Here is a 103,515-nt window from a genome sequence, read left to right as displayed (position 1 = left end):
AATCCAAAATTTGTTTGGCAAAAATTAATAAATCCAATTGATGTATAGGCTAGTATTAGAGTGAGAGGTATTGGTTCCTATTTGGTTTAGAATTGTGGTTTTACAGTGCAAATCAAAACCAAATCGAAAAGAAAACATATGAAATCAAAATTAGATATGTTTTTCTGTGGTGCGGTTCGATTCAATTTGATCATAAGCAATCGGTTTCGATTCCATTTTAACACCCTTTGGGTAAGTTGTAAGAAATCTTAAATTACAGGGGGTGTTTAAGTACTTATCTGAAAAGTTAGAGACATCAAGCAATCAAACCATAATACATAATACATGAGATGTAAAAGTAATTTTCCCCAAAATATATGGGTTACAACCTACAACAAAATACGCAAACGAAGATTTATGGACGGAAGAGCAAGGGGATGGGTGGGTTTGCGTATCAGCGTCTCGAAATATAGACCGCCAGAGGCTTTGAGTAGATGATAGGTGGACTCAGAGTCGGAGGAACCAATCCACCCGTTCCATTTTGATTACGGTTCTGTATTCAAATACTAGAATCTGAGATGTCGAGCGCGAGCGCTCTACCATCTCATTTGCAGTTCAGCTGCTTCTGCTCTAACACCGTGGATTTCAATAGAAAACCACGAACTTCTTCTATGAAAGTCTACGGTGGTAGAGTTAGTTTCCGGATTTCTGAGAGTCTCCGCCATAAAAGCTTTGGTCGTGTAGTTTGCTTTGCTGTTGAGGATGTGAAAACACAGCGGGATTCGCTGTTGGGTGGTGTTGGCTCGGCTGTTCAAGAGAAGCCAGTTAAAGAGGGACTTCACTTCCTTCTGGTAAAATTTTTAATTCCTTCCCCCTACTTCTTATTTAATTTGCATAATTATATAATTTCGTGGACTTCCTGTTATGAGTCTTCCATTTTGTTGAATTTGGCGTGATGGGTTCTGTTACATTTTCCAAGTAGTAATCAGCTATTATCCTCTTCCCCGCGGCCCCCCCACCCCCCAAAAAAAATAATAAAATAAAAAAAATAAATAAAAAAAATAACAATAAATGAATAAATAAATAGCTATTATCTTCCGTCTACTGTAGTTTTTCCTTTTCTTTATTATTGGGATGGTTTGATGAATTTTACGACGTTGAGACTTTCCTTCTATTGGATTTATGTTTTCCCTTATTTTGAAATTATTAGGTTAATTTTTCTTTTAAAATTTTTTTTCTTGTATTCTATGGAGCCCTACACAATTATTATTGTACTTGTATTTGTTTAATTGGATTGGTTTTGGGTCCATTGCATGTATGGGGTAAAATTAAAATTGTATGGGGATTAGGATTTCCAGGGTGCCAATATATTGTTTTTGTGGGAAAAGCACAAAGGAGATCACATAGTGAAGTGGAGAGTGTTTTTTTGCCTAGTGAAAATTTCTCTAGTTCTATCAGGTGATGTAGGCATTTGTGCGGAACCATGTTTAATTCCTCATGTTTGTGTGTTTTTTTGCTTGGTTTCTTCCTTGTGTTTGCACATTCATCCCATTAAGTGGTATTAGAACAAATTTTGGCAAATCTTCGTAGGTGGTGTGTTGAGATCTAAGGAGTAGACAATGTGTAAATTTCATACAAGAAGGAGACGCGTGCGAATTGTACGGGAAAGAGAAGTGTGTGAATAGTACGAAAAAAAGTGGGTTTGTGTATGTGTGCTAGTCTCGGAGAAAGCTAAAGGAGCATGAGTGCACAACCTTAGGTACGGTTTCTTTCTTCTTCGTGCTTTGAGAAGAGAGAGAGAGAGATTCGTGAAGCGTAGAAGAGGAGAGAGAAAGAGAAAAAAGTAGTAAAATAAGGAAGAACAATAGGTGCACAAGGAGAGAAATCAAAGTGAAGAAAGTTGAAGGGGTTACACGCAATCCTAGGAGAGAAGCGTACAACCAAAAAAAGGAGAAAAGGTGGGTAATATAATCCATAATGAGGAGAAAAAAGGAAAAAGCTGGAATACAGTGTGCCCTAAGAGAAAAAAGGAGGCTTGGGTGGATTCCATAATGTGGAATGCTTGATCATGATGGGGCTCAATGTTGCAAGGTTTTCTAGTGCCGTGGACTCACTGAGCGGTGTAGATCAGGCATATTTCACCTTTTTGGTGTACATCATGAAGTCTATGCAAGATCAACGCTGATTAGGTTAGTTGAGGTTGATGGCGGGCACGAAGGGCAAAGATCAAGTAAATCATGTTGCGCTGAAGATTTCAAGCTTCTCCATAAAACCCTTAAATGGCCATAATGACTTCACCTTGTAGCGACAATGAGTGAGGCATATTCTTACATGGGAGGGGACAGTCGAGGCTTTCAGAATGAAATCACACAAGCCGTACAAGTTGACGGAAGATGAGTGGCTAGAGTTGAGGGATCTAACGAACATCACGATCCAATCGTATCTTGAAGATAACAATCTTCGTGAGGTCATCGGGTTGGTGAATAAGATGAAGTTTGGGCTAAGCTGGAAAGCAGGTACAAGCCCAAGACATATTGACAAACCGATTGTTTTTTTAATAAACAATTGTATGGCCTTCGGTTGTCAGAAGGAATGAAGGTGTACTTAGATGAGTTCAATAGTATACGGACGAAGTTGTATGCTCCAGATGTTAAGATCGAATAGGAGGACAAAACACTTCTCTTGTTTGCTTCGCTACTGCCTTCATTTTATCACATCGCGACTATACTTTGTTCGGTAAGGATGTTCTCAAACTTGACGAAGTTATTGCTGCTTTGCTAATGAATAAGACACGATGATAAAGTAGCGGTGAGGGGACATCAGAAGAGGGTAATGCTTTGGTTACAATTTGCGGAGAGGCTTTTTCCCGACTCGAACACGCAACCACTAGGTCTCAATGGAGCAATAAACTTGGTTCAACCCGCGACTACTTGTTTCTTAGAAAAAGTAAGAAAAAACTATAAATTATGAATTATGCAATGCCTCCATCTTTACTAGAAATGATGATGATGTTGTTGTTGTTACTATATATTAAAGAAGAGAATGCTGCCTGGTATTGTGCCCCCTAAATCAGCACAGAGGCAGGTTAAACGAGAGACATGAGGAGCCTGGCAAGTATAAGGGTCACTCCAATTCATTAGGTCGCAAAATAACTTGTTATTATTGCGCAAGGAAGGATTTTTAAAGAGATATTGGTCAAAGCGTTAAGTAGGATAAAAAATGGACAGAAATGTGGATGAAGGTGAATCATCCAATGCTTGTGAAAGGATTCTGAAGACATGAAGATGTATTTCTCACTACTTCATCAGGCATGTGAACTTCAAATTGGATTTTAGATATTGGTTGTTCGTCTCACATGTGTTCAATCAGGTATCGGTTTGCTACATATCATGCATATGATAATGGCACGATCAAAATGCCAAACAATGCTGAAAGCAAGATTGTCGGGATTGGGATTCTACAGATTCGCATGTTTGATGAAATTTTGCGAACTTTGACTGAGATTAGACATGTGTCGGATCTAAGGAAAATTTTGATTTGAGAGATTATAGATGCTCATTCGAAGGTGAGGTTCTCAAGTTGCTAAAGGGGCTGTGATTATGATGCATAGATAGATGATTGGGAATTCGTATTGACTTGCAGTAAGTGTTGAAACAGGTGTGTGCATTGTCGGAACTCAGGCAAGAAGTATAGGTGGACGATGAAGACTATAAACAGTTCAGGCTAGGAACAAATGCAGATCTTAAAAGAAGTGGGTCTCTTTCACTTCAGATCTTGTGAGTAGAAGTGATTTCTCCGATCATGTTGGGGCAATAGGATAGGTGTAGTCACATCACATCGTGCGGCAGTGAGCTGTGCGGGGCACGACAGAGAGGGGTGTGCACCATGCTGGTTTGGGCATGACACATAGGCAAAAACAATGGCGGAGTTTGCAGAATTGACATCAACATTGGTTTTCTTTAGGTTTGCTTGCAAAATCCACAGGGAAGGGTGTGTGCCATGCCTTGTGTTCTTTTGTGATTGTTTGGTTGGTTTTTTTTCTCATGTTTGTGCATTCGCCCTAATAAAGACAATCATGATTCTTGATAGTGCAAAAATGTTCACCTTGCTCCTCAAGAGCTTATGATTTTACACTAGCCTTTTCTTACAAGATACCAATATTTAATATGACTTCAGGTCATTACCAGGTGTGCAAGTCCTTATGTTAGTTACTCATGATCATATGCATGATACTTGGAAGATGGCAAGAAGACCAATCATCTGTTCATTATGGAGCTATTTTCTTGGAGTGGTTGTGCCTCACACAGTTCTGGTTACTAAGACCCAGAGTCTGACCCCATCATTATAGGTAAAAGGGAAAAAAATAATAAAATTTTTTGTGAAGACAATAATAAACAAATTTTAAATAAATAAACTAAAATAAATATTGCATCCTAAGTAAACTACCAACCCTTGCCAGACCAGAATACTAGTTTAGGACCAGTATTTGGTTTGAGCCTCCAAAGTGGTTCATGTCGGTCCAGCCAGGCTAAGGCAATTGCATCAGCTCTCCTCCTCTGAAAAGAACTCGACTCTGACGAGTTCGGATAGGATCCAAAAATGCCGTCCGAGTCAACTCGCTGTAGGAGAAATGTACCAGCTGTCTTCTTGAGGTTGATAGATGGAAGATCCTTCGTTGGGACGAATTTCATCTCAAGTCCATCATACTGAAAGGAATATGTATTCTCATAACCACAGTGGTTGGCTTTCTTGTCATACAACCATGGGCGTCCCAAAAGAATGTGGCAGACTTTCAAAGGGAGGACATCATACTTCACCTGATCACTCAGTCCACCAATGGAATATGTGAGCAAACATAGTTCCTTAACCTTGAGGTTTGTGTTGTTCGCCCACGCAACCTTGTAGGGATTCAGATGAGGTTCCGTCTTTAAACCCAACTTGCGAACAACATCTTCAGCGACAACGTTGGTGCAATTGCCTGAGTCAATCACCATATCACCTAGGTTGCCATTGCATTGCACCCTAGTCTGAAAAATACTGTTACGACGCCAATCTTTATCTTCCTCATTGGGAACTTTCTGCATAGCCAAGAGTGGGCGAACAACATAGCAATACTGTCGATCGCCATCACTATCATCATCATTATCAACCTTACTAGGCTCATGCTCATGCTCAGCCATCAAATTGACTGTCCCTGTTGTCTGTTGCTCCTTCGGTTCTAATGGTATGAAATTGTCCTTGTCAATGTGGGCTACCAACCGGTTAAGGCATTGGGCAGTCATGTCCATACCCCTTGCATGTAAAGCACTGAATAGCTGCTTTCAGCATCACTGAATTTTTGTCATATCCACGTCGAGATGGAGACTAAGGTCTGTCCGAACTTCGCCGAGGTGGGGAATAAGGACAAGCCGGTTGTGTAGGTGCTATAGAGGAACTACTAGCCTGTGATTGGCTAATCGGAACTGACTTCTCCTATAAAGAAGACTGCTATGTGCGAAAGCTATCACCTCTAGAATAGATGTCATTAAAATTTCTTTGATTGTAAGGTTTCCTCAAATTTTTCTCAACCTGATATGCCACCTGAACTGCTTCCTCCATAGTAGGTAGTCTACTAGCGGCAAGTGTGGCACTAATCTGTGGATGCAAGCCATTGCGGAACTACGCCACTAAGACTTCCTCGTCCCACTTAAATTCAGATCGAGTGGCTAAGTGATAAAACTTGGCCACGTACTCCTCAACTGCTCAAATTTGAGGTGTACACACTGCTTGTAATCAGTCGGTTGGAATCTTCGGTCCAACCCAAATAGTAACTTGCCCAAGACCTCGAGTCTGGTTTTGTTGCTAGTGTTTGATCCACCAGACCCGAGCTGTGCCTTTCACTTTACCCTCTGCAAATATCAATTTCCTGGCCTCTGTCAAGTTGTACCATCTGAAGAAAATTTCTAAACTATGAACCCAGTTGTGATATTGCTCCGGTTTGTGGTCCCCATAAAAATCAATGACTTCCAACCTTGCTGCCTTGTCCACTCTTCATATTGTCCAACCCCATATGGTGGTGGTGGGGTGGAGTTGGAAGAATCCCCAGATAGCATGGTACTCTTTCCTTTCTCAGAAGCCACTAGTCGGTTAATCGAAGCTTGAATAGATTCCATCATTGTTTGAATGGAATTGACAACGGTAGTGAGCGTATCGACACGTCCAGTGAGGGTGTCAAATTTTGTATCAGTTTCACCTTTGTATGAATTATAAGCTGTTGGATAATCTCACTATTGGCAACCATGGTGAAGTTAAGTAATAAATACTCAAAGAATAATGGCAAAACAGTAAATAATGAGAAGTTTATGACTCTAATGGCAGAACTGTAATTATGGGAAGTGCAAGTAACAAACAAGGTGATGGAGAATCACGTATAAGGTAAAGGGCAAACTGGGAAGTGGGTGAAAAAAAGGATAAAACAGAATTAATATAAAACTGAGGGGCAGTTTAGGAAAGAAAAAGGTAAAGAAAAGGAACAAAAGAAGAATCGTGGAGTGGGGATATGTTAGGAAATAAGAGGAGGAAGGGAATCGATTGACAAAAGAAAGAGAGGGGGATGTTACCGTTACTGGAATCAGAGGAAAAGTGTGAGGAAAATGGTGGAAGCTGAGGGGACGATGGGGCTGGGAGTCGACTTTGCAGTAGAAACAGAGGGCCAACGAGAATGCGAACTTCAAACTGCTGTCCACGATCTGACAGGAGCAGCGTCCAATTTGATGGAAATATCACTCAATGCAAAGGATTTTGTTCGCTGGCGGTGGATGTTAGGACCAGTCTTTGGTTTGGGCCTCCAAAGTGGGTCATGTCGGTCCAGCGAGGAGGCTAAGGCAACTGCATCATATTGCCTATTCTACACATTGTTTTATTACTATAAAACAGAAAAGGCAAGTAAAACAAATAAATTATTCACCACGAATGAAGAAACATAATATTGATACAAGTACATGTAACTAGCTTGTAGAGACCCAAGTCCCAAGTCCCAACAATACAATACTGTGTGGTGATACATGAGTACAAAGTGGACCCCAACAGTGTGTAGAGGTGAGGTGGCAAAAATCAAGAAATGTGGGTTTTCTTCTTCCCGCAGGCGAAACAGACGAGTTTTGGTCAAAATTTCGACCAGGCTGGCTTGAAACAGGGTATTAATAATGCCCCCTTAACCGTATCACCGAAATGATACGGCATGAGGACCAAATTTCGGCGAAACACCAAAATTTTGACTGAAATAAGGTTGATCCCTTAATTTGCCAGGCATTTCGTCTCCCTCACGTCGAAATCACCCAAATTTCTGAAATTTTGGCAAGTTTTTGAACCATGAGACTGAGCCAAGCTCACCCTTGATCTACTTGAGAGTGGGAAAGTTGAAATTAAGCTTGTTCATGGCCGGTTGAGCATTGATTGATGAATTTTTTTGACACCTCTCACAATAGGACATCGGTTTTAATGTTCTTATTTTTTAATTAAGTTCACATAATGTTTTGTATAGAAGTGCAATCAGAGATTGTGTACATAATAATAGAGGTGTATGCTTTGCTGTCTACTTCCAAGACCATTTAATCTTCTATGCTTAGATCAGGCAAAGACATGGTGGACTTCCTCCCCATAAGAGTGTGTAGGGATATTCATATTATTATGTGTGCTTTTTTCTTATATTTAAAATTGACTGGATTCTTTTTTTCCTTATTGTCAATCACTTTGTATATAATTGTAGTTGTTCTTGTTTGTATTTTAATATTTAATCTTATACTTTCTAAGATTTGATGGTTCTGTTTCCAAATTGAAAGAAAAATTTATGTTCGAGTTATCCAACCAAAAATCTATCAGGTGGAGAGATGTGTGATTATTCTCAACAGTTTATCGTCTTCGACATTTTTATACAATTTTACATCTATTCAATGCAACTTTTTTTAAGCAAAAAAAAGAAAAGAAAGAAAGACTCTTTAGTTGATCCTAATACCCAATTTTACTGTTGGGATTCTATGCAATTTCAGATCTGACAGATACTTGGAGAGAAAATAGCATACTAAATGAAAACCAAGACAATGAAGAAAGTGCTCTTTATAATTTTCTTTATCCTAGTAAAGAGCTCCTCCCAGATGATATGGAGATGAGTATATTTGATCATCTAGAGGAGCTACGCCAGAGAATTTTTGTGTCAGTTTTGGCGGTTGGAGCTATTATCTTGGGATGCTTTGCATTTTCTAAAGAATTGATATTGCTTCTTGAAGCTCCTGTTAAATCTCAGGGGGTTCGGTTTCTACAGCTAGCTCCTGGAGAGTTTTTCTTTACAACTTTGAAGGTAAGAAGAAATGAAATTCTTAAATTCACAAGGTTGTTCTATTTTCATCATATAATTTATTTATTACTTAAATAGTGCTCATTGCTTATTTTTTTACTGTATTACACTTTCCTGCTTAGTATCTGTATAAAGATTGACCCATTTGTGCCAGTATTATTAAGTTGTTGGTCCATTTTGCCCATTAACTGTCTAAAATTATTCCTCCTCCACCCTTGACCCCTCTCTATCCTCCCCCTCCCCAAAGCTATACTTAGAACTTTTTGACCCATTCTAACTCATAACTTAAGCTGCTGGTCCAGTTTGCTCATTAATGATGGAAAAACATACCCCTCTCTCCTGACGTATTCTTTTAAAGCTTAAAGGAAAGCTCTATAGGACTTTTGTACCACCAGCTATGATGTATGGGGCAGAATGATGGGCAGTTAAGAAGTGTCATTGAGAAGCTTTGTGTAGCAGAGATGAGGATGTTAAGATGGATGTGCGGAAAGACTAGAAAGGATAAAATAAGGAATGAACATATTAGAGCTGACTTGGGAGTTGCCCCGATCAATGACAAGCTCCGAGAGAGTCATTTAAGGTGGCATGGTCATGTTCAACGAAGGCCTAGGGACGAGGAGTGATATGATCCCAATTGAAGGAACTAAAAGAGTTAGGGGCAGGCCTAAAATGACAATAGGAGAAGCTGTGAGGAAGGACATGCAAAGTCTAGGTCTTGTATCAAGTATGACCTCGGATAGAGCGTACTGGAGGGCAAGGATCCATGTACCAGACCCCATTTAGCTGAGATTCTCCTTATTTGTTGGGCTGTGCCTCTTTCCTCTTACTTTCATCTTTCGCATGTCATTTTCCATTTTTCATTTATCATCTCATCCCCCTTCCCTCTCTTCCCATCTCTTCCCATCTCTTCATTCCCTTTTTTTTTTTTTGGTTAGACCTCAGGTTTTCCTACCTTGTTTTGTTTGGTTCCATGTAGCTGACCCCATTAAGTTGGGATAAGGCTGAGTTTGTTGTTGTATGGCAGCTCAGTTGGCGCACTGACTTATTGGATATGTTGCCAAAATATCTTTTACTTATTTGATAAAGTTCAGCTCAAAATGATTACCCCCATGCTACAAGGAAAAGTCAATTTTGAAAAATGGACAGCTAACAATACAAGGGGAAAAATTCCAACAGGGTGGATCATTTGGTTTAGTTTGGCTATGAGATCTGATAGATGGCCATTCATCCTTCTTCCATATAAATCCAATGGTCAGAATGGCTTGACCAGTCCTGGACTAGTTTGACAGCATCAAATATGAGGGAAAAGGTTTTGGTGTTCAGTTTAGTAAAATTCTCAGATATTGATTGGTTTGGTCTGGCATGATTGGATCGAAAAACAAACTGAATAGACTGAAACTGATAAAGGGTTAAGCGACTGATTAATTCTTGTTACTTATGTAATTAGTCATTGGGTTGTAATTGATTATAGCTAAAAACCAACAGATTTGTTGTATATAGACCTATACAAATTCAATTTAAGATGCATGAATTGAAGTTTATATATTAATTATCTTGAGTTTTATATATTGAAACTGATAAGGGACCAAAAATCAACCGATCAATACATATTCAGTTTCAGTCTAGACTTTGAGGACCGGTAGAGTTATTGGTCGGTTCAGCCTGGCCTGATATGTAGTTATGTACTAAAGGCCTCGTCAACATGAACAAAACTTACCGGGACCCAACCGATTGACAAGCCTAATGGGCCCAATTAAAATAGGGACTTAAAATCAGGTTAGAAATAATGTGGAATTGGGTTTTTTACATCATTAAAGGCACAGCCAGAAATAGATTATTTGAATCTTAAATAAGTCGATCAATTGACAAAAGTGCTATAATTGATACCTTCTTGAACGGATGAAAACACTTGCAAATATGATCCATCCAAGTGGGGTATTTATGCAGAATTCATGACCAGATTCAGAAAATATGAGTAGAATTTGAAACTGAAATACACTGACCAAACTAACCTGATTGATGGGCTTAGTAATGCAGAAAAATTATAGAAATTGAAGTTTGCAATTAGATACTAGAAAAAGGACAAAAAACAGGAGTAGATGATTGTTCACCCTAAACAGCATTTATGCCTGACCATAAAACCCGAGGATGAAGATTATTCTCAACCTTAACCATAGAATTATATCCATTCCATATTACAAAGAATTGTGAATATTATTTTTTATATAACGTGCAATCAGAACTCTTATCTAGAATTCAGATTGACTCAACGATGCGTAATCTATTTATGCAACATTGTAACTATCTCTCTGAAAGAAATCAACTCACAAAAAGAAAATATCGAACATTGTCCTCTTAAAATGTCAGAACAGATCTCTGGTTGGATGAGACATCTTAAAGAAACCTTATCTAATCCAACACTCAAGTAAACTAGTCAAGGACTGACTCAAAAGACTGGACTTTTTAATAATTGAAGAGAAATTACAAATAAAACTCCTCTTAAACAAAAGCATTCCCATACTTGTGGCTATAGTAAGACAGGACTGCCCATAAAGATCAAATCCTCTGAAAATTGATGGAGATGCTCCCACATTTTTTACACACAATAGAATTAATATTTACAATTTAGCATTTTACCTTTTCCCTCTTTCATGAACATATTATGATCAGATGATACTAATTGACCACAATCATCACTTTCTGATTGTGAATCTAATATAACAGAGAGAATATGGAAGCAATTGGATTATACTCAAACCATCCAAATGGAAGGCTCTTTCATTCGGTGGGAACAATATACCTCAAGCTGACTAAAGAATGTGCCGACCAGTGAAGCTTATGGGTTGGAATGATTTCTGTCTTTAAACCCTCTGGGTCCAGTGGTTGTAATACTATTTAAAAAAAAAAAAAAAACTATGGGTGATTCAGTATTGAAGACATAGCGCAGGGGGAAGCCCAATAAAGGCCAAGCTTAGCGTGGCCTGCTTTTATTCTTATTTTTAGTTCTTCTATTTAATGTTTTAAGTTGTTTTGGTTTATTTCTGGTTGAAACCGATGGTCCAATTTAAGTTAGATAGTTTTTCTTTCCTTTTGTTGTTTTTTTAGTTTTTATTTGGGTCCACATTTCTTTTAAAGTCCAAGTAGATTATTAAAAGAGGTTGTGTCTGGTAATGTGGAGTCGGCTAAGGATCTCCCAACCAACTCCAACTCAGTCTATCTTGGGGTTTGAGACTTTTATAAATAGAACCGTGGTGGGGGGGGGGGTTCATTTTCAGCCACGATTTTAATAACCAAAAGCTACTGTTCTCTCTCTCTTCCTGCGTGAACCTCCTTGGGTTTGATCAAGGCTGGTTGGTGCTTGATCCATCCAAACGCCTTGCGGCGAGAAGCCCGGGTGCTCTCCTCTGTAACCTTCTCTTCTTAAGTTACTGTTCTGTTACTTTTTTTTTTTTTTAATAAAACATTTATTGAGGATTAAAAAAGAGGCAAACAAGCCTAAAGACAGACTAAAGGCAAAGAAAGCTAAAGCTTAAACAGGGGACTCAGTCCTAAAACATAATGGCGAGGACAACAAGCCACTCGCTCACCCAAGAGAAATAATAAAATAAGGCTACAGGGGATCTGTGAGGCGCACCGAGGGGGTCCTTATCCTATTCGATCGTCTGGGGAGCTCAACATATAAACCAGGTCAATCAAGAGCCACACGGGCCAACAAAGCCTCCTCCTCTGGCGAAAAGGGAGATGGAAATTTTTGCAACCCCACTCCTAACTCGTTTTCAACCTGATGTTTTTCTACAGCCGCGTCCACCGCCTTAACACCAAGATTTGCATTCCTTTGATTTCGAGTTCTGCCAATAATTGGAGTTGTCATATGGGAACCCACATGACCACCTCAAAGAGCATTCCTACAACCATCACGATTTTTTCGACCCAACACCTGAGTCCACCCGCCTTGCACCTCCTCTTGGTCAGATTGGTCATAACCCGACCCACGAGACCCAGAACCTGCACTAGACACGTCCATATTACTTGAACCCGATTCACCTTCACCAGCTCCAAGACCCGCTCCATCAAACCGTGATGAATTTGAAATCGAAACACCTTTTGAAATGTCCCCATTTAATTCTCCCCATCATACTGCTCTGTTACTCTTTCTCTGAAATCCTGCCATTAAAGTGCCTGCGATTCTTCAGTCCAGTCATCTCTATAATCGTGAATTGGGGGTGTGTTTGTTTTCCGATTCAAGTTCTGTTTTCTGCAATCATTAATTAAAATTATCTGTTTTCAAAATCTGTTTTCAATTTCTGATTCTGTTGGTTATTTCTAACAGACCCCGCAGTGGCGGGAGCCTCATGCACTAGGTACACCCTTTTTTTTTTTTATTATTTCTAACAATCCTACTCATACCCTAATTGATTGATTTGGGAGGTTTCATGAGTCTGATTTCAAAATTGATTTCAGAATACTGCAATTGGCAATTTTCTGTATTAATCCCTATTCTCAATTCCAGATTTTAAGAAACATTTGATACAATCCTATTCTATGTAGGATTGCATCTAAGATTCTTAAACCTGAAATCAAGTTGTGTATTCTGCTAGATTGATTGTGCTGATACAGACACTGTTGACTGTTATTCTGCTGATCATTTTAATTCTGTTATCTGTCTTTTAATCAGAGTTATATTTTGACTGATTTACCCCTCTCCTAGTCTAACTAGTATTCCCTATTATATTCTGATCCAACCATTGGATCCTGCTGAAACTTTCAGCAAGGTTTTCATTCACTAATAGGAGATCTTGACATGAATATCAGGTCCATCTGATTGCTGGATTTTATTCTATCACACGTTTAAAAAACTACATGCATATCTCTCTGTTTTTTTATCCTGTTTTGGTACTGTTTTATTCCTTTAAATCAGTATGACATTAATGGGAAGTACTTGAACTAGAATAATTGGATCCACACTCCCATCCATGATCACCGCATATTTAGAGGTCTTTTTTCCTCTCAGACCTCAATGTGTACTTTTATGAATAATCTCAATTGAACTCTATGATTCTGTGATGCAGGTATCTGGATACTTTGGTCTTCTTTTGGGAAGCCCTATCATTCTCTATGAGATCATAGCATTTGTTCTTCCAGGTCTAACAAGTTCCGAGAGAAGATTCCTAGGGCCTATTGTTCTAGGTTCATCGATACTTTTCTATGCTGGTATCATCTTCTCCTACTTGGTGCTCACTCCAGCAGCCTTGAATTTCTTTGTTAACTACGCCAAAGGAGCAGTAGAGTCCCTGTGGTCCATTGATCAGTATTTTGAGTTTGTGCTTGTTCTCATGTTCAGCACAGGTTTGTCTTTCCAGGTGAGAATACTCGTATGATAATTGTTATTACTGTTATTATTTTTTTTCTCCTGGAAGGTCATTTTATACCTTCCCAAGTGTGCAGTTTTGTGATATTTGTTATTATAGAAATGCACAAATTTATCTTTTTTAGTCTGCATAATTTTTCTTCTAAATAGCTAACATTTTTATTTATTTATATATTTATTTTTGCAAACGAAGAGAAGAAATAGTTAAATACATTAGCTATGATACAACAATAGCCCAAGGAACCCATGAATGGGACATAATAAGAGGGAAAGGACTAAGGATCCAAGGATAGGGATTGCCTTGTAGCTTACCCATCAGCCTAGAGTTGGTCTTACACATTCTCCAGGAGAAGTTAGTTCCCACTCGCACAAGGAGACCTCGCCTTGCGAATAAGGTTAAGATATTGCCAAGGTCCCCTATCAAGGGTCCAAGGTCAGGCAATCACCTTCTATATGAGTATCACTTCATCCATTAGAAAGAGCTAATTCTGAACCCCTGATATGAGCTTTCAGTTCTGTCAGTAATAGAGTAACTGATAACCAATGGAGCCTGTAAAAGCCAGCGGAACTTCATCAATGTGATTCTTGAAAGCCCCACCTTATACAATCCGGTCCCGGGTTATCCAATGAACTGTCAACCACATTTAGCTTGATAAAATTATACTGGGGAGGAGTCCAATTATGCTGAATTCAAATAGAATCGGCTCTAGAGGCAGCCACAAGGGCCCATCGCATTGGAATATAATCAATACAAAAACCACAGGAGTCCAAATAAGTGGATCATCTACCAGTTCTTAACATTTCTATCACCTCCTGACTGGATCACACTCATCCTCTAAAATTTCTGTTGTTTCTATCTTCCCTAATGGTCCAAATACCTACCAAGAAAAAAAGTTCCACATCAGCTTTCCCCTCTTATCGTGGGGACTGATCGCCAAAATCTGATCACATCACAGATCTCATTGGGGAGATCTACTTGAGACCATTGGAGGCGAAGAAGTGGTCCCAAATCACCCCTGTGAAATTGTAGTAGATGAACAGATGGCAAGCTGATTCTTCACTCATCAGACAGAGGAGACATAGCTGACTCGCCGAGGAAAGATAAAAAGTTCTCATTCTCTTCATACCGTCACGGGTGTTAATCTTCTCATAATGTCTTATGGTTAGTCTACAAACATGTTTGCTGATTGATTTTGACAAAAAAACAGGAAAAGGCTGTCATTTTCTGTTTGTGACATGGTTAAATGAAGAGTTAATGATGGTTCTGGGATCAACGCTAGTGTAATCTATGCAAATTGTGCACTGTAAATGGCCACTTTTGATAATATTATGGTACTTTTCTGGATAGTATTGGTACAGTATTAAGTTTGTTAGTAAAGAAAACTTCATAATGCCTTTGTCATACCAAATATCTAAAATATCATTGTTTTTTGAAGACAAAAAAGTTGAAGAAGTCAGTCTATTCACTGTTATAGCTGCTGTTTTAATTGCTAAGATTACTTTTATTAGGTCATAAGTCTGCTCTCTGTAACTTTTGGTTGTTTTGTCTGATTGGTAGTATTGTAGTAAGCTGTTAGCTACCATGTGCCTTCTCATTTTCATTTTCTTCAGGTTCCTGTTATTCAACTGCTTCTAGGACAAGTTGGTTTAGTGTCAGGACACCAAATGCTGTCTGTTTGGAGATATGTTGTGGTTGGGGCTGTTGTGGCTGCTGCTGTGCTTACACCATCAACTGACCCTCTAACACAAGTGCTGTTGGCAGGGCCACTGCTGAGTCTGTACTTGGGAGGTGCATGGATGGTAAAGCTAATTGGGCATTAGTTGCTCAATTGTGGCATTATGCAATATTGATTTTAGTTGGCAAATACCTGGAAAACATCGACTGCTCATCAATCCACCCAAGATGTTGTATGTTAAAATTCCCAGGAAAAAAGTCAATACCATCTTCTCTTCCCCATTTTGTAACAACTCCCACCTGTCCACTATCATATTCAAAATTTCATATTGTATTTTTCTATGCCTCGGTGACCGCAAAATGACTGTGTAAATGAAATCTTCAAGTTGTAATATTCAAATGTATCTAATCAAGAATATAAATTCTTCAATCTAGTGGTTTTACCAGCAAAGGGGTGAATGATAGGATTATTTGCCACAGTAGTCCAGATGTGTTAGCAGCCTTAGTGTTAGCCCACTGCTCAACTTGTTTGTGTTCATCCATCCAAGTGTCAGTCTTGATCTGCTGACTTGCTACAAAAAAAAGTTGGTTGCTTCCTTGAGGGGTTTCTCCCATAGGCTCCATCTTTTTCTAGGTTCAAACCATGAAACAAGGAAAATTTCAGGTAAAGATTACCTGGTTTTACCTGGAAATAATAGAGCCAAAATGATTAGAATTGAAGGAAAATTGACACCCAAATTGAATTTGCTACCAGCTATGATGTTGCTGTCTGCGTAACACATCTACCACTGTAAATTACAAAGAAGGGCAGAGGGATTTTCAACCATGACTTTTTGATCAGGGATTAGTCACTCGAGTTTACTTTTTTTATTAAGCTTGTCTAACTTGAGAGATGTTGAAACTTCAGAGTAGATGGAGCATTGAACTTCTGGAAGCGAATATCCAGAAGAAAAATAAAGAGGGGGGGGGGGGGGAGGGGCAGAAAACTTGTAAGGCTCAGTTTGGATCCTATGAATCCTAACTGCTGAGAATTGCTTTGGTCTTTATGTTGAATCAGGTGATGTTGATAATCATTATGGGAATTTCACCCATTGTCTTCTTATCTAACTCCCACCATTATGTGGTTAATAAAGCGAATTAGCATTATACTTGATAATTATATGTCAAGCATGTTTCCTGTACTCAGGATCCAAACTGGTGCAAAAAAGAGAAAATCCATATCTAGACATGTCTAGAAACCATGTGATAATGCAGTCAATTCAATCTGTTTTCCTGTTAATTCGGATTTATGAATGGCTATCCTGGGTATCAGGAACAAATGAAGTTTTCAGTGCTGGGTTTAACAACTCTGTTTTTTTGCAGAACCAACAGAAAGGGAAGGCATCCACATTTTAAGCTAGATCTCAAGGGTAATAATTCCTGTATCCACATCCATTTTTCCGAATGGTAATTGCCCTGCTGTTGGCTTTGTCTTCTCTTTTCTTTTATCTCATAAACCAAGAAGAATGACTGTTGGAAGTAGCTTATCAGTAATTCATTCTCTAGTGAAAATCATTCCGCAAAAATCCTCTCCCTTGCCTTGAGTGCCTGCAAGATGAATATTGAAATCCAATTTTACTAGTAAAGAGAAAAAACTAATGCTTGCTATAATTACTTAATGCCTTTCAGTGAGGGTTCAAGTTTTACGTAGACCTAATTTTTTATTATTTCACATGCATCACCTATAGGTTACTCTTGAATTTGTTTATTAAACGCATCTTAGTTTCACCGTTCTAGAGAGATTTTATCTAGAGCAGTAAGAGGCAGTCTTGCCTAAATCTAATGTCATAGATGGAGAACAGACCTGCTTTTGCCAATTTGTGCAGCTTGTTATGAGAGATAGCATAACTGTTTGTAAAGTAGAACCAATCAGTATTCCAATCCACAAGCCCTTTCCTCTTAAATGGACATGGAAAGCCAATATAACAGCTGTAGGAATCCCAGCAAGATAGAAAGCCCCAAGGTTCACATAGGCCCCTAAATGCTGCCACCCACATCCTCTAGCAACACCTGAAAACATTTGAAGAATGCTAGCTAGTCAAATATTCAAATGAGAAAGAATCTCAGTCAATCTTCATTTGATGGAGTAACAGATAATATATTGATAGAAGGTAGGAAACCAACCTGAAAGGACCCCTTGAATGCTGTCCATGATAACTGAAAGACTAATTAGAGGAGCCATATCTGCAACATACTCTACTACTTCCTTCTCATTGCTGTAAGCATAGCCAAGAATATACCGGCACGAAAAGAGGATTGTGCTTACTATAACTGTCTCTGTGACTGCAAGAAGCATCACGGAACAGACAGCCACACGAGCTGCGTGTGGATTCCCAGCCCCTAATTCATTAGAAACTCGAGTGCTACAGAATAGAAAACGTATTCTCTTGTCAATAATGCACAAATATATGCATTTAATTTGTTTTATACTTTTATGTCAACCATATATAGACATGTAGTGTGTGTACATATAGATGTAGACTCTACAACAGACATCCTAAGCTGCCATGCTATGTATAACAGGAATGCAAATGCATCTGCATTTATAAACATAAAATCATAAGGTAGTACATGAAAATAGTGCAGGAGGAAGGTTCAGGGCAAACCTGGCGGCTGCACCGATTCCATATATAATATTATAGAGCATTGTAATGGTGGTGAGGCTGTTCACAAAGGTTATCATAGAGTAAATGCACATAAACATTCAAAATAAACAAATGATAATCAAAAGAAAGTACTTAAAATCAACCATACCAGATAGAAAGCACTGAAGTTTCAAGCTTTGGATTTGGTAAAAGTCCAGAAAGTAAGATAAGCATCTCAGAAGACCACCATTCAAGACTAAAATCATAATTGCAAAACTTGGTTAGAGAATAAAATAGATAAATTTTATTACTTGAATAAAACTTGAAGAGAGAAATACCAAACCATCACAGCAGATGGTATAGCGAGCCGGAAGAACTCGCCAACACCTTGGAGCACCTCCATTGAGATGGGCACACTAGTTTTCTCGCAAGATGAAGAGTACGTCATGTACAATGCAAGGAAGATTGTGTTCAACCAATATGATATGCCGATCGCTAATGCAGCTCCAAGGTTCCTTAAACCTGACTTAAATACTAAGACCCAACAGAGAGGAATATGGAAAAGCACAGTTACCCATGAGCTAAGGACCATGGGAAGGATCATGCTTTGAGATTGGAAGTATCTGAGGAGTGGATGAAGGGTTGCACAAGCTAACAATGCAGGAATGAGCCACATTGCGTATTTTCCAGCTTCTGATGAGGTTATAGGGTCTTGGCCTATGAAAGGGAGCAGCTTTCCCAAATTGATCCAAATGAGTGAGAGAGGGATACAAACCAAGAGGAGAGAGACAATGCCACTATAAGTGTAAATCCCAAGCTTTCTATATTGTTGTGCTCCATAAGCTTGTCCACACACTGTTTCCAATGCACTAGCCATTCCTAGCTGTTTGTTAAAGTCAAAAATTCCATCAGTTGTTTTTTCCGATTACAATTTGTTCTTTCACAATTTATGATTCTATAGTTGGTTAAATTTTTGTATAAGAATTTCTCAGAACACACCACCTTTTTCTTTGTTTAATTGTATTTTAAAGATTTTTCAAATACTAATTTCACTTGCATCACCTCTCTCTTAATTTCCTTGGAAACATGAAGGAAGGAAAACAAATATAGGACGATGACAATGGCAACTTCTACCAAAGCACACCTCCTACCTTTATCATTTACAAAATATGTTCCCTCAATAAGAAGGGTGATTAATAATGTCTGTTCTTATGGCTTCTTGATCTTAACCAAATGCCTTATGAAGAGAAAAAATAATCCTATGATAAGGAAATTTTTTCTGCCCCAAGATAATGCAAAGGATCGATAAATTTAATCTAAATTCTAACCTTTTTCAAATTCGGATCATTTGATACCATCACATAATGACTAAATACGTTTTCCAGTTTTCATATACAAGCCAAAAAGATTCCAACCATTGGATGCCTAGGTAATTGTCATGGGTTGAGCACTATTTACCTCTCAAATGTTTTTTTTTTGTTATTATTTTCTTTGGCAAGAGTTCTCTGTTGGGGATGTGGCCTTGTGCGGGTGAGGGCCAATGGGCATTAACAAGGCGATCATTACTGTCTTTCATTTGGGGGTTCATTTTGCCCCCATGTGCTTGGGCGTAGTGGTACACTTCTCCATGGAAACATTTCTCCTGCTCTATCATGTGGGCCCATGTAGATATTATTCTCCACACACCTTTAGTCCTTTATTGGTGGGGCGTGTAGATTTCCCCGCACCAGCTTCAGATGGAACCTTCTCTAGATTTAAAGATCAGAGCTTCTTTGTGGGCAATCAGATCATTAAAAGTAGGGTAGTTCATTTATTTTTTGCCTTTCATGTAAAATCTGATTGTAATCAAGCTGGTGAATTAAGAACTTGTTACTTTACTTTTTGCCATTTTATTATAAACAAATTTTTATTTCAAAGAGGATAATACTTCATGACTCTTGATTTTTTTTTTCTTTTTTTTTTTTTCATATTTTTCTTTATTTTTTTTTTTATATTTTACTAATTTATGGTATTAAAATATTAAAAACATGCTTCGCCTTGACTGGGTTTGACAAGGCAAGTCACTAGGTTTTTCTGAAAGACAAGTCGACTCAGAAAATCTGATCAGGCAGTGTGTTTGGGTAGGGGGTAGGATAGTCAATTCTGCCTCCTCTATTAGATGTACTTGACGTCAAGTATGGGCAATGTAATTGAGAGGATAAAAATTCTCCTCTTGAATACTGCATTACATTACGTTCAATTTGTTTTTGATAAACAAATAACTTTCAATTTTTTGAAACCTATTTTTTACACCGGTATTAAATAACTATTTTGGGATTAACCGAAGGGCAATTAAAAGAAAGTTACAACTACGTAGATCACCACTATGGTGACAAGAAGTTATACGTTTTTATTTTTTATTTTTTATATTATCAAAACCCTCCTAATCCTGGTCAACTCCACCCCCTCCCTCCTTCCCCAACTTCAGAGAATCAGCATTGCTAAGAAAACTAGAATACAGCCTAACAACTAAAACAGATTGATATCCAAAGTATTGTAATCAAAAGAAAAAGAAAAAGAAAAAGTAAGAATTAAGAAGAAAGACTCACGATGACACTGAAGCCAGTAACGGTGGTGATGGAAGTGGCGATGGCGGTGCTGGCGAGGGCGAGTTCACCAAGATGACCTACCATCATGACTGGAATCATATTAAGCAGATACTGTGAAACTGCGACCGCCACCATTGGCCCTGCTAGCAATCCAACCTTCTTCACTTCCTCCACTATCACTCCCACTCCCAACACCTCTCTCCCTCTCTCCTTCACTAGCAAACCTTCCTCCATCTCCTGCCACTATCTATGGCTATCGATCGGAGAAGAGGCAAAAGATACAAATGACCAGTTGCTGTGCGGTGGTCTTTTGTTATTTTTATAGGAAAACTATAAGCTATAAATTAAGTATAAGCCTTCTCTGTTCTCTTGCTAAGCATTATATCATTATAGTAATGGATTTCTTTATGTTAACACTGGCCGACTTAGTCCCCACTAATGCAATTCATTAATTTTTCTATGTGCTTCCTTGCAGCCCCACTGCTAGGCAGGGATTCTCGCCTGTGCACCATCTGGAGCAACGATGGGCTACCGTTTTCCCCATGCTCTGTATCTGTATATAGATTTATGGGAGAGGGAGGGACCACTTCGCCTTCTTATATTGATATCATATACGTTTAGAGAGAAAGACAGAGAGACAGGAATTTCAAGGAGTGTTGATTCTTACACTGGAGACCCACCTTATTAAATAAGGAGAGCGTCAAGAGAGCCTATGAGCTAGGGGACAATTTGTTTCCCCTAGATTTATATTCTCCCACTATTAGTGGCATCCGAGGACAGATGTGTATTAATTTCTAATAGTAGAATGAAGCCAATTTGACGGATTAAAACCTCTCTAGTGTGGGTATTTGGCGGTGGGTGCACTGCAGTGCGGCCCCTGAGAGTTCGACATGTGAAAGAAACTTCATCCAATGATGTAAGTTCGATACAAGACAGCAGCTTTTTTTTTTTTTTTTTTTTTTTTTCTTCTCGAGCTTGGCACCATTGGATGTTGCATCTTTCACGTGTTGAGCTCTCAACCCGCATTGTAGTGCACCTCCAGATGCCTGGACTACAAAGGATTTTTTCCCCCAATTGGATCTTATAATCCAATCTCCCATGTCTCTCTCTCTCTCTCTCTAATGTAGCATGAAAGATTTGAATATTCGAATAGAGAATAATTAGAAAGGAACAAATTAAATCGGGTTTAATTCATTTTGTCTATTTGAGAAATTGTGCAACGAAACGGATAATGGCTAAAAGTTAGATTTGGATTAATTTCTTTATCCCCCCAAAAAAAAAAAGATTTGAATTAATTTCGGATTAAATTTTCTTGTTCAAAAAATTTTGAATAACAAATGTGTCCATTTTTTAAAATCATTTATTGATATTTTGCAAGTATTGTGGATTTTTTTTTCCGAATTATTTGTGGACTCTAAAATGGTAATACTTTTTTTTTTGAATTTTTGAAATAGATTCATCTTTTGTTCAAATTTGGGCTGAAATTTTGGATGAATTATTCATGAATTTTTGTCCCAGGATTTATTCAACATTGTAAAGTCCTCTTTTGATAAAGGAATTTTCTATTAACACCCCTCAAGGTGTAAAATAACTTGTAACTTTACTTTTTTACCCTTCTAGTTTAACATATAATTTTTCAATGAGAGTAAATATTATCATTTCATATGTATACTTGGAAAGAATGTGTCAAGTTCTACATACACCTAACATTTCCCTTTTTTTTTTTTATTTTTTTTTAGGACTTGAACCCGTGACCAAACGTTCAGCAAGTGAGCACTTGACCAACGTCTAGGAATTCCTATACGGATTCAAAAAACCAAAACTGTCCTGTGGATATAAGAATAAGAACGAATCAATCTTCAAAATTTAATAAGTTCAAAGGAAAAAATTCGAAGTAATAAAATACAATAAATATGTATTGTATGGGCATCCCCTGGTACTACGAATTGAAGTGACTTTCGTGTAAGGTTGGGCACCTTATTCACATGATTTGCCACACTGAGGATGTTATACCCGCTGAGTATGTCTATTTTATAAAATGAGATTATGATAGACCATTCTATGGTGATTCTAAGTATTAGTGTGAGTATACATATTTGTATATATTGAATTGGATCACTTGATACATCTTAAATGTGTTGCTATTATTAATTTTAAGGTTTTTAACAATTACCATCCTAAAAACTTTGATATCTACTATTACCCCCTAAAAACTTTCAAACAACTGTTTCCCTCCCTGTTGCATACTAATAACTAATTGGTCCTCACTGTTACATACCCGTAACGGAGGGGGTTAATCGTAAGAGTGTGCCGTTATCACGAATTTTTTAAGACCAAAATACCCTTATGTCAAAACGAAATAAAACAAATCATCTCAAATCCATCTCAACCATCGTTCTAACCTCATCTTCCTCCATCTATCTCACCTCTTTCTTCTCCGGCGAAGATGGAGAAGATATAATTTTCCTTTTTGGGTAAAAAGTCGCAGTACGTACGAGAGAATAATTTTTGCAGAGCGTTCTTCATACATAGCCGTGGATATAACCATATATAATCTGAATCGTTGAAACACTTTTCTCATTCTAACCGAGACCCATTTTGACGGTGACAGCCCAGTTTTGACAGTAATAACAGGTCATCTCCGTGAAACCACATCCCAACTCCGATACCCATCCGGCCATCCCATCTCGATTCTTTTTTTTTTTTGTTTGTTTCTTTCTTTTTGGTAAACATCCATACCGATTCATCCCTTTTGGGTTTCTGACGGGTTTAGGGATTTGTTGATCACAATATGCGGATTCAAATTATGAATCCTTTAATAACTTCTGTTTCTTGTCATCTTCTGAAACTTAATTCAGAAGTGGAAGTTGTTTAAGAAGATTTATAGTGGAGAATTCCATTGACCGTAGACCAAGGGAAACATAGCCTGAAACTGTGACTCAAGAATAGCTCTCTAGAAAGGAACATTCAGTCGATTCTAAAGTTCATTTCCAGAGTAAGGAAGATGCATGTTGGTACAGAAGCTGAGTTCCTGGATGAAAAAGATTTATTTTCTTTAGATTCAGACCTAGAATCGATCGGTTCATTTGATGATTTTCTCATTAGAATTTTTTGCTCGATCCAGTGGATGGGTTTTTATCAGTTAGAAATTTTGAGAAACCGTCTCAAACTGAAATTGTACTGGACTTCGATGGAGATAACGTAGAAATGATTGTAGATATCCAAAGAACCTAAGAGACCCTTTTGCAGAATTCAAAATATGGAGAGCACCAAAACCATAGACATCAGTGACTAGTCTTTTTCGTTTATTAACCCAATTAGATTTAGGGACGAGACAGAAATTTTCTAAATAGAGGAAAGGGAAACAGAAGGAAAAAAAAAAAAAAAAACCAAGAACATTGAGGTTGATCTTTGAGGGCAATTAAGCAAACACGTCCTCAGTTCACAATTCCAGGTGAGGTGCTCAACCATGACGACCTCAATTACCCCTTGATACTAGTTAACCTCCTCAATCATTACCTCTGAATCTTCCATTTGACCACCCTAATCCCACTTCTACCAGTGCCAACACTGGTCAGGCCAACAAGGACCGTAAAAATGTCATCCAAGCAACTTGTATTCGAACTCAGTAAACCTGATCTCGGAGAAAATGCCTTCTTCCTCTCTCAAAAATAAAGCATTAACGGGTAAAAATGAACTTAGCTTTTGGTTCATCCTCTGTATTTATTCTCCATCGGTCTCCTGAAGCACATTGTTGATGGAGATGACGTAAAATCAATTGTCACCGTAACAGCAAGTAACCAGTAATCTAGGTTCATCATTCAGCGGTTGAGATTAATTTCACTTTAAATGTGCGGTTAGTATTAAAGAACGGAAGAATAAGTTCACAGGACGGACGTTCCACTACCACTCACCCTTCCTTTTATGTTTTTCATAATATTTTTTTATGAAAAATTCTTGGAAGATTTTGTGTATTGGATTGATGATTGGAGTTAGGGTTTTTCTTATTTGGGGTGTGTTTAGAATGTTTCTGTTGGTGGATTTTTCTAGGGTTTGGCCGGATCGTCTGTGGGAACAGCTCTAATCCTGTGATTTGGACTGTTAGGGTTACAATCAAGACAGGTTGTGGAATAAAGACCGAGAATTTGAATTGTTCAGGTGTCACGCCAAGTGGAAATAGAGATCAGTTGTGCAACCTGCCTTTCACTATAATGCCCCCTTTTGAATAATCCATCAAAGAGCTCCCACCAACACAAAGTTCCATGACCAAATGAGTAAACAAAGAATCCTCATAAGCCCCTTTGATCATCACCGCATTAGGGTGCTCAGACAAGAAGTGCATTATCTTAATCTCTCTATACACATCCTCATAGTCCTCCCTGCAAAGAAGCTTCCTCCTGGGTATAGATTTGCAGGCATATTGGTTACCTAGACTTCTCTATGCATGTATGTGGTTCCAAACTGACCTTGCCCTAGCTTCTGGCCGATCTGGTTAAGCTCCCTGAGGTTCTGGGTCTTGTAAGGAATTCTCAATTCCACATCACCATTTACAGAAAATTTAAGGTGAAATCTTCTTCCATATCCATAAACCCAAAATTTCACGGGAATGCAGATTGGGGATAATTGCTACAACACTCATCCCCGAACTTCGTCAGCGGCACTACAACACTTATCAGACGAAGTTTGGGGATGAGTGCTCTAGCGCCGCTGACGAAGTTCGACCTCTGGTTTGCTGCAACATGTGAAGTAAAGAGGAAGTGAAGAGGATGAATTGCAGGTGAAGTGAAGAGGAAGTGAAGAGGAAGGGTCCCATTAGAAGATTTGTTTTATTAATTTTTTGACATAAGGGTATTTTGGTCCTAAAAAATTAGTGACAACGGTACACTCTCACGATTAAACCCGTCCATTACGGGTATGTAACGGTGGGGGCCAGTTAGTTATTAGTATACAACAGGGGAGGGTAACAGTTGTTTGAAAGTTTTTAGGGGGGTAATAGTAGATATCAAAATTTTTGGAGTGGTAATTGTAAAAAACCCTTAATTTTAAACATAATTTGAATGCAATTGGTTCCTAGAGTACTTGAGAGATCATTATTATTATTATTATATCTTTATGTTTTAGATTTTGGTGTGCTAATGGTTGATCGATGCTATTAGGCTATACATCAATGCACTAGATTTAGGATATGTATTTAGAAATGAAAGAGATATAAAGCTCTACGATCTATGCAAAAGAGTTGGGCTAATGTTTTATGATGCCGACTATTGACTTGATGCACTAACCCTCCTCCTTTATTTGGGCTTGGGACTGACAACATAGAACACTAGCGGAGTTCTAAATGGTCATGTTGGAAGTGATAGCAGAAGTTGTGAAAGAATCGGGGAGGATATGATTTTGGAGATAGGAATAAGGAGATGACTCCAGGTTTCGAATTTGACATGACTATGATCTATCAATATTGAACACATGTTTTGATGAAAGAGATAAGAACATTTAATAACCTTGGGCAAAGTAGTAACAATGAATGTTTTTCTAAATAGAAGGATCGACATGTTATTATGTAAAGAATGTAAGGTTATGCTAGGAGAGAGCTTAACAAAATCATAGGAATTGTGAGATTATTTGCCTTAGGATAAGATGGTGGAAATTAAAAGCAGAAAACCTGATATTTTCTGATAAATTAGTCAAATAGGGAAAGTGAGACTTTGATAGACACTAATATGATGTGAAATGAGATGTACTTATATTAAGATTGTGGTTATTTATAGAAGTTCTAGGCAAATTTAAAGGAAAATGACATCCATGCATCTAAGGAAACTTGGTGGTGGGAGGATAAAGTTCAAGCAACCATTAAGAATAAGAAATCTAGTTTTAAAAGTTGACGAAAGATGAATGAGGAGGATTTAAAAATGTATAAATTTGATAGAAATAAAGATAAGAAGATAGTAGGGAAAGCAAGGACTAACAAATATGAGAATCTCTATAACAATTTGAGCTCAAAGGAAAGGAAAAAAGTATTTATAAACTAACTAAAATGAGGGAAATAAAGAGCAGATATTTCAACCATATTAGATGCATTAAAAATTAAAATGCAAGTACTAACAAGTGATGAGGATATTAAAGAGAGATAGACAAATTGTTTCTTTAATTTACTAATAATACAAGGAATAATATTTTAAAAGATTTCTAATAATCATCAAGAAACCACAAGCCTTATAAAGGAAGCTTTGAAGAAGATAAAAATAGGTAAAACAACATGTCAATATGGTATTCCTACAGAGGTGTGAAAGAACTTAAGAATTTGTGGGAGAACTTAACTAACTAAGTTGTTTAATAAGATTATGAACATAAAAAAAAGTCAGATGAATGGAGGAGAAACATTGTGGTTCTGATCTATAAAAATAAAGTGATATTCAAAACTGTAATAATTGTCGGAATAGAACTTATTACTATGAAATTATGGGAGATCAGAGTAATTGAAACCTGCCTAAGACAAAAAAACTAATATTTAAGATAACCAATATGGCTTTGTGACATGAAGATTAAACACAGAAGCTAATTTATTTTCTTAGGAGGCTAATTGAAAGATTTAGGGAATGTAAGAAGGATCTCCATATGGTCTTTATTAATTAAAAAAAAAGATTATGTAGACATAATTAGATATATATATATATATAATGTTGTAGTGACTAGTCTAAGAACTATAGGGGAGGGACATGGTAGTGAAATCCCAATTACAATTGGATTACAAGGATCAATTTTAAACCCATATTTTTTTTTGCGCTAATTATAAACGAGTTGACTAGAGACATTCAAGATCAGGCCCCTTAATGTATGTTTTTATTGATGATTTTGTTTTGGTTGATACAAAAATAGGGATGCATGCAAAGTTGGAATTATAGAGATCAGCATTGGAATCAAAATGTTTAAAGATAAGTAGAACAAAAACAAAGGATATGATGTGTAACTTTACTAACAATAGGACTAAAAGGGAGGTGGTGAAAATTGATGACAAGATGATACCGCAAAGTGAAAATTATAGATAACTAGGTTCAATCATAAATAAAAAAGGAGAAACAGAGGATGGCGTGCACAAAGAATTAGAATAGGTAGATGAAGTGGACGGGTGTGTTCAGAGTGTCGTGAGATCGACATATTGTTTTAAAATTCAAAGGAAAATTTTATAGGATAGTTATACGACCAATAATGATGTATGGAGTTGAATGTTGGACGATTAAAAAGTATTTATAGATAAACTTAGTGTAGCAAAGATGAAGTTGTTGAGATAGATGAGTGGTAAAACTAAGAATGATCATATTATAGCTGTTTTGGGAGTAGCTTCGATATATGATAGGTTACAAGAAATTCGTTTGAGGTGGCCGGCATGCCCATGTTCACGGAGGCCTTTGGATATATGTCCCTCTACGGAGGAGTGATTTGATTCAGATTGAAGTAACTAAAAGAGCCATGAGCAAACATGCATAGCTTAGGCCTTGTATCAAGAATATGACCTCAAATTGAACTGATTGGAGGGCGAGGATCCATGTAGCCGACTCCATTTAGTTGGAATAAGGCTTAGTTGTCGTTGCTGCATTCTTTTTCTTGTATTGTTATTAATAATTTGTCTTTGCAAGGATCCATTTAGTTGGGATAAGGCTGAGTGTAGTTGTTGGAGTTGAATGTTGGACAATGAAGAAATAACATATATATAAACAAATTCAGTGTAGATAAAATGAGGATGTTGAGATGGATGTGTGGTGAAACTAGAAGAGATAAAATAAGGAATGAACAGATTAGAGCTAATTTAGGAGTAGCTCCAATGCATGATAAGTTGTGAGAAAGTTGTTTGAGGTGACATGGACATGTGAAACGGAGGCCTTTGAATGATCCAATATGGAGGGGTGATTTGATTCAAATGGAAAAAACTAAAAAGAGTCATGGGTAGGTCTAAAATGACTCTAGGAGAAGTGAGGAAAGACATGCATGTTTAGGACTAGTAACAAGTATGACTCTGAATAGAGTTAATTGGAGAAAAAATGATCCATATAACTAACCCTATTTAATTTGGATAAGGCTGAGTTGACTTGATCCCAACTTTGTAATTAGAGTTATGCTAAGGAAATCGTCCCTTGAAATAGGTCTCATAGGATATGCTTTGTAATGGAATCAAAGCAAGCAGCCCTAGCCATTTGTACTACACGTGATCTTGGCAGCATCATTCCATACCTTTTTGAAGAAACCAAAGCAACCATATGTTACATGGTTTAAGGTATCGAAATCGAAGCGGGATCAGTCTCGGCTGATACCAATTCAATATTGATTTAAATCGCTTTGAATTTTTCCAGATTGAATGGACTTGTCCCTGATTTTTAATAAAAGGGAAAGAGGTTAGGTATGCTAGCGGTCTACCGTATGCTAGGACCCTATGTGTCTATCTCTCTCTTCTCCCTTTGAAGGGTAAGAATCATTTCAAAGGGGAGAAAAGAGAAATAGACACAGAGTGCTAGCATACGGTATACCGCTAGCATACCCATCCCTCTCCCTTAATAAAAATACAATTGTAAGAACTTTTTTACTTTTGAGTTGTACTAGTGGATCGGTATGGGATTGGTCAATATTCGGGATTAGTCGATCGTTATCAATCCAATTTGGGTGAATCGACCGATTCAATACTTAGATTATGAATCATGATAGTTAAAAGAAGGTTTAGATAAACTAAGGAACATAACAATAGTTATTTTAATATGAGATGCTATCTTGTATTACTATGCAGTAAAGAGTGCATAAAATACATAAGTCACAGTACTAGAAACCGTGAGTAGAGAGATTACAACGTATGAGAGAGAGAGAGAGAGAGAGAGAGAGAGAGAGATCCAACTATGTTGATCTTAATCTATCTGAGTAAGACAACATGCATAGAGAGTCCGGATATATAAGAATGTTGGAGATGAAAGCTGATGTTAGGTACTTGACCGATACGCCAAAAGCTTCGAAGTTAATGGAACGCGTTAAATCAAGACCTTTAACCTATCTCATACTAGGTCGACCCAATCTAGCGCCCATACACTATAGTGGGCCCCATTAGGCACATAATAGACCACCATGCTTCCGTAGCTGTCGTCCTCGGTGGCTCTCACTCTAGGCAGCTTTCACTCTAGCAGTAGGTAGCCCTTTCCAAGCGGCTCCATTCTGGTACAGGTTTTTTCTTGGCGATAGGTAGCCCTTTCTTGACAGCTTTCACTCTACTCTAGGTAGCCCTCTTCTAGGTAGCCCTTTCCGTGACTTGAACCCGTGACGTGGTGTCCAACTCTGATACCAAATGTTAGGTACTTTACCGATACCAAAAACCCCGAAGCTGATGGAACGTGTTAAATCAAGCACTTTAACTATCTCATACTAGGCTGGCCCAATCTAGCTCTCATACACTAGAGTGGGCCCCATTAGGCACATAACAGCTGTGAGTCCGGATATACGAGAACTGTTAGAGATAAGGCACGGTGAAGTGGTGAACTGATACACCCCATCAAGTATCGTCAACGTGTCCTTTAAGAAGTGGAACCGTGGACTATTTAGGCCTTTGGTGAGGATATCATCAAGTTGGTCCTAGGTGGCAATAAATTGTCGTTGTAACTCAGGTCTAGCTATTTTTTCAGGAATAAACTGGAAATCGATTTCAACATGTTTAGTGCGAGGGTGAAAAACAGGGTTGGTAGACAGGTATATGACACCAATGTTGTCACACCATAAGATTGGGGTTTGGCGTGTTGGATATCCAAGTTCACCAAGTAGTTATTGCAATCAGGTGAGCCCAGTAGAAGCATCTGCTAGAGCTTTGCCACAATACATTGCCTGCGAGAAGACTATGAAATAAGATTATTGCCCAAGAATATGGCAAAATCCCCTATTGAACGGCGGTCAGTAGAGGAACCAACCCAATTTGCATTAGTAAACGCCTGAAGAATGAGAGAAGACGACCGCTCAAGAAGAAGGCCATGGGTAGACGTGTATTGTAGATAACACAGGATAAGTTTGATGAGAGCCCCTAGTGATCATGAATTGGTGAATGCATAAATTGGCAGGCAAGGTTCACGATAAATGCAATGTCCGATCGAGTGAGTGTGAGATGTTGTAGAGCCCCCACAATCGAATTGTATTTGGTGGGATCATCGAACAAAGCACCCCCTTGCTCACTTAGCGATGTAGAAATAGATACAAGGGTGTGAATCGGTTTGTAATTAGACATTCCAACCATGGTGAGTAGATCGGTGATGTAGCAACTTTGAGTGAGGAGTAAATCAAAAGCATGAGAAGTGGCGATGATACCCAAAAAAAAGTGTAGGGGTTTCAAATCTTGGAGGGAAAACTCACTGCTAAGGCATTCCAAAATGTCATCAATGTAGACAAACACATAGAGGCGAATCTGATCTTAGATGTAGATAAATAAGGATGGTTCTGTTTTGAAGGTGGTGAAGTCATACTAGAGCAAAAATTGAGATAGATGGTAGAACCATGCCTACAGTGTCTGCTTAAGGCCATATAGAGACTTTTGGAGATGACACACATGATCAAGATATATAGGATCAACAAATCTTGGAAGTTGAGTCATATAGACCTCCTCATCAAGGAGGCCGTGAAGAAAGATATTACGAACATCAAGCTACTAGATAGACTGCCAATGACAAGATGGTCCGCATGGTGGTGGGTTTGACTACCCGACTGAATGGTCGTATGCTCTGATCCATATTGTGATATGAGATGCTATCTTGTATTATTACGTGATAAAGAGTGCATAAAATACAGGAGAGAGAGAGAGAGAGAGAGAGAGAGAGAGAGAGATATGACAACTGTTGGAGATAAGAGCAGTGAGTCCGGATATACAAAAACTGTTGAAGATAAGGCACGGTGCAAAACTGCGAATTATGCAAATATTAAGATAGCTAATCCACCAAATTACCCACTAAGCAATTGGCTTATAAAACTCGAGAAAAAGGTTGGCCACATGAATAATGATCTATCCAGCCAATCCAATCCAATCCAATCCCCAGCTTTGGATCTATCCCAAAATCGCAAGTGAGGAGGTAGAACGTGTGGTTACAATGGAGATCTAATCCGACAGCTTAAAAGTGGGGTGGATTTTTTATTTTTGCTAAAGGCTACTGGGGGCACGGTTTCCTATATGTTTTTAAAATATTTATTCTGACTCATGAGTCATGAGGGACCCTCTCATCAGCTTGAACACTGTGGAAGCCCAGCTAGGTTTGTCAGTCTACACAATTGCAATCCCAATTGGTTAATTTGATCGGTTTGATTGAAATGAATTGGACGGACTCAATTGCATCAGTCCATCCCTGCATGGGCCCCATTTCACTTGCTTGTCCTTTTCATAACCCTACATGTGTCCCATTGGACCCATGCATGCATACCCACATTAATTATCAAAACCTCTTCACAAAACTCTCTCTCTTTAACTCTTCTTCACTCTCTGTGTATGTTTGTGTGTGGCGAAAAGAGAACGAGAGAGGGGAAAGGGAAATGTTGAATCTTTCCTTTGAAGAGAGTGAAATTAAAACAAAGAAAATAATGGAAAGAGCTGAAGAAGAGCCTACAAGTCTTGAAACACCTCTGATTAATGGAACTGGAGGTGATAAGTACATTAGAAGATCAGAGATTATTGTGGAGATAAAGAAACAGTTATGGTTAGCAGGGCCTTTGACATGTGTTTGTTTCTTACAGTTCTGTTTACAAGTGATCTCAATCATGTTTGTTGGTCACCTTGGAGAACTACCTCTTGCTAGTGCTTCTCTAGGCACTTCCTTTGCTTCAGTCACTGGTTTCAGCTTAATGGTATATAATTGAAGAACTTCTTAATTTTTGTTTAATTAATAAAATTGCTTTTGTGATCTTCCTTAGACTAATAATCTATTTTTTTACTGAATAGACAGGAATGGGAAGTGCATTAGATACCTTATGTGGTCAATCTTATGGAGCAAAACAATATCATATGCTTGGAATACATATGCAGAGAGGAATGTTTGTTCTTTTACTTGTATGTATTCCTGTAGCTTATCTTTGGTCTAACACAGCCCATATACTTATAAGTTTAGGGCAAGATCCAGATATATCTGAGGGAGCTGGACTTTTTGTTCATTACTTGATTCCTGCAGTTTTTGCTTTTGGAATCCTTCAATGTCTCAACAAGTTCTTACAAGCACAAAACATTGTTTTTCCAATGATGATAATCTCAGGAATTACAATTTTACTACACTTTCCAGTTTGTTGGTTTCTAGTTTTCAAATCTGGACTTGGTAATAGTGGTGCTGCTTTGGCAAATGGGCTCTCTTATTGGATTTGTGTGTTACTGATGGCAATTTATGTTAAGTTCTCTACTGCTTGTAAGTCAACTTGGACTGGTTTTTCAAGGGAAGCCTTACACAATATCCTTGATTTCTTGAGGCTTGGTATTCCTTCAGCTTTTATGGTCTGGTAAGCAACATGTTTTTTTGCTGACATTTTCATTTTGAGTGTGTCTTGGATTTTTGCATTAGGGTCCATTTGTTTTGTCCTAAAATGGCTGGAAGTAAGATAAAGAATGTGAAATTTTTGTATAAGGCCTATTTTTTTTTTTTTTTGATGAAAGTGCAATCACACAAACCACACACCAATCCCAAAAGGTCTATTTGTTTTGAAGTAAATCTTTCAAGCAAATTTTTCATGAAAAATTTTCTCCGTGTAAAATTATCTTGCATTTTTCAATGCCTTTTTTTTGGAATTTTATGTTAAAACAAACAGTGAAAACTATTATTTTACAGAAAAAAATATATATTTTTCCCTATTTTTATATCGAAATAAATGGAGCCCCAAAGTATTTTATAAAAAATAAACATATGGAATGTATAGTTCTGTAGAATGGCCAAATATTTCACACTTCAAAACTAAATGAGATATTTTTTTAGGCTACGTTTGGTTGCAAGGGAAATTAAAGGGAAGGGAAGTGAAAATTTTCAAACTTAAAAATGGTAATTTTGTATTCATTATTCTATATGATTATATAAGCTATTTAAATTTCTCACCATATTTAGTATACTTTATTAGATGTAATTTTTATCTTACTTTTCAAACTTAGGGAATTTGGATGCAAATTATAGTGAAATTTTAATAACCAAATATGAAATGATTTTGAGTTAGTGTATAATATTTATGTGGGGTAATGATTACAAAAGGTTTTACTTTTACGTTTGAAAATTTCCACTTCCCTTCCCTTCCTTTTAATTTCCCTTTCAACCAAACGAAACCTTAAAGAATAGTTTTTTACATTTTATAATTTACTTCATGCCTTTTTTTTGTCCAAACAAATGGAGTAAGAGAAATTTACTTATGTGATCTCTTTAGAATGTTAATAGTTGTTCATTGCATTTTAATAAGTTAGTTGACATTTTCCATGCTTTGATGACTCAAACAGCATAGAGTTTTGGTCATTTGAGACGTTGGTTCTTATGTCTGGTCTTCTTCCTGATCCACAACTAGAAACATCAACACTATCAATAATGTGAGTCTCACTTGCAATTGAAAATTACTTAATTTTTAATAAAGAAATTATTTTGTAGATTCATTCACATCCAATGATAGATATATTCATGAGTTCTCTAACAAGATTAGCAAGAAATCTCTCCCAATACAAGCTCCTCCCCCCCCCCCCCCCCCAACTTTAAAAAAAAAAAAGGGTGTACCCAATGCGTGAGGCTCCCATCACTACAGGGCTGGAGAGGGTCATAGTGTATGCAACCTTACCCTTGCTTCTTGGAGAGGCTGTTTAACCTGTGACCATTTGGCCACAATGGAGCAACCTTACCATTGCGCCAAGGTCCGCCCTCTTCCCACTCCCCCAAAACAAACTATGCAATTGCTCAACCCTAGCTAGGCACATGCAATGAAAATCCCAATCCAAGCCCGGATAAGGATGTGGCAATTGAAAACTTAGGCTGTGTTTGGTATGCATTCTAGATTTCTAGGTCGATTTCGCATTCTCGGATGATAAATATAGTTGTTTTTATCGTCCAAGAATGCGTAATCAACCTAGAATGCATACCAAACACAGCCTTAAATTGTTCAAATTCAAAGAACTTGATTTCTTAACATATTTGTTTCTTAAGTCTAACTTCTTATCATCCATGTTCTCAGCCTCAACACATGTTGTTTGACATTCAATATCTCATTTGGTCTTAGTAGTACTGCAAGGTTAGTTCATTTGAATACTCTCAAATTCCAATGCCTAGTGCTTATGATTAATCAGATCTGTAATATATTGTCTGGTTTTTTCTCATTCAATTCCATGTTCTTCTTCTGTAGCACAAGGGTTTCCAATGAATTGGGTGCTGGGAGGCCACAAGCTGCACGTTTAGCTGTACATTCTGTTCTGCTCATAGCAACTGTAGATGGTACATTGCTTGGACTTGCCATGTTTCTGTTACGTGACTATTGGGGTTACCTGTTTAGCAATGAAGAAAGGGTAGCAAGACACGTCGCAGCCATAATACCATTGCTGGCAGTTACCATTTTCTTGGATGGATTTCAGTGTGCACTTACAGGTTTGAACTCATCATTCAGATCTTTCCTCTTGGGCTTCTATTTGTGTTGGAGGGTCCAACCCAAAACTTTAAGGCATTAGGTGGAGAGAGCTCTTCAAGTAGGCGAGTGAGATGATGTAGTATATGTAGAAAGACACACGAAGAAAAGAATTAACATAGAAAAACACACAGAGGAAATATTGAGCCTTTAGGTGGAGAGAGCTCCTCAAGTATATGAAGGCACCAAGGACACCTGAACAAACTAACGTTGGACTATAATTCTATAACTCCGAACAATTTATTTCCAGATTTTTTTTTTTGATGAGAACAAAGTTCATTAGATAGAACTACTAAATTATAACATAGTTCTGTCTTGCACGGAAGATGCAAGATTTAAACCTATAGCTAGACATAGAGGATCCTTACACAAGCTAAAGATAGTGTTTTGAGTTCTATTGCTTATATACAGTAATTCTTTAATATAATTATAAGGCCATGGCTTTTTAGAAGGTGATGGAAGAGCCTTGACTATGGATTCATTAGTACACCAAATCTCCTTTATCTGCAAGCCTAACTGGACTGCATGGTCTAAACCTATCCTGATGCTGTACAATTCAGATTCTCACGAAAATGATGATTCCGTTTTTCCTATAGCAAAACACAAAAATCTTCCATCCAACAAAAAAAAGTACGACCAGCCTCCCAGTCTTAGTCCTGGAATATGGGATCCTGCACACATTAAAATGGGATATTTAAGCAGTGGAACAGACAACCAATCTTTAAAATCATGTAAATTGTCTCTCATTATGTGTACATCATTGGGGTAGATTGGGGTGGGGTAAAGTTTTAAATCCGCTATCCATCGGTTAACTTGGTTTAATATCCATAAAGCATTTGGTTTCTCAACCCCAAATAGAACTTTGTTCCTGGCAGACCAAATAAAATAACAAGTAAGAATGAAAACCTCAATGAACCATGTATAAGAAGCCTTATCTATCTTTATTGAAGAGTGAAAATTAAAGCAAAGATCGCTCAAGGATTTGAAGACCAGAGATTCAGTATGTAGACCAAGAGGTCCAGCCACCCAAATATGTTTGACCCAATCGCAGGATAGGAATAGATGCCAGTAGGATTCAATACAATTTCCACAGAAGGCACAGTATGGGTCGACCTGGCACCATTTTGAGATAGTCACCTTGATCGGAAGTCCTGCATGTATCAAACGCCAGAAGAAAACTTTAAATTTTGGATGAAGCTTCAGTTTCCAAAAGAAGTTCCACCAAGCGGAAACACAACGCGAATTGTCAATTGGAGGAGGTAGAAGAAACATAGCAGCATGTTTAGTACTGAATTTACCAGTTTTGGTTAAAGAGCACCACCAACTATCATGAGAATCAATTAAATTGAAATAAAAAATCATGTGGTGCAAACTAGTTGGAATCATGCCCTTAATAGAATTTCGAGTGAGCTCGTCAGCAGTATTAATCTGAGAAATGGTAGCCTGTTTCTGTTGTATTGAAAGCTCCGAGTTGGAATAAGTGATCAGGCTATATGGAATTGATTTATTCCATAGTCCAAAAGAAGGTGGTCTCTCCATTACCCAACTTCCTAGTAACCAAGTTTTCAAGAGTGGGAATGGTATTGGAAATGCTATTCCAAATAAATGAACCTTTCTTGGATCTAGTAATTGGGTCAAAAAACGATGTCTTTGGAAAATATTTTGCCTTGAGAATTTTGGCCCAAAGTGAATGAGGTTCAGTGATCAACCTCCATCCAAGCTCAAGAAGATTTCCAGATTAAAATCTTGTGAATTTCCTTTTACTTTGGCGTTAATGGTAGGGGAGACCTTAGGTTCAATGGTGTCATTCTGGATCAGAAGAATCCTTCCTTTATTTTGAAGAATCAAAGCGAGAGATGGGTGATTCCTCCCATTCCTCCTTACAATCCTAATGGGAAAAAGGTCAATTTAATATTCAGGTGATTGGTAGTTTGGGGTTGATTCTGTTTTGTCCCCATTTGGGTGGTCTCCCTTTGGCTTGATTTGGTTGTAGGGTAGTCCTTTGTTTTGTTATGGAGTTCTCTCCTTCTATTCTTGTTCTTTCTCTTTTTTTTTGTTTTTTTTTTTGGGAAAGATTCTTTTGCTTCGTTGAATATAATTTTCATTCATCCAAAAAAACGTTTCCTTTTACGTGGTTTTTAGTCGAAAACAGATCATTAAGCCTTAACATAAAATATTCTAGATAGAACATAAGCAACAAAATTGGAACTCATATTGATTTCTAGTTAATAACTAAGCTTCTCTTAATTCAAGGCATAATAAGAGGAAGTGGATGGCAGAAGACAGCTGTGTACATCAATATTGGAGCTTATTACCTTATTGGAATTCCTACCGCAATTATCTCTGCTTTTATCTTACATCTTGGTGGAAAGGTACTTGTTCACATCCATTAGCTTTTTCTTTTTCCTTTCCTTCTCTCTTTCTTTTCTTTCATTCATTTAATGACAAGTTATTCTGTTTGTTAATGTCTTTTAAATAGGGTCTTTGGTTGGGGATTGTCTGTGCACTCTTTGTGCAAGTGCTTGCTTTTCTAATCCTAACCATTCGAACCAATTGGAACAAAGAAGTAATCGAATTTTACCTTGCTTTATTAGCTTGAATAGCTATAGTTAATCACTTGTTCTTGTTATATATTTACATTGGATTTGTTTTTTTATTTCTTTTTTATGTTTGGTTCAGGCAGAAAAAGCTATGGATAGAGTGCATGACACGGAGATACCAGTTGATAGGATTGCATGAAGCTGAACTAGTATACTTCTTCCTTCAATTATAAGAAGCAATCTCAAGTCTTCAACAGAAACCTATTAAAGATTAAATCCATGTATGTGGTCAGATATCAGAACAAATTAATTCAGAAAGTTGTGTAAACTGGCATTATAATAATGAGGTCTCAAAGCTAATTCAAAGGCGTGAGAGACTAATGTTGTATTGGTATTGCATTTCTTAGCTCTATACTTAATTTATAGGAGAAATCAACAACAAATGCAACCAAGAGTTCTTTTATGGTTCATTGATGTGTCTTTTCCATGGAATCAAAACTCGGTCAAAACCTGTCGAAACCGTCGAGACAACTCGGTTTCGATAGTTTTCGAGACGAGTTGGACCTGAACTTTTAAAAATCCTCGGTTTTGCACTGGTTTCAGTCGAAACCAGTACGAAACCGTTGAAACCAAGGCTGTCATTTATTCTTTTCAATGGTTGTTGAAGAATAACAATACCAAGGCTGTCATTTACTTTTTTCAATGCTTGGAGCCCTTCTTCAAGAAAGAAGAGATACCATTTCCTCACTCACGCCCACAAAGACCACTGCACTGGAATTTCTCTCTACCCTTCATACCCTATTTACGCTACCCACCTTATGAAAACACTGATCCTTCAATTATTCCCGCAATTTTATGGTTTCCTTTCGGTTCGCCCCTCCCCTCTTTTTTCTTGCGTTCTCCTCTTTCGTTCCCGCTTTAGTAGAGATACCCATTTCGTTACTATGTTTCTTTGTAGGTAGAGGATTCGTTATTTGTTGGAATTGAGGTCGGCGAGTCGGTTATTATCGATGACCCTGATGGACCTTTCACTGTTACGGCTTTCAATGCCAATCACTGCCCGGTTACCTTTCTCTTTTTATTTTCAAAATTTCCATCTCATGGGGGTTTTGGTCTAAATTATTATGACAACGGTGCTTTCCTAAATGGCTTTGTATTCCTATATGTGCTGGCTTCCTGTTAGATTTTGATGGATTTTGTTGGCACGAATTGTTTTGTTCTTGATTAATTGTTGTTCTCTAGATGGCATTTAATATTATTGTTCAGTCATGTTAAAATTGAGTCTGCTTTCGTTTTCTAATATTTATGATAAATTGTATTTTGGTTGTAGACAAACTACTAAGTAACAGACCAATTGGTCCCATAACATGTCATGGGATACGTATGTTGTGTATTCGGAGGAACGGCTGTGAGATTCAAAGCAGTACCTTGAGCTCTAAACAGTGATCCTACACAGATATGGAAAACAAACAAATAAAGGAGAAATAGATTCATACCTTTTTGGTTGACACTTGTAGTCGATCCCCAAGCTTGAACTTCTCCCCAAAAGCCTTCCATAGCCTTTCACCTTTCTCTCCCGTGAATAGGAATAATAGAATAATCAGAATGATGGCTGTGGGGACCTTGGGTTGAATATATAGCATATTCCCTTACCCTAATCACATCCTCACAATGCGTTAGGTCAGTTATGCCCCTGACTAACTAGAGTGGGTTAATAACCTTTATGGGCCCAATTAAAAAATACTTGTGTTAATGAGGCCCAAAACCCAACAATCTCCCACTTGGGCAAAATTAACACATGTATCTTCATTGGAATTGGCCAAAGTCCCATTCTCCACTCAAATAACTTTGATTCTGTCAATATCCATTTGTGTCGAACGACAGCAGAAGATATACCTCAATATACGGCATACGACTTTCTGCCATCACAGCCACAAATGATCTATCAACGCGAACCACTTTGGGCATATATGTATAAACAAGGAAACTAGACTGATTAGCAAGTGATGCTCTTTCCCTGTAGGTCCTCCACCTTGAAAATCCTCATAGGTAGCATACTTTGACATTAACTCATACTTGGGCTAAACCGCCATAAACTTGAGTTAATACCACGCTTTGGCTAACCGCCTGTGGCTTATCCGCCACTTTAGGAACTTTGGCTAAATACTGCCTATGGCTAATTGTCATTTTGGAAACTTCAGCTAATTACCGCCTATGGCTAACCGCCATCTCGCAAGACATGTCAAATAAGAAAATATAACCAGTAAATATATTAAAATAGCAAGGAATACAGAAACCACTGGTTTGAATAAATGAGCTCAAAACAAACTTTCATTTAAACAAGTACATCAAAATAGACTCCCACTAGACAAGCATATCAAAACACTCTGCAAGTCCCATGCTAGCAACATGACCTCTGAAAACTCCCACTGAAAGAGCCTTAGTGAGAGGATCCGCCACCATCTTCTCTGTAGGGATGTGTACCACATCAACCTCTCCCTCAGTTACTTTCTCTCTAACAAGAAGGTACTTTATTTCAATGTGCTTTGAACTGTTGGACTTCTTGTTGTTCTTTGAGAAGATGACTGCAGAGTTGTTGTCCCACCATAGTCGCAACGGTTTGGAGATGGAGTCAACAACCTTCAGTTTTGCAATGAAGTTTCTCAGCCAAACTGCTTGCTTGGTTGCTTCAAACATTGCCACAAACTCTGCCTGCATGGTGGCTGAAGCAATGATTGTCTGCTTGACACTTTTCCATGAAATTACGCCTCCACCCATCATGAAGACATATCCAGAAGTTGACTTCATGTCATCAGTACAACCACTGAAATCAGAGTCTCTGGTCCTCAATAAGTACCACATCTAGTCTCTCACTTCTTTTGTAAACAAGCCTGAAATCTCTGGTCCTCAGTAAGTACCACATCACCTTCTTAGCTGCCGTCCAATGGGCCAATCCGGCATCAGATTAGAACCTCCCGAGCACTCTAACTGCGAAGGCAATGTCCGGTCGAGTGCACACTTGTGCATACATCAAACTACCAATAGCTGAGGCATATGGCTTGTCCTTCATGGAGTCTCTCTCAAGGTTATTCTTCGGGCACTGCTGCTTGTTCAACTTGTCTCCTTTACTAATAGGTGCATCATTCCCTGAACATTAAGACATGTTGAATCTCTTCAAGATTCTGTCAATGTAAGCCCTCTGTGACAGACCAAGAAGACCTCTCTTTCTATCCCGACTTATCTGGATGCCAAGTACATAGGTGCTCTCTCCCATGTCCTTCATCTCAAAGTTACTGGATAAAAACCGCTTGGTTTCCTGAAGTAAACCAAGATCACTGCTAGCAAGAAGGATATCATCAACATAAAGTACCAAGAAAATAAACTTGCCCTTGGTAGACTTCATATAGATGCAATTATCAATCGCATTCTCAGCAAAACCAAAAGAAGTCACTATTTGATCAAATTATAAATACCATTGCCTCGAAGCCTGCTTCAGTCCATATAGTGATTTTTTCAGTCTGCAAACTTGATGCTCCTTCCCTTTCTCCTCGAAACCCTCGGGCTACCGCATGTAAACCTGTTCAGCCAAATTACCATTCAAAAAAGCCGTCTTCACATCCATCTGATGTAGTTCAAGGTCAAAATGAGCTACTATGGTCATGATGATTATGAATGAGTCTTTCAAAGATACTGAGGAGAAAGTCTCCTTGAAATCTATGCCCTCTCTCTGTGTGAAGCCCTTTGCCACAAGTCTGGCCTTGTAGCGCTCTACATTACCCTGAGAGTCAGTCTTGGTCTTGAAGACCCATTTTGATGCAATCGCTCTGTAGCCCTGTGGAATCTCAACCAGCTCCCACACACCATTGTTGTGCATGGATTATAACTCCTCCTTCATAGCTTTCACCCATTTGTTTGACTCCCTGCAATTGATTGCCTGCAAAAAGGTAACAAGATCCTCCTCCTTACTGATGTCGAACTCACACTCATTCAGGTATGTGACATAATCTGGGCCAATGGTCGATCTGTGAGTCCTGATAGATCTCCTCAAAGGCTCTGGGTCTGTAGTAGTGACCGTGTCGGCCGGTGTCCGATCATATTCCTGAGGTGGTGGCACATCCACTACTACGGTCGCAGGGATAGCAAGATCAGTGGGCACATCCAAATCAATATCCATGTGAGAATCACGGTCTAAAAGCAATAAGGGCCTGCTCGACTCCGGTGCTACAACAGATGTTCCACTCTGTCCTTCATCAAACCTCAAGTTACGGGGCACAGAGTGATCTCCTTCTGACTCAAGGAACTTGGCATGGGTGGTCTCCACAATTCTATTCCCTGTGCCTGAGCAATAGAATCTATACCCTTTAGATCTTTCTGGGTAACCCACAAAATGACAGCTCACAGTTTTTGGGTCCCAGACTTTCTGCTGAGGATTGAAGAGTCTGGCCTCGGTAGGGCAACCCCAGACTCGAAGATGCTTCAGGCTAGGTTTCTTACCTGTCCAGAGTTTAAACGATGTGTTGCACACTGACTTACTTGGTACTCTGTTGAGAATATAGGCCGTAGTTTTCAATGCTTCTCCACATCAGGACTCTGGAAGACTGGTGTTACTGACCATGGTTCGCACCATGTCTTGCAGAGTACGATTTCTCCTCTCTACTACACCATTTTGTTGTGGTGTACCAAGCATTGAGTACTATGGAGCTATCCCGTGCTCCTGTAGATACTTAGCAAAAGGTCCAAGTTGCTGCCCTGTATCTCCTGTTCTTCCATAGTATTCTCCACCCCTGTCAGCCCTGACAGACTTTATCTTTCTGCTATGGAAGAGTTCAACTCCAGCTTTGAAAAACATAAAAGCCTCCAGCGCTTTTGGTTTCTCAATTAGTACGGGTCCAGTCATCAATAAAAGTGATGAAGTAACGCTGGCCTCCAAGTGCAGAGTAGGAAAAGGTCCACATATGTCAATGTGAATAAGATCTAGAGCCTCACTATGTCGAAAAACATCCTTCTTTGTAGAAGAAGTCATCTTCCCCTTTATGCAATCAATGCAAACTTTCATGTCCTGGAAATCCAACTCATCAAGTAACTTCTCCTTGATCAACCTATCCATTCTCTTTCTAGAGATATGGCCTAATCTTCTGTGCCAGAGTACAGAAGACTTCTCATCCACCAGTTGGCATTTGGTGCCAACATTCATAACCCAAGAAAAGACACAGTTTAGTCTATACAAACCATCCGAACAATAGCCAGAACCAACAACCACAGAATTCAAAAGTAAAGTGAAGCCATCTTTATTCAAAACAACAGAATAACCATCTGAAACTGAAATCAAATTCTTCCTCATGGAGGGAATAAAAACTACATCCTCTAAAGTAATGAAATTGTCTGAATTCAAAGATAATGTAACTAATCCTATGGCCTTCACTTCAACTTCCGCTCCATTCTCGACGTAAACCGTCACCTCACTTTTGCTTGGTACCCTCCTACTTATGAACCCCTACAAGGAATGAGTGACATGAATGGAGGATCCAGAATCTAACCACTAAGAATCTACTGGTGCATCTATAAGGGAAGATTCATAACAGACCAAAGAGGTACCCTTGCCAGTGCTCTTCTTCTTCTCAAAGTATGCCTTCCTCTTGAAGCAGTCCTTCTTCATATGTCCCTTTTTCTTGCACCAGAAACACTCAACCACATTGTTCAAATCTTTTTACCCTATATTGCCCCTGTTGTCTTGCTGTGTTCTGTTGCCCTGCTCAGTTTGGTTCCTGCCAGTCCGGTAGGGTGCAAACCTGCCTCTCCTGAAAAATCTTCTGTTATTTCTGTGAGGTCCTTCGAATGAGGGTCCCTTGCCTTGTGTGAGATTAGCACTCTCCAATTTTCCCCTTTTCATTCTTGCCTCTTCCTGTCCAGTTATAGTGATCAGCTCATCTATGGTCCATTTATCCTTAAAGGCAATGTAGGTGCCATGAAGATGCTGATACTGCTCTGGGAGTGAATTGAGTGCAATATTAACTAGGAAGTCATCATCAAAGTTAATCTCTAACTCCCTAATCTTGTTTCCTAAAGAAACAAGTCCCAGAAGGTGTTCCCTGGTACTACCATTCCCATCAAACTTTGCATTGGTCAGTTTGCTCATCAAGTCACCTGACTGAGCCTTCTTGGAAGACTCAAATTTAACTCTAATAGCTTCCAAAAATTCTGTGGCAGTATCTTTCACTGTGATGCTATCCTTCAAGGTCGCAGGGATAGCATGCTTGATGACCTTCAGACATTTTCTATTTGCAGCTTCCCACTTCTCAAGTTTTGTTTTCTCTGCCTGAGTACTGTCAGGAGTGAGTGTTGTAGGCTTGGGCTCTCTCAAACAAAGATCTAGGTCCCTAAGGCATAGATACACATCCAGATCCTCATACCAACTTGTATAATTTTCACTAGAAAGTTTCGGAATGTCCGATAAACCATGACCTAGAGACATCTGCCATAGGGACATAATAGAATCATATATCTATCACACATAATAGAATATAAAATACAGGATATTTCAATACCACTAACTTGTGCTGGTTGTATAAACTAATGTACCAACACCTAACCAAGAGTGTCAACTGAATCTACATTCCTAACCTTTGGATTTTTGAAATGCACTAGTCAACTCAATACTTTGCAATTACTGCGGGATAACACTAACCTTTGACAAAATTGTCACCTTTGGGTAGATAATAATTCCTAGGTCAGTTTCTCCCTATAAGTGTGTGTGTATTTTATTTTGGTCTTGGATAGTGCTACCTTTGGGTGAGCACCACTATCCTTTGCTGCCATAAACACGAACCTTGAGTTATTGGGTATTATAACAAAATCAGATTGTACCACTTTGGTGGATTCCATCTGACCCTATTAAAGTACCCAACCACTTATGATGCAACTGTGGGATATTAGTATTTAAATTCAAATAATTTAATACATGAATTTTATCATACACAACAATTCTATAAAATCTACTGTTATTCTGCATTGCATTGTGATATAGTGTTTCATATGGTTGCCTATGGTCAATAGTTTAAATAAGGAATGCAGAAATCCACATTTAAAGAATTGCATAAACACTTTAAAAGCTCATTGTGGGTCCCAGTAGCCACATTTGGAGCAAGTGAGGCATACATGCACATAGGCCTCACAAAATCAAACACAGTGGAAAAAACCCCACCTCAAAAAATGCTCCCACGCGCGGCTTGAATCCGACACGTGATATCACTCATGGTTGATTTGGGCCAATCAAACCGGTTGGCCTGAACCGGTCTGGTCTGACCCGTCGGGTCACTTTTTGGGTCACAACCCGGGTCAGGTTGACCCAGATTCTTTAGGTCGAGTCGACCCAAATTCTTCAGATCAGGTCAACCCATATTCTTCGGGTCGGATTGGTCCAGTTGGATCGGGTCTAGACATCCGGCTCGGTCTAAGATTGACCCACTTGGGTCAATCCAGGTCTGACCCATTTGGGTTGGGCTATGACCAGACCACTTGGGCCGAGCTGGCCCTGACCCATTTGGGTCAGGCCTGATTTGACTCATCTGAGTTGGACCGAGTTGACCCAACCATCCACCGGGTTGACTCGAAAACCCTACCGAGTCGACCCGGCGATGAATCGTCCACCGCTAGCGTAAGTAACCATTTTTTTATTTTTAAAACATTGCTGGCACGTGAGATTCACATTTTTTTTTTGGCGGCACGTGCCGGCGCGTCAGGACGATTTCGGTGAAACGGCTTATACCGTCGTGTTCGTCTCATCTTCCCCTACCATTCCATACAAAAATATTTGGATTTTGGTGGCCGGAGACTGTTGGCAGTGGCCGGACAAGGACGATTCAAAACCCAAAATTTTTTAAAAAATTAAATCTGTTTCCAAATCTATGTAGGTTGGCTCTGATGCCACTTGTGAGATTCAAAGCAGTACCTTGATCTCTAAACAATGATCCTACACAGGTATGAAAAACAAATAAATAAAGGAGAGATAGATTGATACCTTTTTGGTTGAAACTTGTAGTCGATCCCCAAGCTTGAACTTCTCCCCAAAAGCCTTCCACAGCCTTTCACCTTTCTCTCCCGTGAGTAGGAATAATAGAATAATCAGAATGACGGACGTGGGGACCTTGGGTTGAATATATAGCATATTCCCTGACCCTAATCACATCCCCACAATGCGTTAGGTCAGTTATGCCCCTGACTAACTAGAGTGGGTTAATAACTTTTATGGGCCCAATTAAAAAATACTTGTGTTAATGAGGCCCAAAACCCAACAACGGCTTCGCAATCTTCAATGGTACGTTGCTTATAGATTAGACCCACCAAAAAACTCCACATGGAATTCGAAGAGGGGCATTTTAATGTTTTATTTGGATTCAATGTATTATTCAGGGTTCAAGTACTTTATAATTATATGAACAAATTATAAAATTTTAATACCATTGTAGTGTTTGTATCGTATCTGCGTGTACGTTAGTAAACTTGGGTCAATAACTACAAGTACTATTTCTAGTGATTTTTTTGTCAATGTGATTCATGGATTGTGTTTAAAATGTGAAAAATAGGCAACCTGCAAAAAATCAGGCTTAAAAAACCTTGTTTTAGGGTCGAAACCTTGGTTTCCCCATCAATAGGAAAAAATCCCAGGTTTCGACCGAGATATGGTCGAAATCGAGATGAACTCAATTTCTGGCTGGTCGAAACCTTGTTGAAACCCGAGTTTTAAAACCTTGGTCTTTTCATATAAAAACTTTCAAGTTTGTTTCAAAGTTAAGAATACAGGATTTTTGGCTTATAGATCTTATTTGGGAAAAAGTGAAATTTTAAGTTTTCTTCTCATTACATGCGAATGCATCGATGATGTTGTTGCTCTATCCTTAAAGGGAAAATTATGCATATACTCCCCATACTTTAATTAAAATAATAATAAACCCGATGTTTCAAAAAACCACCTTGTACACCCCCTTTTAAAGAAAACATAAAAGTAACTGTCCTTAGGAAGTAGACGTTAAGTGATGAAGTGGACTTTACTTTGGACATTAATTGACTTTATTACCCTTTCACCCTATACTCTTAACAAACCAATTGTTTTTCCAAACCTCATCATCCCTATCTCCGGCGAAGAGGCGAACCAGCCCTGTTCCTTTGTTCTAGCATATTCTTTCAGATGGGTCATTATTGAGACCTTTAACAGAGATGGCCTCTCCAAAAAAATGTAAAAGCAAGAAGAAATTAACACTTTGTTGGTTTTTCATTTTAATAATTACCTACAAAACAATCATCTAATTTGGTGAGATCAGAACTGGTGTTGGTGTATGAGAACCCAATTCCCACCGAAGATTCCACGAATAACAAATTTGTTTCTGCATCATCAAAAGAAAAAGAAAATTCCATCTAATTTTAATTTGAAGTTTCTTGGCTGATAAATCCACATTATAAAAGATGGGGTGTTGTTTTCTAGGTGGGATGGAGGGGGCATGCCGCGCACACTAGCCAATGAAAACGCATGCAATGGTACAAAAGGGGGCAGAATTTTCACCATACATGGGGGCATGGCCATCATTCCGGCACCTATTATGTGTGGGCGTGACCCCTGTGTCCACACAGAAAACATTCTCCCAATACGAATTTGGAAGAAAAACCCTGATTTGAGAGTCTCTATTTTTTTTTTTTTTGGGTAAATTGGGAGTCTGTAATTCTGTAAGGACAAAATGAAAGAAATAATTGTGATAATGAGAAAGTACTAAGCCTTTATTCCAAGCATACATATATTGTACTCAAGTCCAACTCCATTTTTTTAACACGAAGAGGGCCCAACTCAACAGCCGCACCATAACCTATTGATGAACAATCAGAACTTGATTTATAAAAAATGGAAAAACAGAGGTTAGGGTATTAAATAGGGGATGGATACAGAAATGGATGAATTAATTTTCCTCAAAATTCCAATGTATAACTTTACTTTTCAAACTAAAGACATTTAAGTCCATTCCGTTAATTTCAGGCGTTAAATGCATAACATGGAGATATTAACCTGCGTGTGAGGATCCTTATAGCTTTGGCGGCTCATGGAGTTGCGCTACCACGGTCAGGGGAGAATGAATTTTAGTCCTTCCTATATTTAGTAGTTTTAAAATTATATAATAATAGAAACAACAACCCTAATCGTCATCTCTATATCTGATTCACTTGTAAAACGTAACACACATGAAAATTTTCATTGTTTTAATTTGGGGTTTGGCGTGTTGGATATCCAAGTTCACCAAGTAGTTATTACAATCAAGTGAGCCCAGTAGAAGCATCTGCTAGAGCTTTGCCACAATACGTTGCTTGCGAGAGGACTATGAAACAAGATTATTGCCTAAGAAAATGGCAAAGCTCCCTATTGAACGACGATCAGTAGAGGAACCAGCCCAATTTGCATCAGTAAGTGCTTGAAGAGTGAGAGAAGAAGACCACTCAAGAAGAAAGCCATGGGACGTGTATTGTAGATAACACAGGATAAGTTTGACGAGAGCCCCTAGTGATCATGAATCGGGGAGTGCATAAACTGGCAGCTAGGGTTCACGACAAATGGAATGTTTCGATCAAGTGAGTGTGAGATATTGTAGAGCCCCCAAAATTGATTTGTATTTGGTGGGATCATCGAACAAAGCACCCCCTTGCTCACTTGGCGATGTAGAAATAGATACAAGGGTGTGAATCGGTTTGTAATTAGACATTCCAACCATAGTAAGTAGATAGGTGATGTAGTGACTTTGAGTGAGGAGTAAGTCAAAAGCATGAGAAGTGGCGATGATACCCAAAAAAAAGTGTAGGGGTTCCAAATCTTTGAGGGAAAACTCACTGCCAAGGTGTTCCAAAATATCATCAACGTAGACAAGCACATAAAGGCGAATCTGATCTTGGATGTAGAAAAATAAGGATGGTTATGTTTTGGAGGCGGTGAAGTCATACTAGAGCAAAATTTGAGAAAGATAGTAGAACCATGCCTACAGTGTCTGCTTAAGGCCATATAGAGACTTTGGAGATGACACACATGATCAAGATATATAGGATCAACAAATCTTGGAAGTTGAGTCATATAGACCTCCTCATCAAGAAGGTTGTGAAAAAAGATGTTACGAACATCGAGCTACTAGATAGACTGCCAATGACAAGATGGTCTGTATGGTGGTGGGTTTGACTACCAAACTGAATGGTCAGTATGCTCTGATCCATATTGTGATATGAGATGCTATCTGTTGTTAATAATACCAGGATTTCGCGGAAATCGCCTACTAAGTGCGGGTCTTAATGGCACGAGAAAATGACTCAAAAATAAACACACACAAGAAACACAGGGATTTACGTGGTTCGGCTTTTAGCCTACATCCACGGGTGAAGACGAACATATGATTTCACTATTGAACAACTGAGAATACAAGAACACTCTCTCACACAAATCCAAAGCTCAAATACACCCCCTGAATTCTTCCTATTTCTCAAATAGAAATATTACAAGAATTCTATGTAATTCTTTGCTTCGGTTTGCTGTACCCAATGAGCTTGTCATTTGGTTCAATACCCTCTTCCTATTTATATCAAAGGAAATGGAATTGTGCATCATGTATCAGTTCTATCTCCATCCATTAAATGCCCACCTAATAGGCTCTCATTTTTTTCTCCTTTGGGATGCACCGTCCAAGACTTTCTCATTTGGAATGTGTTGTTAATGGCCGGTGCCCTGTATCTTCTTCTTCCATGTATTGTCTCTGAATGCTACAATGGACAAGTGTGAGGTGAGTGATTTACTCCTTTAACTTAGAATTTGCAATGTTACCTTTTTCAACAATGATGGATGCCAACCACTCCTTCATTAATGTAGGAGAGACACATTTGTCTCCATCTAAATAACTCAGTAGCCATTGTTGACTTTGGCTACTTTATTCAAGACATAACAACAATTCTCCACCTTAGCTTGAATTCTCTCATGCTCGAAAGTTTATCTTCTCTAGCTATCTCCACCTCAGCCCCCAATGGGGCTCTCACGTGATACTGACACCGATCAAGTCCAAGCAATGCTTGAACTTGCCTACTAGAATATGCTTGGTCATCATATCTATTGGATTTTCTGCCATTGGAATCTTCTTCACCGTGATTCCTCCTTGAGAGATTATATCTCAAATGAAATGAACTCTAACATTAATATGCTTGGTTCTTTCATGATACATCTGATTTTTGGTCAAATGTATGGCACTCTAACTGTCACAATACACAACAGTCTGATCCTATTGCAAGCCCAGATTACCAATCAAATCTCTAAGCCACAAAACTTCTTTCACTGCCTCTATTGCAGCCATGTACTCAACTTCTGTTGTAGACAAGGCAACTACAGATTGTAATGTTGCCTTCCAACTAATGGCACAACCAGAGAAAGTGAAAACATAACCTGTTAGAGATCTTCTTCTATCTAGATCTCCAACATAATCAGAATCAAAAAAACCAATTACATGTCCGCTGGAATCATTATTCCTATCATATACTAAGCCAATATCTGTAGTACCCTTCAAGTAGCGCAATATCCATTTCACTGCCTGCCAATGTACCTTACCAGGATGTCCCATATATCTACTGACAATGCTGACAGCTTGTGAAATGTCCGATCAAGTGCACACCATGGCATACATTATACTGCCATCAACACTAGCATAAGGAACACAAGACATGTGTTCCTCCTCCTTTTCAGTCTGAGGTGATAATTCACCTGAAAGCTTAAAATGAGTAGCAAGTGGGGTACTTATGGGCTTCGAACTCTACATATTGAATTAATCGAGCACCTTCTCAGTGTACTTCTTCTGAGATAAGTACAGTCTGCCTGCTTATCGATCTCTGTGAATCTCCATACCCAGAATTTTCTTGGCTGCTCCCAGGTCTTTCATCTCAAACTCACTATTCAATTGAGTCTTCAACTTTTTAATTTCTGACATGTTCTTGGAAACAATTAACATGTCATCAACATACAATAATAAGTACACAAAAGATCCATCTAAGAGCTTCTTGTGATAAACACAGTTATCATACTCACTCCTTGAGTATCCGTGTTCGATCATGAAAGTGTCGAACCGCTTGTACCATTGTCTAGGAGACTGCTTTAGGCCATACAAAGATTTCTTCAACAAGCAAACATGATCTTCTTTTCCTTGATTAGTAAACCCCTCTGGCTACTGCATATAAATCTGCTCATCCAACTCTCCATGTAGGAAGGCTGTCTTGACATCGAGCTGTTCAAGCTCTAAGTCAAACAGAGCAACCAATGCTAGCAACATGCGAATAGAACTATGTTTCATGACAAGTGAGAATACTTTGTTGAAGTCGACACCTTCCTTCTGAGTATAGCCCTTCGCTACTAAGCGTGCTTTAAACCTTGCATCTTCAACCCCTGGAGTTCCCTCTTTCTTCTTGAAGACCCATTTGCACCTTCCTTCTGAGTAAAGCCCTTTACCACTAAGCGTGCTTTAAACCTTGCATCTTCAACCCCTAGAGTTCCCTCTTTCTTCTTGAAGACCCATTTGCACCCAACAATCTTTTGGCTTTTGGGTCGTTTCACCAACTCCCAAGTATGATTCTTGTAAAGAGATTCAATCTCCTCAATCATGGCAACAGTCCACTGGGCAGACTCAGAACCCGTGATAGCCTGCTGATACGTGAAAGGCTCTTCTACGTTCTCAGCAACAGATAATGCATAAGCAACAAAATCTGCATACCTCCGAGGTTGCCTGATTTGTCATTTTTGTCTACCAGTGGCAATAGTGTACTATTCTTCCTCTTCTTTTGCTTTCTCCTGGATGGGCTGTGAATCGTCTGGAGTTTCAACTTCTAACTCCACCCTTTTACTAACACCGTGGTATTTTCCTGCATTGATAGACTCTTCCTTTTGCTGGTGTAGCATCGCAGACTCATCAAATTTTACATCTCTGCTGATAAGAAACCCAGGTGACTTAGGATCGGTGCACCACAACCTATATCCTTTCATACCTGATGTATAGCCTAGGAATATGCATTTTCGTGCCCTCGGCTCAAGTTTACCATCATTCACATGAGCATATGCATGGCAACCAAACACTCTCAAAGTAGAGTAATCAGCAGGAGTAGTAGACCATATTTCTTCAGGGGTCTTGCACTCGATAGCAGTTGATGGAGACCTATTAACCAAATAACAAGCAGTGTTAACTGCTTCAGCCCAAAAGTCCTTAGAGAGACCAGCGTTTGACAGCATGCAATGCTCCCTCTCTAAGAGAGTTCTATTCATCCATTCTGCAACTCATTTTGTTGTGGTGTTTTTACAATAGTGTGGTGTCTCATTATGCCTTCATTCTTGCAAAACTCGTTGAACTTATTTTCACAAAATTCCATGCCGTTGTCGGTTCTCAGGCGCTTTATTTTCTTCCCAGTTTGCTTCTCGATCAATGCCTTCCATTGCTTGAAGTTGACAAAGACATCATTTTTGTGCTTCAATAAATACACCCAGACCTTTCTTGAAAAGTCATCGATAAAGGTCAAGAGATATCAATAGTCACCCTTTGATTGTATAGGAGCGGGACCCCGGCCAAAGGTCTGAGTGGGTGTAATCTATTGTACCTTTGGTCTTGTGGTCCGCCGTGCTGAATTTGACTCTGCACTACTTAGCAAAGACAGAATGCTCACAGAAGTCCAACTTTCCAGTATTCTGACCGCACAACAAACCTCGTTTGCTCAGAATCGTCATGCCCCATTCACTCATATGCCCAAGCTGCGTATGCCATAGCTGAGTGGTATCACTTTTGGAGTTTCTTGACTCAGAAACTGATGCAGTACCTGATACAGTGTTACCTTAAAGGTGGTAGAGGCCATTGATCAGTTGCCCCTTCATCACGACCAGAGCACCCTTGCAAACTTTGAGAACTCCACCTACAGATGAATATGTGTAGCCTTTGGAGTCGAGAGTTCCCAAACATAAGAGATTCTTCTTCAATTCTGGAGCATGTCGCACGTCTATCAAAGTCCTTACAACGTTATCATGCATCTTGATTCGAATTGTTTCTACACCAATAATTTTGCAAGCCATATCGTTTCCCATCAAGACAGTGCCACCATCGGTTGATTGATAGGTGGTAAACCAATCTTTCTTGGGACATATGTGAAAGGAATAAGCTGAATCAAAAATCCATTCATTTTTTGAACGGTCGGAGGTCACGGACAAGACATTTTCTGTAATATCAGAATTCTCCTCTACGATAGTTGCTTCAACATTTGTAGAGGTTTTACCTTTATCTCCTTTATCTTTTCTCTCTGGACAGTCTTTTCTGAAGTGCCCTTCTTTGTGACAGTGGTAACACTTAATTTTTCTGGACTTAGATTTTGAGCGACCTCTGTTTCTTGAACCTCTTGCTTTGTCTCTACCTCTCACAACCAGACCCTCTGCCTGATTTTCTACTCCAATTTCAGATGCTCTCTTTCTCAACTCCTGAGAGTTCAAGGAGGCTTTAACATCCTCCATAGAAAGAGTATCCTGTCCATAGAGTAGAGTATCAACGAAATGGTCGTATTTGGGAGGTAGAGAACATAGTACAATCAAGGCTTGGTCCTCATCACTAATTTTAATATCAATATTTTTCAAGTCCATAATGATTTTATTGAACTCATCAAGGTGCTCATTTATTTGTGTACCTTCTTTCATCCGCAGGGTGTATAACCGCTGCTTTAGGTAATTAGGTCGGTTTGTGAGAGATTTGTGCAGGTATAACTTCTCCAATTTTTCTATAGACCGAAAGCCGTCTCTTCGTCTGCAACTTCTCGCAACACCTCGTCCGTCAAGCTCAATTGTAAAGCATTGTGAGCCTTTGCCAGCAAGTCTTCCTTGTCTGCTTCTGCCATACTTGCAGGTAATTTTTCTTTACCCTCTAAGGCCTTGTACAGCCCTTGTGTAACAAGCAAAGCTTTCATTTTAATACGCCACAAGCTGAAGCTGTTTCGCCCATCAAATTTCTTGATCTCATACTTAGCAGCTGAGACGTGTGCAGCCATCGTAACAAGACACCGGTAGATAGCAGCTTTGATACTAGTTTGTTGTGAATAATACCAGGATTTCAAGAATTTGCCTACTAAGTGTGAGTCTTAATGGCACGAGAAAATGACGTAAAAATAAACACACACAAGAAACACAAGGATTTACGTGGTTCGACTTTTAGCCTACATCCAAAGGGTGAAGACGGCGAGATGATTTCACTATTGAACAACTGAGAATACAAGAATACTCTCTCACACAAACCCAAAGCCCAAATACACCCCCCTGAATTCTTCCTATCTCTTAAACAGAAATATTACAAGAATTCTATGTAATTCTTTGCTTCGATTTGCTGTAGCCGATGAGCTTCTTGTTAGATCGATGAAGGGTTTTGTAAAACCCAAATCCATCCCCATACAGATATCTAGAATACGATTAAATCTAAAAACAACAGAGAAATAAAGTGTACCTGGCACCTACGTGTGCTGATGAAGAACAGATAAGAACGCATCCAATAGCAGCAACGATCCGTCAGATAATCAATGCAAGTCCTCGAATAATCTCGGATAACCACGATGGGGATCTTCTACAGTCTCCTAGACTCTCCCACAGAGTTCCCTTTCTTGTGGAGAAAAGAGAAAAGAGAATAGTGACTGCATAGACCCCATCATTAGTATATTTATAATACTCCCCAAAACCCTAACCCACTTCCACAATAGGCCAGGCCGGTCCAGTCCATCTCAATAAATAGTAGCAAGCCACATCAGCCCTTGTATTTCTTGATCCTCATCAATGATCGACCCGATAAGCCCACTCGTCGTAATTTGAAAAATTCCTAACAATCTCCCACTTGGGCTAGATTAAATATAAGGTCATCATTATCAGATGTAGCCATGGAATCTCAATACAACAATAATGCTACTTGTAGACATTGAATTTTGTCACCCCCCGGCGATGATGACAACAGGACACGGACAGACATCGGTATCTCTCTCAAGAAGGACTCTTGTCCCTACATATAAACCAAATCACCCTAACATCCCTAAAATGACTTATAAGACCCTTTTATCAAATGAAGGAGGTCTGCTCACCCTCCCCACCACGGCGGTCCGTGAAGAGTCGAAGGGAGCCAAAAACCCAAAAAATAAGGAAAAATGGCACTGCGCTCCCACGACGCCGTGGACTCTTCCCACGACGCCGTGGATGCCTTCCCACGGCACCGTGGGCGCCTTCCCACGGCACCGTGGGGATGTGTACCGGATTTTCACGACGCCATGAAGGGGTGTGACATCAGCCTGCTGACGTCACCTACGGCGCCGTGGACATCTCCACGACGCCGTGGAGGACTTATCTAGCCAGAGAGAGAGGGGACCCCTCCTATAAATAGGAGGGTCTCCCCCTCATTTCTCAAGCTTTTCTCGGGTAAGGAGACCCTCCGAGCTTGTTTTGCCCCCTTTTCACCCTCTTTTCCTCTGTCTTTCCCTCTTGAGTATGTGAGTGAGTGGAGTTCTTCGACTTGGGTAGATCCTTCGATTATCCATCCAAGCATAGAGCGATTCTCGCTCTTGGGTATTGTTATACCGTCGGTGTACGGATAACGAAAAACCCCACTTTACCGTTATTCGTACGTATACGGATAACGAGAATCTCTTATATAGCCGTTACTCTGCTCAAGTCGAGTGACAAAACTCATCTCGTATAGCCTCATTCTGTCCGATAAGAGAGAGACAAGCCGATCGTCCGTCTCCACAGAGCCGTGGGACATCACATATTTTGCCCTCGGTGCGCTTTCATTTATTTCTTGCATTTTTAGACAGTGTCTGTCTCTTTCCCTTTCATTATTTTTGGCATAATGTAGACAATTAAAGCGACTCGTTTAGTGTACATAATAGATGATTTTCTCTTCCTTTGTCGAGGATTAGTGTATCATAATTTAGCCTTACATGATAGTATAAGATATATTATCAAGGAGAATATTCAAAAACCAAGATCTAGTAGAAAGACCGGTTTATCCGGGCGAGGTGGGTCCCTAACACCTTCCCACCCTCGTAACGACTACTTACCTTGAATCTCGACCGACCATATGGAATCACGTAGCCCTTTCCGCTAACCCCGGATGGGGCTACACCCATTGGGTCCTAGGCCCTAATCCTAGGTGGCGACTCCATTTCTTTATAAAGCATGATCCCAACCCCCATGATGATATATCGGAACGATACGCCGTGATTCATCGAATCCAATCCTTGTCACCATAAGGCTGAGGAACCCTCGTCCCGAGGACCACGGTACTTACACTACTAAACCTTGATCCAGTTAGCAAATATATCGATGTTGAGCAACAACAGAAAATACACCTCAACATACGGTATATCACTTTCTGTCAGCTACAAACAAAGATTTACTTACTAACATGAACAGCCTTGAGATAATTTTGTACAAAGAATGTCGTACACGTCTGTGATCACATAAATATCATCATCATTCCTTATGGGTCCTCGAACATATCATGAGCATCTCATAGATTACCTTTGAACATCGTCATATTCGTTGGTAATCGAATGACTTGGTTTATCACCAATTGAACATCCTTAGACCAAAATGGCCTTCAACACATTATTCATATGCATGCATGTAAATGCTATTCATCACACCAAGCGGAAGCATCATAATCGAAACGAAACACATATATTTAAGTTCTCCCACTCAACATGCATATCAATGAAATAAGAAGAACTCTCAATCTACAAACAGATCAATCATGTAAAGAAGTACTCCCACTGATCAAGATAATCGAACAAACTAAATCGACCAAGATTGAAAATCAGAATTCAAACCACAAATTCTACACAATGCAATCAAAACCATTAAACTACTCGAACTGATTACTTCTTTTGTTCTCAGTCAAGTCACCATTCTCAATATTCTTTCTTCTGCATAATTAGATATCAATTCCCTCAAGGGTATAATCATAGTTTGTTAAGTGCATCAATTTCTTTTAATATGTTCTTCATGATTTTTAATTTGCTCAGTCATTCCTTTCATTAATCCTTATTTTATTTTAATGTTTAGCCTCATCATTCCATATTATTGATACATTTTCAATCCATGCCACCGAAGTAGCTTCCGTCAAATGGCTCAAGGCCAGTTATACCCCATAGGTTACAAATTGGTTTTAACATAATCTTTCATCATTTCAATTCTCATTGATGGATTATTTCGTTCATGGTTCATTATGCACTTTGGTTAACCGCCAGTTACCATAATTATTCACTTATTATTTCATCTATCATAATAAGTTATCATTCATCAATAACATAACGTTTTCATCAACATATAGAAGTAAAACATCAAAATATTAAAGGTTTCTATATCGCACAAATCAACATGTTCTTTAACCATCGCATGTCCATTCATCATTCAAACATGCATCAACATATCATCATAAAATCAGTGGTTATATACATTTATCAGCAACACACCAAATATATGTATGCATACAATCAAGATGATAAATATCAATCAACAATACTTCTTCACAATATTGTATTCTTGCCCTTTCGGATCAAAATACACATGTCTTTATTGTACCGCAAGTACCGCGAGATAGCAACAACTTTTAAAAATCTCCCTCCACCTTTGGGTGATAGAGAAACCCCTAGATTATGTACCTCAATTTTATAATGATTTATTGCACTGCAAATACCGCGAGATGTCAATGATTTTTGGAAATTCTCATTCACCTTTGGGCGGTAAGAAAATCCCTAGACCACGCATCCCAAATTCTTTGAGTACACTATCTTTGGATGGACACACTGCCTTTTTGTGAAAAGATCAGTAGTTTTCAGAAATCCCAGCACCTTTGGGCAACTGGAACCCTTAGACCACTATCCCTTCCAATCCATGTGCATATCACCTCGTCAAAACTTTGGCAACATCGCCTTTGGGCTAATGTCACCTATTCCGTTGCCTTGACAGAACCATAAAAGGATTTAATGGGCCACTTTAGTGGATCACCATTTTACCCTCTCATAATTCCTCAACCTGATATGCAATAATATATGTGGAAGTAAACACATTGATCGTCCATAATGTGTTGTGACATGCACATTCATCGTCCAAGTGGCAATGGTCAACCCAAAATAGTCAAAATATGCTCAAAGTAGCATAATCGTCCAAAACAAGTCCCTGAAAGTATTAATTTTCCCAAAATCAGGTACCAGTAGGTAGGTCTTAAAATTACAAACGAAACAAGACCAATCGAAGCCCAATCAGATGCTTCACTCGTCCATACGTTACTCGAATGTGACACAATCATCATTAACAAGTCCCATAAATTCAACAAAATATTCAAACAAGATACCCAAAACGTCGACCTTGAAAAATACAAGTAAAATGGGGCATCCCAGGAAAGAATCCAATCAAAACGGCATTCCAAAACAAGAAAAACAGCTTTTGAAACAATAAAAACGTTCTAGAACTATTCCGAAATACAAACAGTTGATTCTGTTCCCAAGATAGTTGGAAAACGTAAAAACTATCAAAACCATAGTCTCTGTTTATCTAAAATATACCGAATTGCATATCAAAACGAAGAGCACAAAAAAACAAACACACCAGAAAAAATCGCATCTCAAAATTCATCCAAACGAACCCACACTGTCCATTTAAAGTTTTCTGATCATTTTCCCCTTTGTTTTTGTTTTAAGATCGAACTGAACCGGTTTGAACCAATTAAAAATGAGGCGAAACAACCCAAACAGGGCCGAACTTGATTTAGCTGAATTGGACCATCGGTTCACCCAACCGGGTCGCCCGGGTCAACCCTCGAGTCTCAGGTCGAGTTGACGTTGATCGGGTTAGGAATCTTTGGCTGAGTCTCGGTTGATCGGGTCAAACTTGACCCGAAAGCAACTGCTAACGTCAACCCTATGACGTCAGAATCGCTACGATTTTTTTTTTTTGAATAATCGTCGTCGGAGCGTGGATCTCACTCGCACCTTTGGCTGGTGCATGTCGGCGCCCGACGGTGACGATCCACATGTCGCCACGATAGTCTCGACGAGCACTACGCATTCATATAAAAATTTTTGATTTTTGCCAGTGAAAAAATCCGACAGCGGCCAAAACGTACGATTTTGCCAAAAATTCAGTCAAAAATCCATATTTCCGTCGTAAAAAACCTCGATTCATGTTCTTAAACTGACAATCAATCGATCCTAGGTCTGTATGGTCGGCTTTGATACCACTTGTTAGATCGATGAAGGGTTTTGTAAAACCCAAATCCATCATTATACAGATATCTAGAATACGATTGAATCTAAAAGTAACAGGGAAATAAAGTGTACCTGGCACCCACTTGTGCTGATAAAGAACAGATAAGAACGCATCCAATAGCAGCAACGATCCGTCAGATAGTCAATGCAAGTCTTCGAATAATCTCAGACAACCGCGGTGGAGATCTTCTACAGTCTCCTAGACTCTCCCACAGAGTTTCTTTTCTTGTGGAGAAAAGAGAAAAGAGAATAGTGACTGCAGGGACCCATCATTAGTATTTATAATACTCCTCAAAACCCTAATCCACTTCCACAATGGGCCAGGCCGGTCCAGTCTATCTCAATAAATAGTAGCAAGCCACGTTAGCCCTTGTATTTTTTGATCCCCATCAATGATCGACCCGATAATTAATTAAGTCCACTCGTCATAATTTGAAAAATTCCTAACACTTGTCATTTGGTTCAATCCCCTCTTCCTATTTATAGCAAAGGAAATGAAGCTGTGCATCATTTATCAGTTCTATCTCTATCCATTAAATGCCCACCTAATAGGCTCTCATTTTTTTTTCCTTTGGGATGCACCGTCCAAGACTTTCTCATTTGAAACGTGTTGTCAATGGCCGCTACCCTCTATCTTCTTCTTCCATGCATTGTCTTTGCATGCTACAATGGACAAATGTGAGGTGAGTGATTTACCCCTTTTACATAGAATTTGCAATGTTAGAGAGACAGAGAGAGAGAGAGATGAATGAGTCCGGATATACAAAAACTATTGGAGATGAGACCTGTTGGAGATAAGGCACGGTGCGAAACTGCGAATTATGCAAATATTAAGATTAGTCAGGGCTTAGGTAGAAGTTAATATGAGTGAGTAACGGGTAAAAGCAGTAAAAAGATAGATTTACCTCTGTAGACACTATTCTTTATATAATCTGAGTTTGCTTGGGCAGACAGTCGGCTGATATAATCTACTTTAACCAAAAGTCGATCATATCGAGTTGTCATGAGAAGGGACTAGAAGATAAACGCAGCTAGCTTATTATTGAGGGATGGCAGTGTACTATCAGTAGAGCAGCAAGGAAATGTTGCAATCATATCCCCAGCTTTGGATCTATCCCAAAATCGCAAGTGAGGAGGTACGCAGAACGTGTGGTTACAATGGAGATCTAAGCCGACAGCATAAAAGTGGGGTGGATTTTTTATTTATTTTTGCTAAAGGCTAAGTGGGGGCACGGTTTCCTATATATTTTTAAAATACTTATTCTGAGTTATGAGTCATGAGAGGCCCTCTCATCAGCTCGAACACTCTGGAAGCCCAGCTAGGTTTGTCAGTCTACACAATTGCAATCTCAATTGGTTAATTTGATTGGTTAGATTGAAATGAATTGGACGGACTCAATTGCATCAGTCCATCCCTGCGTGGACCCCATTTCACTTGCTTGTCGTTTTCCATTGGACCCATGCATACCTAGCCACACACATTAATTATCAAAACTTCTTCACAAAACTGTGTCTCTCTCTCTCGCTCTCTCTCACTCTTCTTCACTCTCTGTGTGTGTGTTTGTGTTTGTGTGTGTGTGAGTGGAGAAAAGAGAACGAGAGAGGGGAAAGGGAAATGTTGAATCTTTCCAGTGAAGAGATTGGAATTGAAACAAATAAAATAACGGAAAGAGCTGAAGAAGAGCCTACAAGTCTTGAAACACCTCTGATTAATGGAACTGGAGGTGATAACTACATTAGAAGATCAGAGATTGTAAAGGAGATAAAGAACCAATTATGGTTAGCAGGGCCTTTGACATGTGTTTGTTTCTTACAGTTCTGTTTACAACTGATCTCAATCATGTTTGTTGGTCACCTTGGAGAGTTAGCTTTAGCTAGTGCTTCTCTAGGCACTTCCTTTGCTTCAGTCACTGGTTTCAACTTAATGGTATATATAATTAAAGAACTTCTTAATTTTTGTTTAATTAATAAAATTGCTTTTGTGATATGATCTTCCTTAGACTAATAATCTATTTTTTTTTTTTTTTTTTTTTTTTTTTTTAAAACTGAATAGACAGGAATGGGAAGTGCATTAGATACCTTATGTGGTCAATCTTATGGAGCAAAACAATATCATATGCTTGGAATACATATGCAGAGAGGAATGTTTGTTCTTTTACTTTTATGTATTCCTGTAGCTTATCTTTGGTCTAACACAGCCCATATACTTATAAGTTTAGGGCAAGATCCAGATATATCTGAAGCAGCTGGACTTTTTGTTTATTACTTCATACCTACAGTTTTTGCTTTTGGAATCCTTCAATGTCTCAACAAGTTCTTTCAAGCACAAAACATTGTTTTTCCAACGATGATAATCTCAGGAATTACAGTTTTACTACACTTTCCAATTTGTTGGTTTCTAGTTTTCAAATCTGGACTTGGTAATAGAGGTGCTGCTTTGGCAAATGGGCTCTCTTATTGGATTTGTGTGTTACTGATGGCAATTTATGTTAAGTTCTCTACTGCTTGTAAGTCAACTTGGACTGGTTGTTCAAGGGAAGCCTTACACAATATCCTTGATTTCTTGAGGCTTGGTATTCCTTCAACTTTAATGGTCTGGTAAGCAACAATTTTCTGCTCATCACATTTTTATTTTGAGTTTGTCTTGGATTTTTGCAGTAGGCTCCATTTGTTTTGCCCTAAAATGGCTGGAAGTAAGATAAAGAATGTGAAATTTTTGTGTAAGGCGTATTTGTTTTGTAGTAAATTTTTCGAGCAAATTTTTCATGAAAAGTTTTCTCCATGTAAAATTATCTTGCATTTTTCAATGCCTTTTTTTTTTTTGGAATTTTATGTTAAAACAAACAATGAAAACTATTATTTTATAGAAAAAAAATTATTTTTCCCCATTTTTATACCGGAATAAATGGAGCCAGGAAGTATATTATAAAAAATAAACATATGGAATGTGTAGTTCTGTAGAATGGCCAACTATTTCATGCTTCAAAACTAAATGAGATAGCTTTTTTAGGCTATGTTTGGTTGCAAGGAAAATTAAAGGGAAGGAAAGTGAAAATTTTCAAACCTAAAAAAAGTAATTTTGTATTCATTATTCAACATGATTATATAAGCTACTTAAATTTCTCACCATATTTAGTATATTTTTTTAGATGTAATTTTTAATTTACTTTTCAAACTAAGGGAATTTGAATGCAAATTAAAGTGAAATTTTAATAACCAAATGTGAAATGATTTTGAGTTAGTGTATAATATTCATGTGGGGTAATTATTACAAAAGTTTTTTTTTCTTAAAGTTTGAAAATTTTTACTTCCCTTCCCTTTAATTTCCCTTTCAACCAAACGAAACCTTAAAGAATAGCTTTTTACATTCTATAATTTACTTCATGCCTTTTGTTTAGTCCAAATGAATGCACTAAGAGAAATTTACTTATGTGATCTCTTTAGAATGCTAATAGTTGTTCATTGCATTTTAATAAGTTAGTTGACATTTTTCATGCTTTGATGACTCAAACAGCATAGAGTATTGGTCATTTGAGACATTGGTTCTTATGTCTGGTCTTCTTCCTGACCCACAACTAGAAACATCAACACTATCAATAATGTGAGTCTCGTTGAAATTGAAAATTACTTAATTTTAAAGAAAGAACTTATTTTGTAGATTCATTCACATGCTATGATAGATATATTCATTAGTTTTCTAACAAGATTAGCAAGAAATCTCTCCCAATACAAACTCTCTCTCTCTCTCTCTCCCTCCCCCTCGAAAAAAAAAAAAAGATGTACCCAATAAATGAGGGTCCCGCCACTACGGGCCTTGAAGAGATTCATAGTGTATGCAGTGCAGTCTTACCCCTGCTTCATGGAGAGGCTGTTTCTTGACTCGCACCTGTGACCATTTGGTCACAATGGAGCAATCTTACCATTGCTCCAAGGTCCACCCTCCCCCCACTCCCCCAAAACAAAGTAAGCAATTGCCAACCCTAGCTAGGCACATGCAATGAAAATCCCAATCCAAGCCCAGTTAAGAATGTGGCAATTAAAACTTAGACTGCGTTTGGTATGCATTCTTGGAATGCATTCTAGTTTGATTGCGCATTCTTGAATGATAAAATAATTGTTTTTATCGTCCGAATGCGAAATCAACCTAGAATGCATACCAAACATAGCCTTAATTTGTACAAAATCAAAGAACTGGATTTCTAACATATTTGTTCTTAATTCTAATAACTTCTTATCATCCATATATGTTCTCAGCCTCAACACATGTTTTTTGACATTCAATATCTCATTTGGTCTTAGTAGCACTGCAAGGTTAGTTCATTTGAATACTCTCAAATTCCAATGCCTAGTGTTTATGATCAATCAGATCCGTAATATATTAGCTGGTTTTTTCTCATTCAATTCCATGTAGCACAAGGGTTTCCAATGAATTGGGTGCTGGGAGGCCACAAGTTGCACGTTTAGCTGTACATTCTGTTCTACTCATGGCAACTGTAGATGGTACATTGCTTGGTCTAGCCATGTTCCTGTTACGTGAATATTGGGGTTACCTGTTTAGCAATGAAGAAAGGGTAGCAAGACACGTCGCAGACATAATCCCATTGCTGGCAGTTACCATTTTCTTGGATGGATATCAGTGTGCGCTTACAGGTTTGAACTCTTCATTCAGATCTTTCCTCTTGGGCTTCTGCTTGTGTTGGAGGGTCCAACCCAAAACTTTAAGGCATTAGGTGGAGAGAGCTCTTCAAGTAGGCGAGTGAGATGATGTAGTATATGTAGAAAGACACACGAGGAAAAGAATTAACATAGAAAAACACACAAAGGAAACATTAAGGCTTTAGGTGGAGAGAGCTCCTCAAGTATATGAAGGCATCGAGGGCACCTGAACAAACTGACTTTGGACTATAATTCTATAACTCCGAACAATTTATTTCAAGATTAAAACCTTGTAAATTTCTTTTTACTTTACTAGGTTCAATGGTATCATTCTAGATCAGAAGAATCCTTCCTTTATTTTGAAGAATCAAAGCGAGAGATGGGTGATTCCTCCCATTCCTCTTTACAATCCTAATGGGAAAAAGGTCAATTTAATATTCAGGTGATTGGTAGTTTGGGCTTGATTTGGTTGTAGGGTTGTCCTTTGTTTTGTTATCTGAGTTCTCTCCTTCTATTCTTGTTCTTTCTCTTCTTTTTTTTTTTGGGGGAAAGATTCTTTTGCTTCATTGAATATAATTTTCATTCATCCAAAAATACATTTCCTTTTACGTGGTTTTTAGTTGAAAACAGATCAATGAGCCTCAATATAAAATATTCTGGATATAACATGAGCCATAAAATTGGAACTCTTATTGATTTCTAGTTAATAACTAAGCTTCTCTTAATTCAAGGCATTATAAGAGGAAGTGGATGGCAGAAGACAGCAGTTTACATCAATATTGGAGCATATTACCTTATTGGAATTCCTATCGCAATTATCTCTGCTTTTATCTTACATCTTGGTGGAAAGGTACTTGTTCGCATCCATTAGCTTTTTTCTTTTTTCTTTCCTTCTCTCTTTCTTTTCTTTCATTCATGTAATGACAAGTTATTCTGTTTGTTAATGTCTTTTAAACAGGGTCTTTGGTTGGGGATTGTATGTGCACTCTTTGTGCAAGTGCTTGCTTTTCTAATCCTAACCATTCGAACCAATTGGAACAAAGAAGTAATCTAATTTTACCTTGCTTAATTAGCTTGAATAGCTATAGTTAATCACTTGTTCTTGTTATATATTTACATTGGATTTGTTTTTTTATTTCTTTTTAATGTTTGGTTCAGGCAGAAAAAGCTATGGATAGAGTGCGTGACACAGAGATACCAGTTGATAGGATTGCATGAAGCTGAACTAGTATACTTCTTCCTTCAATTATAAGAAGCTATCTCAAGTCTTCAACAGAAACCTATTAAAGATTAAATCCATGTAAGTGGTCAGATATCAGAACAAATTAATGCAGAAACTTGTGTGAACTGGCATTATAATAATGAGGTCTCACAGCTAATTCAAAGGTGTGAGGGACTGATGTTGTATTGGTATTGCATTTCTTAGCTCTATACTTATTTTATAGGAGAAACCACCTATAAATGCAACCAAGAGTTCTTTTATGGTTCATTGATGTGTTTTTTCATATAAAAACTTTTAAGTTTGTTTCAAAGTTAAGAATAAAGGATTTTTGGCTTACAGATCTTATTTGGGAAAAAGTGAAATTTTAAGTTTTCTTCTCATTATATGTGAATGCATCGATGATGTTGATGTTCTATCCTTAAAGGGAAAATTATGCATGCACTCCCTGTGTTGCATCAGGAAATCGTTTGAGGGTCCTTTCGAGTGTCGTAACCTACAAAAGAACCTGGGTGACAAAGGAGAACCGGTGTAGTTCCGGCCTAGGACTCTCCGATGCCTAAGTTAGATCTCTCTGAGCAAACAGATGAATGAATAGAATTCAAGATGGGTTGATGGGGTAGAATACCTTCCCTTTTATAGTGGAATGTGGCGGTGTGGAGAGTCCAGGTTGATGGCGAGTAGTCCTCGTAGTTGATAGAGTCCCTAGGTAGCAGGGTTCTTCCTTGATTGGTTGTCTCCTACAGGTGGTAATGTCCTTGTAGGGCTGATGTACTTAGCATATAGACACTGATACGTTGTCAGATGAGGTGCCTGGTGTTTGTGTCCGCCTGGGACTGTACAGATGATATGTGGTATTCCAGAGTCCTAGAGACGGTGTGCGTCTTGTAGATGGTGGCAGTGGTATGCATAAGGGTCAACACCCCAAGGGGGGTTGGCGCCCAAGGGAGGTCCACGCCCCAAGGGGTTGGCGCCCAAGGGAGGTCCATGCCCCCAGGGGGGTTGGCATCCAAGGGTGGTCGTGCCCAAGGGGGTTCACGCCTGTGGGCGTCGGGGGTAGGCGCCATGCTTGGTCTTCTCTTGGCCCCGATATGGTCCACCTCCTTGGGCCAGACACGTGACAGCCTCGGATTGGTCGGTGTGAACTTGGGTTTATCATTTTCCCCCCACTCTCTTGGGTCAGAATGTTCAAGAGAGTAACTTTTTCATTTTTGTTTTGAAGCTTTGTCTCCCTTTCTCTCCTCTAGTCTCTTCCTTTCTTGGCTATTAGCCCTTGGCCTTCCTGGTGGCTTGCCCAGCCTTGGCCTACTTAGTGTTGTTTACTCTTGATCTTGATCCTGTTCGCGGTCTCGGTCATGAGCTTGTCGCCTCTTTGCCCCCGTGTCGGCCCGTGCCTCTATCTCACGTCCTTTGCTCGTATCTCGGCCCTGTCTGTACTCCTCCGCACCTGTTGGCGCCGCTGGCCTGTCTGCGCCCGTTGGCGCCGTTCCATTGTCCGTACCCGTCCGTCCTTCCACGCTCGTTGGCGCCACTCGACTATCTGTGCCCATTGGCGCCGCTCTACTGTCTGCGCCCATTGGCGTTGCTCTACTGTCCTCGCCCGTTGGCGCCGCTCCATTGTCCTTACCCGTTGGCACCTGTCGACTGCGGTCCTTGGCCATGGCCAAAGACCCCCTTTTTTTTCTTTCTTCTCTCTTACTTTTTCTTCTTTTCTCTCTCCTACTTTTTCTCTCTTCTCTCTCTTCTTTCTCTTCTCCTTTACTGTTGGGCGGCGCCCATTGATGGATTCTGATATTTTTTTCACTCTTTCTTCTCTCTCTTCTCTCTTTGTCTCCTCGCCCAAGGGGTTGACACCCAAAGGCCGTGGCCCCTTGATGGATCTTTTTTTTCACTCTCTTTCTTCTCTCTCTCTCTTAAGAGTCGACGCCCATTGATGGTGCCCATGGCCCTTTGACTGTGGCCTCTTGGCCGTGCTCTCTTGTCCACGGCCATTGGCGATCGTCGCGCCCATCCGACTTTCGCGCTCATCCGGCATCCACGCCCATTGGCTCCATGCCCATTGGCTTGTCCGCGCCTGTTTGGCTTGTCCACGCCCATCTCCGTTGGTCCATGCATGTCCTTCTCTGGTATATAAAATATTTGCTCTCTTTTATTATTATTATTTATTATTTTTTTTTTTTGTATTGAGTCGAATTGGTCTTTAGCCATAGATACATCTTTACTCGAACTTTGACCTCGGACCTCGGGCCTCGAACTTCAACCTTGAACCTCAGGCTTCGAACCTCGAACCTCGTCCTTGCCCATGGCCTGTCGCCTACGGCCTTAGGCTGTGGTAGAAATTTTTTTTTTGGTATTGAGTCGAATTGGTCTTTAGCCATAGACACGTCTTTACTCAAACCTTGATCTCGACCCCTCGCGAACTTCGACCTCGGACCTTGGACCTCAAACCTCGTCCTCGGACCTCGACCTCAAACCTCGAACCTCGCCCATGTCCATGGCCTGTCGTCTACGGCCCTTATGGGTTCACTTGTTGATCGTTGCAGCTCGCTTTCCATTCTCCCGGGTCGGCGGCTTGACGTTGGGGAAGTACCGCCCAAGTAAGTAGTCTCCCTTTTGGGTGTTGTTCCTCATCCCTCGTATGTGGCCGATAGGCCTTGGTAGTCATTCAACCTTGGTGGCCTTGTGCCTTGGTGGTCCAGAGACCTTGGTGGCATTGCGCCTTGGTGGTCAGCAGACATTGGTGGCATTGCGCCTTGGTGGCATTGCACCTTGGTGGTCTACAGACCTTCGTGGCTTTGAGTCTTGGCGGTCTACGGACCTTGGTGGCATTGCGCCTTGGTGGTCTACAGACCTTGGTGGTCTATGGACCTTAGTGGCATTGCGCCTTGGTGGTCTACGGACCTTGGTGACATTGCGCCTTGGTGTTTTGGCGGTGATTCGATCGATGGGTAGAGTAGATGAATGTATCCTAATATAAAATTTCAAATTATCCTTGAAAATTATAATTGTAATGTGACTTACTGTGTACCGTGGCTGACAGCCGACTATGCTACTGCTACTGTGCTCCTCTTACTGGTAATACTTCTTTAGGTGTTCTGAGTTCCAGGTGCAATCTATCTTCTTGCCCTCAGGAGTTTTAAAGCGGTAGGTCCCTGGGCGTATATGCTTGGAAACTATATAAGGTCCTTCCCAATTGACCGACAGCTTTCCCTATTTTCGTGGTTGTGATGCACTTGCCCGTCGTAGGACTAGGTCTCCCTAGTGGAATAGCCTCTCTCTAACTCTAGCGTTATAGTACTTGGTTGTTTGCCGCTGATATGCCACGTTCCTTAGGAGTGGCTTCTCACGGACCTCATCTAAGAAGTCCAGGTTTGCTCGGAGTTCGTCGTTGTAAGTATGCTCATTGAAGTACAGTACCCTGTGGGACATGGCGAGGACCTCTACTGATGCCAGTGCCTCTGTGCCATACGCTAGGCGGAATGGGCTTTCTCCTGTGGGTGTCCTTACTGTGGTTCGGTATGCCCATAGGACACTTGGTAGTTCCTCGACTCACTTCCCTTTGGCTCCTTCTAGCCTCTTCTTGCTTCCATCTAGCAATGTTCTGTTTGTCACCTCCACCTGACCATTGGCCTGTGGGTAGGCTACCGAAACAGGCTGATAGCCAATGTTGTAGCTTTGCTAGAAGGCTCTGAACTTGGGGTTGTTGAACTGCTTCCCATTGTCTGAGACTAGTATCCTTGGTACCTCGAACTTGTAGATGGCGTCGTCACGGACGAACTTCTCCATTTCATTCTCTGTTATTTTGGCCAATGGTTTTGCCTCGACCCATTTGGTGAAGTAGTCTATGGCAACTACCAAGTACTTGCGGTTCCCTCATGTTGTTGTGAAATCGCCTAGGATGTCCACTCCCCATATGGCAAAGGGAATGGGGTTGAGGATTAATGTCAATTTGGTGGCGGGTAAATGGGGTACTGGGGCGGACAATTGACATTGCTCGCAAGTCTTGGCATACTGTATAATTCTTCTTACATTCTTGGCCAGTAGAGTCCCTGGCAAAGGATTTTGTAGGCTAGAGCTTGCCCTCCCATGTGGCTTTCGTATATTCCTTCATGGACCTCTATCAGGGCGTACTTGGCTCCCTTGGGTCCTAGGCACCGGAGTAGTGGTGTTGTGACCCCCCTCTTATAAAGTACGCCTTCCAGGACAGTGTACTTTGTAGCTCTCATCCTTATCTTCCTTGCTTCGAGCTTGTCTTCTCGTAAGACGTCATTTTATAGGTAGTTGAGTATAGGGTCCATCCAGCTAGGCCCCTCCTCAATCTCATTGACCTGTTTCTCCTGATATGTTGACTCATGTAGTACTTCGATGTAGACGGCACTGGCCAGGTTTTGGAGCTCATCATTAGCTAGCTTGGACAGGGCATCGACTGTGGCGTTCTTGATACTGGGAAACTAAACTTCACGAACTCCCCGATCAATGCTCGAGCACGTGCTAGATATGATGCCATTCGCTCGACCTTTGCGTCATACTCTCCATTCACCTTGTTCACTACAAGTTGGGAATCACTACGGATGGATAAGTGTGTGACTTGAATGGCCTTGGCCACCCGGAGTCCAGCTAGTAATGCTTTGTACTCTGCTTCATTATTTGATGCTGGGAAGGTGAATCGGAGAGCATACTGGATTCAAAATCCTTCGAGGCTGGTGAATATGAAGCCAGCCCCACTTCCGGCTGCATTACTCGAACCATCCACATACATCTCCCACGATCCTCGATCATGCTCCTCTGGTTCTTCTGCTTCTGGATCGATCTCGGATAAAGTGCATTCAGCGACGAAATCCGCCAAAGCTTGGCCTTTGATGGTCGTCCTTGGTTGGAACCTGATGTCATGTTTATTCAACTCTATCGCCCAAGCAATCAATCGCCCGAAGATGTCTGGCTTGTGCAACACCTTCTTCAGTGGTAGGTTGGTGAGTACTGTGATAGTATGGGCTTGGAAATAGGGTCGTAGCTTTCTAGTTGCGATCACTAGCGTGTAGGCTACCTTCTTGATCCTTGTGTACCTGGTCTCTGCGTCAATCAGGACATGACTGACATAGTAGATGGGTCTCTGTATTTTTCCTTCTTCCTTCAACAGTACTGCGCTCACCGTGACTGGGGTGGCTACCAGGTAGATCTGTAGCTCTTTATTGGTTTCTAGTCGCCCAAGCAGTGGTGGGTTCTCCAAGTATTTCTTTAGTTCTTCGAATGCTTTTTGACACTCCTCCGTCCATGCAAAATCTTTTGGACTTTGAAGGTTCTTCAATGTCTTGAAGAATGGTAGACATTTGTCCCCTGATCGTGACACAAACCTTGAAAGGGCGGCAATCCTTCCATTCAACCTCTATACTTCTCTGATTGTTCGAGGTGGTGCCATCTCTTAGATGGCCTTGATCTTGGATGGGTTGACTTCTATTCCGCGTACCGAGACCATGAACCCTAGGAACTTCCCTAACGTTACTTCGAAGGCGCACTTTGCAGGGTTTAACTTCATCTGGTTCCTTATTAGCATAGTGAATGCTTCCTCTAGGTCGGTCAGGTGTTGGTAGGCTTGGACACTTTTCATGAGCATGTCATCCACGTACATTGTCATATTGCGCCCGATCTATTCCTCGAACATCTTATTGACCATCCTCTGGTAGGTGGCCCCTACATTCTTCAGTCCAAACGGCATGACACGGTAGCAGTAGTTCTCCTTGTTCATTTGGAAGGCAGTGTAAGACTTATCATCCTCATGCATGAGGATTTGGTTGTAACCAGAGTAGGCGTCCATGAAACTCAGCATCTCATGTCCGGCGGTAGCGTCGATCAGCAAATCAATCCTAGGTAGTGGGTACTCATCCTTTGGGCATGCCTTATTCAAGTCAGTGTAGTCGACGCACATTCTCCACTTCCCATTGGACTTTGGTACCATGACCACGTTCGCAAGCTAGGTGGGGAACTTCTCTTCTCTGATGAACCCTACTCGGCTCAACTTGTCAACCTCTTCCTTGATAGCTGCTTGTCGGTAGAGGGTGAAATTCTGCCGCTTCTGTTGGATGGGCTTCCTGGTTGGGTCTACATGTAGCCAGTGCTCTGCTATAAATCTGGGTATGCCAGGCATGTCGACATTCGACCATGCAAAGACATCCATGTTGCTTTGGAGGAGGTGTCCCAGTTCTTCTTTCTGTCGTTCAATAGCGAACCAATCTGTACGACCTTGGAAGGGTCATCCTTGCTGAGTGGCCATGGGATGAGGTCGTCTACCGGTCTACCTCTCTTCTCTGTCTGTTCATCCCTCTGGTCACTGACCAGGTTCTCCATGCGTAGTGTCATTCCCCGTGTGTTGCCATTGTTCTTCTTGATAAAGGTGGCATAGCATTCTCTGGCTTTCTTCTGATCGCCTCGGACCTCGCCTACTCCGTTGTCAGTGGGAAACTTCATCTTTAGGTGAAGTGGAGACACGACTCCTCTAAGGGCTATCAGAGATGGTCACCCTAAGAGGCCTTTGAATGACACCACGGATCTGACGACCATGAAGTTCACCATGATGGTTACTTGCTGAGGATGTTCTCCAAAGGTGACGGGTAGCTCTATAGTGCCTCTGATGGAGGCAATGGCACCCGAGAACCCATGGAGGTAGGCTGGCTCTGGCTTGAGTTGATCATCTCCGAATCCGAATTGGCGGTAGGCTTCCAATGAGAGCACGTCCACGGACGCCCTTGTATCTATCAGCACCCTGTGCACTGGTTGATTGACTATCTCCACCTGCACTACTAAGGAGTCCTCATGTGGAAAGCTCACACCTTCCAAGTCTGCATCCGAGAAGGAGATCACCGTCTTGGTCTTTGCTATCTTGCTTGGCTTCTCTGCTATTCCCACGAAGCTGACATGGGCTTTGGCCTTCCTGGTTGATTCTTGCCTTGGTCCGCCAAGTATGGTGAGGATGGGGGCTCCCTTGGTGCCACTGGGTTCTGGTACATCTCTCCTTTCTTCTGTGTGGTCTCTCTCTTTATCTCGATCCGCCTTCCTTTCTTCCCTTCTTGGTTCCTCTCTTTCTCGATCACGACCCTGGTCTCCTTGGCCCAAACGACCATTACGTTTTTCTTTCACATACTTGTCCAAGCTCCTTACTCTCACAAGTTGCTCTATTTCCCTCTTCAGTTGATAGAAATCCTCTGTGTCATGCCCGTTGTCCTTATGGAAGAGACAGTACTTGTTGGGGTTGCGCTTCTCAGGTCCGGCTAGCATGGGTCGTGGCCAACGAAGTAGGTCACGATCTTGGATCTGCATAAGGATTTGGGACCTGGTGGTGTTTAGGGGTGTGAACTCTGGACTGCTTGGTCTCTCACTCCTCTCTGACCGACGGTAGTTCCTTTCGGATGAGCGATCACCCTTCTCCTGTCGACGTTCGGTTTTTGACCTCTTGCTTTCCTTGCGGTAGTCCCGTGCCAACCTCTTGTTATCCTGTGGCTTGGCTTCAATCGCCTTCTTTCGAGCCTATAGTACCTCGGCCATGTTGGCAAACTCATTACACCGCTCCAGAAGCTCTTTCATGGTCCTGGTCTCATGACGTGTCAGGTCCTTGATTAAGTCCAGGTCCCTGATGCCCCCAGCCAAGGCTGCATGTTGGGTCTAGTCATCTAGGTCTCGGACCTCCAGGGACTCCTTGGTGAACCTGCTGACATACTCCTTGAGGGACTCCCCAAGGTTCTGTATCACGTTCAGTAGATTAACTGTGGTCTTCTTCTACTTGACGCTGCTCTGGAAACGGGTCACGAACTATTCACATAGCTCTGCAAATGAACCTATCGACCTTGGTCGTGGTCTGGAGAACCATGAAGTGGCTGCACCTTTAAGGCATGCAGGGAATGCTCTGCAGGAGACCACGTCCGATCCCCCATATAGAGTCATCATCCCATTAAAGTAGTTGATATGGTCGTTGGGGTCCATGGTACCATTGTAGAGTTCGAAGGTGGGTAACCTGAACTTGGATGGGAGTGAGGCTGACATGATCTCTTTCGAGAATGGATGCTACCTGGGGATCGAGTGTGTCTCACCCTTGGTCTGCTTCTTCAGTCCTTCCAACTTCTCATCCAAATCTCAGAGTCTCTTGTCTAGCTCTTCATCCTGTGACTGTCCCTCATGCTTGGCCAGACGCTCACTGCGACCCCGTTCTCGTCCTCTCCTTGAAGTCTCCTCCCGCCTTGAGTGTTGGCGGGATGGTGAGTGATCACGTCGCGATTAGCCCTGGCATGAACTCGAGGGGCTTTCTTCTCGATAGGTCTGGACACCCTCCTAGTCGACCTTGGAACATCGACCTCCTGATGGACCCTTCTGGGTTGGGTACCACGGACTGGTGTGATGGTGTTCTCCCACGGTCTGATCGTACTGGAAGGTCTGCTGTTCTCCTGGGAGGTTGGGAAGGATCCTCTCGCCGCCTGGTGTGCCTCTCTGATCTATCACCCCTGGGAGGTGACCTCCTAGGGCTTTGCTCCTGTTGAGGGACGGGATCTATCCTATGACAGTGGGATGTTGCGCGTTGCCTCAGGTAGTCGCGGAAGAGTTGTTGGTCATGGAGGATCTGTCGCTACAAGTCATTGATCTAACCTATAGTCGCTGGTGCGTTGGGATCAGGTACTGGCTCCGCGGTGGCGGCTTCAATGGCTACTTCAGGGTTGAGGTTGACTACCCCAACTTGCTAATTCTCGGGGACCTCCCTCTCCTGAGAGACATGGTCAGTGGCTCTGCAACGTGAGCTCTCTGGAGGAGGTGATCCGTTTCTCTCCCTCGCAGCGTTGTGGGTAGAGGGAGCGGTCTTCTTGCCTCGTGGTGCCATTATTGAACAGTTATGGAAACAAGCTAGTAGGTATGATGGCTAGCGTCGTTCCCACAGACGGCACCAATCTGTTGCGTCAGGAAACCATTCGAGGGTCCTTTCGAGTGCCGTAACCTACAAAAGAACCTGGGTGACAAAGGAAAACCGGTGTGGTTCCGGCCTAGGACTCTCCTATGCCTAAGTTAGATCCCTCTGAGCAAACAGATGAATGGATAAAATTCAAGATGGGTTGATGGGGTAGAATACCTTCCCTTTTATAGTGGAGTGTGGCGGTGTGGAGAGTCCCGATTGATGGTGAGTAGTCCTCGTAGTTGATAGAGTCCCTAGGTAGTAGGGTTCTTCCTTGATTGGTTGTCTCCTAGAGGTGGTAATGTCCTTGTAGGGCTGATGTACCTAGCGGATAGACACTGATATGTTGTCAGATGAGGTGCCTGGTGTTTGTGTCCGCCTGGGACTGTACAGCTGATATGCGGTATTCCAGAGTCTTGGAGATGGTGCGCGTCTTGTAGATGGTGGCGGTGGTGTGCATAAGGGTTGACGCCCCAAGGGGGGTTGGTGCCCAAGGGAGGTCCACGCCCCACGGGGGGTTGACGCCCAAGGGAGGTCCACACCCCCAGGGGGTTGGCGCCCAAGGGAGGTCCACGCCCCCAAGGGGGTTGGCGCCCAAGGGTGGCCGCGCCCAAGGGGGTTCGCGCCTGTGGGCGTCAAGGGTCGGCGCTTGCGCTTGGTCTTCCCTTGGCCTCGATATGGTCCACCTCCTTGGGCCAGACACGTGGCAGCCTCGGATTGGTTGGTGTGAACTTGGGTTCATCACCCTATACTTTAATTAAAGTAATAATAAATTCGAGGTTTCAAAAAACCACCTTCTACATCCCCTCTTTTTTAAAGAAAACACAAAAGTGATAGTCCTTAGGAAGTAGACGTTAAGTGATGATGTGGACTTTACTTTGGACATTAATTGGTTCTATTACCCTTTCACCCTACTTTTAACAAACCAATTGTTTTTCCAAACCTCACCATCCCTATCTCTGACGAAGAGGCGAACCAGCATTGTTCCTCTATTCTGGCACATTCTTTTAGATGGGTCACTATTGAGACCTTTAACAGAGATGGACTCTCGACAAAAATGTAAAAGCAAGAAGAAATTAACGCTTTGTTGGTTTATCATTTTAATTACCTACAAAACTGTCATCTAATCTGGTGAGATTAGAACTGGTGTTGGTGTATGAGAACCCAATTCCCACCGGAGATTCCACGAATAACAAACTTGCTTCTGCATCATCAAAAGAACAAAAAAAAAAATGAATTCCATCCATTTTCAACTTGAAGTTTCTTGGCTGATAAATCCCCATTATAAAAGATGGGGTGCTGTTTTCTAGGTGGGATGCAGGGGCCATGCAGTGTGCACTAGCCAATGAGAACGCATGTAATGGTACAAAAGGGGGCAGAATTTTCACCATACATGGGGGTATGGCCATCATTTTGGCACCTGTTATGTGTGGGCGTGACCCCTGTGTCCCACATAGAAAACATTCTCCCAATACGAATTTGGAAGAAAAAACCCTGATTTGAGAGTCTCTATTTTTTTTTTTGAGTAAATTACTCCCCCCTCCCCTTGATTATACTCTAATGACAAACCCCTCCCCTGGGTTTTGAGTAATGACTCTCCCCTCCCCTGCATTCCCAAGATTCTATCAACCGTACCCATTCCGTTAAAATGGGCTGTTAAGTGATGACATATCTATTTTTTTAAATCCCAAACTGCCCTTATATTTGTAATATTCCAATAATACCCCCTAACCATATCAAAACCCTAAAAATTTAGCCACCACTTCCGTAGCCACGATCACCACCATGGCTGTATCCACCACCGCTGCCCTCACGAGGTCCAAAATGAGACTGACGCCATTGATGGTGATGATGAGAAAGCTATGGGGATGCACAAAGGAAAGACACTAGAAGATCCACATTACACAGTTCAATATAGATGCAAGGAACGGATCAGGTTCGAAACCCTCCACTGCCTTCATCTTCCATATCTTGTATATGGTTAAAACAGGGAGAGATAGAGAGAGAGAGAGAGAGAGATGTGAAGAAGAGAGAAAATTCCAATTGAATGTAATAGTGGAAATCGAAGCTTAAAATGGAACCCTAGAGTGACGGTAATGGCGATGGTCAAGAGGCAAACAGGAAGATCAAGTTACAATTTTAGAAGTAGAAGCTGCTTTTGCTGAGACAGCCAGAGAGTGAGATAGGGTTTCAAAAATTCTGTCTTTTTTGAGGTTTTGTTTGACGAAGAGGGAACAGATAGAACCTTTGTCTATATCTTCTTCAGATTAGGTGCGACTTCAGCATTAGAAACAAAATTGTCTTCCTATGTTGAGGGGTAAGCGATAACACATCGTCGATTTCAGAGGAGATCTGTAACCTTTACTCAACATGGGATTCATCCAAAACCATACTGCTCTAGACAGCGAAGAAGCTGAAGCGTAGAGGCTAACATTCAGGTCGCTCAATGAAGAAGGCTCTCCCAATATTTCATCTGGTTCCAACTCAGAAATTCGTTTCTCCTGTCGTCGTAATCCCTGTTGATCCTCTAATGGCGACGAGGAGAAGAAAAACAGATACAGGGATATTAACAATAATCAAACTTCTGAATATTTCCTGTGTGTCTCCGTTATTCAATGAATAGAATATATATATATATATATATATATATGTAGGTTACAAGGTTCAATCCTATTAATGTTGGGATGAGAATAAAGAAAGCTCCACTTACATGAAGGAGTGGAAAGAAACATAAAATAACAGATCCATTTACATAAGAAAGTGGAAAGAAAGATATAAAAACAGATCCACTTACATAAAGAATAGAAAGGAATATATGTGAGACGTGTGCTCCTTGTGTACCATGCGTTGAGAACGGTAATAAGCAATGAAGAACACATCGTCCGTTCGTAGCTCTGGTTCCTGTTTCCATTGAACAGAGCTCAGGCGACTGATAGCTGAAACAGAGAACAAGCAAACAATGGCGAAATTCGTGACCCAGTAAACTTGAAGCATCATTGGATGAGAAGCGGCCTGGAATCTCTTCTTGTGAAGGATTAAAATCGCAATACCTAGATGCATTGCAGTTTGTACTAGCGGTATTGAATTCAATTCTATACGATTTGGAGTTGCAGGAGGAGGATGAAGAAGAAGAAGTGGGTCAGAGGGCAATATAGTCTTTTTCAACACTTAACAGCCCTTTTTAACGGAATGGGTACGGTTGATAGAATCTTGGGAATGCAGGGGAGGGGAGAGTCATTATTCAAAACCTAGGGGAGGGGTTTGTCATTAGAGCATAATCGAGGGGAGGGGGGAGTAATTTACTCTTTTTTTTTTGAGAAAATTACTTGGACACCCGCTGTACTATGGCCATTTTGCTTGGTCGCCCCAACGTTTGAAACAATTACTTGAACACCCCCTGCAGTATACCATTTCTTTCAAGTAGGTCAAGTCCGTTAGTTTAGTGATGATGTCATCAATTAAATTTTTTGTAATGCCTAAACTACCCTTAAAGGGAAATGAAGTGACTCTTGTACCCTCTTCCTCCTCCTTCTCCCTACAACCCACCGATTTCATATTCAAACCCTAACAGATTTAAGAAAAAATTTATTTTTTCTTAAACAAATTTCAAATCAAAATAACCCAAAACTCTTAATCGATTTCAGATTCAAACCCTAATAAATCTCTTTCATGACCGATTCAGGTACAAAAAAAATAATAATAAATCTGAGATGCCGTTGCTCTGTTGCCCAGAAAACAATCAAAAAACTTTGGACATCTTCTTCTTCCTTTATTTTTGATTGTTAAGGGCCGAAAAAAATGTTTAAACAACACATTGACTGCCAGTTCTTGAAGCAGCAGCCATGGTTGCCTTTTTTTTTTTTTTTTTTTTTCATGTGCATACATATATTTTCTGTTTTCTGTTGGATATTCGAAGACCCAGATCTCAGCCATCATACAGTCAATAGGACTGAGATTTGGAGGGCTGTTCCTGTCCCATTCAAGAAGCACTTGACCTACCTTTGAAGGCCTGTTGAACACAGTCTATCAGATCTGGAATTTTCTCCTGGGATTCATATCAGCTCACTGGTTTTAGGATTGTCTCTGCTACAATCTCAAGGTGCAACTTCTCTGCAAGTATTCTTTTGATCAGGCCCATATTCGAAGAATTTATTCTTTCTCTAGAGAGCTCCACTCGATCCAGGTTAAAGGTCTATTTGGCTGGCTGCTTTAAGCCCTAGTTTAAACCTTCTAATTTTGATTCCCTATTTTGGTGGATTGTTAATCGATCTCTCTGCTGGTTCTTTGGATCTGCTATTTTGCGTAATCTTTTGGGGTTTGGCGAAGAGGGTTTGAGAAAGATTCTGCCATCGTCGTGACGAAAACAATGGTTGGGGTTTTTTTTTAATGGCCGTCGGTAGGATATTCTAGGTTGTTTGCAATAAGAAGAAGGGAAATTTGGTAATTTATCCACTGTTTTCTTTTGAATAGGTGATAAGGGTAAAATGGATATTTTCAATTAAACACTAACAACAGACTAACACCATCAGGTTTCGGGGGGTGTCAAGTTATTGTTTTAAACGTTGGTAATGGTAAGTAAATTGGTCATAGTACAGAGGGTGTTCAAGTAATTTTCTCTTTTTATTTTGGTAAATTGGGAGTCTGTACAATAAGGACAAAATGAAAGAAATAATTGTGATAATGAGAAAGTACGAAGCTTTTATTCCAAGCATACATATATTGAACTCAAGTCCAACTCCGTTTCTTTTAACACGAAGAGGGCCCAACTCAACAGCCGCACCATAACCTATTGATGAACAATCAGGACTTGATTTATTAAAAATGAAAAAACAGAGGTTAGGGTATTAAGTAGGGGATGGAAACAGAAATGGATGAATTAATGAATTAAATGGAGAAAGAAAGAAGAAAGAAAAAGAGGCAATCGGGATAGGGGATTGATTGATTGCTAAGGCCTACCTCCATTAAGCCAGAGAAGGGGAGGCCTTCTGCGTTTTCCCTTTCTCCCCCAATTACAATGAACAACTCCTTTGTCTTGCCCAGTGCCCACCGGCGGCCACCCCTCGATTGTTAAATCTCTGTAGTTCCTCCAAATTAAATTACTCTCTCTCTCATCCATGCCTTCCAATCAACAAGAGTTCTTCCCAAAGCATCCACAGTAATCGCCGTCCCCATCTGGGCAGCCTTTGCTGGCACAGCAACTAGAATACCGACATGGAAGAGGATCAGATCTAAAGCTGCCCTACCCTCGCAAGACAGCCCATCACCTGAGAGAATGTACTAGAACAGGGCTGGTCTTCTCTCCGCCGGAGGAGGAACAGAGTTGGTCTGCCTCTGCGCTAGACAACATGGTTCTGAGTCTCAGATCGAATCGGCCGATATTGGCTGGATTGGATCGGTATCAGTCGAGACCGATCCCGAGATAAGACCGATACAACAAGGATTGATTGGATTGTTCTTGGATCGGCCGATCCGATTCGACTGAATATTTTTTTTTATTTTTTCAAAGTTTTTAAGTTTTTCTTTTATATTATCTTGATTGATACTGTCCGATACCAATCGATATTGACTGATCCGATCTAGAAAATATCGGCCGATCCAATCCCAAGTTCCAAACATCGACCAACTTTGGTCGATACATGACCCGATCCATAAAAAAATGATTTTGGGGGGTTTTTTGACTGATCATGACCAATTTGTACTGATCCGATCTCAATCGTGAAAGGTTTTGGCAATGACCAATACTGAGTCCAATACCTGGATTTTGAACCTTGCCAAACAGGGATGATAGGTGAGGTTTGGGAGAGACGATTGGTTTGTTAAGGATAGAATGAAAGGGTAAAAGAGTCATTTCATGTCCAAAATAAAGCCCACCTCATCACTTAACCTTTATTTTCTAACGGACTGTTACTTTTGTGTGTTTTTTTAAAGAGGGGGTGTATAAGAATAATTATCATCTCCAATTCGCTGCTTGTTCCAATTCCCTCCAATTCCTCGCATAGGAACGAAAATGACCACCCTATCCCCTGCCCGAACACACTGCTCAAGTTGGAGTAGGATGGTCATTTTCATTCCTATGCGAAGAATTGGAGGGAATTGGAACAGACAGCGAATTGGAAAGGATAACGATTGCGGGTTACAAGGAGGTTTTTTGAAACCTCGGATTCATTATCACTTTAGGCAAAGTGTAGGGAGTGTAGGTGTAATTTTCCCAATCATTAATTTCCAGTTGTTTCATTGGGAGTTTATGGAAGTTGTATGCTACCAAGGGTTTAGAATATCAATTTCACAGTGGCAATTTTACTTGTACAAATAGAAGTTCACACAGAATATTGGAATTTGTTGAACGCATAACATGGAGATATTAACCTGCGTGTGAGGAACCTTATAGCTTTAGCGGTTCATGGAGTTGCGCTACCAACGTCAGGGGAGAATGAATTTGAGTGTTTCCTATATTCTACTGTCTTGAAATTGAAATTATATAATAATTGAAACAACAACCCTAATCGTCATCTCTGTATCTAGTTCCCTTGTAAAACGTAACACACGTGACAATTTGGTTGGGATTACTATTCTTTTTTCATAAAATTACTTGAATACCCTTAGATTTTACCATTTCTTTCAAGTAAGTCATGTCCATTAGTTTAGTGATGATGTTATCGATTAAAATTTTTATAATATCTAAGCTATCCTTAAAAGGTACTGAAGTGACAGATTTACCCCCTCCTCCTCTTTCCTCTTGCAACCCCTTCGCCCGACCCCCTTGCTGCATCACATCTGCAACATGACAGTTCGGTACCCGTGGAATGGGAAAAAAATTTTGAAATAACCCTAAAAATTGATGCAAAGGATGGTTCAAGGGTTCTCTGCAGATTTCTATCGATTTCAGGTCGGTTGTGCCTCGGGATTAGTGGTGGTGGCAAAGTAGGCTGCGATTGGGTAGCAGAGGGACTGCACAATGGATCGGAAGAGGGTGAGAGAGCCGAGGCCAGTTAGGTCAGTGTGGGGGGCGACCCCAACTTCCTTGTACACACCTGAGAGCAGTGACTTGTCTGCTCTCTCCATGATCCCCGCCAGGTTTACAAGCATCACCAAAATAGAAACTTCCCAAACCCAACCTCCCTCCCTTAAACCCCCTTCCCTCTATCTCTCCATTTAAATCCATTTTCTTATAACTCATTTTCACGCCATCTACTCATCTCCATTTTCAGATTCACAATTCTTGGACTGTTAGAGAAATAAATAAATAAATAAATAAAACAACAATCATCTCAGAATAAAAAAGTTAAGACTTAGTTTTCCATTATTAGACTCATCCTCCTCTACTTACATTATTATTATTCTCAGTTCATCTCTTGCCTCCCATTTCTGACCCGTGACTCTTCTTCTTCTCTATCTTCCCAGAAAAGAGACCCTTATAAAGCAATTCTTCTCTTATTCCAAAATTCTCATTCTCAATTTGCAATGGGGAACACAGTAGTAGGAGGAAGAAGGATTACAAAGGTGATGAGCATAGACGGCAAAACCTTCAAGCTAAAGACACTGTTACTGTCTCTGATTTCAACTTCGTCATCTTCTTCATCTCTTCATTCACACACACTTGAGTGAGAGAGAGAGAGAGAGAGGGTCAGAGGGATCTCGGGGTTTAGACTTTACTCTTTAGAGAGATAGTGGCGTTGACGAGAGAGAAATATCTCAGAGATGCAGTCAGAAGGAATCAGAGATGAGGATAAAGATCGAGATGGGGAGGATGTGGGGCCGTTGAGTGCACATGTTTTGGGCTATTCTAGACCCTTTGATTGTGCGAGTTAAGACGTGTGGGAAGGGAGGATATTCATAGTACTCATCTTTGTTCGGAGCTTCGCTGCTTCTGGTTACCCTCCCTTGTGGGTTGCAGCAGGAAGAAGAATTAGAAGATGGAGAAGAAGGGTAAGTAGGTCATTTAACTTCATAAGGGTAAAATGAAAAAATTGATCATTTAACTTCATAAGGGTAAAATGGATTTTTCTATTCAATCACTAACAGTAAATTAACATCGTCAGGTTTCAGAGGGTCTCAAGTAATTGTTTGAAAAATTAGGTATTAGAAGAAAAAATTACTTGAAATATTAGGTATTAGAAGAAAAATGGGCAATAGTCTAGGAGTGTCAAGTAATTTTTCCTTTGGAAAATTACATTTATCACCCCTTAATTACGTCTGTATCCCTAAATGCTAACTCTGTTAGTTTTCTATATTCCCTATTAATTTGAAAAGTTAGGTGTGTCCTTCCCTATTCTTTATTAATAAACTAACTCCGGATCCAGATCTTCTACCGTGACGACCACCTTCTCCGGTGATCCAACAGGTCCACCGCTGCCAGCCCCACCCCAACCTCTTCCTGCGGGATCCAAAACCCACCCCTGTTACGAGCCCTCCCTACCTCTACTCGCCCCTGCAATCTCTCATCTCTCTTCCCTAGTCCCCAAGTCCACTTCTCTTCTGAGTACGCTCCCACCCCGCCCCAGCTGCAGTCAATGGCCGAGTGGATCTAGCCAAGTGAGGGTTCTTGGCTGGAATACTGTATCCTATACCAGCTCCTCCTTCCATGAATGCTGCTGGAAGAAGATGAAGACAAGAAAAGAAACGACATAGAAAGGCATAGTATGCGGTTTTGGTGTATTTTCTTCCCTACATTTAATGTTCAGTCCCTTGACCTTCTCTCGGACAGGAGCTGAAAGAAGGGTGGAGAGATGAATGGGCTAGTAATTAAGCAGGGATTAATTAATTCATTTGAAAAAATCTTCTAAAAGAATGGAAAATTTAGGAAAGTTTGATTTTATGAATCTCTCTGCATGGGGAAGTTGCAGACCTCCTGTGATTCACGGGCGGGAGATGCGGTGGGCGATATGATGTGATGGGATTGTGATGCGTCGCGGCGATGGGCTGGGGCGCATGATGTTAGTCATAGCTAGTGAGCGATGGCGTCCAGATGGGACTGGGCTTGAAGCAATCATGTTACATCCGTGCCTAAAAATTCGGATTAATTTGAATTTTAGTTGTAAGACTCTAATCCCAATCCACATCCGAATCCAAATGTAGGTCCGGAATCCGAAGTCGTAACACTGTGTACGTTATAGAATGTTGGTTAGGTGTTCTAACAGGTTAATGATGAAGAAGGAATCTTTACGATAATGTCTCATATACCAATAAAACGACGGATAACTTCCACGTGCAATTACAAGGTTCATCATCAAATTTATCGATCACGGTAAACAACCTTAATTATGTATCAGGTATTTTAAGGATATAAATAATGTAGAGAATGTGAAACTCGCCTTTAAATCGAGTCTATTCCAGATACTGACCAATAGGTACCAAACTCTTCTAGTTATTAAAATCAAGTTCCTATTTTACGTAATCTGAGTCGATCGGTCGTGTTTATCTGATTACCACTAAAGACTAGTCGCGCTGGCTTGATACCTAATTTTACCCTGTGGGTCCCGCACATTCTAATTTTTATTTAAAAACCCCGTGCCGCATGTCGGTACGATCCAAATAACATTTGGAGCATAAATTTTCGATTTCGGCATCGAAATCCACTTAGGACCTTAAAAACACTTTACAAAAATTCATTCTCTTTTAACCATTAACCAAACATGCCCTAAGGGCAACTAACTATATAAAGCCACCTAAAAACTAAACTATTCACTTCTCTACACTTGAAAACGTTGGAAGCAGAGGAGGAAAAGAAGAGAAAAAGAAGAAGAAGATGAAGGAGAAGAAGAAGTGGAAGAGAGGGGCGTTGGATTGCTCAAATTCCAACCTAAGGTAAGGAATCTTCACTTCCTTTACCTTCTCTTCAACCCATTTGATTTCTCTAGTCAAGTCTCTTGAACCTATATTAATTCTTCCCAAAATTTTGTTTAGAAAAGAGAAATTGTAATGAAAAATCTGAAATCCTTTGCTAAAACTCTTGATTGGACTAACCTCTACTCTAAACCTAAAATTCTGGTTCTACTTCCCTTCTTTGATCATGTATCATGTTTCAGATTCTAATTTTATAACTTGAATTGGGCTGACTAGCATTCAATTGACCGACTAAGGCTATGTGGACTCAAGTAACTACATGCATGTCTGATTCAGGGACTCTACCTTAACCCCAAATTCTGTTTTGTGCATAGATGATGATCAAATCTGATCTTTTATACCAAATTATAGCAAATGAAAATCAATTCTGCCATGCATGATGGAATCCTTGAACCTAGAACCCCAAAGCCATTGCATGCACCCTTTCCCATTCTCCAATTCATCAATTACCCATTTTTCCTAACCTAAATTGAACCTTAAAAACCTAAATTTCATACATAATTATCATGCTATAACTTTCCCTTGTGTTAGACTTAGGTTCTGAAACATAAACATGGAAAAACCCCCAAAAAAATCCTAAGCTATTTCAGGGGGCGGATCTTCAAGGGAGGTTGACCGGCTCTGGTTGGGCTTGAAGATCCGATCTTTTACTAAGTCCGGATTTTGGCCCAGTTTGGGCTGAACTTGGGTGTTGGTCATATGTGACCCTTTCTAACCTTCTGTATCATCATTTTTAGGGCATTTGCACTATCTTGATTCTCTCTCAATCACTTGGATAACTCTGCTCTTTGTTTGACATCAACCCAAGGCTTGAGGTAAGTGGGGGTAAGCTTTGATTTCTTTTGAGAATATTTAATTTGTTATTAGATTTATATGTTAGAAACCATACGTATTTTTGAATTTATGTTTTATTTGTAATAAGTTGTTGATTCTATTATTTATGATTTGAGGTTATAAATGATATGATGTGGAATGATTTGTAGATGTGAATTTTTGTGCTAGATTAGATGTTGTAGTCGGCTTGAAAACGAGAGGTATGATGTGTCGTAGCATGGGATGCGGGAGCACTATACACCTCGTATTATGCCAATTAGATTGCTTATGGCTAGGAATGTCATTCATTGATGCTACAACCCTTACCAGCATGAGTTCAGGTCTTGGGTAATCATAGCTCTGTATCACTGAGGAGTGTGGAGTACACCAGGATGGGGTCCAGGCTATGATTATTGGGGGTCTACCCACAGGGGATCTAGAGGATTACGACCGGTGTGGACAACATACAACAATTGAGAATACATCTCGGGGAAGTGGGAAGGAACCGAGAATGTTTCCCGAATTGTTGGCGTAGTACAGACTTAGTGACTTAGGCATTTCTGATAGGTGGAATTAATAATAAAATTAAATCCATGCACATAGGGGTTTGTTTGTTTAAGTTTGTGTGTGTGTGGTCTATCATTCAATTGTTGGGTTCGGTGGAGCTCACCCCTGTGGAATGTTTTCTTTTAGATGATCTTGTAGGTAAATGCGATGGTGGTGGAGAGGATTGTTTGGAGACAGAGACTGATGACGTGATATTTTCTTTTTGTTTTCTTTTGTTTAACACTATTCTTTTGATGGAAGAATTTTCATTGTATATATTTTAGAATAGTTGTGTGTGGGTTCGATGATTGTGAACTTAGAGATATTGAACTTTTGGGACTTTTATTGTCAATAATATATATAAATAATGTACATATACTTGTAGGCATTTATTTTCCATGCGCTCTGATCAATGAAATACTTGTTATCTCGATATTGTGTTGTGCTTGTGACGTGTATTTACTGCATCTGGATCCTAAAGGTTTTCGAATACTTCGGGTATTTGGATCACTAGCCGAATCCTCCCATGGGATGAGTTGCGAAAGTGACAAGTCAGCAATGGGGTTATTACAGCAGTGGGGACTGCGGGGCTATGGGGTTATGAGTCACAGTGGCAGGTGGTGTTGGGGATTGTAGTGGTTAATGTTGGGATGGGCTGGGTCATGCCTGCAGAGAAAACAGGGTTGACAGTAGCTTGCATGAGGGTCTTGTTCCAGCGCCAAAAACAAAAAGGGTTCCATTGTTATGGTAAACCTTTTTCACCCAAGCTTAGAGTATTATCCCCATGTTGCCCATTCCCACAAGGTTGAAGCTTAGAATATTCCCCCAAGGTTAAACCTTTTTCAGAGGCGATGAAGGTTCTCCTCTGATTTTCGTTTTTTTTTCATTTTGAGATTTGAGAAGATGATGTTTTAGGGGTAAAAAACTAAAATCACTTATTTCAAGTGGAGGTAAATAAGGAATGAGGTTTTATTAAGGGTTGTATGGGCATTTAGATTAAAATTGGGCGATGACATCTTAACTGTTCTAATCTAAAGGTAAAGGGTACGGTTGTTAAGTTTTTCCAAAATACAGGGGATGTTTTTGAAATAGATTAATTTACAAGGGTGGTAGATGTGATAGATTCAAACTACAGGGGTGGTAAACGTAATTTTCCCTTTCCCTTTTAATTTTGCAGTGTTTTTTGAGTAATTGAAACTCATGTTAGTCTATTTAAGGGGAACTATTAATGTAACAAGGGTCTGTTATTTATCCAAACATAACAAGACACCTATTACCCTCTTCAAACTACAGTTTAGGATCCAGTTGGAAATAATTTTATAAGGATAATTGAGTAAAATCACATTTATTATTTGAAAATAGGGAAAACCCACAAATTTTAACTTAATTTTTTAAAAAGGGTTAAACCGTAATTGTGCACTACAATCCAACGGTCAATTTTGATTGCCCAAAAAATCACCCCACCTATCAGAGTTGCTCCTCCTTCATCTCTCCTCTCTCACGACGCGACGATCGACGACCAAACCAGAATCCGTTGTCTCCTCTCCAGGCTTCTCTCTGACGATGGTGCGACACCCTCATGCCGGCGCACCCTCACGCGACGGTAGAGAAAAGAATCCGTCAAAGCCGCTGCTTCCATTAGCGGCTTCTACCCTAAAAGCGCTAAACCGAACAAATTTCTTCCTCTCTCACGACGACCAAACCAGACGGTAGAGAAAGGAATCTCCTTCTACAACTCAATCATTCTACTAATGGACCTTCCTGCAACTTCAATCACTCCATGTATGCTCCATGGCTAACTCGCCATCTCTTCCTCCCACCTTCGTTCTCTATTTTATGATTAGATTCTGAAATCATGAATTAGGATTTTCAATTTAGAATTGTGGATTTAGAGCTTTGAATGAGGTGATTGTGGTAGCGAAGGAACTTTGATTTCAACCCAACAAGCCAGCACCATGTTCTACCACATCTTGATCACTATTGCCAATACCCAAGTGCTTATTTGTGCATTCACTCTTAGAGCTGTAATGCCTTAAAAAAACTCTCAGTTTCTTTCAAATGAATAATTTGATCAACCTCAGGCCCAAGAAAAATTAAAGTTTCTTTGGCACCACATTGTGAGAGAGATATGACCAAAGAATTTTTGCTGACTTTATTATCCTGATTTTCCTATAATTCTCTCCCCATCATTAGAAAATGATGGGAACAGAAGAGAGGAGTTCGCGTGACATCTCGGTTTTTTTCACAGATGGGAACAGCAGCAAATCGATGGATCCGGCTCTGGTTGCCGTCTCCGATGGTATTCCGACAACAAGAGATTAACAATTGGGAGAGAAACCTGGTTCGCTTGCAAGAGAATCGACCGCCTATCGCATCTGAGACTGTGAGGAGTGGTAGCGATGCGGCGCGGGTTGCAGATCTCCGACCGCCTATCTCTGGCAAAGTGGTTCTTTCTTTCTCAGAGGAGGAGGAGTGGAGAGAGGAGGGGTAAATGCGGGAAACTAAAAGAGAGAAGTGAATGATTGCGCTTTAGGGGAACTTTAAAATGGACCGTTGGATGAAAATCCAGATAGGAATACGATGAAATGACAGAAACACCATTTTATATACTAATTTTAAATACAATCTTGTGATTTTAATAAAAGAAAATGAAATGCCAAAATTACCCCAATAATTAATCGTTCAATGTCCCACTGGTTATTGCATATTTGGTATTTTCACCATTTTGTTATTTTTCCAAACGTAACCTACCCTTGTTACATGAATAACAACCCATTCAATAATTAGAAAATTCATAAATCGCTTAGTAAATATTCAAATATAAAAGTAGTTAGTTTGAAAGAAAAAAAACACTTATTCCCATAATTCAACCCACAAAATGGGACTCCAAAAATTCAGCCATCGTGAATAATTCTCACAAATGATTCAAAAACGTAATATATTAGCATCTTCCACACCAAGCTATAGGCGTGAAGGAGGGAGTGTTTCACGTATTCATAAACAACCAATAATTAGTAAATCTTTTTCTTAAAAAATAAATTAATTATTTGGTCCCCAACTTTGTAAGAGTGATGCTAAGGAGAGGGTCCCTTGTTAGAGTTCAGACCTGCTACTCACATGGGGACGGGTGAGAACAGATCTGAACCCTCCATGGGGGTGTGAGACCCACCTCTAGGGTGTAGGACCCATGCCCCATGGAGGGGTCAGATCTGAACTCTTACAGAATCCGGATCAGCTACCCACATGTAATAGGTCCCTGAGGACATGTTTGGATAAGGATCAAAGCATGCAGCCCTAGAGGGCATCATTTAGTTGGACTTTATTCCAAAACATTGCTGGTCCCTTAGCATCAATCCAAAACTTCTGTCGCTCTATCCCCGTAGGGGCAGAGAACCCGTCGCTGTCTCGGGTGTGCTACCGGAGGCTTTGGGGAAGTCGGAATAGGAGAGCACTCATCTTGGGGTGGGCTTACTACTTAGATGCTTTCAGCAGTTATCCGCTCCGCACATGGCTACCCAGCGTTTACCTTGGGCATGATAAATGGTACACTAGAGGTGCGTCCTTCCCGGTCCTCTCGTACTAGGGAAAGGTCCTCTCAATGCTCTAACGCCCACACCAGATATGGACCGAACTATCTCACGACGTTCTGAACCCAACTCACGTACCGCTTTAATGGGCGAATAGCCCAACCCTTGGAACATACTACAGCCCTAGGTGGCGAAGAGCCGACATCGAGGTGCCAAACCTTCCCGTCAATGTGAACTCTTGGGGAAGATCAGCCTGTTATCCCTAGAGTAACTTTTATCCGTTGAGCGACGGCCCTTCCACTCGGCACCGTCAGATCACTAAGGCCAACTTTCGTCCCTGCTCGACGGGTGGGTCTTGCAGTCAAGCTCCCTTGAAAATGACTTGAAGTAAACACAAACACCCCCCCCCCCCCCCCCCCCCCCCCCCAAAAAAAAAAAAAAAAAAAAAGCATGCAGCCCTAAAGGGCATCATTTTGTTAATTCGTTTTCATATTTTTTTTTGGGAAAGATTCCCAAAGACAAGTGTAGGGATTCTTTCCTATACCTTCTCACATAACTAACACTCTTTTTTCTGATATTTTCTCTCTCCTCAACTTTGCAGGCCCCCAAACCCAACCCCCCCCCCCCTATTCAAAACAAATTCCCACATACTAACTAGTGTGATATGAGAGATGATGGCGTGGGAAACCTTGCCCTTCATTGGATTTTATCTATTTTTAATAGGGGTGTATATGAATAGCTGAAATTCGTTTCCGTTTCCGTATCCGTTTAGCACTATCCGAATTTGTCTGAAAGATAAACGAATGCGGATACAGATAAAAAGCTATATTTACATGTAAACAGATAAAATATCCAATCATATCCGTGTCCGTATCCGTTTAGCACTATCCGAATCCGTCCGATAGCTAATCGGATGCAAATGCGGATATAGCAATATCCGAGCCAAATCCGACCCGTTTACAGCCCTAATTTTTAATCAATTTCCTCAGAATTGTAAATTGAATTAAACCCAAAAATTTCATGTTCCTACACCAACCTTCTAATCAATTGTCTCACACCCTGTTGGTTGCTTGGCTTGGTGTAGAATCTATAGAAGACAGGGCAACATGGCACAATGGTGAAGGCTGGATTGCTACATGCATGAAATCAAATGTGGCTGTTTGTCTCCAGTCTCCACCGTCCAGTGGAACTAAAAGAATTCTCCCAGCTCCTACATTAAACCGCCCAGGAAACTCTGGTCGTTTATTAAACACGTGATTTAAGTACAGAAGAGGTAGGGGGAAGTCAAGTCTACAGAATTTCAGATTATTAAGGAGAGGAGATAACAAAGTTCAAAACAGAGGAAATGAATAGATAACAAAGGCAGGGTATTGGGTGGGTCTCCATTGATTCCTTGCTCTCAAGCAAAAGGAGTTGGAAGCCATAAGGGAGATGAGGGGAGGAGTTGAAGAAGCAGTTGTGGCTGGCAGAGCCTTTGATATGTATTAACAGTTGTGGCTGGCAGAGCCTTTGATATGTATCAACTTCCTGCAATGCTGTTTGCTTGTTATCTCACTCATGTTTGCTGGTCACCTTGGATAGTTTACTCTCTCTAGTGCTTACATGGCTACCTCTGCTTCAGTCACTGGTTTCAGCATTTCAGTATCACGGGTTCCTCTTCTTGTCACTTTGTTGGTCACCATTAGGAATGTAATCCACATAATTAAATGCAAAGATTCTGGAAATCTACACTTTGTTGGAAGCATTAAGAATTCAAAGTTCTGGCTCTGATCTGAGGGTCAGTAAAATAAGTTCCTCATAACCAATAAAAGCAGAACAAAAGCTTTTCCAAAATAGTTTATTAGGTTTACAAAATACACTTTCCAAGCTTTGGTTTGGCCAGTCACCGCAGAAAAAGAATGCAACAACTCAAACACATGAAACTGCAGATATTCCCAACTCCAAACAGGAATTCTATCCTTTTACTTGTACCTCACTTTATGGCATTAATGGAAACAAAACCCTAAATAGCTTGATCATGAATGTGCTAGTACACAATTCCGCAAGAATTATTAAAAAAATTGACTCCAAATATTTTAACTACTTTTTAAAAGTTGAATAGCAGCATCCAAATGAACCATCAGAATAATGCCAACATCCAAATTTAACACCGCAGAGCACATACTTCACTTGGTCTCATTTCCACCACCGGTTCACAGTTTTCCAATGGAGACAGAAAAAACACTTGGAACCATTAACATGTGAAATAACTGATGCATCCTCAGTCCAAACTATGGCATGGATCATTCCTCCTTCAGGATGTAGGAAATTCAAGATCTAATTTTCTCTTTAAATGCGTTCTATCAGCACTGCCAGGGTGAGAAGAATAAAAAATCAATATGCATACAGTAGATTTTACATCAATGCAACATTCTATTTAAGAGACACACTTAGGCTTCAAAATGCGTTCTAGACCAAGAATCTATTCCAAGAATGCATACCTAACACAGCCTAAGTGAGGCTGATGCATAATAAAAACCAACAGTTGCATTACTTCAGCAATCAGTATCAAGCAAATGGCTTATCATGGATTATGCACAATATAGCATGTTCTTCAGAATTTATTTGGATGTTCTTTGGGTCGACTAGTCAGCTTCTAAACGACAAGTCTTTCAGAATTGGAGAGAGAAAAGAGGAATGGAAGGACGATATAGGATTGGTGGAATTCCAGAGGCATTAAACTTTGCTGAAAAACTAAGAGGCCGCTTGTTTGACGGGTACTTGGGTGGGTGGAAGAATTGGGGATGAAAAGAGCTGACGTGGCACCTCAAAATCCCACCCCAACCTTGTTTGGTTAAGCTGGGGTGGTGAACTTACAAAAGCTCAGGGAACAACAATAATGCTTTGCCTGCTGACGTGGCACTAGAAAATCCAACCCCTATCCTATCCAAAGTCCCACCAATTTTGGTTAATGTTTATGGGAAAAGTAAATATCCCACCCCTGTTCCCCAACCCACTACACTATGGGACCCAATCCCACAGCATTCCCATCCCATCCTCCCCGTCAAACAAATGGCTCCTAATTGAAATTTACTCCTCGGGGCTCTAGTCATCATGGAATTAAATCTTGGTTGAAACTGACTGAAATCTCCCTAGCTGTCTCAGTTTCAGGTCTGGTCGAAACGAAACCCATGGTCGAGATCCAAGTTTCGACCCTAGGTTTCAACCTAGGGAGGCCAAGGGTCGAAACTCAGTGTTGGAACCTCGAAAACGAGATCCAACACGTATTGGTTTCGGGCTTGACCGAAACGGGCCTCGAAACTGAGATTTAGAACCTTGATATTCATTCCGAAGCTTTAGGGCTTCGGGTAGAGCCAGAGTGAGGACTATAGCGATTGTTTTGTATACTACACTGTAAAAAAAGATAAAGGGGATTTAATGCAGCTTGATAACGCCTTTGTGTTCGATAAAAATTTACACGGGTTCAAATCCTGTCATCCCTACCAATTACTTCTCCTCTGGGCAATAACGATGGATCAATTGAGGAGTGGGATAACAAAGCTTGATGCAAAAACCTATTCGAAACAAACCTTTTCACTAAAGTTATCACTAAGAATCAAACAGAACCACTGATATTTAATATGGAGTCAATGGGTGTGAGATATTTTTAGAGTAAGATTAACCATAAAAACTCTCACTGTCCTGTCTTCTTCATCCATAGATATGAATATAGGCATAAAGGTATGGTCAAAGGCAACCACAGTGGTTGTCACACCTAAAATTGGATTTTTACAAATTCCAATTTCGTATTCTACGTTTTAGTTCGTGCGCCCAATGGCTCTTCTTTCTGTTTTGTTGTAGCTGAAGAATGTTCATGCACGAACAAACAAAGAATACAAAGTTAAAATTTGTAAAAATCCAATTTTGTATTCAGTAGCGAGGAGGCTGAGGTGAATTATCGGCCGGAGCAAAGGAGTCCTTTTATCCAGAGACTGGCTTCAATAATCCATGAATGTTTTCCCTCTTATTCTTGTCCCTAACATAGAGATTTGATTGGGTGGTTATGGTCAGCCAATAGGGGGCCATTGCTTAGAGCAATGGTAAAAAGCTTGGTCTGCCAACGAATATCCCAAGTTTGAGTCTTGAGGATGGCCAGAGCAAGGTTCAAAAACTCGGGTCTCGGAGCCATCTCGGCCCAGCAAAAAACCAAGTTGGGCCGAGATCTCGGCGAGTTTGTGCCTTCTTTTTTTTTTTCCGACTCTGAAGTCCATCTCGGTGGGTTTTAGACATCTTTTGGGTCTGAAAATCGGTATACAACCTATTTTAGGCCATTTAAACACAATGGCATTATTAGATTTTGCAAAAACAAAGTCCAAATAGGAGTTTCAGTTAGTGAGAAAGCAGGACAGACACTTACTTATTCTAGAAACCAGGACAGACACAGGACAAACAGTCTTATTTATGCCTAATATCATTTAAGTAAATGCTTTTGTATTTGTATTTCATTTACTCAAGATATTATTCATAAATAAGCAAATACCCCCCCCATTTGAATCCAATAAAAATAGTTAAAAAATCAAATTCCAAAAGGAAAAAAAGTCAACCCCCCAGTTCAAGAACAAAAACTGGATTTTCGGCGATAGGTGTAATTTTCAACTTTCTAATGCTGGGGTTTTTCTCAAATCTAAAAATTCTATAAATCTTATTATGGTAAAACATTGCTAAAAACCAAAAGTGCGGTAAAATATTCATTTGTTTTGATGTCCAAAAATTATTTTTCATTGGAAGCGATTTTGCGACATTAGCGCGCAGAATTAAGTTTGACCGGTACATAACTCTTTCAATATAAATCAGATTTTAGCAATCTTGGACTTGTTGGAAAGCTATGTTTTGAAAGCTTTCCAACAAGTCCAAGATTGCTTAAATCTGATTTATATTGAAGGAGTTATTTACCGGTCAAACTTAATTCGGTGAGCACGAATGCTGTCAAAATCGCTTTGAATGAAAATATATTTTTGGACATCAAAATAAATGAATATTTTACCGCACTTTTGGTTTTTAGCAATGTTTTACCATATTAAGATTTATGGAATTTTTAGATTTGAGAAAAACCCCAGCATTAGAAAGTTGAAAATTGCACCAACAGCCGAAAATCCAGTTTTTGTTCTTGAATTGGGGGGTTAACTTTTTTTCCTTTTGGAATTTTATTTTTTAACTATTTTTATTGGATTCAAATAGGGGGGTATTTGCTTATTTATGAATAATATCTTAAGTAAATGAAATACAAATACAAAAGCATTTACTTAAATGATATTAGACATAAATACATAAATAATAAATAAGTGTCTGTCTTCTCTGTCTTGGTTTCTGGCATAGATAGGTGTCTGTATACCAAGAATTTCCAACAAGATCTCGAGATCTGGCACTCATATAAAGGATCTAGATGGGCATTTTCCTATGTCAAACCGAGATCTCGGAGAGATATTGACATTTTAAGTTTCGTAGGCCATCTCGACTCGGGAAATTGGAAAATAGAGAATCTCGGCGAGATCTCGCCACGCGAGATTTCGGACTATGGGCCAGAGTTGGCACGGACCCCTCCTATATGCGGGACCAGCACTGGATAATGGCCCTTTTTTATTAGGGTCAGCCAATGGCTGGAATTGCATGTCTTCTACAAGAGGTGAATTAAATGAACCATAATCCTGAACCGAAAGCTATATGTAATAGAGATAAAAAGATGGATTTTTTACATTACCTGTTCAGTGTTGGTCTGGGAGGAGGTCTTGATCCAAACACAGAAAAATCTATCGACATTGGCATAGTTTCACTCCTTCCTGAAATCCCGTCTGTTGCTTCATTTGCATGGTAATCAACTTTATCAGTTTGATATGTATTTCCATCAAGCCCCTCACGTTGGACCATGACTCTCCTTGACTTTCTCAGGGGAGATAAGACAATTGGACCATCATGTGGATTATAATCTGAAGGCTTAGATTCTCCCTTATGGGCAGGCCGTGGAAGCAGAGCTGGTTTTGTTGGTGCAGGTATAGATGAAAAATACCTAAATGAGAAAATAGGAATGAAAACAGAGTATCAACCAGAATCATCACCCTTCGAATACTCTCAAGAAACAAACCTGTGCTCCAATGCCTGCTGAACAGAAATTCTTGCTTTTGGGTCATAGTTGAACATCTTTGATAATAGATCTAGAGTATCGTCACTTGCCATTGGAAACAATGAGTGCAATGGAGGAGCAGGAACAAATTGGTATTCTACATAATCTGGAAGGTAAATCATGTCAGGCCACTGGGAAGCCTTTGGGGTCCCAAAAGCTGCAAAGATCTTTCCTAATTGATCAATATCACTTGAGCCCTGCAATCAAAACATCATCAAACCCATTCAACCTTTGATGAGTTAAAGAATGATGTCAGAAATGACTAATTGGATTTAATGCACACCCAGGCAGGAAATACATGAGAACAATCCACATTAAACTTTGACATGCATTAACACATGTAAAGACACAACACAATAAGATAAACACAAACATTTATAGATTTGAAAGAATACTCTGCAATAATTTCAGAGGGACAGATGTCGCATCAAGGGACAAGTCCTACTGTAAGTGCAATTGAGGCATAGATTCTAATGCCATGAAGAGCTATAGAGTAAATCAAAGCTGCATAACTGGACCAAAAACATAATACAAGACTTCAGAGGCTTCTTATCATCTCTTCAATTCTGACACTGGGACAAATAATGTTTCACGAGTAAGAGAAGAATAAACAAGAAGCCATTTTTCTCCAGACCAAACTTTAAAAGCTTATAAGTTCAAACTAGGAAACAACTTAAAACCATCTGCTACACTAAATGCTTATTGAGATATTAGAAAGGCTATTAGATGCATGGGAACCAAACGAAGTTGTCAGCACTATGCCCCACCATAAAAACTGAAAATCTGGAAATCAGAACTCCCTGAGAGGCCAGCTGCAAGCCACTCTCCTCATGCAATGAAAGAGAAATTGAAAAGAAAAAGCAGGAGAAAGACTTCACATCTATGGAAGTGGTAGGCCATACCATGTTGCATATTTCACCACAGTTGGAAGAAGATATAAACCATAGCTACATAATCCAATATCATCATCATCTCATAAAAATTCTAGATCATCATCAAGTACTATCTGGAGGAGAAATCAGAGATCATCAAACCCTTATCTACCCAAGTAGTAAAATTTACCAAGTCAAGAGAGGCAGTTAGCATGGGAGCCCCTCGCAAACAAGAATCTTGAAAGAAAGGATTCAAAGATAGATCCAATCTAACTATATTTGAATTCATCCGATCAGATCCAGATGAACTCATATTGGAATCAGACATATCTTTTTCCTAATCAATATCAAAGTAATGCATCAAACTAGGAGACTCCAAATCTGTTGATCATGATTTCTATGCAAATATAATAAGGACAACTTCCTAGATCTACTAGATAAGAAAAAATATTACAAAACAAGTAGGTTTGGCGCAGACGGAAAGTTCAGATCCATAATATAGAGATCAGATCTAGTTTTAGGGAGGTTAGGGATAGGATAAAGGGAGAAGACAAGGTTTCAAGATCAGATTCGGATCTTGGATGAAGAGAGAAGTTGCAGGCTGTTGGGGGGTGAACAGTAAACTTCAAAACAGACCACGGTTTTGAGGGATAGGTGAGGGATGGGGGCTGGTGTGTTGTGGAAGGGATGAGGAATAAAAGTGGTTAGGTTTAAGGGTTGTAAGGCCTTTAAAGGAATGGAAGATGAAAGGTTAAGTTGAGTTGCAGGTTTAATGGAGATGGGTTGGAGGTTGAAGATGTAAAGAAGGAGATTAATGCAAGAGTCGACCTCGAACCAGGGAAACCAGTGGCAGATCAATTGCAGCTAGGATCAACATGATAAGGAACAAATTAAATAACTAAAACTCACTTTTTTTTATTGTTGTTTTCTATTACATATGAATGGAGAATATAAAGGAGAAGAAGATAAAGACGAGAAGGGGGTAGGAAATGGCTCTCTCAGCTTGGGTCTCTCACCCACAGCTATCTCAGCTGTTGAAACATGGAATTTCTCCCATAACCGATGGCAAGCTTGGCCACAACTTCTATTCTCCAATTCTGATCCTTCCTTACAATAGGGGGGCTATTAATAGCTTAGGCAAGCTTACAAAATAGAAGGTAGACAAAATAGAAACTTCCTATAAAAGAAACTAACTGAAAATATAAATTAGGAAATAGAAACTACTACACCTAGCAACTAGTGACAATGGCAACTTATTGAAAACAAAAAAGTAACTAGAATTACTAAGGCTATATATTTCAGCCTTCTAAAACAAAAGGAAGGACACTGTTAAGAGATATGTAACACGATAGGGGGACTCCCCCTATCGTGGTTTCCTTTATTAGTTTATGTCTTTAATTGTTAGTTTCCTAGTCTAAGTAAGTTTCTTGTTTTAGGTTTTAGGTTTTAGGCTTAACTAGGTAAGAGTTACATTCCTTTTGTAATTCTATTTTGGCCTAATATAAATATATGTTGGCTGGTACGGTGGAATAAATATTCTATCGTATAGCCTTTTCTCCCATTGTTCTCTAATCTTCTTCATCTCTTTCTATCTTCTCACTGGTTACAGGTTCTGGGATTCTTTACATGGTATTAGAGCTGTTGTAACCAGTACTAATTCTCTCCATATAGCCGCTTTGAGAGTCGTTTTAAGTTTTTGGTTTGAAGAAGGAAACCCTAGTTCATAAAAGAAGAAGAAGAACTAGGGTTTTATATGATGAATCATACATGTTTGATTCGAAGGTTTGCTGGTCGTGGTGTTTATTTTGCCGTATGGATTGTCTGGTTTCTGCTATCGATTTTGGGGTTCTGAAATTGCTGAATATGGTAGTCAATTGTTGATGGCGTTTTGATATTGTTAAAACCCCTTCTGTTTGATGTTGAGGGGTTCATTGGTTCTTCAATTATTGCGGTCCCTGTTATGGTTTCTGATATTTGTTGGTTCGAAGGTTTGGTCGATGGAGTATATGCCGTCTCCTGGAGTCGATTGCTGCTTCGTTTGCTTATCTGGGTACATAGTTGTTACGGCGTCACGGCGATCCAAGTCGGTGGAGGGGTGTCACGTCGATATATAAACATGTCACCCGCCATGGCGTTGCCATGGCGAGCATGTCGACCATGTTTTATTTTTTATTTTCTCTATTTTTAATGTCATTTAGTATGCTATAGTATATATCCTAGAACATCAAAATCAGCATGAAAGTGTACTACTAATATACTATGGTTTAATTCATGAAAGTGTAATATCCATTAGTGTACATGAAAGTATGAAAACATAGATTAGCCTATCAAATAATCGTGATGCGTACTGTGCCTGTGTGCAAGGTAAGAAGAACAAAAATATAAAAAAACACCATCTCTCTGACTATGCAAGCCTGCAATGCAAGGCAAGAAGAAGGGGAAAAAAAAAACTGAGAGAATTACTGGCTGTAATAAATCCCTCCACCCCCCCAATTCTGTCTCTCGACTCTCTCCCCGTCTCTGTGTGTGTAATTGTGTATGTGTGGCTGTGTGCGGGCAAGAAGAAGATAAAAAAACACCTTCTCTTTCTATGTGCAAGCCTGCAATGCAAGGCAAGAAGAAGAAACAAAAAACCGACAGGTCTATGATTGTGTGCAAGCTCTGCAATCGCAAGGCAAGAAGAAGAAAAAGTAAAAAAAAAACTGAGAGGTTTGCGATCGTAAGCAAGCCTACAATCGCAAGGCAAGAAGAAGAAAAAGAAAAAAAAAAAAACTCGAGAGGTCTCGTCATCGTGTGCAAACCTGCAATCGCAAGGCAAGAAGAAGAATCAAGAAGAAGAAGAACTGACGGAGAAAGTTGCTGGAAGTGAAGAAGACGAAGAAGTGAGAAGAAGGAGCAAGAAGAAGGATTGAGTCGCACTCACGGAGGATCGGGAGGAGATTGGAGAAGAAGAAGAAGAACCAAATAAATAAAAATAAAAATTACTTACCTGGAGGTTGCGGAGGGGTTCGAACTTGCCGAGAGTTGCGGACTTGCGGCTTGGTTCTTCTTCTTCTTCTTCTTCTTCTTCTTCTTCTTCACTTCTTCGTCTTCTTGACTCCTTCGATCTCCGACGTCTCACGAAGTCTCTCTTCTGTCTCGACAAACTTTGCGATTTCTAAAATCCCCAAATTTCAATTCCAATTAGGGATTTAGGGAATACTACTAAAGTGTACTGTTTAATCTTTAATGGTTTTAATTTTTAATGTTAATGTGACCAATACAAATGAAGGAAAAAGCATTTAAGCTTTTAAATGGTTTTAAAAAAAAAAATTTAAAACCTAAGTTTTTTAAACTAATATCGACCGATATGCCCATATATCGTGATATGGCGTCCATGGCGGCACTTTATACATTAGCCATGTCAAAGGTCGATATGCCAGTTTCTCCAGCGCCAGGACGCCATGGCGACGCCATGACAACTATGTTTGGGTATTGATTTGCTGAATCTATTTGCACTTGTAATGCTCCTATCGATGCTGATGTTGCTGCCTGTGATTCAAATTTCGTATTTGATTTGTATCGTTGCATCTGGTATGTTGTTGGGATTTGCTTCTCTTTCTAATAGACTTACTTGATATGGCTTCGACTGTTGCTGGCCTACCTTCGAGAATCGATTTTCTGCTTTGATTGCAGCTGTCGATTTGTTTCTGTTTCCCTGTTTTTGACTGCTAGTCTGCGAAGGAAGAAGACCCATCGCTGGTTTTGTGAGGAATCTACTTCTCTTTTCTCGCAAAGGGGGTGCTTATTGCGTGAAGAGGAGATCCGATATTTCAAATTGGGTTTCCTTTTATGAGTTGGTATCAATTTGAACTACCAGAGCCTTCTGAAGTGATATTGGTATGATCGATTCCCAGGTTCTGCCTCTGGTTCAAGCTGAAGATGGGAGACCACTGCTACTCTTCGATTTTCAGGTTTTTTATTACGAATGGGTTTCTTTTTGAGTTGGTTTTCCTGCCATTTGTTTGCTTTGCTGGTTCCGTGACTGTCAAGGAGAAGAGGACAGCCACGTTACCTTCTTGTCTCCTTACGTCCATATCTTTTTAAAGTTAGTTTTCCTCTTTAGTCCCTCACTTCTTAACTGAATCTCCTTATGTCCATATTTTACCATGCCTTCCAAGTATGTCCCCCATCTATAAATATTAATTCCCTCTATGTCCTTTGCTTTTATATATCATTTGACCCTCCACTATTTGGTTAATTACAGCTAAGCCATTCCTTTTTTCAACTTTGAGTTATTTACCATTCTGCCATTCCACTATTTATCTACCCAAGAGCCACTTGAAAATTCTGGTTAATTACCAGATTGCTACTACTTCCTTGTACTTGTGTTTTACCTCTCTTAAGTGGATCAATAGTTGGGTTTTAAGATTGGGATTACATTGGGATTGATAGATTAATTACAAATTTGCCATTATCTTGCTTTGGTGGACCCCAGATAACATTGGTTTGAATTTTTGGTTGCTATCGTGAGGGGTGTTTCTTTTATTGGCGATTACATGTGGCTGCTCTTGATTGAAGATTATTGGGATCTTATTTGTTATGGGATGATATTTATTACTGCTATGTATTGGTGGAATATTCTCTGAATTATTTGTTCACGTGTAATGCTACACGTGAGGGGGAGATTGAAGATGTTTACTGCAAGCAATTTTATCTAAGACCTTTTTTTTTTGGGTTCGGGACTTGATTATTTGTTGGAGTGCCATCCTCGGGATGGACTTTTGTGTAGCCACTAGAGCTGCACTTTTATGGACTTTTGTGTAGCCACTGGAGCTGCACTTTTATGGATTTTTATGTAGCCACTAGAACTGCATTTTTATGGACCTTTGTGTAGTCACTGAAGCTGCACTTTTATGGGATTTTGTGTAACCATGGAGTTGCACACTTTTATGCAAGGATTTAAGTATCGGTATCGGGTATCGTATCGGTCGCGATTTTAAGAGACGTATCGTATCGAGATCGTGATCGATAGATACGTATTGATCGTGAAAATGAAAAATGATCAAAATACACTTTTGGACACAAAAAACAATATAAACAAGCAATTTGTGTAATATATCATGCATATATACTAAGAATTGTGAATAATTAATAACCAGACAAGTGCAGCACTTTGAAATTGTTATAAAAGATTAAAAGATGAAATTCCTTACATGTAGAGTCACTCTATTGCCATGAAGAATGTCGGGTGGATCAAAGTCATGTCTGTAAGGGTCTTTAACAATAGGAGCGACTAGGATGATGTTGTGTCTTGTCCGAACATAAGCACAATCATCGAGCCCGGTCAAAATATCGATGGTAGTGACTCTCCCACTCATAGTAGAATCGTGTGTCTTGCTCTGGAGTAGCTAATGTCACGACAAGACTAGGTTATGCTTGTGCTTGATTCTCTCCGTATCCATAACTTCCATACCCTCGAAGCCCCATGTCCATAGCGAAGAAGAACTCGATGCATAATGCCCATGGCCGATGAAGCACCAGCATAATCAGAACTAATGCTAAGTGACTCTATGCCACTCATAAGCACATCACTATCATATGGATTGTGGGAGCGCTTGGCAGACTTGCCCTTATGCGGCTTCCGCGAGTAAGTCTTATGGCCGCAGGCTCGGGACCATGATCCATATCTTGGGTAGTATGTGTGTATCTTGCCTCACATGTGAATCGAACCCCAAGACGATGTTGTGAAGCCTCATGGCCACCACCACTACCTCCAACTATGGCCACCACCACCACCACCACTACCATCATCATCATCGTCATCATCATCATGATCATCATCGTCATCATCATCATCATCAGCATCAGCAGCAGCAGCAGCAGAACCACCACCACCATCATCATCACCATCGTCGTCTTCATCCTCATCATCAACATGTTGTTGAGTTCCTCCATACAGATGACCTGACCTTGTCCTCCTGACTAAACCTTCTTTAGAGCTACTTTCATTTCCTTCAACATTAGGACAAGGATCTTGTGATGGTGGCTGTGTTGCATCCTCATCCATCTGTTGAATGATGCTCTCTATCACTGGATCAGGTTTGGTTGTCTGGCGATCCTCACTTAATTGATCCATCACCAATACCTTATCGATATCTTCTATCCATACTCTAACTGGATCTTCATCGTCAAGTAGGTGGTTGATGTCGATTGGGTTGACATCTACATCATCTCCTTCTCTTTCCAGTTGTAATGGACATACACTAGCTTCTCCAACTTTGAATAACTGAGACGATTCCGGGGTTTGGTGTGTATCAACCCGAATGTACTCCAGTTACGTTCGCAGCCACTAGAGGATGCCGTCAGGGATAATACTCGAATTGCAATTCGGGTTAAGTGTGGAGCACTAGTACCCCCATAATTGAGCCACCAATCAGCTGCACAATAATAAATGAAATATTAAAAGACAAAACCTTAAAACAAATTTTAAATGATATAATAAATTAGGAAAACCTAACTTACCTGGGCGTTGTGTGCTTCTAGCATGGATAGCCATTCTATCAGCAAAACCACGAGTGGCCTCCCGAAAATACTTAGCCTAGAGAGGTATTAAAAAAATATATATATTAGTTCCACTTCCACCAATCACTTTATTGTTGGTTTCAATCATTTATACAACTAATTTAGCTCTAACCTCATCCATGAGTGTGGCCTTCGCTACATCTGGCTCCATTTTGTTCACAACATTCCTTAGGGCACGCAATAGATCCGGTCTACACCCTATATCATTGGAGTATTGGATATCCGGATTCAAATAATATGCTGCACATGGTTTGTAATGGATGGTTAGAAACCTAGAAATTCTAATAATAAATAAATAAATAGTAACTTACTAACTACTAAGTGTTTAAAATGAAACCAAAGTCATATACTTATAAGATTACATGCCCAATGAACATCTTGAACCAACATATTTTTCCATCGATCGGATATAATCTTCAAATACTTCTTGTTTGATGTTGGGTCATTCTCATGTATTTTTCTCTTCACACATCCCATGGCCTCTACCATCTTACCCATGGTCTGCTCTTTATCCCCATCAACCTCTCGCATGCAGACAAAAGAGTGGCATCATAACATTATAAAGTCGGCCCATTGCAGCCCAAAACTTTGAGGAGGTGACAAGATCTTGAACAAATCTCCCAATTTCAGACCTTGCATAATTGCTAGTCAACCACTCAGTAGAGGTGAACATTTGTAGCAGCCCATGCTTTCGGGAAATGAGACTATCAATTGCAACGTAATTTGTTGCAAATCTTGTTGTTGCAGGCCTCACTAAATCCCCTTGTGCGTAACTCCTCATCAATGCCAAAACCCAACTATGGTTGTAAATAAAGTTGGTGATTTTCCTTGCATTACCAACCAACTTTTGGACCTTGGGCAATTCTCCTATGTCCTTAAACATCAAATCTATGCAATGAGCTGCACATGGTGTCCAAAATAGATGTTGCCTCTTTAACATAAGCAACTGACCAGCCTTCTTGAAATTTGCTGCATTGTTAGTTACTACTTGGACAACATTTTCTTCTCCTATGTCCTCCACAACTTCATCCATTAACTTGTACAAGTAGTTGGCATCTTTGATTTCACTAGATGCATTGACTGACTTGTGGAAGATCGTCCTTCCATCACAGTAGATAAGAAAATTGATGATGGATAATCTTGTTGGTCCACTCCATCCATCACATGATGGTCACTCCATATAGTGGCCACTTCTCCTTGAACCTCTCTACATACTCATGCACCTCTTGGACAATATCATCCAAGTAAGGCCCAACAATCTCATGAGGTGTGGGTGGCTTAACATTTTTTCCACACCGCTGAATCTCCTTTACCATGGCCTTGAAGTGGGGATCTTTGGCCTTATGTGG

The 103,515-nt window shown here is 40.0% G+C and overlaps 4 protein-coding genes across 5 annotated transcripts; 2 read left to right on the top strand and 2 right to left on the bottom strand.

Annotated features, from left to right (window-relative positions):
• Positions 1 to 492: 492 nt before the first annotated feature.
• LOC122650372 (sec-independent protein translocase protein TATC, chloroplastic-like) lies at positions 493 to 15,790 on the top strand. 2 transcript variants are annotated; one of them, XM_043843785.1, is made up of 4 exons: positions 493 to 801; positions 8,004 to 8,314; positions 13,381 to 13,671; positions 15,291 to 15,790. In XM_043843785.1, the coding sequence occupies exons 1-4, from the start codon at positions 558 to 560 to the stop codon at positions 15,498 to 15,500; spliced, it is 1,056 nt and encodes a 351-aa protein (XP_043699720.1). In that variant the 5' UTR covers positions 493 to 557; the 3' UTR covers positions 15,501 to 15,790. The 2 variants fall into 2 exon arrangements, with proteins under 2 accessions (XP_043699720.1, XP_043699721.1); XM_043843786.1 differs by having other exon boundaries at positions 493 to 804; positions 8,007 to 8,314.
• A 1,005-nt stretch (positions 15,791 to 16,795) lies between these two features.
• Positions 16,796 to 20,800, bottom strand: LOC122649907 (protein DETOXIFICATION 14-like). Its single transcript, XM_043843164.1, has 7 exons — positions 20,567 to 20,800; positions 18,317 to 18,861; positions 18,148 to 18,234; positions 18,000 to 18,056; positions 17,518 to 17,756; positions 17,198 to 17,403; positions 16,796 to 16,941 (listed from the first exon to the last, which is right to left on the bottom strand). Exons 1-7 carry the CDS (start codon positions 20,798 to 20,800, stop codon positions 16,906 to 16,908), a joined length of 1,404 nt encoding a protein of 467 aa, XP_043699099.1. The 3' UTR covers positions 16,796 to 16,905.
• An 11,346-nt stretch (positions 20,801 to 32,146) lies between these two features.
• Positions 32,147 to 64,946, top strand: LOC122650873 (protein DETOXIFICATION 16-like). Its single transcript, XM_043844243.1, has 8 exons — positions 32,147 to 32,410; positions 32,505 to 33,049; positions 34,026 to 34,112; positions 34,745 to 34,801; positions 34,913 to 35,151; positions 37,442 to 37,560; positions 64,658 to 64,744; positions 64,858 to 64,946. Exons 1-8 carry the CDS (start codon positions 32,147 to 32,149, stop codon positions 64,915 to 64,917), a joined length of 1,458 nt encoding a protein of 485 aa, XP_043700178.1. The 3' UTR covers positions 64,918 to 64,946.
• Positions 64,947 to 90,652: 25,706 nt separating this feature from the next.
• Positions 90,653 to 94,956, bottom strand: LOC122649673 (cyclin-dependent kinase D-1-like). The gene is made up of 3 exons (XM_043842912.1): positions 94,692 to 94,956; positions 94,311 to 94,616; positions 90,653 to 90,921 (listed from the first exon to the last, which is right to left on the bottom strand). The coding sequence occupies exons 1-3, from the start codon at positions 94,850 to 94,852 to the stop codon at positions 90,867 to 90,869; spliced, it is 522 nt and encodes a 173-aa protein (XP_043698847.1). The 5' UTR covers positions 94,853 to 94,956; the 3' UTR covers positions 90,653 to 90,866.
• Positions 94,957 to 103,515: the final 8,559 nt, after the last annotated feature.

Source organism: Telopea speciosissima, chromosome 2 (genome assembly GCF_018873765.1).
Source record: "Telopea speciosissima isolate NSW1024214 ecotype Mountain lineage chromosome 2, Tspe_v1, whole genome shotgun sequence".
Lineage (NCBI taxonomy): Eukaryota > Viridiplantae > Streptophyta > Magnoliopsida > Proteales > Proteaceae > Telopea > Telopea speciosissima.
The sequence above is the reverse complement of the archived record's forward strand: the minus strand, read 5'-3'. Positions and strand labels throughout refer to the sequence as shown.

Excerpts from the sequence above, each read along its gene's own strand:
- LOC122650873 (XM_043844243.1), top strand. The coding sequence starts at position 32,147 with ATGGAAAGAGCTGAAGAAGAGCCTACAAGTCTTGAAACACCTCTGATT. Across the intron at positions 33,050-34,025 it reads CCTTCAGCTTTTATGGTCTG|CATAGAGTTTTGGTCATTTG; the intron begins GTAAGCAACATG and ends TGACTCAAACAG. Across the intron at positions 64,745-64,857 it reads GAACCAATTGGAACAAAGAA|GCAGAAAAAGCTATGGATAG; the intron begins GTAATCTAATTT and ends TGTTTGGTTCAG.
- LOC122649907 (XM_043843164.1), bottom strand. The coding sequence starts at position 20,800 with ATGGAGGAAGGTTTGCTAGTGAAGGAGAGAGGGAGAGAGGTGTTGGGA. Across the intron at positions 17,404-17,517 it reads CATTCAAGGGGTCCTTTCAG|GTGTTGCTAGAGGATGTGGG; the intron begins GTTGGTTTCCTA and ends AAATGTTTTCAG. Across the intron at positions 16,942-17,197 it reads GCACAAATTGGCAAAAGCAG|GCACTCAAGGCAAGGGAGAG; the intron begins GTCTGTTCTCCA and ends TTCATCTTGCAG.
- LOC122649673 (XM_043842912.1), bottom strand. The coding sequence starts at position 94,852 with ATGATTTACCTTCCAGATTATGTAGAATACCAATTTGTTCCTGCTCCT. Across the intron at positions 94,617-94,691 it reads CAGCAGGCATTGGAGCACAG|GTATTTTTCATCTATACCTG; the intron begins GTTTGTTTCTTG and ends TTTCTCATTTAG. Across the intron at positions 90,922-94,310 it reads CCCAGACCAACACTGAACAG|TGCTGATAGAACGCATTTAA; the intron begins GTAATGTAAAAA and ends TCACCCTGGCAG.
- LOC122650372 (XM_043843785.1), top strand. The coding sequence starts at position 558 with ATGTCGAGCGCGAGCGCTCTACCATCTCATTTGCAGTTCAGCTGCTTC. Across the intron at positions 802-8,003 it reads CTCGGCTGTTCAAGAGAAGC|CAGATCTGACAGATACTTGG; the intron begins CAGTTAAAGAGG and ends TCTATGCAATTT. Across the intron at positions 8,315-13,380 it reads TTTTCTTTACAACTTTGAAG|GTATCTGGATACTTTGGTCT; the intron begins GTAAGAAGAAAT and ends TCTGTGATGCAG.